Below are 144179 nucleotides of genomic sequence, written 5' to 3' on the forward strand. Positions count from 1 at the left end.
ATATAGACTGTTAATCGACAGTTTGACAAATATTAGAATGGAATGTCGAATTATATCATATCTTTTGAGGTATTATTTACTATAGAGTGGACGTTAAATGAATAATGTGATTATATCACTAATGAAAAAAACTTGTATTTCATCTTAGTTGATAGGATTGCAAGCTTTCTTGTAAAATTGTCTTGGTGTGATTGATCATATGCTGACATTCTGTAATGATATATTATTGTTAAATATTAATAATGATTATGGTTGGAAGCAATTGATTGTTCAAAATCGCTACGGTTCTGAAACTAACAGATATTGTGTAGAGTTTGTTTGGAAATATATTTTGATTGAACTTATGTGTGTGCGTGAAGGGCGTGCTGTATGTGTATATATTTCTGTCTAATTTTGAAGTTATCGGTTTAGCCCCTACTAAATCCTGGTGGTTGGGCGTGATGTTAATATGATTGAAAAAGTAGAATATTTTTATAAATATATACCCAAACCGACTTATCTGAAAAACAGAATTAATTGTAAACTGTAAATTCTTGTTGAAATAATTTTTAAATGACTTTACGACTGAAGAACAAAATTATTTACATTCAACTTCCTATAGTCCTATAATCCAAGTAAGACTCAAGCTATAATTATTGGACATAAGCGTTTAGTTAACTCCCTTAGTAACAGTAATCTTTCAGTTGTTACCCTTAACAACACGCTAATCCCTTACTCATCTGTCGTAAAAAATCTTGGCTTCTTTTTCGATAATAATCTAAATTGGAATTTTCAAGTTAAAGAACGATAAAAAAAATCTGTTCCTCCATTCACTGTTTGAGTCGCTTAAGATACTTCTTGCCCCAGCAACTAAAACTTACCCTAGTACAAACCCTAGTAATGCCGCACTTCGATTATTGTGACGTTTTGTTAAGTGACCTAAGTTCTGAACTGTCAGTCAAGTTACAGCGAGTTCAGAATATTTGCGTCAGATATGTATGCAACATCCGACGATATGATCACATATCACCGTCCTTCGCAAGTCTTTCGTGGCTCCGACTTAAAGAACGTAGAACTTTACACTCTTTGTCTTTACTCTTTCGAATTCTGCACACTTCAACACCAAATTACCTTTCGTCTCGTTTCTCTTATATATACTCTAACCACGACGTAAATGCCAGATCACTTATCAGTGGCGCGTTAAGTATACCTCTTCATAGAACATCTCGTTATTCATATCTTTTACAGTATCCACCTCGCGACAATGGAATTCCCTGTCACAAAGTATTAACCCATTACTGCATAAAGTTATTAATGACTTGAAAAATGCGTTTCTGAGTTTAAGTTTGCTAGTTTGTGACTTAAGAATGCATTCTTACCATTTTTACCTTTATTTACTTTCTGGGATAAAAATTAAGGACCGTCCCATAAATAGGACGCTATTCATAGTGGTCAGTGATGCAGTAGCTGAATAGAATAACCCCTCTTTTAGTTCAAATAGTACTTATGTATTTATTATGTAGCAAATACATATACACATATTATAATCAGTCGTTCAACTGCCCTCCTCACACAAGCCTATGTATTACACAACACTATTTTGTGTGGTAAGGGTAGAAACATTTAGGGTGGAGTCCAACTTGGCACTTGCTGCAGATGGACTTTGCTTTCCCTGTACAATTAGCACACCTTAGCAGAGTTTCATTTTAAACTGGCCAGTGGTGTTGACCATCAAATCTTATGTCTCCTGATGGAATGGGAACAATTTTTCCTTAGTGGAAATTCACCCCATGCCTTTTCAGTACTGTAAAAGCCAGGAGACGGCAAAGGTTGAGGAGCTATTCTGAAGAGTTTTGAGGCTTCATTTTTCTGTACAGAAATCAAGCATTTACTATGGCAACATCAAGAAAATAAGCGAAGATGGACCACCACTCTGTTGTTGCCGCTGTTACTAACATCGGTACTGCCAACGCTGGTGCTGCTGTTTCTGTGCTAGCGCTGGTACTGCTGTTGCTGCTAGTGTTGGTGCTGCTATTGCTGCTGCTAGCGCTGGTGCTGATTGTGGTGATTGTAAAAAAAATTCGTAGCTCTACAGCCCATGAAGGGCCAAGACCGACCAGCCTGCTGCTGGTCTCACGTCCACATGCCGAAACAGAGGTGGATCATCATCCAACCAGAATGGCGGTACCGTGTGGTTAGCACGATGATTCCCCCCCTAGCCGTTACGGCTGGTTTCCGAAACCGGATTTTCGCTACCTATCGTAGCTCCACAAATGCATGATGATGCTGGGTGGGCACCGGGCCCATACACTGGCCGAAATTTCATGAGAAAATTTCTTCCCCCATGAGGACTCGAACCAGCGCGCATTCCGTAACGCGAGTCCGAGGCAGGATGCCTTAGACCACGATGCCACGGCGCGGTACGTTGGTGGTTATAGTAGTAATAATAGTACTTGTAGTAGTACGAGGCCTTTACCTGGAATTGCCTTCCCGGTCTTGGAAATGTTCATATATTAGCTTCCTTCTTTTCGGACGGCAATAACTTGTGCGAGAAACCACAGCTCCATTTTTGTCTAATGTACTTTCAAAATCATTTGTTGCAGCTTTTATGTTAGAAGACTCTGGCATACTTTCATCAACAATGTCATCTTCATTATCATCATTACATTTTTTTTTTTTTTTTTTGTAATTCCGCTTTACTAAGTAGCATTTTACCGCCAAGGTCGTCGTCCGATTTATCACTGTATTTATTTGTATCATGGAAATCTTCTGGAGGGGTCACATATATTAGACTCTCATTATTATCATTTTGATTTTCAATTAACCCCAGAATTTCACTCACGGTTAGATTAGAAATAAAACAATGCAATGGAAACCATATACATATTATAGAATACTACAGGAGTATACACTGCATGGCGTCCTATTTTTGGGACGGCACTTTATTTCACCTTATACCTAGCAACATATAAGAAAATTTTATTGTTGTTATATACCACATGAAAACAGAAGTATTCAACTAATTATGTGAAAATAAAAATCAGATTTCTGTATCACCATTACAGAGTAACTAAAAATGAACTGACACGCGGTGCGTCACAAAATACTGTTATCCTGCCATCTTGTCAAAAATTAGCTGGTATGAACAAATGTTCGCGCGGAATTCAAACACTGCAACACCATAATACAATGTAATAATTTACCTTCTAAACAATGCCTCCAACTGTACTAAACAAGAAAAAGTTCCATTGTAATCAGTATTTTACGTACGTCTCATTTTTAGGACGCTATGCAATAATGGGTTAAGGGCTGCAAGACAATAAACACTTTTAAAAACAGCTTAAAAGATAACCTTCTTAGCATTTCACTCCAATCATACTGACTTAAACTATCGGGGCCATATTCATAGACATTCTTAGCGCGGGCTTCCGGTGGATGATTAGCGAACTAACGTTTTTCGTATTTATAAACCAGTGTTAGCGATATATGATATGATATAAATCCTGTACAAGTAATCAGTCGATAGCCGGGGCTAGTTTAGCACGCTCGTAGCGCGGGCTAGCGAAATGTCTATGGATAGCACCCTCACTGTCTACATAGTTACTCCTTCCTTTAGACATGCATCCTGATAGTGCTGTATTTTCAAAATTGTCCCCTTAATAATCTCTTTCTATTATCCAACATTATTTGAAATATATTGATATTCTATGTATTTTAGCTTAATTCTGCTACATAGTTTGTATTTCAGTGTTTAATTAATAGTTCTTAGTATTTTGTTGTTTAATTCGTAAATAACTCTTGTATTCATGTAGCTCTTATCAAAATCAAATTGTTGAATTCTTTGTAAGTTGATGCATATGTAGCTATGTATACGGCCTTAACTCTACCAGCTAAAATAAATTATTATTATTATTATTATTATTATTATTATTATTATTATTATTATTATTGTGGGCAAGAGAAGGCATTACAAAATGTTTTTTTTTATCAAGTTTCATGTCAAAAACGGAAATACAATTCCAGAGAAAAGTAACAGAGTTTCGAGAAGTATTTCGGGAACATACTTGGAAGTAAGTATCAGCACACAAGGGATTAAACAATGTGCGTGCAGGGAGATGATTATTCAGTTATTTCAGATTTATACGAAAAGAAGCAAGCGATACTGAATGAGTCACTTGAGGAGAAAAATGTGCGGGTGTGAATACGCCATTACTTACAAGTGGCTTTTAAGGAACCCGCAGGTTCATTCCAGCCCTTACATAAGCCCGCCATTGGTTCCTATCCTGTGCAAGATTAATCCAGTCTCTATCATCATATCCCACCTCCATCAAATCAGTTTCAATATTATCCTTCCATCTACGTCTCGGCCTCCCCAAAGGTCTTTTTCCCTCCGGTCTCCCACCTAACACTCTATATGCATTTCTGGATTTGCCCATTCGTGCTACATGCCCTGACCATCTCAAACGACTGGATTTAATGTTCATAATAATGTTAGGTGAAGAATAAAATGCGTGCAGTTCTGTGTTGTGTAACTTTCTCCATTCTCCTTTAACTTCATCCCTCTTAACCCCAAATATTTTCCTAAGCACCTTATTCTCAAACACCCTTCATCTCTGTTCCTCTCTCAACGTGAGAGTCCAACTTTCACAACCATACAGAACAACAGGTAATATAACTGTTTTATTAATTCTAACTTTAAGATTTTTTTACAGCAGACTAGATGACAAAAGCTTCTCAACCGAATAATAACATGCATTTCCCATATTTATTCTTCGTTTAATTTCCTCCCGAGTGTCATTTATATTCGTTACTGTTGCTCCAAGATATTTGAATTTTTCCACCTCTTCGAAGGATAAATTTCCCATTTTTATGTTGCCTTTTCGTAGAATATTCTGGTCACGAGACAATCATATACTTTGTCTTTCCGGGATTTACTTCCAAACCTATCGGTTTACTTGCTACAAGTAAAATTTCCGTATTTTCCCTAATTGTTTGTGGATTTTCTCCTAACATATTCACGTCATCCGCATAAACAAGAAGCTGATGTAACCCGTTCAATTCCAAACCTCTTATCCTGAACTTTCCTAATGGCATATTCTAGAGCGAAGTTAAAACGTAAAGGTGATAGTGCATCTTGGCTCGCAATGAATTGGAAAAGCATCAGATAGAAACTGGCCTATACGGATTCTGCTGGAAATGGATAAGCCATTAACAATAAAAAAATATTTGGGAGTTGCTGCATGCACATATAAATTCAATTCCACACCGACAAACTCACTATTGCCAACAAAAGTCAGATAATTATTTTGAAAATCCAGAGCTAACTGTTGAAATGCTTTTAGACCATTTTAGAACTTTTTTCTGGAAAACACGGGAAAGAAACTTGAAATGAAATATAAAACTTATCAGTACTTCAGAAATAATTGCAAACTTTGCTTCCCATAAATAGAAATATGGCGTCTTTGAATAATAATAATAATAATAATAATAATAATAATAATAATAATAATAATAATAATAATAATAATAATAATATTTGATCTACAAACCATTGGTACTTTTCAAAATGTATCACTCAATATTTTTTTCAGAGGACTATAAAAATGTATAATTAATTATCAATGTGCTGAATGTAGGCCTACTGTATTTCTGAACTGTAATTAAGTGGACAAGGTACTCAGAATCATAAAAAAATTGATTTTTTTGTTTTTAACGGAAATAAATGTTCCGAATCTTCCTGATCAAAAATATATATAGTTTTATAATAATGTTGTGATGTGTCTAATCTAAAACACAAAAAAAACAAACAAAAAAAAAACAAAAAAAAAATTTTAATTGAAGCGAGTCTCATTAAATCAGTGCCACGCCCCTTCACTCAAATGTGAAAGTGTAAACGTAGTGCAGGATGTAATTAATACCGATAGTGATAATGTTGTAAATTAACAGTAATGATTTAGGCCTATGTAATAGTAGTACATCAATATTCTAATTAGTGTAGATTTGTAAGCAAGTCAGAAATTGACGTTAATTTTTAAACGCGGTTTTCTTAAAACAACATTTTTATGTATATACGCACCTACATCTCAGAAATTATTAGCGTTACAGATCTGAAATTTTGGACGCTCATTGTAAATCGTGTAATGACTTAATGGTAGCACCCTTACATTATGTGCCGTTCAGAGCAAAAGTGGTGTAAGTCAAAATTTGGTAATGAGGTTTAAAGTAAAAATTCTATAAAATACAGTGCAAAGTACCAATTAATATGGTCTTCTTGCTATTCACCGACTACTAATAGTTTAAATAAATTGAATATTAATTGCTACTTTGCGCTGTATTTTACAGAATGTTTACTTTAACCCTCATTACTCATTTTGACTTGCATCACTCTTGCTCTGAACGGCTCATATGTATTAAAAGCTTTAGATATATTTGTGTTGAAAATTTCAGGTTTTTCTCGGTAGAATTTTTGTAAAAGTATATTTAAAAAAAAAATTATAAAATCGAGCTAGATCTATAATTTTGTTAGTGAACGTAGATAAGTATATTGCAAATATGTATGAACAATTTTATCCATGTACATTAATCAGTTTTCGAGAGAAAGGTGCATCAATTTAATATATATTTTTTTTCTTTCATTTGAATGTAAATTTTTTAAAACTGCAGTTAATATAACAAAGTAACCACCAATATAATCCTAAAATCATGTAGAGCATATAAAAATTAGAAAATGACACTTTTTATACTTTCGGAGAAATAACCACTTGAAATCAGCATTGCGCACTATGAAAACACCTAGACTACCTTGTCCCTCTAACATTCAAACAGTCGTATCATTATAGAGCATTTATCATGGATAATATAATGAAAATTCATTAAAAATAGTTTGTATTCTACGTTCTATCTAAAAAGGGCCTACATATAACCACACAAATGTATTTCGCTTAACGAATTAAGAGATTCTTGTAGTAATCGTGAATGTGTATACTCAAAGGATGTTTTCATCAAGATAGATTATCATTGTAAACATATTCAATATTTTACATTTATTTTGAGAGTAAAAAAACTACAATGTGAATATCTCGAAACCGACTTTTTGACTATGGGCCCTTTTTCCGGAGAACGCCTTAAATGTAAACTATGTACAAACACAGTCTTACGAGTTCTTCATACCAGACAAAATACTTCTTACTCGACCAAGGCGAGTGGAGCCGCGGGCGTAATGTGAACTATTGCGATGTGGTATTACGAACGCAGGAACAGTGGCGCCAGTAGCAGGACTCCACTGGCCTTGGTCGAGTAATACGAACTTCTCGAAGTATAGATAGAACCTTCGTTCATCCGATCCGGTATTAATTTCATGTAGCTCAAATTATGAAATATTTATACAGTCTACAGTTTTTGGGATATGCATGGAAAGATATTGGTAAAGAAATATACACAAACTACAGGAATTATTGTTAATTAAGATTCAGATGTAGGCGTAATTTCAAACAATTTATGTTTAATTGAAGTTTAACAAGTAATAACGAATACAACTGTGTTATAAATTACAAATAAATATTTATGAAAACTCACGTTCTTATAAATTATCATTACCCACGAAGTTAAGAAGAAAATTTTTGAATGTTAAATATTCTGTAGGGGAAAAATTGAATTAAATGTGCAAATTTTTTCCGTTACAGAATATTTAACATTTATTTTCGCTGGAAATCATTTTATTTTCTTTAACATTCCTCACTTTCTGCAAATAGTTACAAACTTGTCTATTTGATTATATGTAATTCATAATATTTCATTTTTACATACCATTATTTTTATGAAAATTTTGAAACAATATACAAGGACATTAAGAATTCCACATTAAACACTTACAACACAATTTAAATTTATCAATTGAAAAATACTCTTCATAGTTTTATCATTGAAACTAGAGGCAAAGAGAGATAGAGAGCATGTTAATGTAAGTGTGATTTCGTCTTTAAGTTACTGGAAAAGTAGAATTCTTAAATTCACAACTCGAGTTGAAGAGAAATATATATAATAAACTATCAATAATAGAAATACTATTCATAATGAACATAATAAATAAATAACCCTTGAAATTAATATTTACAACACCGAAGCTCTTAAAATAGAGAAAACTGCAGCTCAGTTCTCGAAGGAATGTAAATACACGTTTTGTTTTTCTTTTGAAATCAATAGTAGCCTACAGCTTAATGTGAATACTATTTTCAGCAAAGATCATGTCGGAAGTTAGGAGTAAATAAGAAACTATCACTTGCAATGTATCTGAAATAGGTAAAATTTGAATGTAGGCAAATTAACATTTGTAAAATAAATATGTACACTTGCTTAGAGTACCATTTTTATAGTTATTAATATTCAGATTATTTCATATCTATTTACATAATATTTATTATAACCGAAGTGAGATCTACAGAAATACGTAGTTCTAAAGTTTACGAAAGTAATGTACTAGTTTTTATGTTTTAAATGTCGTATCTTTGTTGACAATAGCTACATATCCAATTTGTACGAGTTAAATTTGACAGACATTTTCCTTTCTCTTAAATTACAATGGAACTCCTCAAAACAATTTAAGACCGCATGTCTATTTTGGAGAGAAAAAAAGCCTCAATGCTCTGCTAATATGTAAAAATCTCCTCCTTGCTGCTGCAAATCTTTGTGATCTGGCTGATGACAATGACGACGTTGATGTTCTGTCTCGAGATGCATATCGAGGAAAAGTTGCAGTCTTCTGTGAAGAATCTCGCCCCGATTCTACATTCAATCTGCTCGATTCTGCTAAAATATTCTCAAGAGTTTGTGAAGCATTGTCTAAACTAGATCCACAAGACTCCAATTCTTTAACAAGTTCGTCAAGAATATTGCGTACTACTTGAAAACTGATCTCTATTTCTTGTGGAGTTTTGTCCTCTTTTTCTTTATCAGTATTGACATACAATTTATTATAATTGAGTTCCAGTAAGGTATTATGATTCTGCATGTACAGACACATATTTATCATTTTCTGAATTGTAAATAAAAATTCGTAAGTGGATGAAATGACTGGTAGCATGTTAGTTGTTTCCTCGCTGAATAGCTGGACGAGAGACTCTGTTGGGGGTATTACATCTCTTGTAAAAGCAGAAAATTCGTAAGACTTAAATTTCAGCTCTCCACTCTTGTCAGACAATTTTGAATACTGTGAACTGATATCATTACAAGTTGATGAAACTTGTGGCATAACGTCAGAAACTTTTTTGCAAATATCCAAGAGCTTTTTACAAGCTGCAATTGCATTTTCAACGTAGATGGACGCATTGTCATAGCTTGCAGAACTCTGCGCAACACCTTTCATATTTTTCTCATCTTGAGCAGTTTCCTGCTCAACTTTCTTTGTTCCTTCTGTCGAAAACTGTACTTCTTTCCTTTGCACAGTTACACTTTCTGTATCAGTGACAGAAGTTTCTTCTTCTGACAATTTCACTTCTGGAAATTCCTCGTTTTTCAGATTTTCTCCTGTTGACTTCGAAGCTTTCGTCGAAGCATCAAGTTCATCGTCTCTTGTTTTTGCAGCAGCTACTTCCGACACTACTGCCAATGTTGTGTCCAGTATTTCTCCTGCTATTTGAGTTGATGCCGCTACAGCTGCTGTGGCTCCTACTTCCACTATTGCCGATGATATTCCTCGCCTTAATTTATCCCCTCCTGGTTCTCGCCTTGCTGTTTCTGACATAACGACTGTCGAAATTGGTGCTCCTATGACGTTTTCAATCACAGATTGCTCTTTCATTGCTTCTGCAAATGATGCTGCAACTGCTTCGGCTTCGTAGTCCGTCACTGGATCTCCTACGTCTGCTGTTGCCGCTTCTTTCTTCACCTTTGGTATAAGCTCCACTATTCTTACCCCTGTTTTCACAGCTCCTGTTTCCTGCGACATTGCAGCATCTGCTCCTTCTGGTGGCGGTTCAAGAGATGTTTCAGATGTTGTCGCTGTAGAATTTTCTGTTTGTGTGCAGGGAAGAGCTGTTTCGCAGCCTTGGGCTTCTTCGCCAGGATCTTCTTTCATCTTTTTCAAGTCCTCCTCAATTCCTTGTGGGACTACGCCGAGGTCTCCACTCCCCTTGCCTATTACATTCTCGTCTTTCTGTAGCTCTTCTGTTAATAGAAAATTACAAATTGTTAATAAAAAGTTCATAACACTTAATAGTTGACAATTCATTACAGAATTATACGGAGTGAGCGCTTTAACACAGTACTCCCAAAATAAAACTGACAGGAGTCCGCTTATTGGCAAATCTCTGTCTGTTATTGTGAAAATGGTTTAGTTCACAAAAATAGAACTTGTTAGTGCATGACTGCTGACAATGAGCGTAGCTCCTGTAAGTCTATCTTCAGTTGCAGTTACATATTAACAAAGTGTTCAGGAAATAACATTTTATTTTTATTTCTAGGCCTGAGTTAATCCTATATTATTATGTTATGAAAATATAATTACTTTAACAATGTGTGAAGCATGATTCTGCATTTTAATTTTAAGATTACGTCCAGCCAACCTTATCTGGAGCATGTCTCGGTGAATGGTTATTGAGACTTATAGGCAGGGAGAAATGCACCGCCGCGCTCTGAGTGGCGAAAATTGTAAGTTCTTGCGTGTTACCGCGCGAGCATCAGCCGTCATCTCACAGTGTATTGCCATGGCAGATTTAATAATAACAGTGGGATTTCAAAGTATTTTCTATGACAATAATCGGCCAAATTCTTCTAAGAAAGGTCGTTTACTTGCAGAAAGTGGTCATGTACTCGTATTAAATTTACAAGAAAAACATTTCGCTAGAATTTGCAAGAGTGTAATAACTGCAAATGTAATAAGACAGACATCAGTTAGCCTGAAACCTTATCATGTCACCATAGAGGTAACGTAGTTATTTATGTATTATTACTATTTACGATTGATGTTAATTTATACATTAAACGATGCTGACTTAAAAAGACGACCTCATGTTATCGTAGGTTAATGCTGCTAGAGAAGCGACTAATAGTTCCTGCGAATGTCCTGCTGGATCGTCAAGAAAGTGTAAACACATTTCCGCTGTTGTTATGCAGTTAACTTCGAACGCATCACTTCGCGAACTGATCAGCCCTGCGAATGGTCTCGACCCCATATCTCAAATGCGGGGAAAGAGAAATATAGCAAGGGGAAGACATTAGAAGAACTTTCCCACCCCCAAAAAAAGCAGAGGCTTGAAGTTGAAGCAATTGAAATTCCTGCACTAAAAACTCCATGTATATTGACAAAAATTTTAAATGAAGAGAAAAAACCAGAATCACTTAAAGTTGTCAATGAACTGCTGGGACATTTAATAACATATCACAGCTACTGTTGAGAATAATGCATGTAAAAGGCTAATCACAACATTATTAATGAAACAAGAAACTAGGCCTATAATAATGAATGTAGCAGCAACATTTCTGCATTAGAAAATGATTTATATGATAATCATGTCCTAATTGATAAGACCAGAGCAACTGAAATTTGTGTAAAAACCTTGCATCAATCAAAATCAGACTTATGGTTTACAGAAAGAAAAATAAGGATTTCTGCGAGTAGGGCATATTCAATTAAAACTAGAAAAAAAGATCATGAGAAGCTGGTAAATACCCTCATGAACCCAAAATTGCTTCATGGTAGGGGTCTTAGGAATATAAATTTTGGAAGTAAATTAGAAAAAACTGCACCTGACAAATACACAAATTCATACGACAGAACTTAAATACTTAAATTACAAATACTTAATTTAAACTCACTCTTTCCGATTTACTGCTATTATCCACAGTTTTTTCAAATCCATTTCGTGGGGTCGTGATGGAAAATATAAAACTTCACATTTTGCTCTGTATTACAATATCTATTATCACAGCTAAAAACACAGCACATAATTTTGCTGGACCGCTTTGACATTTTTAAAATAGCAATCTAAAGGAAACACTTTATGAAAGATTAAATAAATGCGTATAAAATCACTCCTACTCGAATCTTCCAGCAGTCGGCTGTCAACACAGATCACACACAGCTGTTGAAGACAAGCCTACAAGTAGTTCTCGTAGTGTCCGCCTGTAGCAGCACATTGCTATACGCACGGAGCCTATAGGGAAGTTATTAACACTAATTTTATTATTGAAACTGTCTGTTACGTAACTGCGTTCCTCCACATATGACTATGACTTGCACAGCATTTCTGCTCGGGATGTGGGGAGAGGAAGTGCGCTCGACTAGTTTGTGATGTAACCATGAGTTAAAAAAACCGAAGAAATAAAGGGGGTATGGAGTTGGTGATCGTTATAAGAAAGGTGATTTTTTTTTCCTTTGTTGGTAACTTTATAGCATCTATTAATGCTTCGTGGTTGTGCTGGCAGATGCAGTTACTTGTCAACAATATGACGCTGAAACGTATGTTCAGGTTACTGCCCAGCGACAGTCCTGATTTATTTTATGTTTTTGATAATTGGCTAATTAATATTAACCGGCACACTCACAATCACACTCACATTCATACAAATTTCCAGATTCTAGGCACCCAGGGAATTTTTCTTCAAGAAAAATCCAACGTGAGCTGAGCCCGGTCACCGAGAGCCGAGCCCGAGAATCGAACCCGGGACCTCCAGATCTGAAAGCCAGCATGCTGACCAACAGACCACGGAGGCAGTCAAAAGTGAACTTGCTGTTATAAATTTTGGGAAACTTACATACTGACTTAGAAAATATTAAAACCTTTACTAGGAAAATGGACATAAGCAAACAGCCAACTCCGCTTATAGTGAAACTATTAGGGACTGGGATGTTTCACCAAGTTATATCCATAGTTCACTATAATAGTAACAATGTTTTCCATATGCTGAATTGAGGGCAATGCTAACAGACAAAATAAAATATAAAAATACAATTGATTTTAATTGTTCTAGAATCTGTTAATTATATTAGGAGATTTATCCTTCGAAGAGATGGAAAAATTCAAATATCTTGGAGCAACAGTAACAAATATAAATGACACTCTGGAGGAAATTAAACGCACAATAAATATGGGAAATGCCTGTTATTATTCGGTTGAGAAGCTTTTGTCATCTAGTCTGCTGTCAAAAAATCTGAAAGTTATAATTTATAAAACAACTATATTACCGGTTGTTCTGTATGGCTGTGAAACTTGGACTCTCACTTTGAGAGAGGAACATAGGTTAAGGATGTTTGAGACTAAGGTTCTTAGGAAAATATTTGGGGCTAAGAGGGATGAAGTTAAAGGAGAATGGAGAAAGTTACACAACGCAGAGCTGCACGCATTGTATACTTCATCTGACATAATTAGGAACATAAAATCCAGACGTTTGAGATGGGCAGGGCATGTAGCACGTATGGGCGAATCCAGAAATGCATATAGAGTGTTAGTTGGGAGGCCGGAGGGAAAAAGACCTTTGGGGAGACAGAGACTGAGGTGGGAAGATAATATTAAAATGGATTTGAGGGAGGTGGGATATGATGGTAGAGACTGGATGAATATTGCTCAGGATAGAGACCAATGGCGGGCTTATGTGAGGGCGGCAATGAACCTTCGGGTTCCTTAAAAGCCAGTAAGTAAGCATAAAGATCACTTCCTTTATTTTCCTAAGTGGACGCAGAAGAAACAGGCGGGTTTGGCGAACATCTCTTTCACTACTCCGAGTCCTACCCCCTTAGAAAATCCTGTCCCAAGTAACTTCAAACAAATATTTAGCATTACACAAAAATTATTTTTCTCTATGTATTTTCAAATGTTGTATTCAAACAGTAAACACGAAATAAGCTTTATATAGGGTACTTACCAATTTTATTAATCTTAAAAAATAATAATAAAAATTTAAGTAGGCTTACTACAAAAAAATATGTATTTATATTGTGTATAGAAAATGTACACGCTATTGTAACATGAACGAGTTTCGTAACAAAAAATTGTGTATTAGAAGTAAAATTGCGAATGGCTTAGCTTAACAAAAATAACTGAACAAGTATGATTCACAAAAAAAGTTTTACAAATTAGACACTAAACAATATTCTGATTCTATGCGATGAGTTTCGTGTAGTCTAAATTTGTCTATGCGTCTGTATTATTGCAATCCATCAATAATATTAAATACAAGGAGGATCGAAATGGCCTACATTCAATGACAAAATTCAACAGAAAAGTCATTATCACAGTTATAACTACGAAAGACATGCATTGTTGAAAAGTTGTTAAATATTTAATTTTATGATCCTAATAGTTCAGCCCCAAACGCAATATATTTTGATGGATTTGGGGGCAGGTAGGATATGATGCTACGAACTGGATTAATCTTGCTCAGGATATGGACTGGTTGCAGGCTTATGTGAGGAAGGCAACGAGCCTTCGAATTCTATAGAAGCCATTTGTAAGAAAGTTGTAACGTAATATAATTTATCCATTTGATTATTATGCAATGTGGATTTTAAATCACTAATAATAATGTTGTAAATACATTCATTAAGCAACTAGTTAGGTAATGATACTGGTATTACCTAACTGGTTGCGTAATGTGAACCACACATTAAATTAAATGGAATTGGTTTTATTTACTATGAACATTAAAACAATAATAATGTAACAATATGCCTCAATACAGAGGTTCTTCTGCTCAGAGAATTTAAGAGAGCAGTGTATTACGATAAATTATAGAAAAAATTTCAGTTTTTTCCTTTAAACGTAGCCTACAGAAATTTTATGCGAACAAATGTAACATTGTAAAATTTATTTGCAGAACGAAAAGTTACACTTGTTCGACTCAAATTTCTGCACATTTAAAGGACAAAAGTAAAATTATTTCAATCATTTATTATCACAATACAGTGCTCTCTCAAAATGATCGAATATTTTGGGAATTAAATCAATGGCTTTCCCAGAACTAGCTTGGAATATTTAATATAATAGAAACTTTGTCTCAGGAAGGAAGTAAAAAGGAGTAAAATTTTATTGAACTTCTTTGTTTGAAGTTTCTCAAAGAATAACCCCCTGAAATTAATGAACTTACAGTGCACTCTGTACTTGGCTCCAGAAGCTGTCTCCTTTTTGCAACGAAACGATTGGGAATTCTGAACTGTTGACGCATGCGCAGATGGATTAATCTTACATTTACTGGTTATAATGCTTCGAGACTGGACAGATTAAAATTAAAAAAAAAAAAATAGTCGATCACGAGTGATTTGGAAGTTGATAGTGATATATTTTATGACTAAGTTCGGAAGATTACTAGTTCAAGAAACGTTCCACCAACATAAAATCCCGAACTATCTCCGACACCGTACACAACGGCGCATGCATCGAAAGAAGTTCGATATTTGTTCGGAACGCCTCTGAATTGCTTGCTGGAACAAACCTAATACTACAGCAGAAAGATTTTATTTATTGAACTATATGGAAACATTTCTTTGAGAGAGATAAGAGATCTATTTGCTACCAGACTTGTGATTAATCTCTTCAGAAATACTTACTGTACGTGTAATAAAACCATGCAGTTGTGAAAAAAAGGCAGGACATACTGAACAGAATCTTAGAGAGGAAGAAATCCTGTCGAGGGTTACTGAAAAAAGCACAACACTCGAAAAATTGCAAAAAAAAAAAAATCTTCAAAATGAAATGCACAACTGAAATTATAATATTAACACAATGATATAATTATTTTGAATCACCTAACATAAAACTGATACTATGTTATCAAAGGATTATGATAAGTTAGCAATAATAAGTGACCACCTCTGTGGTGTAGGGGTCAGCATGTTGCAAGGCTTTCAAAACTTCTCGTAGGTTGCATTAGTATCGAGCTCGTTGGCGAGGGATTGAAGGGGAAAGGAGATCGATTCTGACGTCACAAGATAGCTGAGCGCGCCAAAGCTCAAATGCTTCAAAGCAGTATCTCGTGTTTTTTCTTGTTTATGTTGTTTTGAATGCATTATGTCAGGCGGTATGCAACAATTCTAACGATAAAAATAAAGAGTCGTCTTTCTTTACCAATCCTAAAGATTTAGGAATTAGAAAAAAAAATGGGTAGGCCTAATTGCGTGTAAAACACAGGATAAATTCAATCTTGATACAAGCAGAGTATGCTCTGATTTTAAAGATTACGATTTTGTTCCTGGTTTTCGAGCAGCATGAATGAATGAAAATAAAGCCGAAACTACCGAGAATGTTAGAGCCTACAGGTAAGTTTAAATAAATCACATATGCCTATATAAGTAGCCTATGTAAATACCAGCTTTGTATAATTAGATTCATCTATGTTAATCTACAAATTATTTTCTTTCTTTTGTAATCATGCTACTTATACTAACAGTTGCATACCAAAGGGGTGGATGGTTAACGACTGATACCAGTGATGTTTTTTTACTATAATTCTCATTATAGTGATTTTATATTAACGATTTATGACATTTTGTCATTATGGCATAATCAGTGGGTTAATCATAATTCATTGTTGAGTTATGATTATTGTAAATGAACGTGTTGTTGACATTTCATTACCGATACATGCCCCTTTTTCCAAACTTTAGAATGAGATATTAAAATCAATCAATGTTAGATTTTTTATAAACATATATTTAAAACAAAAACACCACCATCTTGGCCCTCCTTAAATTTTAGTACATTATTCTTTCTTTTGAAGGTTTAACCATGCCATCACCAGCATGGCTAAGCAGTTTCAATAATACTGAAGAATTCTACAATGAGTTTCATGGCAAGAACACGATTAAAAAGGGGTGGAATATTATAAAAAGAACCAAAGAATATGTGACAATGTTCGTAGATAACGTTCCATGTGAAATTTTATTGTTGATTGTACAATCAAAACTAGGTTCTTTATACGACTCAAGTATGTGAACACAAGCCTGGAAACTAGCAGACGAAAAGGGACGGCAGACACAGAGCAGACGAATTGTTAAGAAATATAGAAAAATAATGCAGTGACAAGTGTAAGTACAGCTTTTATATACGCGGTATAAACACTTTCAACGTATTTATTTTATTCCATGATACGTACACCCTTGGTTTATATTCCTTGTAATATTTTTATTTGAGGCAATTATGTTTATAATGCATGCTTATCAATTTGAAAATAAAGGACCAATCAGCATGCACTCTTCGAGCGTTATCAGTCAACTAGCTATTTGATTAACTAATGAAAAACGAGATAACCTTGAGCATGCTGGTCTCTTACGCAGAGGGCCCGGGTTCGATTCCCGGTTGGGTTGAATTTCCTGGTGATGTTTTTCAGGGTTTTCCCCTCAACCGTAAGGTCACAACATCCCTGAATATCACCGGCCTCATTCATCATCGAAATCATATTCGTAAAAATCAGTAATACATACACAGTCGCCTTCTAGTTCATAACAATAGAACCAGTCTCAACAATAGTACACAGGCCTTCGGATTTCACACAGAAGATTAACTCGCGATATGACCAAAGATGTTAAAGCGAGTATAAATAACAGGGGGGGGGGGGGGGAGAAAGTAGATAGTTTTCTTTTCAGCAAGGCCTACTAATTTATTACACATGGCCAGTTACATGAAATTCCACTTTAAATTTTTTGTACATGAATTTCTTACGGCAATTTTAATTCCCTATGTACACTGATCTGCAAAAGAAATGCAGATACGAACTTATATCATTTTTCGAAGACTCTAGCAAACATGGCGAGGTGGAAAGCTATTTTCCTAAGGTTAGTTTCCTAAAAATATGTAATTACGACTTTTATAACATGGTCTCGTTATTATTTGATATGAATTGATTTTAAATTAATCATATACTTTTATTTTACAACATTAAAAAGAATACTACACGAAAATAGTGAAACTGCAGTTTATATGGTATTCCACAATCTTCCTTATTATCCATGGATGCTGTCATTGTTACAATAGATATATACGGCCAATTACGTATCATATTGCATTAACAAAAATTGTACCAATTTTATTATAAGATACAGATGATAATAATAAAATCCGTGGCGCTACAGCCCGCGAAGGGCCTAGATCGACCAGCCATATATTATCTTCCCAACTAAGTCTCGCCTCCACAAAGGTCCTTTTCTCTCCGGCTCTATGCATTTCTGGATTCGCCCATACGTGCTACATGCCCTGCCCATCTCAAACGTCTGGATTTAATGATCCTAATTATGTCAGGTGAAGAATACAATGCGTGCAGTTCTGTGTTGTGTAACTTTCTCCATTCTCCTGTAACTTCATCTCTCTTAGCCCCAAATATTTTCCTAAGCGCCTTATTCTCAAACGCCCTTAACCTATGTTCCTCTCTCAAAGTGAGAGTCCAAGTTTCACAACTATAAAGCACAACCAGTAATATAACTGTTTTATCAATTCTAACTTTCACATTTTTTTGACAGCAGACTCGATGATAAAAGCTTCTCAGCCGAATAATAACATTCATTTCACATACGCTATTTATTCTGTGTTTAATTTTCTCCCGAGCATCATTTATATTTGTTACTCTTGCCCACAGGTATTCGAATAATAATAATAATAATAATAATAATAATAATAATAATAATAATAATAATAATAATAATAATAATACTTACTGGCTTTTAAGAAACCCGGAGGTTCATTGCCGCCCTCACATAAGCCCGCCATTGGTCCCTAGCCTGAGCAAGATTAATCCAGTCTCTACCATCATATCCCACCTCCCTCAAATCCATTTTAATATTACCTTCCCACCTCAGTCTCGGCCTCCCCAAAGGTTTTTTTTCCCTCCGGCCTTCCAACTAACACTCTATATGAATTTCTGGACTCGCCCATACGTGCTACATGTCCTGCCCATCTCAAACGTCTGGATTTTATGTTCCTAATTATGTCAGGTGAAGAATACAATGCGCGCAGCTCTGCGTTGTGTAATTTTCTCTATTCTCCTGCAACTTCATCCCTCTTAGCCCCAAATATTTTCCTAAGAACCTTATTCTCAAATATCCTTAATCTCTGTTCCTCTCTCAAAGTGAGAGGCCAAGTTTCACAACCATTCAGAACAACCGGTAATATAACTGTTTTATAAATTGTAACTTTCAGATTTTTTGACAGAAGACTAGATGACAATAGCTTCTCAACCGAATAATAACAAGCATTTCCCATATTTATTCTGCGTTTAATTTCCTCCCGAGTGTCATATTTGTTACTGTTGCTCTAAGATATTTGAATTTTTCCACCTCTTCGAAAGATAAATCGACAATTTTTATAGTTCCATTTCGTACAATATTCTGGTCACGAGACAATCATATACTTAGTCTTTTCGGGATTTACTTCCAACCCTATCGCTTTACTTGCTTCAACTAGAATTTCCGCGTTTTCCCTAATCGTTTGTGGATTTTCTCCTAACATATTCTCATCCGCATAGACAAGAAGCTGATGTAACCCATTCAACTCCAAACCCTGTCTATTATCCTGAACTTTCCTAATGGCATATTCTAGAACGAAGTTAAAAAGTAAAGGTGATAGTGCATCTCCCTACTTTAGCCCGCAGTGAATTGGAAAAGCATCAGATAGAAACTGGCCTATACGGACTCTGCTGTAAGTTTCACTAAGACACATTTTAATTAATCGAACTAATTTCTTGGGAATACCAAATTCAATAAGAATATTATATAAAACTTCTCTCTTAACCGAGTCATACGCCGTTTTGCAATCTATGAATAACTGATGTACTGTACCCTTATACTCCCATTTTTTCTCCAATATCTGTCGAATACAAAAAATCTGGTCAATATATCTATTAGGCCTACGCCTAAAACCACACTGATGATCCCCAATAATTTCATCTACATATGGAGTTAATCTTCTCAAAAGGATATTCGACAAAAATTTTGTACGACGTCAACAAAAGTGATATTCCTCGAAAGTTACTACAGTTAGTCATGTCCCCCTTCTTAAAAATAGGTACAATAATTATGGACTCCTTCCATTGTTCTGGTACAATTTCCTTTTCCCAAATTGCAAGTACAAGTTTATAAATTTCACTAGATGATAATAATAATAATAATAATAATAATAATAATAATAATAATAATAATAATAATAATAATAATAATAGAAACTTTGTATTAATTACAGCTCTTATAGATGTACGTATCAACAAGAACTACAAATAATTTAAGAGCTTTCTCCCAAAACAAGTAAAGCCCACAAAAAGGAAAACAATTTTTTGCTGGTATTCCAGTATTTTTCGCAATCGTCAGAGACCTGCTGCATGTTTTTCTTAAAACTCACTTCCATGAAGTAAATATCGAGGCACAAATATGACGATTTCATGCGAAACAAGTTAAGTCCATAGCTCAATTTCCATCGAAACAAGTCCTTCCCGCATTTGTGCTTGAAACTGAAGTCTTTTGCACCTTCATTTTCGTTCAGCATACGCATTTGTCCAGGAAACAGCCGAGTATGAAGATAGCCACTGCCAGTCAAGGCATAGAGAACGACAGATATTTTCATAATGACAAATCAAAGGTTATAAGTAGGGCTCCAAAGTTGATGACAAACTCACAGAAAAATGACCTTACAAAACGATCTTAAATTTCTGAAAATTACATTTAAAAAAAAGGATCTTGTTTTTAGTAGTAAAATACAAACAAATAGTGAATGAATGAATGAATGAATGAATGAATGAATGAATGAATGAATGAATGAAATAGCCTTTGGATTTCCCGTGAAGGGCTCGTAGTATAATTCCTTGTCAGGAAAACACACACTGACGAAATTCAGTCACCACTGTCGCAAAAAAAAAAAAAAAAAAAAAAAAAAAAAAAAAAAAAAAAAAAATCTCTGGTTTGTTTTCCTTTCGTCATTTTTACGTCATGCTGTGTAATACAATATGCATGACTGCGGACACTGCGGCTGAAGTATTTGTTCTGCTGCGTTGAATGGGGTGGGGGGAAAGTGATCAGGAGTCTAGGCAGATGCAAAGGAAAATTCTTGCAAGACGAGATCGAGTTGCGTAAGCAATCTACAGTAGGTTCTCGAATATAGATTGCGAGTACACCGTAAAAAAAATGTCCGTTCATAAGCAGAAAAGGCAAAAATGCAACAAAAAGTAGAACGTTTCCTAAGAAATGACAAATAGACAATATAAGACCGAAAAATGCAAGAAAATACAAAATAAAAGTAGGCTATATTAGTTCGTGTTGAAGTGAAAAGATTTTGTATTTTATCCGTATTGTCCAGGTCTCAGAAAAAAGATATTTCATCAACTTCTGAGCACTAGTTATAAGTGAAATAAACATTGGCGATTCGAATTATCGGCTAAAAGATATGAACGAGGCAGCAAGCCAGTACGTGGTGAAACAAAGTAACATGTTTACATGGTTCCGCCTTACTGCTAGATGTTTCGCCCTGTTATTGTCAGATGTTCGCCGTTGGCCCTAGGGCAGTAGGTAGCATCTTATTGCATGCATGTTGGAGTGTACGATTAGAATTTTGTATAAATGTAAGGTATAAATTTACAAACATATTTTGTACCGTTTCAGAGATTTGGTCAATAAAAAGCATCATACAGAATTTGTATTAACTTCTTTAAAAATGATCCTACTGTATTTAAAACTTTAGTTTAAACTGAGGATTTATTATTTCACCTGTGCTGAAAACACATTTGTGTACAACAAAGGGAAACCATTAGGAAACTTGCTTACAAATGGCTTTTAAGGAACCCGCAGGTTCATTGCCGCCCTCGCATAAGCCCGCCATTGGTCCCTATCCTGTGCAAGATTAACCCACTATCATCATATCCCATCTCCCTCAAATCCATTTTAATATTATCCTCCCATCTACGTCTCGACCTCCCCAAAGGTCTTTTTCCCTCCGGTCTCTCAACTAACACTCTATATGCATTTCTGGATTCACCCATACGTGCTACATGCCCTGCCCATCTCAAACGTCTGCATTTAATGTTCCTAATTATGTCAGATGAAGAAAACAATGCGTGCAGTTCTGCGTTGTGTAACTTTCTCCATTCTCCTGTAATTTCATCCCTCTTAGCCCCAAATACTTTTCTAAGAACCTTTTTCTCAAACACCCTTAATCTCTGTTCCTCTCAAAGTGAGCGTCCAAGTTTCACAACCATACAGAACAACCGGTAATATAAATGTTTTATAAATTCTAACTTTCAGATTTTTTACAGCAAAAGCTTCTCAATCGAATAATAACAGGCATTTCCCATATTTATTGTGCGTTTAATTTCCTCCCGAGTGTCATTTATAATTGTTACTGTTTATACAAGATATTTTAATTTTTCCACCTCTTCGAAAGGTAAATCTCCAAATTTTATATTTCCATTTCGTATAATCAGGAAACATGAAGCATACATCGAAACAGCATCCATAAGTTTTTCGTCCTTCCTGTGAAATTACTGAAAATGGAACTAATTCGTTTTGGGGGATACCTCAATTTGTAATAATAATAATAATAATAATAATAATAATAATAATAATAATAATAATAATAATAATAATAATAATATATGCACTGAACTATTGTACATATATGAAATATAAACATAGCATGTAATATTGCAACATTAGTACAAAATTTTCTTATGTATTTAGGCACAAGCTTTGTAACTGGCGAGAGGATCATCACTTGTATATAGTACATAGATAATTTATAACTGTGGATTTGTAATGTGTATTTGTAATGTACTAATTAAATTATGGATTGTAAATATATTTAGAATGTACTTAAGCATAAGATTTATAATTGGCTAGTTGATCATCCATTGTGTAGATTAGATAAATTTTATTTATTCTAATTTTTGGATTGTAATTTCTATTTTAACCGAATCTGTATATTGCAATAGTGTACTGCTATATGAATATCCACTATGAACTATAAAATATGTAACAAACATATCATGTAGTATTGCAAATCTTGCAAGCAATGGGACATGCTGTTTTAGCACAATAAAGGAAAAAAATATATAATAATAATATTAATATATTAATATAATATTAATATATTAATATAATAATATTTTATTATTATTATTATTATTATCATTATTATCATTATCATTATCATTATCATTATCATTATCATTATCATTATTATTATTATTATTATTATTATTATTATTATTATTGCCTCCAAAATGATTTGTCGTAATGAAAAATCTTCCTCAGAGTTATTCTCATTAGTCTCTCAGTTTTAAAGTCTTAACGGTTCTCGATTAAAAGTCAACAACATCAAATGTATGTATATTGTACATTTTTGAAAAAGATTTTACGACATTTAAAACATTTGTTAGTTAATTTATATAGATATCGGTAGAAGTAAATCTTAGAAAATAATTACGAAAGTTCTGAAAATGATATCAGCGAGGGTAGTTACAATTTTTAGAAGTTTATTACGAGTGTTGCTTGAGGTTAAGGAATGGATTATCAAACTAAAGTGAACTTGATACTCATGTCAAGATTATTATAATGATGTGCACTAGAAAGAAGAGGATTTCTATGAGTAAAACAGTGTGAAGTGTTAAATGGGAAATGTTACTATAGTGATTTTAAATAGGATAGGCAGTTAAAATTTAAGAAAGATATTTTGAAGGAGTAATAACGATCAACACAATATATTATCGTAAAGTAGGACGAGTAAGATGGGATGCAGAAAGACCGTAATTCAACATGCTCGCACATTGTACTTTGCATACTTTCACTCTATCCTAACGTATGGTGTAATTTTTTGGAGTAATTCACCTAATGCAATCCAAATATTTGAACTACAAAAGAGCTATTAGAGCCATAGTTCAAGTGCATTAAACTACCAGCTGCATATGTTGCCATTACCCTGCATTTATATTTACGAAACCTTAAATTTTATCAAATCTAATTTGTATAGTTTTCCTACAAATTCAGACATACACACCAGCACAACACAAAAAATAAAGATAATATTTTAATTGAAAGTTTTAACACAACTCTATATAAAAACAGTTTTATTCATACTGGTCTCCTTATGTAAAATAGCCTAACAAATTATCTTAAAAATTTAAGAAAGCTCTTCACAAAATTTTAATCAAAAACTGCTTTGACAATAAGATGGAATTTATTGAAAATTGCTCAAACTGAATAGAAAAATAACACCTTACTTCAAAAATTTTACTTCCTCTTTTCCAGATCCTGATTTCGAGAGGGATTTCTCATGAAGGACGCGTTGGTCGAAATTGACTCCAGACTGCTAAATGAAATGTGATTTGTTTTGTAAAGTGTTATATCTGTTAATGTGTAAATTATTTATAATTAGTGTTGAAATTTTGTATGTTGTATTTTAGTTAATGTATTATGTTGTATTTTAATTCTTTTGTAACTTAGTAATTATGCGTTACTTTTAAAATGTCCCATATCATTTATGTGATCAGTCGGAAGCAATGAATAATTATATATAAATTTTCGTTAGTAAGAATATAATGCTGAAAGAACGTACGTAAAGTGTAGAATTAACAGATGATAAATATTTAGATCAATAAGGAGAAATGGACTGCTTGCAGTTAAGTTAATAGCGAAAGTAGAAGAGTTATTAGTTAAACAGACTAACGGGATTTCATACTAATTGTAGGTAAATGTAATAAAGTTATGGTGAAACCCGTATACAGAAATGTGGTGGTACACCATAACTGGTATAAATGTTGATGACAATACAAATAAATACAAAATAAATTTAAAACATGTATTATATTTCGTAATAAACTTGGACCGAAATTTTATGACTGACGATATGAAGACTGTATATGTACGTAAGGTCTAAAGTGTCCCATTTGATCACAGCAAAAATATTTTAAATTTGTCTCTGCAAGATATAGTTTTATAATTTAGATGTTTGTGCTAAAATCATAGGCCTACTTTCTTGTAACGTACATCACAAACATGTTCTTATTCCCAAACAAAACCATTAAAAATTCTAACCTCTCCGCAAACACATCAATATTCTGAAATTGCTTGCAACCATCTCGTTATTGTATTGTATGATAAATTTAATTGGATCTACGGTTATTTCCTCAAAAATTTTACGTAGGTCTGTAACTTTAGTGTCTTTTGACATAAACGTCCCTAAAGTAACACGGAAATAAATGCTGTTCTTTCGAGAATTGATCGGTTTTTGACATTATATTTAAATAATTAGAAATACGCAATTGTATGGCTGTCTCAAAAGTGAAGCTAGGAACGTGAACTATTTAACTTAAACGTATGGAAACAGAGCATAAAATGTGTGCATATAAAATTACAGCAAATAAAAAGTTTCTACTATTAAATTGTAATGCTGTTGTGAACATTTTCTTTTCAAGTAAAACCAATCTCATGCAACAATAAGATATCTGTATAGTTATGCAAAGCTTGGTTGATTCATCTGTGAGACTATATCTACATAATTTCTGTTTCATGTTATATAATATATGTAGATCTACATAGCAGTATTTCAAATAATGTTAAACTTACCCATTCTTATTACAACTTCTAGTAATCACAATAAATTTCACTCTCAACTTCGCTGAATTGTGTCTAGTACGATGTCTACAGACGAACTAAGACGCCGCAGGCATAGAGAATTGGAGAGTGTGTTGTCGTCTACCGTTAACAGTTGACAATCATCTCCCAAGTACGTTCAACAAGAGGGAAACAGTAAACAGAATGTTTGGTTACATCCCGGTAAAGATTCTAAAGTCTGTGTTCCTAAGATAATTGAATTTATTATCGACAAAATATATCGATTATCAATAGACACGAAATGCTTTCTCCGATACAGTTAACGTAACCAAACACCGGTACATTAGTCTTCTTTTTCTTCTTCACTGTTGTTTTTGGACTCTATCACGAGGAAAAAGATCCAGTATTCCGTGTCCGTTGCCCCGCCTTATGTATATCCCATATAATTTGTACAGATTCTAGCAGAAGTTTAAAGGACACCCCTTCGAAAGAGATATTTTTGCTCCTGTTTTTATATTTATGTGAAAACCCCTGATATTTTTAAGGGTTTTTTTAATGATTTATTTTAAGTCGCATAACTGCTGTTTTTTTTTTTTTTGCGACCACAGTATTCATATACAGAACAATACAAGACAAGCAGTGATGATTACAAACAAAGTACACAGTATATTACAATGTATCTAGAGGTAAAAAAATAAACAAAAAATTAATAAACAGAGTATATGAACAGTATAAATTTTACAATTAAATCATATTATACAAAGAAATTTCTTTAAAGAATTGAATTACTTGTAGAAGAACATCTGTATTGTTGAGTGCTGTAGATATATCATTTGGTATGTTGTACTTTTTCCTTGAGGTGTGCTATTTTCGGCATTCTATGGTGACGTGTTTGATGGTCAGGAAGCAGTGACAGGTTTCACAGGTTGGTTGTTCATTTCTTTATATGAGGTAGGAGTGGGTTGGTACAGCTTACACGAGTAAAATTTTTGGAAATATTGAACATTTTTTTCTTCATTACTGTATCTTGTACAGTAATGAAAATTGATACATGTAAAACACTGTCCTTCTGCTATATGAAAAAAATATTTTTACGATTTCAAAAACATTATTTTTATATATTTTTTAAAATTCAAAATGGTGGCAGTTCACTGTGCAGTGATGAAGCGTTTCTCTCACAACTCATAAACTGTTAACTTTTTCATGTTCTTCTCTATTATTTTATTGCTGAAACTCATGTTCACAATATCATGCTCTTTCAACTATATTTCTTAAGGAATAATATTTTCTTTTGAATTGTGTTAGAAGAAAATACTGGTATATGACCATTTTTTTAAATTCATTTATTTTTATCAGATAATCTATCAAAGGTAGAGAAGTGATCTTTCATCATATTGTATATATGACATGCATAAATACACTAGGGCTGGGGGCGCAGCGGTTCGGTTCGGAGCAGTTATTGTGACGTTATTACTCGGTTGAACCGAGTATAGTACCGAGTACAAATTTATGGCGGCAGATTTAAAATTTAGATAGAGTCGATTTTAGAACGTACTTTGAAAGCGAAACCAAGCAAGAAAGGAAAACCAGCGAATAGGGATTATAAAAAATGGACACTGAGCGAAATTTCCTGTGTTTTGTTTCTCTGTGCACCAGCGCTTAGTTCCACTTTCAAGCGCTAGAGGTTAGTGTAATCGAGCATACGCTAAGATAATAATTGAGAATAGAGTTGAGACAGAGGATCCAAACATCGCCTACTTATTGCATAATCCAGAAACGCTTTGCTTCAAATAAATTCAAGTTAACGGCTTTTCCTTATTTCTCAGTGACAAACTAGTTGTAATAATAATATTTTATATTTCAGATATAATAAATTATATTATAAAATAATATAATACATTATAAAATTAAGTATCGAATTCGTGTAATATTTGTATATAATATAATATAGGTATATGGTTTTACTTCTCGTAAGAGTTTTGTTTTTCCATTTTCAGCGCTATCAAATCATTACATATTTTAATTGTTGTTGGGGTCAACGTCTCAACTCTCATTATGAAGGAACTCTTAGAGTCTAGACATTACAGTTAATGACGGATTTATTATTTTATGGATCCAATTTATTTTATTTGAGTACATAATGTACCTATCCATGTATGGTGGGTCCCTATCACCACGGCATGGCGCGTCCTCAGGTTGCGGATAGAGGAGACGGCCTCCAGATATGGAGGGTAGCTGCGAATATATTGAATAAGCAGTCGTGGACAGCCGATAAGGGGTGGTCCTCCAGCTTGGGGGTTGGGCGAAGGGCTAACAACCCATCACCGTAAAAAACAGCTTGTTACGAATTCCTACAGTAAGCCTCGGAATAGGACTGATTCTCTGGCACGACCACAGCAAAGGAATAAGGTTTTGAGATTTGGCACTTGGAACGTAACTAGTCTTTATAGAACAGGAGGGGTAACATTAGTAGCAAAAGAACTAGCTAGATATAGAATAGACTTTGTGGGAGTACAAGAGGTTAGGTTAGATGGGAATGGCATATCACAAATAGGAGATTACTTGTTGTATTATGGGGAAGGAAACAATAATCACCAATTAGGAACAGGATTCTTTGTACATAAAAGAATAAAATCAGCAGTAAAAAAGGTCGAATTTATCAGTGACAGGTTATCATATTTAGTACTTAAGGGTAGATGGTGCGACATCATAGTTATAAATGCTCACGCCCCTACAGAAGAGAAAGACGACTATATAAAGGATAGCTTCTATGAGGAATTGGAACATACTTTTGATCAGTTCCCTAGATATCATATGAAAATTTTATTGGGGGATTTCAACGCTAAAGTAGGACGGGAGGATATTTTTAGACCAACTATTGGAAAAGAGAGCCTACACGCAATTAGTAGTGACAATGGAGTTAGATTAGTCAACTTTGCCACATCGAAAAATTTAATTGTCAAAAGTACAACATTCCCCCATAAGGATATACATAAATATACTTGGACTTCTCCAGATGGATTGACACACAACCAAATAGATCACGTCTTGATAGATAAACGGAGACATACTAGTATAGTAGATATTCGAACTTTCAGAGGTGCAGACTGTAATTCTGACCATTATTTGGTGATTGGAGAATTAAGAGAAAGATTATCAGTAGCCAAGCGAGTAGAGCAACAAGTTAATATTACTAAATTCAATATTTTGAAATTAAAGGACGAGGAAGCTAAGCAAAATTATCAGGTCGAAATTTCGAATAGGTTTGCCACTTTAGAAAGTTCCGACGAAGTTGAGAAAGAATTAGATGTTAATAGCGTGTGGGAAAATATCAGAGATAGTATCAAAATTGCAGCTGAGCAGAGCATAGGTTATTATGAAACTAAGAAAAAGAAACCGTGGTTTGATGAACATTGTTGCATGGTAGTAGAAAGAAGGAAACAGGCAAAATTGAAATTCTTACAGGATCCAGTTGAGGAGAATAGAGATAATTATTTCAATGAAAGACGGGAAGCAAGTCGTACACTTAGGAATAAAAAGAGAGGTTACTTGAAGGAAAAACTGAATGAGGTAGAAACAAATAGTAAGAATAAAAACATTCGAGATTTATATAAGGGTATAAAGGAATTTAAGAACGGATATCAGTCAAGGGTAAACGTGATCAAGGATGAGAATGGTGACTTGCTTGCAGACTCTTCATCAATCCTAAACAGATGGAAAAACTATTTTGCGCAACTACTAAATGTACATAGGCCAAATAGAAATGATCGGGACGATATTGAAATACAAACTGCTGAGCCATTTATACCCGAACCCACGATTTCAGAAGTCGAAATTGCGATAGAAAATCTGAAAAAGTACAAGTCTCCAGGTATCGATCAAATTCCAGCAGAATTAATACAAGAGGGTGGAAGTGCATTATATAGCGAAATTTATAAACTTGTACTTGCTATTTGGGAAAAGGAAATTGTACCAGAACAATGGAAGGAGTCCATAATTGTACCTATTTTTAAAAAGGGGGACAAAACGAACTGTGGTAACTTTCGAGGAATATCACTTTTGTTGACGTCGTACAAAATTTTGTCCAATATTCTTTTGAGGAGATTAACTCCGTACGTAGATGAAATTATTGGGGATCATCAGTGCGGTTTTCGGCGTAATAGATCGACTATTGATCAGATTTTTTGTATTCGGCAGATAATGGAGAAAAAATGGGAGTATAAGGGTACAGTACATCAGTTATTCATAGATTTCAAAAAGGCATATGACTCGGTTAAGAGGGAAGTATTATATGATATTCTTATTGAATTTGGTATTCCCAAGAAACTAGTTCGATTAATTAAAATGTGTCTCAGTGAAACATACAGCAGAGTCCGTATAGGTCAGTTTCTATCTGATCCTTTTCCAATTCACTGCGGGCTAAAGCAGGGAGATGCACTATCACCTTTACTTTTTAACTTCGCTTTAGAATATGCCATTAGGAAAGTTCAGGATAACAGGCAGGGTTTGGAATTGAACGGGCTACATCAGCTTCTTGTCTATGCAGATGACGTGAATATGTTAGGAGAAAATACACAAACGGTTAGGGAAAACACGGAAATTTTACTTGAAGCAAGTAAAGCGATCGGTTTGGAAGTAAATCCCGAAAAGACAAAGTATATGATTATGTCTCGTGACGGGAATATTGTACGAAATGGAAATATAAATATTGGAGATTTATCCTTCGAAGAGGTGGAAAAATTCAAATATCTTGGAGCAACAGTAACAAATGTAAATGACACTCGGGAGGAAATTAAACGCAGAATAAATATGGGAAATGCCTGTTATTATTCGGTTGAGAAGCTCTTATCATCCAGTCTGCTGTCCAAAAATCTGAAAGTTAGAATTTATAAAACAGTTATATTACCGGTTGTTCTATATGGCTGTGAAACTTGGACTCTCACTCTGAGAGAGGAACATAGGTTAAGGGTGTTTGAGAATAAGGTGCTTAGGAAAATATTTGGGGCTAAGCGGGATGAAGTTACAGGAGAATGGAGAAAGTTACACAACACAGAACTGCACGCATTGTATTCTTCACCTGACATAATTAGGAACTTGAAATCCAGACGTTTGAGATGGGCAGGGCATGTAGCACGTATGGGCGAATCCAGAAATGCATATAGAGTGTTAGTTGGGAGACCGGAGGGAAAAAGACCTTTAGGGAGGCCGAGACGTAGATGGGAGGATAATATTAAAATGGATTTGAGGGAGGTGGGATATGATGATAGAGACTGGATTAATCTTGCACAGGATAGGGACCGCTGGCGGGCTTATGTGAGGGCGGCAATGAACCTTCGGGTTCCTTAAAAGCCATTTGTAAGTAACATAATGTACCTATATGTATTAATTATAGCCTATGTGTTATATTTCCGCTGTGTCGACTGCTAGCTGGTGTGATGTCAGCGCCAACTCTAGGGAGAAAGCAGAATCTCAAGCTGTAGCTGGCTTGAAGGTCATTGAAATCAGTTCGGCTACATCAAAGGTACCGACGCGAAGTGTCCATTCTTTATAATCCCTATTCGCTGGGAAAAGTTTTAAACGAGTCATTATTGGCGGCATCAAACTCGTACTATTTAGCTCAATAGCGTTCAAATTATTTTTCGTTTTTTGCTACGGTATTGGATAATTCAATACAAACGCAAAATAAACCTAGAATTTATTTATTTATTTATTTATTATTTATTATTATTATTATTATTATTATTATTATTATTATTATATTCTGCAATAATGATAAACATATAAAATTATGTACTGTGGTGTGAAATATGTAATATTATACCAAATATACAAAAAAAAATGTAAAATAAAATTTATGGACAAGATTTCTACATATGTATCTCATCAACATTTGTCATTTATTCGTGCATAATTATGTAGCATTAAAATATTATGTAATTACATAAAATCGGGCTCCACTTATCAACAATACTAACAAATTACAAATGTAGATGAAATTATTGGGGATCATCAGTGTGGTTTTAGGCGTAACAGATCGACTATTGATCAGATTTTCTGTATTTATTTTATTTTATTGGGTTATTTTACGACGCTGTATCAACATCTAGGTTATTTAGCGTCTGAATGAAATGAAGGTGATAATGCCGGTGAAATGAGTCCGAGGTCCAGCACCAAAAGTTACCCAGCATTTGCTCGTATTGGGTTGCGGGAAAACCCCGGAAAAAACCTCAATCAGGTAACTTGTCCCGACCGGGATTCGAACCCGGGCCACCCGGTTTCGCGGCCAGACGCGCTGACCGTTACTCCACAGGTGTGGACGATTTTTTGTATTCGACAGATATTGAACACAAAATGGGAGTATAAGGGTACAGTACATCAATTATTCATAGATTTCAAAAAGGCGTATGACTCGGTTAAGAGAAAAGTTTTACATACAGTAATATTCTTATTGAATTTGATATTCCCAAGTAACTAGTTTGATTAATTTAAATGTGTCTTAGTGAAAGTTACAGCAGAGTCCGTATAGGCCAGTTTCTATCTGATGCTTTTCCAATTCACTGTGGACTAAAACAGGGAGATGCACTATCACCTTTACTTTTTAACTTCGCTCTAGAATATGCCATTAGGAAATTTTAGGATAACAGAGAGGGTTTGGAATTGAACGGGTTACATCAGCTGCTTGTCTATGCGGATGGCGTGAATATGTTAGGAGAAAATCCACAAACAATTAGAGAAAATACGGGAATTTTACCTGAAGCAAGTAAAGAGATAGGTTTGGAAGTAAATCCCTAAAAGACAAAGTATATAATTATGTCTCGTGACCAGAATATTGTACGAAATGGAAATATAAAAATTGGAAATTTATCCTTTAAAGAGGTGGAAAAATTCAAATACCTAGGAGCAACAGTAACAAATATAAATGATACTCGGGAGGAAATTAAACGCAGAATAACTATGGGAAATGCCTGTTGTTATTCGGTTGAGAAGCTTTTGTCATCTAGTCTGCTGTCAAAAAATCTGAAAGTTACAATTTATAAAACAGTTATATTACCGGTTGTTCTGTATGGCTGTGAAACTTGGACTCTCACTTTGAGAGAGGAACATAGGTTAAGGATGTTTGAGACTAAGGTTCTTAGGAAAATATTTGGGGCTAAGAGGGATGAAGTTACAGGAGAATGGAGAAAGTTACACAACGCAGAGCTGCAAGCATTGTATTCTTCACCTAACATAATTAGGAACATTAAATCCAGACGATTGAGATGGGCAGGGCATGTAGCACGTATGGGCGAATCCAGAAATGCATATAGAGTGTTAGTTGGGAAGCCGGAGGGAAAAAGACCTTTGGGGAGGTCGAGACGTAGATGGGAGAATAATATTAAAATGGATTTGAGGGAGGTGGGATATGATGGTAGAGACTGGATTAATCTTCCTCAGGATAGGGACCAATGGCGGGCTTATGTGAGAGCGGGAACCTCCCGGTTCCTTAAAAGCCAGTAAGTAAGTAGTAACAAATTACAAACGAAGGGAACGTGGGAAATGGAGTGTGGTAAGTTTGAAAGATGCTGTTCAGCGGATGAAAAAGTAGACATTTTGATCAGAGAAGCAGAACGTTTCTATGGTGTTCCAGAGAGGACTATTCGCTGGCGCATGTTTGGCAGACCATGAATGAAAAATTGAAATGAGCTGCATGTTATTTTTAACACAGAACCACAATATTATCGAATCATATTTAGGTACATTACGCACACCATACTCACGTCAAAAGTCCCTTTGCACTCGTGTAACACCCTCAAATTTGTAGCATAACAAAGAACACATTGTGCCCGCTGTTGATTAGTAGTAACAATTTTAAATCGTCTACGATTTTCTTTTCACATTATGCATTGATTATTTTTATTCTTGCCATGTATGGAAACTCCAGTTTTTTAAGCATACTATCATAATAGCTTTATCATAATTAGGCCTGAGAAATATATGTCGTTATTCTACCAGTGCGCCTCTGACTTTGAATACATCTCAGAGTCGGGGTGAGTTAACGCAGTGACTTTCGTTCGTTTGAACTCATGCTTATCATCACGGTAAGTTAGTCCTCAGCATTTGGGTGGTAGAAAGGCACTCCTTTGACTTCGAAACACAACTATCTGCTAAAGAAGTATTTAAGGACATAATGTTCTTTGTTAAAGAAAAATTGCCCTATTTTAAAGACATTTTATTTTCTGTCTATAGAAAATACACCTAATATGACATTGATAATTATCAGCCTTTTTATTTCACTATATTAAATTGATGGTGTATTACGTTTTTGTTTTACATCATTTTTCATTTCATATATTGCTGCAGTGAATAACAAACCACATTTTCAAATTCTCAAAGGAGAATGATTATCTGTTGCGTGAAAACACAGCCTTACATCTAGATAAACTTCTTTCCAATTATAGGGTTATTCCACATCAAATCAACAAGGCGCTCAACCCGACCGACTCAGATTTCTTTCAAAATTTGTGGGTTTGTTTTACCTGTCGCTCTAATTAAAACTGCCGAGTTTCATGTGTCCTGTGCTTTTCGTTTTCTGTCAGTGGCGTTTCAAACATGAAGAAAAATCATATTTTTGTAAGCACGCCGCTTCAATTAAAATGATATATCTCAACAACGTCTCCAGATAAATTTACAAAAATTGAGTGATACATTCTTAATATGTGATAGTTTTTATTGTTTATATTGTTTTCTGCATATATTCAATTACTCTAAAAAAAAACATGGTGAAACAATTTTCATATATTCATATTTAAGAATGCGGGGGTTCTATTTTAAGCAAAAAAATATATAGTACGCCTCAATTAGTGATATAATGAACTGATAAGTTTCAACTTGGAATCATCATAGGTTACAAAGATAAAAATTGTTATGTCACTGCAAGCGTAAGCTAACCGTATAAGTCGCTTGTTAGTATGTCCCACACATCCGTTGTATTTAATTATATTTGATCATATTCTTGAATGTCCCTATGTAATTTAACATGTAGTACATAATTCGAATTTTTTTAATTATTACCTCATATAAATTATTGTCACATGGATTTAGTTAAGCCTGAAGTTCTGTAAGAAATGCTTACCTTTCATTGCTGAGATGAAATAGCCTGATCATCTTTCCAGACAGAATGCTCCGTTGTTTCAGCTGCATTTTAAAACTACTTAGCTAGTATAATACCCATCCTAAACAGCAGGACTGTATGAAACTTGTGTTCTAGGCACTGCGGTGGCTTTTGCAAATCAAAGAGCAAGCATTTTTTACTCTTAAGTATAGCTTTTTTCAGTCACATAAACGGTATTAATGTTTGGGAGATGATCCCTTGTCCAGTCGTACAATTCCCTAGGTGTAGTTATTTGCTTATCGGATGGTCTCTGCAAACTAGCACGAGCCGCAAACCTTTTAAGTGTCCCACCTACAACGTCGCATGCTCTTTTGCCATGCGATATGCAAAAATATGCAATTCTGTTGGAAATCTAAAATCTTCATGCAATGTGAGGTTCAGGAATTTTTTTTTCTATTTTTATACTGAGCAGAGAATTCATCAGAGAAATACATAATTTTTGTGATGAATTACAGATGTTTTTTTTAATGACCCCATTAGATATTTTTGAAATAGATGTACAGCTGTAGTGTCATGTTTCGGGCAGTGTGAAATTATTACCAGATTTTTAATAGAGACTGTATCGGATGACGATTCGTTATAATATATTACGAAAGTATGAATGGTTGTCTGCACATTAGTCCTGTTGTATGACTGAATTTCATATTGCATTACGAAATAATAGTTTTCAGCGAAGTCGCATAACACAACGAGCTGGCATGGCTGTAGAAATGATTTCATATCACGTAGAAACATACTTTGTTCAGAAGATATAAATGAGTGAGTCAGTAAATCACCAAGTTTCTCCAAGAGACAGTCTAAAAATTTGTCTTTGGGTTTCACTATGGTCTCAAGCGTTGATCAGTCAGTCGTCATCCACTGCTTGTAGGTCACTGATTCAATGAAGTTTTATTCGAAACATTTCTCTAAACCCTCTCTTATTTTGAATGGTTCAGGACATTCTGTACATTTCCTGAACAAGCAATTTATATGAGGAGGGTTGCACGCCATAGTAGCCAAGAAATGTTGATAAGTTGGAAGGTGTAAAGAAAAATTTTCTAGAAATCCACGTAGACCTGAAACTTTAATAAATTGCTTCCGGCATGAGTTTTACATTCTGATGAGGACACAAACACAGACAGTATAGTCCCACTAACTACAGCTAGAATACAATTTCTTGGTCTAAGAGCTGAAAATTTGGTGAATATTACCTTCATTTCAGGGTTAGAATTTTTAAACGCTGCATATAATTCATTTCTGCTCATGTGATTTACTCCCTGATTCTTTAATCATAACAAATATTTCTTACCAGGCATCATTCTGCTAATCTCGTCAGAACAACATAATTCTTTAACTTTACCGGCAACCAGGACTTTGGCTTTCCGAATTATGTATTCGGAAGCTGAAAGAAACTTGTTCTTATATATTATTTACGCTCCAGCTTTTAGGTAGTAGTGTCAAAATGATGATTTTCTCACTTTTACCTGAATTTTGAAAATTTTCCTGCAACTGAGACAAAATTTCAGAATCAGGACTTGATGAAGGTTCTGGTTCCTCGGCGTCTTTAATATCATCTTTTAAGACTTTTTCAATATTTTCAAATTTCTGTCTCTTATATTTCTCTTGTTGTAACCTTTTTTTTGTTTAATAAGGAACACACCTTGGTCAAAAAGACTTGTATTTAATGAACTTACATTTGCTGTAGAATCGACGTATTCTTCATTTCTAGAGTCATTCTGAGGATTCTGCGTAATAGCATCATATTATATTTTTTTATTTCTTTGCTACACATAGCGCACACCTTTTGTTCCGGTTTTAAATCAGGAAATACATTAAGCATCCACGATATAACACTTCTTAAATTTTTCCTCTAATTACAATTTCTCGAAGGGATTGCAGCAAACATAGGCCTATAACTTAAAACGCGACTCCATTACACCGCACAAAACTACCACATACTACAAAAACTAACGAAACTGTACTTGAAATAGATTGCACGTTTTGTATAAATTGAAGACTGTATAAATATATATAACTCATGACGGCCTGACAGATCGACAACGCAGATAATCAGACAAGTACGAACTCGCACGCATGCAGTGTTGGTGTAAGATGGGTTTAAGTGCTACAAACCAAGACATTGATATATTTTTTTACTCATATTCCTGAAACGTTACTACAATGAAACTTACACCAAGGGGAGAATACTCTTACCTCTATAACATATATTTTTCGCGAAATAATTTGTGCCCCGCATTTTTAGATATTCAATGTTAAAATGTGATTCACGTGACCATTCAATAAAGAATTCGATACTTCGATGCAAACTAAATTTTATTGAAAAGTATGATTCGGTAGCTTTAAAATAAGCCCAGGTTTAAGATTCTACCTCAATTAGAAGAGAAGTTATGAATCATTTTTGTTGACATAGTATGCAACATTTTTACATTTTTTCTCATATTGACAGAACTGCTGTATGGATATCGTGCATTATTGAGGGCTAAAATTTTACATAATTAATTAACTTAAGGTTCTTTACCATCCCACCAAATTTAATGAAAATTTGAGGTGGTCGGGTTGAAAAGTCCACATTTTTGTGTTGATTTGACATGGAATGGCCCTATACAGAAACAATAAGTAAATATTTGAAATATTTTAAATTAGCATTATCCATCTCAAAATCTGTATCATTATTAATAAATTTCCTCATTTGAAATTGAGTCACAAATTTTACATAGAGCTAAATATTCATAATGTTTATCCAGTATTTTTTTCATCTTGTTTGATAGATTTTTTCCTATTTCATGTTCTGTAAGTTTTCTGTGACTAGGCCTACCGTACGTAGATGAAATTATTGGGGATCATCAGTGCGGTTTTCGGCGTAATAGATCGACTATTGATCAGATTTTTTGTATTCGACAGATAATGGAGAAAAAATGGGAGTATAAGGGTACAGTACATCAGTTATTCATAGATTTCAAAAAGGCATATGACTCGGTTAAGAGGGAAGTATTATATAATATTCTTATTGAATTTGGTATTCCCAAGAAACTAGTTCGATTAATTAAAATGTGTCTCAGTGAAACATACAGCAGAGTCCGTATAGGTCAGTTTCTATCTGATGCTTTTCCAATTCACTGCGGGCTAAAGCAGGGAGATGCACTATCACCTTTACTTTTTAACTTCGCGCTAGAATATGCCATTAGGAAAGTTCAGGATAACAGGCAGGGTTTGGAATTGAACGGGTTACATCAGCTTCTTGTCTATGCGGATGACGTGAATATATTAGGAGAAAATACACAAACGATTAGGGAAAACACGGAAATTTTACTTGAAGCAAGTAAAGCGATCGGTTTGGAAGTAAATCCCGAAAAGACAAAGTATATGATTATGTCTCGTGACCAGAATAAGTTATTGTACGAAATGGAAATATAAAAATTGGAGATTTATCCTTCGAAGAGGTGGAAAAATTCAAATATCTTGGAGCAACAGTAACAAATATAAATGACACTCGGGAGGAAATTAAACGCAGAATAAATATGGGAAATGCGTGTTATTATTCGGTTGAGAAGCTCTTATCATCCAGTCTGCTGTCCAAAAATCTGAAAGTTAGAATTTATAAAACAGTTATATTACCGGTTGTTCTGTATGGTTGTGAAACTTGGACTCTCACTCTGAGAGAGGAACATAGGTTAAGGGTGTTTGAGAATAAGGTGCTTAGGAAAATATTTGGGGCTAAGCGGGATGAAGTTACAGGAGAATGGAGAAAGTTACACAACACAGAACTGCACGCATTGTATTCTTCACCTGACATAATTAGGAACATTAAATCCAGACGTTTGAGATGGGCAGGGCATGTAGCACGTATGGGCGAATCCAGAAATGCATATAGAGTGTTAGTTGGGAGACCGGAGGGAAAAAGACCTTTAGGGAGGCCGAGACGTAGATGGGAGGATAATATTAAAATGGATTTGAGGGAGGTGGGGTATGATGATAGAGACTGGATTAATCTTGCTCAGGATAGGGACCGCTGGCGGGCTTATGTGAGGGCGGCAATGAACCTTCGGGTTCCTTAAAAGCCATTTGTAAGTAAGTAAGTAAGTAAGGCCTACCTAAGTACTTACGCGGTATTCTGAAATATAGCGGTTTTTTTGTAGAGATGTAGTTGATCGTATATACAAGGCATAATAAAAGCCCAAACGAACCAAACCTAACCTATCACATGTTCGTACATGTAAAGTGTATAAGCGGATTACGAAGGGAACTACCTCAGCGCTAGTTTAGCCAATTTTCTTTTTTTTTTTTTAATTATTGTTTGGAATACACCATGTAATGTAATACAGTATAATAATAGTAATAATAATAATAATACTAATAATAATAATAATAATCAGTTCATAACCTGAGTTACTGCCAATCTTTCAACTGGAGTTACGGGGGTCTTGACAAAATTTGTAGGTAATTTAACATTGTCATTTTCAATTAAACTCAAAATATAATCAAACTGGTCAGGTGAGAGTCTGAAATATTCCTTAAATTTTGTAGCGTTTTTATAAAGATGTCTCATTATCAATGTGTTAAAACAGAATTCTGTAAACCTATTCCTGAATATTTCATTAGTCTGTAGCTTGTTCCTTTTACAATACGCATGTTCGATAGTGATATCGTCATCTCCCTCTTCTAGAATAATTAGCAACTTCATTATCTTGGATTTATTCATTATAATTTTTAGGCTATGTCTTGGTCTACATTAATTTACTTGACCATATGTAGCAGTTGAAGGAATAAACAAATGAGAATCTACAGCGATGTGCGTCTATAAAGAAACCACTTCTCGGCGATCATCGCCAGCGTTTATAATCGCCGGCGATGTGCGTCCGACGATGATCACCATAAACAAACCGTACCTTAAAGTCAGAGGCGTATGAAGGGCAATGTAACGGCATATAATTCTTAGCCCTAATAATAATAAATTAATATTAACCATACCCAAACGGATCAGCCTGTATATTGCTTAATTTTTATGCTTTCGAGGGCAGCAAAGCATTGAGACTTTTTTTTTTCCTTCCTCGCTTTAACGTCTTTGGTCATATCGCGAGTTAATCTTCTGGGTGAAATCCGAAGGCCTGTATACTATTGTTGAGACTGGTTCTACTGTTGTGAACTAGATTGCGTCTGTAGAATGCATTACTGATTTGTTATGAATATGATTTCGGTGATGAAGCCGGTGATATTCAGCGATGTTGTGGCCCGAATTTCCTGGCATTTACCTTACGGTTGGGAGAAAACTCTGAAAAATCTCAACCTGGAATTTCAACCAAACCGGGAATCAAACGCGGGCCCTCTGCGTAAGAGACCTGTACGACAGAGGTGGTCAGCATTGAGACTTAATCAACATATAAACAAGAGATTGCTTAAACTTGTTCATTTTTCAGAAGCGAAAACGCGATTTTTGACAAATAATGACCAAAATTTCACCCATCACTTACTTAATTACTGGCTTTTAAGGACCCGGAGGTTCATTTCCGCCCTCACATAAGCCCGCCATTGGTACCTATCCTGAGCAAGATTAATCCAGTCTCTATCATCATATCCCACCTCCCTCAAATCCATTTTAATATTATTTTCCCATCTAGCCTACGTCTCGGCCTCCCTAAAGGTCTTTTTCCCTCCGGCCTCTCAACTAACACTGTACATGCATTTCTGGATCGCCCATACGTGCTACATACCCTGCCCATCTCAAACGTCTGGATTTAATGTTCCTAATTATGTCAGGTGAAGAATGCAGTGCTTGCAGTTCTGTGTCGTGTAACTTTCTCCATTCTCCTGTAACTTCATCCCTCTTAGCCCCAAATATTTTCCTAAGCACCTTATTCTCAAACATCCTTAACCTATGTTCCTCTCTCAAAGTGAGCGTTCAAGTTTCACAGCCATACAGAACAACCGGTAATATAACTGTTTTATAAATTCTAACTTTCAGATCTTTTGACAGCAGACTGGATGATAAAAGCTTCTCAACCGAATAATAACAGGCATTTCCCATATTTATTCTGTGTTTAATTTCCTCCCGAGTATCATTTATATTTGTTACTGTTGCTCCAAGATATTTGAACTTCTCCACCTCTTCAAAAGATAAATATCCAATTTTTATATTTCCATTTCGTACAATATTCTCGTCACGAGACATAATCATATACTTTGTCTTTTCGGGATTTACTTCCAAACCTATCTCTTTACTTACTTCAAGTAAAATTCCCGTGTTTTCTCTAATCGTTTGTGGATTTTCTCCTAACATATTCACGTCATCCGCATAGACAAGCAGCTGATGTAACCCGTTCAATTCCAAACCCTCTCTGTTATCCTGGACTTTCCTAATGGCATACTCTAGAGCAAAGTTAAAAAGTAAAGGTGATAGTGCATCTCCTTGCTTTAGCCCATAGTGAATTGGAAACGCATCTGACAGAAACTGATCTATACGAACTCTGCTATACGTTTCACTGAGACACATTTTAATTAATCGAACTAGTTTATTGGGAATACCAAATTCAATAAGAATATCATATAAAACTTCTCTCTTAACCGAGTTTTTTTTTACTATTTGTTTCTACCTCATTCAGTTTTTCCTTCAAGTTATCTCTCTTTTTATTCCTAAGCGTACGATTTGCTTCCCGTCTTTTATTGAAATAATTCTCTCTATTCGCCTCAACTGGATCCTGTAAGAATTTCAATTTTGCCTGTTTCCTTCTTTCTACTACCATGCAACAATCTTCATCAAACCACGGTTTCTTTTTCTAGTTTCATGATAACCTATGCTCTGTTCAGCTGCAATTTTGATATTATCTCGGATATTTTCCACACCACACGCTATTAACATCTAACTCTTCCTCAACTAATTAATTAATTAAAAAAAAAAAAAGAACTTCGTCGGAACTTGCTAATACGGCAAACCTGTTTGAAATTTCGACCTGATAATGTTGCTTAGTTTCCTCCTTTAATTTCGGAATATTGAATCTTCTAATATTAACTTCTTGTTCTGCTCGCTTGGCTACTGATAGTCTTTCTCTTAGTTCTCCAATTACCAAATAATGGTCAGAATTACAGTCTGCCCCCTTGAAGGTTCGAATGTCTACTATTCTAGTATGCCCATCACCCCCCTTAGTGTTATTTATGTTCCGCATAAAATTTCAGCCAACAATAATTGTTGAAGGGGGTGAGAATGATTTAGACCTAAGCCACACAGGCAAATTTTTACAGGAGAGCGTCTTAAGGGTTTAGAGTCCAATGCTATGAGGTGCGGTATCTTAATTTCTTCGGCGTATACTTACGTCATTTGACCAATTTTTATATTATTTCAATAGTAGCTTTCCCATATGTTTAAGAAATGAACTCTCGAAGAAGGAAAAAAAAAAAAAAAAAGAAAACATATATTGGTAAAAGTGAGGCTTTTGACTATCTCATTCTCACCACGTCAAATATCTTACATTCACTGAAAACATTTCAAAGAGTGTCACACAATAACTCCACAAGGCGATGTTCCTCCTTTTCGGCGAGATTGTCTGCATACTGAGAAAGGGGTTTTGAATCCACATATTGTTATAATTAGGAACCGGAAAATAATCTCAATGCAGCCGACAGTCCTTCACGTTTTACTTCGTCAGGAGGATATTGTTCAAAGGTAAGTATAAACTCCTGAAGTAACGGGTAACGAAGCATAGACATTTTCCTGCACTCCGTCCACAAATGCATTTTCTTCATTAAAGCTTCAATTTTGTTCTCCACTTGGAAACCATCAACACTTCTTCTACCTTATATCATAGTCTAGTACAGTGATGTCAAAGCAAGCGCATTTTTCTAACCTTGACGTCGTGCGCGGGCATCAAGCGCTAGGCATAGGAGGAGAAATAAGCAGTCTGGTGGATAAAGGAAACCGTGGTGCACAAACTAACGGAACGTGAAATTTTATGTGGTTGTTTTTATATGGCTTCTTTCTGTAAAATAAAAGCACTAGCACCAATTTCTTAATATTGCAGTTGTGTTTTAAACGTTAATAACATAGACTAAAAAGTTAAGAAGGGATATTCACATAAATTCCATAGCAGTATAACTATGCTGTACTAAGTGGACGAAACACACCATTCATAAAGAAAGTGGGATCCCAGAAAAACAGATTGAGTATGACATGAGAAGTTGGAATTGATATTGAAAGTATCTTTAGCCTTATAAAAGTAATCAATGAACTAATTAAAACAATATTACAGTACAAAACAAAGTTACGCAGGTACTGTACAGTCCGCATTTCCGAGAAGATCCGAGCAAGGAATGCAAGTTTTTCCCCCACTCTTATAACCTATCCCCGACACTGAACCGGCCGGCCATTGACCGAGCCTTGTTTGTCCCAGTCGATCAATCACAACACTCCCATCCACCTGCTCCTTCAAGAACTCTGTAGTTGCTTTGTTAATGCATTTCCTTACAAACAATTCCCATGCGAATATTTTCAAAATTTGTAATACACTATATAGCAGCTAAGAAGATGGGACTAACAGTTAATGACGATAAGACTAAGTACTTACAGACTGGAAGAACACAAGGAAAGGAAAAACATATCACTATTCATGAATATAAATTTGAAAATGTGACACAATTTAAATACCTGGGAACTATCACAACAAATGATAATAGTGTAACAGTAGACATAAACTCAAGAATTAAGATGGCAAACAAATGTTATTATGGATTAAAGAAGCAACTCCAGTCCCGCTTTCTTAGCATAAAAACAAAATGTAGGCTATATAAAACATTGATTAGACCAGTCCTATTATATGGATCAGAGAGTTGGACCTTGAATAAAGAAAATATAGAAAGGTTAATGGTATTCGAAAAGAAAGTGTTAAGAAAAGTTTATGGCCCAGTAAATGAAGAGGGTACCTGGCGTATCAGATATAACACTGAATTATACAATTTGTATAATGATGCGAATATAATTAAAGTGATCAAGGCCAACTGAGATGGTTAGGCCATCTATATAGAATGGATGATGATAGCCTATGTAAAAAAAGCCACTCTTACCGACCCATTCTACACAGTAAGAAAAGTGGGACGACCAGCAACGAGATGACTCGACGATGTTGAAAAAGATTTGAAGTCAATCGGAGCAAGCCGTTGGAAAAATGAAGCGCGGGACAGAACTAGATGGAGGAGAATCATTGAGGCGGTCTTGGCCTAAGAAGGCTGTTGTACCATAGAAGAAGAAGAAGAAGAAGAAGAAGAATACACTATCTTCAGTAATACGTATTTACGGTATATTAGATTTACGAGAACATTGTTTCAGTACCTGTAAGGCTACTAAATAAATAGGCCTATACCTGAAAATTCACTTTTCTATAAAAAAAAGTTTAGAAAAGTTTCCTTTTGAATAAAGAAAAACAAACTTGTGAAAAATGAGCATTAAAATTAAAACTTACATTCCCATAATGCACTTATACTTCTCAGACAAATCTAAAAATTAACATGGACACAGTTTTAATAAGTTCTCTTCCCTTTATCCATTGAATCACTGCTGGCCATCCTTGTACGAGTATATAGCTCGACCAAGCGGCATATACTACCTCTTTCGTCTGTCTCTTTCCTTTCCGCTGTAAAGCGCTCAGGCTCTCCTGAATTCTAAAGCGCGCGCTTGCGCCTATGGGCATCAATTGACGACTGGTTAGTATACAGTCACGAAGCTTGAGGTGATATTTTGCATTTCTCGGGATACAATGCTCCAAGCGGTTAGCAACAGAGTACTAGGAACAGATAGTAGCGATTCTAGTGGCTAGTAACTAAAGTTTAACTGTCATTGCATGCATATTCCCTACGCACTGAGCTTTGTGACTATGTACTAGATTATACTAGTATGTTCAAATTAACTTAATTGAAATAAGAGAAAATGTTAGCCAAATATGCTGCCTCACACAAAGAAAAATCACAGAGGCCGTCATTTTGAATTCATTTTTCCTGTCCAAATCCAAGAGAAAGGTACTTGTAAGTTTTTCCAACAACTGTAAATGCATTTCTGATATTGCCACAATAAAAAATAAAAACCCTTCTGGAGGAAGAAAAAATTCTCTATCCAAAATATTCGCAGACCCCCCACAATGAACTTCGGGACACCACTTTGAGAGCTACACTGTTAGCATGCCACATTTGCATGCCACAGAACAATATCAGCCGTTCAGAGCGAAAGTGGTTTAAGTCAAAATTGGGTAATAAGGTTTAAAGTAAATTTCTGTAAAATACAGCGCAAAGTAACAATTAATATGCCCTCCTTACTATCCACTGACTACTAATAGTTTAAGTAAATTTAATATTATTTGCTACTTTGCACTGTATTTTACGGAATGTTTACTTTAACCCTCATTACCCATTTCTGACTTACACCACTTCTGATCTGAACGCCTCATATCTAGAATTGTTCACTAAATCATCTGAATCTAAAATTTGATCTGCATCTGGACAATCCTATAGGTTGATAATTTTAACATTTGTAAATTATCAATTTCATATCTTGTTTCTCGAAAGGTGTATTTCCAGCCTCTTTCAACAAGCAAGATTTGAATTCACAGGGAGTTAGGTGGCTACATGATCACAAGGACGACTAAATGGGTATGTAGGTTAAGGATTTCGGTAAAGAATTCCCAAACTGGATCAAAATTTTAGACTGCACATTAACTAAAGTATTATGGATTTTCATTATTATTTTTTAATCCACAGTAATAATTTTACATTAACATATACCTATATATCAAATTCTCTTACGTACAAGGAAACAGACAAGATATTCGTACTAATAATTGCATTTAATTGCACAAACATTTTCAAACTCTCAAGACTCAACTATTCCACACTACCCGTATTTTAAAATTTATTGTTACTGAAGCTTAATTTACGGAATTATTCGAATGTTATACATTTATATAATTTGAGTTTCATTTATGTACAACTTAAATATTTGTACAAATCCAATTCCTTAAGTAATAATTATAACATTATGACTGTTTCTGCTAATATATAAAAATTGTTTTAAGTATATTAGGCCTATATAATTCTTGCATATCTCTATACATTGATATGTCAGTTTAGAAACTGAAGGGAAAGAACACTGAAGATAATGAATATAATTTATCAAATGGCTGTCACACCAAATTGATTTTTGTGATAATCAAAATGTTTCATCCTTGCTACCCATTTGTGATAAGTCGTCTTCAGTACTCATCTCTTAATCTAATATCCTTTTAATGCTTTTTAAGAACTCCCGATCTCTGAAGTAGATTCAGACACATTGCCTGGTTCATCCAGGTTTTCTGGCTTCTTATTACTAATACATTTCTCCAAGCTAGTTTCAAGATTGTCTAAAAGTTCATATAATCTGTCAGAGCATGCACGAACTACTTCCTCCAGATTTTCTATGTTTGAAGCTGAAGAAATATCCTTCTTACAATTTTCAATTTTCTCAACAAAAAATTTCCGATACTCCTTCACGTTTTTTACCAATTCAGAAAATAATTCTTCCCCCTCTTTCTGTACTTCACCTACATTAGCACTCGTTACGGTTTCATTTACTTCTGAATCCATACCCTCAATTTCTTTTTGGGAAATTTTGATATCGTCCGAAGAATTTTCTCCCTCCTCCAACTTTGGTGTTTCTTTCAAGCTGTCTAAAATATTCTCTTTACTTTCATCGGTTATCGAAGTGTTTGCGATTTCTTCAGTTTCAATTATACTTGGTAACGGCTCTTTCTTAGCCTCCGCTCCTGAAGATTCTGAAGGAATACTGTCTACTTCTTCCACTGGTTTCAGCTCTGGTTCTGCATCAGGCATCTGTTCAGCTGAAGCCTGTGTCTGGTAGTCACCTTCTACTCCTCCCTCCATGTTTTCTGTATTTTAAGTAGCCTTGGACTAAATCTGTGGAATAAAGTTTACATTAAAGTTAATTCATGATTAGGGTTAGGCTTTTCATGATTTAGCATATTTTTATTAGTCAATGATTTGCTAAAGTAAACAGAAATCCATTTTATGAAAAAAAAAAAAAAAAATTAAATTAAGGTGCTTTGTTAGAGCATATTTGTGCTCATTTGGCAATTTTATCCTGATACAGCATATTTTAATAATTTACTGGTCATATTCAGCACAATTTTTAACTTTGAAGCTTTTTTTATACACTTTTCTAAATGTTGGTTTCCTTCGTTCTTTGAATTTCTTAGAATTCCACCGGTTAAATTTTAATATTTTCTTCCTCCCATATTTTATAGAATGTACAAAATGGATTTCACCTTAAATGGACACTAGTCACGACAAATGAGGTGTCTAGAATCAAAACCCGCCAAGTCCATCGAAGAAAAAAAATGAGATAAAGTTATTTTTCTGTCTATCTTCGCATGGCCAATCCGATGCTGGCATTATTTTTCTGCAATATCCGCTGGATTCCTCTGAAAATGCTGGACAAAAGTTAGGGTTAGTTTCAATATCCGCTAGATCCAACTGAATTCCGGCCATTGTTAGTTTCAAAAACCTCCAAGTCCCTTTCTGCCAATCAGGTTGTGGGACTCCTTTACCCAGCATTCCTCAGCTATTCGATGTTGATTTATTATTTGTGTGGTTAAGCTTTTGTTAAACCTTATTAAGTTTAATTTCTACTCTAATAATATTCAGTGAAATGGTGGATAGAGTGAGCAGTGAGTTACAAAAATGTTCACAAAGAAAAGCTCGTGTAAAAACACTAAATAGGGAGAAATGGAAAAAAGAAATGAACAGGAAAGAAAGGTATGCGTGGTTGAAATTATATTTTCATTACATAGAAAACATAGTATGATAAATATAAATATTAAGTACAGTATTAAATTATTACAACATATTGCACGCCTATTCTTACCAATTAATAATTAATTACATAATTTTGTCGGTACTCCTCTTGTGGCTCTCCTGCTATACCAGCTTGTAATCATGCTGTTTGCAGTAAATGGAAATCCAACAGTTTAAGTTTGTTGGACATAAAGAAGTTCCATTCCGTTTTCTACTCTTTATCAGATAATCAGCAATAAGACAATTTTATTACTGCACAAAGTAAAAATACAACAATGATTGGAATGTGCTCTAAATGGCTACTCACTGAAGCACCTCTAACTATTAAAAATGGTAAATTACACTTCCTGTGGTTGGGCATTCATTTCTCCCTCCCGATCGCATATTTGGAGTAATCTAAAAAGAAATGAGGAAGTGATTGTAGATCCTCAAATATATAAAGATATTATTGGCAAACATGTAACAATCTTTAATCTTGGAAGTGAAGATGTAGGCCTACCTCTTCAAGACTGGAAGAAAGAGGCGGACATAATTTTAAGATCTCCTGCCATTTTAAGTTCAGTCCCTGTAAAAGATTTATTTTAAGACGCTCTGCATTGAAAGAACAGATAACAGCGCAAGATGAGTTTAACTATAGAACTGACACCGTTGTTGCAAAGGTAGTAACAAGAAAAAACAATATAATTTCAAAATGATTGATCCTGATATTCTAAGCCTTGGAGTGCCTTTGAATTCACTTACGGTAAAAGACGAGACCAAAGGTTTGGAGAAGCACTTTGGGCCTGATTGGCGAGAGCATTGAAATTTTATGTGGAGATTATACATTCAAGAAATACCATTGAACGTGAAGAAAGAGAAGAAGAAGAAGAAGAAGAAGAAGAAGAAGAAGAAGAAGAAGAAGAAGAAGAAGAAACTGTTAATCTGGAGGAAGAGGAATGTGACAATATTGTGTAAAATATGTGTGAACTTAAAAGTGCAACATGTATTCAAATTTATACTGCTGTTATGTTTAAAGCATGTGCATAATCATACTTCATTTCTGGTTTTCATTGCCTACATAATTTGTAAGTTTTAAGTTAAAATGTTTTCCTTTTTGACTCATTTTTATGCTTAGAACTAATTCTCTTACTTTCAAAAGCCTCCAAATACACTTTTCAGTTTCAAAATCAGTTAGGTGCTACTTTAACCTTACAAATTTGTTAGTTTCAATGAAGCTACAATCCTGTAATTTGTTTGAATGTATCTAATGATAATAAAATACTTTATAAAAGCATTGTTTATATCCCAAGAATGTTTATTTATATGGAAACAGTTTTTTCCATTTTCCCACAAATTTTGTTTTATGGACTTTGAGGGTTTTGATTCTAGACGCCTCAAATATTTGTCTATTGTTTTCACGTAGGTAGAGAAAGCGGTGGCTAGGCATCTCTCATTTGAAGAAACTGGATGTGGACGTAGGGAAAACCACTTTGTTGCCAAATTTTAGAAAGAGAAAGGAGGTGTGTGTGTGTCTATATATATATATATATATATGAGAGAGAGAGTCAAGTGATATTGCTCATTTTAAATTTGCTCCCTTTTATCAGTGGAAGTAAAAATTGTTTCTACATAGGCTACTACAAAACTTTGTTAACTGACATTAGGCAATCACTTTCATTTTAAAATTTGTACAAGGTATTCACTGTACATTTCAACTCGGGTCTCATAATATAGAAACAATGAAAGTTTATGAAAATAAGTTAGATTTTCTGTTTTGAATAAAATTTATATGCCTTGAAATTCCTTAAATTTCACTTTCTTCTCTTCTGATTGGAAGTATAAACATAACATAAAAATGCAAATATTATGTAATCTTCAATGTATAATTCACGTGATAGTTCCAGTTTATAGAACTCGGTGTTTTTTATTAACGTTAGAAAATATCGAATTCAAAAGATCTTTTTTGTTTTTATGATTAAGTTTCTGTGCTTAAATTGACGAATTAATGTCTTCAGATCATGTGTCTGGACTGTAATATTTTAAATTTTTTAATGTATATGAATTCCTACACCTCATTTGAGGAATGGAAGCGCTGTAATGTTTCTTTTGTAACAGCCTGTACTAATGTGTTAGAAGTCTGCAGGTGTTCAGGCCGCCATTTGGAGAAATATGAATAACATACTGCACAACAACGCAGAAAAAAGAAAAGTGATCCCCGTATAATGTGTGAAGTTAAAGACTATATTAAATAAAATAATATTAGAGTTTACAATTCATATATCTTCAGAAAAGTTTGATATAAAAAAGTTTCTGTTAGCACTGTTACGTAGTTTTATTGATGTATATGTCATTCTGTACGAGAGAGAGAGAGAGAGAGAGAGTGAGAGAGAGAGAGAGAGAGAGTGAGTGTGTTTTAAATTATGCCCTATTATAATAAAATTTGTAGTAGATCTACAGTTCAAGCCCTATACAATTCGGTCCGAAACATCGCGGATATGGTTGTAACACTAAGAAACATGCCTCCCGAAAATCTTACAGTACTTAAATAATCATATTCCGATATACTGTACTGAACCACGGTCAAGCTATAACGGGGGGAGGAGGTAAATGTCCCCTATAACCCCGTTATATGGAGGTTCTATGGTTTTGCTTTGCCCCCCCCCCCTTCCCCAAGGAAACGGTTCTCTCTCCACCTATTTACTATTACAATCATAATATTTATTGTAATACTCTTTCAATACTGATTTTAAATAACTGAAAAAAATATTATAATAATTATTCTGTGTATATGTGATTAATAATTGCTGGTTCGAATTCGAAGTTTTCGTTTAATTATTGCAGCACGATGGGCAGCTGAGACTAGGGCTACCAACATAGATGTTCAGCTAACAGTACTTCAACCTATGGATACTTCTTGTTCTTTTGATTGTGAGACCATACAAGAAGACTGTTTGCCTTTTCCTTCAATGTCAACCACCTGAAGTAGATGAGGTAATAATAATAATTCATTCCAAATACAATGTAAGAGTTGCAAAAACTCTTTTGGTCAATAAAATAAATTATTATTGTTATATTATTATTATTATTATTATTATTATTATTATTATTATTATTATAAATAATATAAAATAAGTGGTATTCAAACACAATATTTTATGGAAACAAAATTGTGATTTTATATTTTTATTTGTCGTCTAATTCAGGACTATTTATATTCACAGAATGTAGGAAATGAAGAAAACATCACCACACTGAAGGCAGTTACAAATGGAGAGATGCAGAACTCAACTGATAAAGACTATTAATTTGCCAGTTAATGATTCCGATGTTCATGCTGTATGTTCCTTCGGAGTCTGATGGTTCCGAAAGCGAACACTACTCTGTAACCAAATCACCTCGAAAGTCTCAACATAAAGATCAGCAACAGTTATGGGGTTAGATTTAGCAGGAAGTAATGTTGTATATACTGTTGTCAGCAGTAACAATGATTTCAAAGAGCTCTGTCTGAAAAATGGAACTAACTTCACTTGGACAAAGGACGTGAAGAGATAGTATGGAAGGAGTTAAAGGTAGTTTAAGTGAACGAAATTGAACCATTCTTTGTTTTCTACAAGGCAGACTATGCAGAAAAATAATTTAAAATGATAAACACAAGGAAACGTCGTCACAGTGGACACCCAAATTTGAACAGTCCCCCGGTTGTTCCGCAAGCCAAAGTGAAGGATCTTTTAGACTAGTGTGAATCCAACTTCATTCCTAGAATTCACCATACATTTTTCAACAGTTTGAAACCGCAGGATTTGATAGAAACACGTTCAGCAGCTATTAGTGAGAGATATTGAGATTTATTAGGCACCAGGATGTTGCATAATAATGTGTAGCCCTAGTCAATAATAATAATAATAATAATAATAATAATAAATCATTTGTCTTTGGGGAAAATAAAGCAGTAAACGTAAAAAAAAAAAAAAAAAATCAGTCTGGCGTTGAAAACCTGATTTTATAATATAGTTTGAAGTTTAAAATTGCTCTCCTGAAAAATTACCGTTTTTGCGTTACGACCTTATTACTCTAGGGCAGTAATCGCCAAAAGCTGTGTCGCGACACATGCCCCTGCCTCCACTCAAGCGTAACCATGACATCATATCCCCACCCTCTGTTTACAGCCATCACTTCGATATAAGTAGAGACATTTATCAGCAGCGGACGTACGCATGTAATGATACAAGTGTGTAGGATAATATGTTTCGATGTCTTTTCGAAAACAGATAGTAAGTAAAAACTTAATTTTAAGGAGCATGGAAGGAAAAGTATTTATTTTGTGCAGATGGCAAAAATGAGATACTTAATTTGTTATAAAGTTTTAAATGAAGTATAAAAAAAGATGTACGTTGTCGTTATTTTTCTTGTTATGAAGACTACCACGCCTTTACCTGTAACTTTAATAAACGAACAATAAAAAGTAACGGCTTCTATGTCTTAATCGGGGTAAAATAGATCGACTTTTTTTTTCGACGCATGTAGTGTAATTTGAATATTTCATTAATGAATAAACAATACATAGTATTCGCTTCTATGTTTTAATCGGTGTAAAATACTTCCACGTTTTTTTTCTACGTATGAGTGTAATTAATAAATAAACAATAAAAAATATCTGCTTCTATGTCTTAATCGGAGTAAAATACTTCAACGTTTTTTTGAAGTATGTAGTGTAATTTACAACTTCGTGACCAGCCTAGTACGTTTTTCTAATTTCAAATATCTGTTGATGTAAAGTACACGCTACTTTCTACGGTAAATAAGAAAATACATTTATTTTATTTTATTAATAATACAAAAATAATTAATAGGATAAAAAATTAACATGGAAAAAAGTGTGTGTATAGTTAATAAGTAGAAGAATATTATATTGCTTTCGTTTTTTGGTCACAGTCCGTCTCTGCACCGTTATTCACTGCATTACCCGAGGAGATATCCACTCCACCCCTCTCCCTGCGATAGTAGTGTGCGGGTTGCATTTCTATTACGTCACAATTTCGTGATGTTTGGCAACCACTGCTCTAGGGGAGCGCTATAAACAGGTTTAGTTTAGTATGCGCCGTTGGAAGATTGACGTAGACAAGTAGCAGGGTATGGTTGCGGGGGCGGTAAACTGCACACACGTTTCAGGTATATGACCTAAGAGAAGGTAATTTGCACACACTGATTTTGGATATGTAATCTGCACACGCAAACAACCCAGGTAATAAAAACAGAATGTAAATTGCGCACAGAGCTACAATGGCATATATTTACTTTGAAAATACTCACCATTACAATAGTAACGTACTAACCAATTTATATTGATAGGTGGTATTTTGTTCGCTTAATGAATTCCACTCGGGATATAGGCTATGCCCCTCATTAAAACCTTTTATATTTCTCCCCATAGTTTATTTCCTCCTTAAGGGGCAATTATTTTTAATTTTTGCAGCAGTGGATATCCCCTGAATGTTCACGTATGTGTCTATTTGAAATGTGATTAACCTATTTGTAAAAGTATAAATATCTGGATAAGCAGAGTAAAATGTCTTGTTGAATCTACTATGAAAATACGTACAGGCATTAATTAATTATACGCTGCAAGCTTTATGTTTTAGCTGCCCAGATTGAAGGAGGGAAGGTAGCGTCATCGTCTACATAGCTGTCTACTAAATACAAAAGTTATCTAGTCTTTCATCTTGTGGCTTAATGACCACTAAATCAGATACAAAACAGTTGGAAATCTCATGTGGGTTTAAAAATAGTAGACTGGATACAAGTTTTAACCATCTGCCTATTTCAGAATCACGTTTATATTTCTTTATGGAAGCATATTTTTTAATCTGACGAAGCCAAAACTGTCCTAGGTGTAATCTACATCCAGTAACATTGGCCTCACTCCATAGGCCTACAACGTCTATTGCAGCATGGATAGCACTCATAAACAACTGTGTTCAAGGGCCAATGCTTTATGTTGAACTGCTGCGTAACTATCCGTCCAAGTCAGTCTAACTCATACAGTACCTCTCCAATCCCATTATTAGATTTAGATTTATTTATTTAACCTGGTAGAGATAAGGCCGTCAGGCCTTCTCTGCCCCTCTATAAGCTGCGTAAGTCAATTGTGTTTGTCACCCGTAACATTGGTTGACATGCGTTCGATTTATATGTCATTTATTAAAAAAATAACCCGACTCATGGTGTGTGTGTGTGTGTGTGTGTGTGTGTGTGTGTGTGTGTGTGTGTGTGTGTGTGTGTGAATTTACATACCACACCTACCACCTAGGTTTTGTTGCGTGTGCAGATTACATACCACAAGTCTATAGCAAAGGTATGGAAAAAAAATATACCTGAAAAGTGTGTGTAGTTTACCTCCGCCCCATGGTTGCGCCCCACGGTCAAGTAAAGTGCAGGAGATAAAAAGGGTCCCTGTTTTGTGGGCATACTTGCGCCCCGTTCCCATCAGGTAGAAAAAAGGGGCATGGCGTAGTTGTGCCCCGATGAAATAGGCAGAGAAAAAGACACTACGGAAATTCGAGCCTCATAATCAACGAACCTTATTGATTTCTTATTCGATTTAATATTCGTTATCGATACCGTCAAAATGAATACCATGAAGTTGGCAGTACTTTATTAACTCTTTTTCTGCTCTTTTTGCAGTTATTATCGATAGCCTACCGTTAAAATGAACACCATGAAGTTGGCAGTACTTTGTTTTTCTACTGTTTATGCAGTGATTATCGATAGCCTACCAATACTGATTGTGTGTATGTATTCAATCTCTCTATTTATTTTATTATGTCTTATTATTTTTAAGTTAATATTTGTATACCGGTATGTATTTTTCTGTATGCGATTTGATCCTGGTTGAGTGGAAGAGAAGGCCTGATGGCCTTAACTCTGCCAGGAAAAATAAAACTATTATTATCATCATCATCATCATCATCATCGATAGGCTCAGTTTTTAAACCACGTGATCGAGGAATTCAGAAACGGTAAAATAGACAGCTATAATATTTTTAAGTAATTTATTTATTTTATGACAGCCACTTTCGTGTGTACTATGTCATCGGGGCGAACTATGCCATGTGCATTCTGCTACCTGATTTCTTCGGGGCGCAACTATGCCATACCTACTAGGCCTCCGAATTGACCGCGGGGAGCAACTATGCCATACCGGTCTACATAGCACCGATTCAACTAGACTCATTTCCTCTGCAAGAAAATCTCGTGACCTATGCATAGCATCACCACAGTCTAGTATGTACGGTCACGAAGCTCAATACGTAGTAAATATGCATCCATAGATAATTTGCTAACCACTAGAATCGCTACTATTGCCTCATTACAGACAATGCGAAATAGTACCTGCACAGTCTATTGTTCCTAGTACCCTCAAAACTCAATCTTCGTGACTGTATATACTAGACTGTGGTATCACTATATTTTTCAGCAAACGTCCTACGTGTAAAGGCTGGTTCACAATAAACCGAGAATGGAAACGACAACGAAAACGAGAACGGAAATATTGTTAAAATAAATGTATTTAAATGTGAGCATTCACAACTAACTATTGCGAATGCTCGTATTTAAATGCATTTATTTTAACATTATTTCCGTTTCCGTTCTCGTTATAGTTTCCATTCTCGGTTTATTGTGAACCAGCCTTAACCCAGCCGTGGCGAAAAGGCCATGGTGCGCCGAGCCACTGTGTAAGCTGCAACGTGCATAGCACCTATGGAGGGAGGGGGACAACCGAAGGGGAAGTTAACGTTTAGGACGTGTAACGAAGAAAGAAATGAACAAGAAAACGTAGGACACATTATCACAACCTAAAATTAACTGTCTTCAGAATGTCTCTGCGACAAAGTTTCAAAATAAGGAATTATGTCACTTACTGCCAATCGTAGTTGATCACGAAGGTATTTGTCTGTCAGTCGTGATCTAAATTTGATTTTTACTATTTTCATTGTTGAAAATAATTTTTCACAAACTTAAGTTACAGCGAACATGGCTTCAACAGAGCAAGCGAAAGAACGAAGCATCAAATATTTATTTTTTTCCAAAGATTTGAAAAGTTCAACATGTGAAGTCCTTACATCTAGCTTTCATTTAACGTCACATTGTAAATCTGTGAGTTTAAATTGAAAATGTAACCGCATTATTCGTACATCTGCTGTAAAAGAATCGACGTACAGAGATAATAATAATAATAATAATAATAATAATAATAATAATAATAATAATAATAATAATAATAATAATAACACTTAACCTTTTAATGTTTCATCAGTAACATGTAGTAACTTACAATGCCGTTTTATGTTATACAACCGTTTTCCTAGTAATATTTGTGAACAAATCATACATTTAATATTTTCATCATATTGTAAGCAAAAGAATGCATCCTCCCATCCTACTTGAAACTTTCGTTTTTTTTTATAGAGGTACATGGTTTCGAGAGAGATATTGCGACGATACGCCACTCGCAGGTCCGAGACAAATACAAATGGAACGGAGTTTGACTCCAGTGAGTAAGAGGGTGCGGGTTTTAGGTAGGAAGCGAGAGAAAAGCACTGCGAGCCACAATGTGCTCGTGAGTCGCATTTTCGCCGCGGCTGGAACCTCTCATTTCTTCACGGCCCCACAAATCAGAGTGCAGCGTTGCCTAGGAAAGGAGTATCGCCATCAATGGGAACATTTGACGCTTGGACATACTTCATTCTGAAATCCATTAGCTTGCCAGGTATGAAGCGAACGAATTTCAGAGTACCCGTAGGCAAGAAGTTTGCAATCGAGTATACGTGTACCTACAGAACGTAATGGCTTCCCTTAAAAATAAGTGCTCGAACTTTTGACTGCCGGAAAAACAGCACGACAATTTTTGTACGACTTTTTTCGTAATATAGTATCATAAATGAATCGCTGTTCTGATTTGTACTGCATTTTCACGAACTAAACTGAACTGCACTGAATATAAGTCAGCTGTTGTATACTAATGATGTAAACTTTGTGTCCCTTCAGCCTGTGTTATATCTCTATACAACGTAAATAAACACATTTCCACATTACTGTAGATCCAGAAAAAATGTACACATTTCCTCTGTATTCTTGTTAGATCTGTAACACAAAAGGCCAGCGGTATTTATCTTAGCGTAACTTGCTTTTTTTTAATTTACAATTCGATTTCCGACAAATCGATTAACATGTATACTTATATCAGGTTTTTATAATTATCAATTTTAATGACTTCACAATCATATACAAAAAATAAGTTACATAATACAACTGTTTTAATATATTTATATATAAAATGTGTTATGAATTTATTACAAATACGAACGCTTTCGCCTCTTGGGGCATCTAAGGCGGCACATCACTATATCAAATGTTTTAAAATATCAAATCGTACACTAGGAATAAATAGAGACATTACTTGACGGAAAAACTGAATGAGGTAGGAACAAATAGTAAAAATCGCGGGTGCTCGTGTAAAGGGGGTTAAGTATGATTTCGATAAACTGGGATAAGTACCGATTTCAACTCTCCAAAATTACTTTTTCCTTGTGTTAAAGGGGTTAAATCATTCTTCCATCCATGATGCAGTTACAGTAGCCTACTCCGTATTCTGTGACAAAGGGGTTGTTCAGTACCAAACGAAATAAGTTTACATACCTTACAATTTGACTTAACCTCCTTTACAGGAGCACCCGCGAAATAAAACATTAGAGATTTATATAAGAGCATAAAGGAATTCAAGAATGGATATCAGGCGAAGGTAAACGTGATCAAGGATGAGAAAGGTGACTTGCTTGCAGACTCTCATTCGATCCTGAACGGATTGAATAACTATTTTGGACAACTACTAAATATACATAGGCCAAATAGAAATGGTCGGGACGAAATTGGAATACACACTGCTTAGTCACTTATACCCGAACCCACACTTTCTGAATTCGAAATTGCGATAAAAAATCCGAAAAATTATAAGTCTCCAGGTTTCGATCTAATTCCAGCAGAATTAAAACAAGAGGGTGGAAGCGCATTATCTAACGAAATTTATAAGCTTGTACTTGCTATTTGGGAAAAGGATATTCTACCAGAGCAATGGAAGGAGTCCATAATCCTACTGTCTTTAAGAAGGGAGACAAGACCAACTGTAGTAACTTTCGAGGAATATCACTTTTGTTGACATACAAAATTTTATCCAATATTCTTTTGAGAAGATTAACTTCATATGTAGATGAAATTATTGGGGGTCATCAGTGTGGTTTTAGGCGTAATAGATCAATTATTGATCAGATATTTCGTATTCGACAGATAATTGAGAAAAAATGGGAGTTTAAGGGTACAGTACATCAGTTATTCATAGATTTCAAAAAGGCATATAACTCGGTTAAGAGAGAAATTTTATATGATATTCTTATTAAATTCGGTATTTCCAAGAAACTAGTTCGATTAATTAAAATGTGTCTCAGTGAAACGTACAGCAGAGTCCGAATAGGTCAATTTCTGTCAGATGAGTTTCCAACTCACTGTAGACTAAACCAAGGAGATGCACTATCACCTTTACTTTTTAACTTCGCTCTAGAGTATGCCATTAGGAAAGTCCAGGATGACACAGAGGGTTTGGAATTGAACGGGTTACATCACCTGCTTGTCTATGCTGATGATGTGAATATGTTAGGAGAAAATCCACAAGTGATTAGGGAAAACACGGGAATTTTACTTGAAGCAAGTAAAGAGATAGGTTTGGAACTAAATCTTCAAAGGAAAAGTATATGATTATGTCTCGTGACAAGAATATTGTACGAAATGGAAATATAAAATTTGGAAATTTATCTTTTGAAGAGGTGGAAAAATTCCAATACCTGGGAGCAACAGTAAAAAATATAAATGATACTCGAAAGGAAATTAAACACAGAATAAATATGGGAAATGCCTGTTATTATTCGGTTGAGAAGTTTTTATCATCTAGTCTGCTGTAAAAAAATCTGAAAGTTAGAATTTATAAAACGGTTATATTACCGGTTGTTCTTTATGGTTGTGAAACTTGGACTCTCACTTTGAAAGAGGAACATAGGTTAACGGTGTTTGAGAATAAGGTGCTCAGGAAAATATTTGGGGCTAAGAGGAATGAAGTTACAGTAGAATGGAGAAAGTTACACAACGCAGAACTGCATGCGTTGTATTCTTCACCTGACATAATTAGGAACATTAAATCCAGACGTTTGAGATAGGCGAATCCAGAAAGGCATATAGTGTGTTAGTTGGGAGGCCGGAGAGAAAAAGACCTTTAGGGGGGCCGAGACGTAGATGGGAAGATAATATTAAAATGGATTTGAGGGAGATGGGATATGATGATAGAGACTGGATTAATCTTGCACAGGATAGGGACCAATGGCGGGCTTATGTGAGGGCAGCAATGAACCTCCGGGTTCCTTAAAAGCCAGTAAGTAAGGCTAGTGACACTTCAATTTTGTAAAATATTTTGAATAACTACTCTTAACTGTACCCGAGTAAGAGTCTCTGCTCTTCTAGCAATGTCTAACGCTACTGTGATGAACTAATATAGTAGTTCTGAATAAAACCCGTCGAGAAAACGCGCTACGAGTTACAGAAAATAATAACATTCTTCTGTGTGAACCTTTAACTATCAAAATTTTCCTGTACACAACTTTAGATTTCCTAACGAAATTAATTTTTTCTGGAATTTGGTGTATCAAATCTACAACTACAAGATATAAGGGGTGTAAGTGCCGTCCTTTCCACGGTCGTCGGGGACGGTCTACAGGATCAAAAATGTCCATACAACATAGTCAAAACTTTATAGTTTTCCCAGAAAAAATATTTATTCTCTTATTTTATTTCCATTATACTACTTAGGCCTAAATCATTAGTAACATTACGAAAACAATTACATCAGTAGGTATATCTAGCAAAGAGTTAATATGAACATAAATATTTATGTGTTCTATGACGTTTTCGTGAAATTAAATAAAATTGCATGCTTAAATTTGTTAATATTCTGGCGTGAGAGACCTGGCAACGTGTTCAGCAGGCAGTAGTTTGCACAGACGTTAAGTACGAGTCAGCTGAGTTCAAGCTCCCTGTCTACAGGTATACTGCCGAACGGATGACAGTTCGGTACCAGATATTCGATAAACAACTTACAATGTCATTCACAGTTTAGGAATATCATATGTTATTAATTTATGGAGAAAATCGTCTTAATTCAAGTGAGACAAGGAGGATGTATCGCCAACATTTCTCGCAAAGAAGGTTACCTAATCGGCGAAATTTTATAGCGGTTTCTTAACGATTTTTTGAAAGTAGAAGTCTCTTACCCAGTTTCGAAAATCACACAACCAGAAATTTGTTTAAAAATTATACTGCTTTACGGACGCGGGAGAGGTTAAAATTTTGCATTAGAAAAAAGTTCGTGTGATTTTGTACAGAAAGCCATTATTATTTATTTTTTAGACATACAATAAAAATGGAGCAATATTGTTACATAAAATGTAAATGTACTATAATGTAATCAATCATAATCATGTTCTAGTAATGAGATTGAAAGTTTGTATTTGCTGCTCGTTTTATGTAAAAACGGTATTATCATGGTCCGCTCCTGCATTAGAACAGAGCATCTGTACCGGTATGTCTGTACCCGTTGAGCTATAACCCCTCCTCCTCATCCAGCAATGTTGCGAAACGTCTAATATTGTAACCTTTAATAATTAGTTAAATATTACGATTATAAAAAAATTGTAAGGACATTTTTTCTTCCTTATAATATGAATAATCAGTTAAAATAATGACACTTCTACCCCTAACACCCAGTATATAAACAAATTATTGCGAATTTAAAATTGATCTTAATTATTCTACAAGACAAATTTAGGTTACAATTTCTTTCTAAATCCAAATGCTACACAAATGCTGGATTAAAACACAGTAGAAATGCTGGATCCAGAATATAGTACCAGACAATTAGAACTAACGCTGAACTAAGTAGGCCTATACTTGACACAAATTTGAGGGCATTACATTAATTTTTTTTTTTTTTTTTTTTTTTTTTTTTTTTTTTTTTTTTTTTTTTCTTTAACTAATTGAGTTTAAATTTGAAGTCCAATGCACATATACGTTTGTACTTTGTAGTATTTTGTGTAGATTGCTACATGCTATCTGTATTTTATGTTATAGGCTATTAATGTTATTGAGCTGAATGAACAGTCTTCAATTTTGCGAAGTGTTTTGTGTAACTAAACTGAACTGCTCTCGAGCACGAGCTATTGCTCTTCCGGGCTTCAGTGTCTAATGCGGGGATAAACTAGCATCGCCCTATTAAATAAATTTGATTTTGAAAATAAATTTCTTAAAATAATGGCATCAATAGGCCTACGTCACACAAAATCACTTTGTAAAATATCTACAAATAATAGAACCGACAACCAACATATTTTACCTCAACTCCAGCCAACTGCCCAACCTTCCTCCTCAAGAGCAAAGTATAAACTAGCCGGGCGAATCCAGACGCACAACTAGGCCTACCAAGCGAGAGTGCGCGTTCAGTTTTATTCGAAACGTCACTTTTGACGCAAAATGTTACGTAAAGTTACGTAATTCCATAAGGAGAAATACGACAACCAAAGCTGAACACTGACTACCAAGCAAACGATGTCCAACGCTAATTTCATTTTTATTAATAAGTACAGAAACTATTTATTTATTTAGCTAGCGAAATGAGTACAAATTAAATTTATACAGTATAAAAAAAATGTTTCTGGCCACTACCGTAAGAGCCAGACACGTGTACGGTGTGGTCTTAGCCAACAATATAACATAAAATTTACAAATACAGTTTACTAAATACAGTAATTAACTTAATTCAAATCAATATATAACACACAAGAGCAAGAAAGATGAAAAAGAGAAAAACACATCTAATATAAATTGATAATCAGAGAGAAGCCAGTGATATTCAATAAAAACATGAATACAGTCGACAGAAATAAAAGGGTAATTTTTTAGTTCGTTATTTAATGACGCTGCATCAACTACTAGGTTATTTAGAGATTGATGATAGCGAGATGAGGCCGAGGATTTGCCATAGATTATCTAGCATTCACTTACGGTTTGGGAAAACCTCGGAAAAAAACCAACCACGTTATCAGCCCAAGCGGGGATCGAACCCTCGCCCGAACACCGTAACGGAGTAGTATTATATATCATGAATAACTTTATAATTTTTTTTTAAGAGGTTCAATTTTTAAATAGGCCTATTTCAAATTTGGAAAATGGTTTGTAATTTTTTTTGTAAAGTTTTGGGTCGAAATTAACATCCATGTTTAGGCCTAATTTAGGTTCAATTAATGGGAAAGTAGACTTTTGTCTTCGAGCACGATATTCATGTCGATTATATAGGCCTATTTTATGTTTTATTTGATTTCTGTGGTAGTAAGTTAGTAAACTATATTTATAAATTTCTTCAATAATTCATACTTTAAAATCTGTGTAAATTAAATTTGTTGGGTAATCCATATTTTTGGTTAGACAAACGGTTATATAACTAAGTGAAAGTAACTGCTAGTTGTGAGTACTTATCAAATAAAATATATATTAACTTAAAGATCCTTTAAAATATTTCATGAATAGGATGTAGAACGAAAGTATTTTTCTGTTTTAAGTTTATTGTCATAGTATCTCTTGTTAAGAAGAATGATATGATATATCCAGATAACTACAAGCCAATTTAATTTATTGCTGTAATAGGCTATCTAAAATAAAATTGTTGTAAAGTTAATTTTTCAGTAGGCCTAACTTAAGTTTTATTTCTAACGTGATAATTTATTTTCTAATTCTCAATGTCAGAAGAACATCCACAAACTAGGCCTGCATCCATGGAATCTTCGTTCTGTTTCTGTAATAGAGTTATTCCACAGTCTAGTATATACAGTCACGAAGCTCAATACGTAGTAAATATGCATCCATAGATAGCTGCTAACCACTAGGATCGCCACTATCGCCTCATTACAGACAATGCAAAATAGTACCTATACAGTTTATTGTTCCTAGTACTTTCATAACTCAAGCTTCGTGACTGTATATACTAGACTGTGGTTATTCTGTGAAAACAGATCGATACAAACAACACGCTTCTGAATCGTCCAGCGTTCCATTGTTGACTGTGCAATTGACTTTAGACCAAACTCCAGTTTAACATGGGAAAAACATATCGAATATATATGCACAAAATTATCAAGAGTTTTATATATTATTTATTAAAGAAATTAGTGACTTGCGTTTCTCAAAATTATTTAAGATGTGCCTACTTTTCGTTCTTTCAGTCGATAATTAGGTATGCCTTAATTTTCTGGGGAAATTGTAGCAAAATTGGGAGTGTCTTGATTTTGCAAAAGAAAGCTCCATGTCAATCAAACTATCTTGAACATTGTCGACCTCTTTTCAAACAATCACAGATATTAAGTGTCATAAATTTATATATAGGCTATACGACCTAGTCCTTTACACTCGACAAAATATAGATAATTACTCATTAATAGCCAATATACATGATCATGAAATTAGAAATAGTGAACAAATTAATATTCCATACTGTAGATTACATAAAACTAGTACATTTTTTTCTGTCCTGGGGACCTATAATAAGCTTCCCAGTCAATATTATAAGTTACCAACCAATAGTTTCAAAGCTAGATTTTATAATTGGCTTTTAATTAATCCTCTCTACTCTGTAGATGAGTTTTAATAAATAAAGTTATTTAGATTAGTTACAATTATTACATTAAGAGTGAAGTGTTTTCATTAATTTTAGAGTTTCAAAATGTTTTGTGTTTTCATTATAATTAAACTTTACTGTTTTCAATTATGTGTGTATTTTCAAATGTATGCTTTTTTTTCCTCCCTTCTGTATTGTGACGAAGCCTATCACTGTATGTTTAATGGCTTAATAAATTGAATTAAATTGAAATTTAAACTCCTGACATTCCTTTCGAGCTTGAAAACTGGCAGACGCGATAAAATTTAAAATCAATGTATTGTATGTAATGTATTAGCCAATTTGAAATGTGTCAGAACTTTCTGCCGGACCCGTTACAATAATTGAAGCAGTGGTTTTGAAAAGGACATCAATCACAGTTTTTCAGAAAATTACATTGTTGTTTTTGCGTTCTACAGAGTGAACCGTAAGTAACCCTGAATAAAGAGCAACAAAAAAGTAAAATACCATTTTTCTATATTTTGAATAGTTTTCCAGAAAAATGTGCATTTTAAAATACATTAATTACGACATCTTGCAACTCTGCGCGCTGAAATCAGCTGGGAGTAGCTACACATTCAGTTGTTTTGCTCTGAACAACCCCTTCACCTGGCTTGTTGAAGGTCAATGCCATTGAAGGTCATTGTTTTTAAACTTGTAAGGAAAAATACAGACGATATACTACCTATTTAATGCTTGTGTTTTAACTGTGTTAGAGAACGGAGAATGAACACTGCCCATTTCACGTTATACAAAATCTTGAAAAATTTAAAATAAACTGTAAAACCTAAATTTAATTAAATGTTTAGAGAACAAAGACAATAAGACACGGTTACTTCAAACTAAAGTGAAAAGATTAAGAAATATTTCTATACTCTCATTTCAATTGAATATTCTAGAGATCGTATCAGTGTTGCCAGATTTTTACTAAAGAAAATCCCTCAGATGGGTTCAAAAATCCCCCTTGGGGTAGTATAGTCTAAACTCCAAAATACACATTTTTAAAGCGAATTAAAATAATAAATTAGAACAAGACAATGTTCCTAATAAATAACACAGTGTAACAGAGTACTCACCCTCAGATCGGCATATTATTGATGATCCTGTTCACTTTCTTCTTCTCCCTCTTCTTCCGCAACCAGCAGCCCAGCTATTTTGTTGTCTCTTGAATCCTTGTTGTAGGCTACATATTTTCATTGAACAGTTTCAACATTTCGTCGGTGATTGGATAGTTGTAACACTTTCTGTTCATGTTGCTCACGTCAAATTCCACCCGCACTAGAGATGACACTGTTTTTCCTGATAGTTTATTTCTTGTCTTTGTTTTTATATCACTAACCATTGTAAATATACGCTCTACAGCTGCATCAGAATGGGGCAATGAAAAGTCAAATTTTGGCTAGTTTTCCTAAATTTTTTAACAAAAATTCAGAATTGAAATTGTGACATTCTTCTATTCGCTTCCAAAATTCTACTACAGGCAAATTGAGATGCGCAGTTTTCTCTTCAGAAGAAAAGTAATTGCGTAAAAGACTCCATTCATTTAATACTGATTCTTGGTTTACTTTTGTCTTATATTTATTAACTAGTGATACTAGACCTTTCAACAATCCTACTGACACCTAATGCGATTTTTGGATCTAGAAAAGTCAAATTAGGCTACCTATAACATATTGTTGAAGGAGCAATTTTTTCAAGGGCTCATTGAAAGCTATTTGATGGAACTGCAAACATCGTAATCTGAACTTTTACTTTGTCATCTGATGGCTTTCTTGTAAAAACAATGATAATTCTGGGGACATTTTTCAACTGTAATGCGTTTTTCTTATGCTAGGGCGTGGAGCTGTCTTTGTAATTCACTCTTAACGGCCTTTTTGCAACACAAACATTTAGTCTACTTTATAGGGATCATTAGATTTAGTCAACCAACCTTTAAAATTAGGTTTCTCCAATCATGATTCAACGAATGATTGTTTCCGTCAAGATTTCTCACTTCTAGATAACTCTTTCCTGATTTCACGTTTTCTTTCGGCGTGGACGGTCCTTCTTGAGGATCACTCATTGTACCAATAAAATAAACACACGCTTAAAAATGTCAGTAATTTAAAACCAAGAAAATAAACAGACACTTAATAAATATTAACTTAAGATAATGTACAATATGTACTTTTTTCCCGGCTGTTAACACAAGAACTGACACTACAGCATATTCCTAGCGTACTCAGGTTCGCAACAATTTACTCTTTACTGAAGTACTGAATCGAGTTGAATATAAAGCGGGAAGACGTAAACGACAATGGTAAATAGCAGCCAACAAGCAGTAAAATTAAAAAAGAAAAACATAAATCTCATTGGTCGTTTCTATCTGAATCACTTCACTCTTTGAATTAAATTTATATGTTATTACAACCCATTGTTGATGAACCATATATTAAGCATATTAATAGAGTTTTCTGTGTTAAATCACTTTTATGTGCTTTTAATAAAAATTAAGAAACTCATTTTATATTTGAAAAATATTTAAAAAGTGGAAAAATTGGAAAGGTATGAAAATTCCTACATATTCTGTCATTCTGTCAAAAATTCCCTCAATCCTTTTTCGACTAAAAAATCTCTACGCCGAGGGATAAATCCCTCAACCTGGCAACACTGGATCGTACACAATTATAATGCATATTTTCACGTTATAAAAACAAAATTTTTAAACATTTAAAACTCTAAAGGAAATAAATAAAAATACGATATGCTTATTGCACGTTAAAGTAACGAACAGAATTAAAATAATAATATTATGAAACAATATATTATTACTATGTACCGAAGTACATACGATATTTCAGTGTAGAAATTCTGCGTCATCATATCATGATGGATGAGTGGAACAGAGAATAATTCTCTCCGGCACCGGGATTTGAACCCGGCTTTTCAGCTCTACGTGTTGACGCTCTATCCACTTAGCCACACCGGATTCCCATCCCGATGTCGGATTGAATCTTCTCAGTTTAAGTTCCACCTTTTGGGTTCCCTCTAGTGGTCTACCCTCATGCACTGCGTCAAGTGGACATTGTGCCACTGTCATACATCTATGACGCAGTGCATGAGGGTAGGCCACTAGAGGGAACCCAAGAGGTGGAACTTAAATTGAGAGAATTCAATCCGACATCGGGATGGAAATCCAATATGGCTTAGTGGATAGAGCGTCAGCACGTAGAGCTGAAAATCCGGGTTCAAATCCCGGTGCCGGAGAGAATTTTTCTCTGTTCCACTCATCCATCATCATTATGAAACAAGTTTAGGGTATAATGTTATAGTTTATCATGAGCCCAAATGTTATGAAACTCACTACGTTCGTTTCATATTTTTATAAATGTTCTCATAATTTATTGTATAACGTTATAAATGAATTTCATGCGCTATTTATTTGTATGATAGCATTATAAAACATTATTAATAAAGAAATAACATCGGATTTGTATGTTCCATGACGACAGGGCTTGCTATGACAAATTTGCTATATTAAATATTATAGCACTGGCCACTGCCTGCTAGATCGCATCTTATAGCTGCGTAACGCCTGCTCATTCCTCTTTCTTAGCATTGAGTTTCGCGTGAAACATTGTTGTCCAGATTCGACGCCAGAGCGCAGCAAGTAACTGCCGTTGGTTTGGCTGTGCTAATTGTGCAGAGTGAAATATAATATTTTAAATTTTAAATATTAGAAGTAATTACAGTGTATGTAAGTGATTGTTTATGAATTATATGTTTTTTCTTTAAAATATATTGGAAGTAAGAAATACTCGAGTTAAAATACGTTTCATTTAATGTAGTTTTCTAAAGAAGATTTTTTGTAGGAGATATAAAACTTGGTTTCCTAAACATAACAATATTAATTATAATATACTGTATTTACAATGGTGTAACTTTTTTCCTATTAAGATCTTAATGAAGCTACTTTCTTGTCATTTTAAGTGTAACTTACCTGTCATCCATGATATTACAGCAACAAGAAGTGGAAAGGATCAGAATACAATATCTCGTAAAACACATTGAATTATAACTCAATATTTCCAAAGGTATGAAGTAAATTGTTTGCAGTATTTTACTCAGAATTTCTTTTCGGGGGGGAGAAGATATTTTCAATGAGCGCATAATTTATCACACTTCGAATGAGCCTTTTTGAATATGATAGTTACTTTCTGTCAATATTGAACTTAATAAAACAGTAGGCCTTGGATGTGTTTGGGTATAGTATCGCTCAGAATAAAATAAAGTTTTAAGTTCATTGTTAATAGGCCTATTATTACATATTAAGCCATGCGTAAGGATCCGGATACCCTGGGCCATCGTTTCCCAGAGCCCTTGTACTTAAGGACGTCGTAACAATAGTTATTTTAGGGTACTTTACATATACTGATAATGTCAATAGCGGTGGGCACTACCTGCCACCTAGCGGCGAAATAACTTTTTTCAAGACTCGCACATAAGCGCTGATTGAGCAGACAATGTAAACAGCCATAGCATGCGATCCAGCAGGCAGTGCACTGGCAAATAGTTTCATAATATTGTTAACGTCTTTATGGTACAAATTATGCCTTCTTAAGCCTAATAGTAGTACTAACGTTTTGGTTGTCGTGGTAATATTCTTACAGCACTAGTACGATAATGTGGCATATTATGCACGATTTTCACTAAGGATAAAGACTGTTTATAATACTGATGTACAACAAATTTTATTTTTAAACTCTTCGATTTAACTTTAATTAAAAATTCAGTGAACACAGCCAATAAAAATGCTCATTTTACATTATACAAACGTAATTAATGATTTAAAAATTCTCATTTTTTATACTACGATCATTGTCTTCAGCCAGATAGAAATAGTTCCCTCACATTTTAAGTTTTAAAGAAGTAATAGGTAAACTTAGATACAAGAAGTCAAATTTCCCGAGACATATTTAAAAACAATAAGTTACGTTTCCATTTCTCGTTGTCTCACCCGTCTATTCCTTGCATACTCCAGGCAGTTTTACTGTGTTGTCACACCACACCAGATTTTAAAATTCCTTTGCGGAACAAAAACTTACATTGGTTTGGATCAAATTTCTACACATTTAAAGGACAAAACTAAAATTCTTTCAGTCATTTATTATCATAATACACTACTCTCTTAAATTGACTGAGCACGTTGGGAATTTATTTAATAACTTTCCCAAAATACGCTATGAAATATTTCATCTCAAATAATTTTTTCTTATAAAGGAAACAGAAACGAGCAAAATTGTATTAAACTTTTTTGTTTGAAATAACTAAAAGAATAGGCTCTTAAAAGTAATGACATTACTTACGGTTCATTAAGGCTCGACTTACCATTTTATATGCAAAGACATCAGTCCAAGGTCCACTATGGTTTCAGTATGTGGTTGAATATTGTGTTTGTTTTGAAATAGGCATCAGAAAATTGAGGACATCGTTCAACTGAAAAAGCACATCTCAGACGAGCACTTACCCTTCTATGATGAGATACGCATTGCACAACCAAGGATGGGAAAGACACTGAATGAATTTTTTGTTAAAATTGAATTAAGTATAACTTTTCATTTTTATATTATATTTTGAAGTAATTTTTATTTCAAACACTTATAAGATGCTACATGTTCTGTTCATTTACTGTTAATATTGTTTTATGAAAAAATAAAGTATTTATGCATTTAGTTTCAAAGTTTTGAAAAATACATGAATCCATTCATTTCAAACTTCTTTTACTGTCTTACCGTATGACTTAAAAAGCTAAAATTTTAGAATAAATTGCAGATTTATAATAACAATAGCCAAAAAATTATCCTTACACTAAAGTTTAAATCTCGTTCGTATGACAGTTTTTTTTTTTTTTTTTTTTAGTTTACCAAAACTTTGGTCTTCGCGGACTTATGACCTTTTCAAAATCACTGATTCAGTTCTGAAGACATGAAAGATAAGAAGATGCCACCAGTGACAGACTATGAAAGAGACTTAATATTATCCTACTGGCAGTGTTGGTAGAATTACTCCTTGCAAGTCCCGCAGAAATTTCTTGAAAATTAGCTGAAATGAATAAGTATGCAGAAAATAGTATTATGACGATCGCAATAATTTATAGGCTACCATGATATCATACTTTATAACATATCCTCTATAGAATTAAATACTCAAAATCAGTATTAAGCCACCAATAATTAAAATCGCAATTAAATAAATCTGACGTGTAGGTATAGCTCCCAGGGAAGCTAATTTGAATGATTTCAAGGGAAAAATTGTTCCGGAGGCGGGTATCGAACCCGGGATCTTTGGCTGAGTGCGCCAACGCTCTATCGACTGAGCTACTCAGGAACTGTGCCCGAAACCGGCTCAGTTTTTCCCTTTTATATGCAGATACCTCAAGTGGGCTGAAAACACGTCAAGCCCAACATTACGTGCACACAAACTCTGTGTGACTCGAATTATGGTTTTCTGTTAACTAACAGTGACGTATATGCAAATCTGGCTTTCAGGTATAGCTCTCTGTGAAGCTGACTTCAATAATTTAAAAGATTTCTCGTTTTCAACATTTGTCCTCATATCACGAAATAGATACTCGCTCACAACACCATATCACACACTCCAGTCCTAAACACAGAACATCCTTCAACTCTTCATCTTTCACGGTCTCTGCAGCTCATCTCTGGAACTCTCTACCACAACATGTCAGAGACTGCCGGACATTGTCTAGTTTCAAAAATAAATTAAAATTGCACTTTTTAAATTCAGATTCTTTTCAGTTATAAGCCCTTTTCTCTGCGATAGTTTTGTAAAAATATAGGCTATATATTTCTTTCCTTCCTTTCCCTTTTTTTGTTCTCTTTATCAGACGAATTTATTATAGCCTTTTTATTGTTAATTTTATTTAATATTCGTATATTTTTTCTCTTTTATTATTATTTTATTACATTCCATTTTGTTATATATCTACCTTACGTTTTCCATATTAACCATTTGTACTAAATGAGTTGCTTTTACTACATTCCAATAGTATTGTATAATTTACATGTTGTTTAGTGTCGATTTTATTATTATTATTATTATTATTATTATTATTATTATTATTGTTGTAATATGTTAGTATTCTGTTCCTTAACTTTTTTTAAAATTTTAACTGCTTGTATACTTTGTGACCTGGTAGAGTGTAAGAATAGGCCCTATCAGCGAATAGGGATTATAAAGAATAGACACTTCGCGTCGGTACCTTTGATGTAGCCGGACTGATTTCAATGACCTTCAAGCCAGCTAAAGCGTGAGATTCTGCTTTCTCCCTAGAGTTGGCGCTGACATCACACCAGCTAGCAGTCGACACAGCGGAAATATAACACATATAATTAATACATCTAGGTACATTATGTACTCAAATAAAATAAATTGGATCCATAAAATAATAAATCCGTCATTAACTGTAATGTCTAGACTCTAAGAGTTCCTTTATAATGAGAGTTGAGACGTTGACCCCAACAACAATTAAAATATGTAATGATGTGATAGCGCTGAAAATGGAAAAACAAAACTCTTACGAGAAGTAAAACCATATACCTATATTATATTATATACAAATATTAAAAGACTTCGATACTTAATTGTATAATGTATTATATTATTTTATAATATAATTTATTATATCTGAAATATAAAATATTATTATTACAACTAGTTTGTCACTGAGAAATAAGGAAAAGCCGTTAACTTGAATTTATTTGAAGCAAAGCGTTACTGGGTTTTGCAGGTAGGCGATGTTTGGATTCTGTGTCTTAACTCAACTCTATTCTCATTTATTATCTTAGCGTATGCTCGATTACACTAACCTCTAGCGCTTGAAAGTGGAACTATACGCTCGCGCACAGAGAAACAAAACACAGGAAATTTCGCTCAGTGTCCATTCTTTATAATCCCTATTCGCTGGCCCTATGGCCTTAACTCTGCCAGTAAAAATAAATAATAATAATAATAATAATAATAATAATAATAATAATAATAATAATAATAATAATAATAATAATAATAATAAAATTTGATATAACTGCAAGTTTCGAAGTGTTAAGAATGTATTAAAGCTTCCAAAAATATTACCCCCAACACAATGGAATAACTGTTTCAATTTTTACATTTCATATTATTGCTTGAAAATTTTATTTTTTTAAACCACATTATTGCATTACATAATTGATAGAGATGCAAACATTAAGCATATAGCAAACTTTAGCAAAAATGTTATTAAACGCAGAAAACATATTAAAACATCGTGCAAGTAAAGCTAATACAGAATCTTTCGTTAATGGAAATTTATAATATAAGATTAAAATGTATTTCATAACCTTACATCTAAAATGCGAACAATTATTTTTTCATATACTATTGGTATTCACAATTTAATTCAAACGTTTTCCGTGCTGTTACAGTCAAGAAAATTACAAAGTTCTGAAGATTTATCTGCCAAAAAATGCCAGGAAGTTCTCACAAATCACTACTTCACACTAAACAATGGAATACGTCTACCTCGTTACTCTTAACTTCTGCTTGTTTCTACATAAGTTGTGTATGAATTCTTTCAGATTTCATGTAGAAGGTGATTATCAGATTTTTTTAAGTTTCCGTTGTAGTGGTGGTATTTTCAGATTCTGACGCAGCTATCTTGTCCTGAATCTCTTCAGATGCTACTGTATTAGCTCTACTTTCTTCAGATTGTGGTGGAATGTTTGCATTATCCAATTCTGACAGAACTAACTTTTCAAGAAGGTTTTCACATTCTGATACAGCGGTCAAATCTTGGATTTCTTCAGATTCTCGTACAATTTCTTTTTCTTGAATTTCTTCAGATTTTAATGGAACTGTCGTTTCATGGCTATCTTCACATTCAGATCCAACATTTCTTTCATCAGTTGCTTGAGATCCTGATGTAGTGGGTATTTCTTCAAGTTCTGCACATTCTGATTTTTTTTCAACTTCAAGTTTCTGAAGAGATTTCGCTGTAGTATTGACATCTTCCACAGATATATTTTCTTCAACTCCACCATTATTGTCTTCTTTACTTACTGGTATTTCTACACTATTCTCTTTCTTTTCAACTTCCTTATCATCAATCAACCTGTAACACTGATCCAAATATTCCATATAATTGTTTAGTGCTATTACGTTTTTCTCATTACCAATTTCAGTCAAATCAAATAATCTCTTAAATTTTACACTCATTACGTTGAAACACTCATCTAGCTTTTCTTCTGGTTGCGTATGGTCTCCAACTACCTTTAAAACATCTTTTGTTGTAGAGGTTACATCAGCAACAACATCTACTATTTCTTTTAAGATTTGCTCCTTCTCTTCATCGGAGGAATCGACAGTTTCATGTTGTATATATTCTGGTTGTATTTCACCGCCCAGTTCATTCTCTACTTTAAATTTCTCTGTTGGTTCGTTTTCCACTAAATCTTGTGATGAAGTTTCTTCAAGACTGTCTCGAATTCCAACGTCAACTTCAACAGAATCTATCTTCTCATCCTCACCTACTAGATTCTCCTCTGTTCCATCTGTGTTAGTTTCTTCCTTTATTGAGGAATCTTTCTCTTCTTCTACATTAGAAACCTCTTCTGTATTCCTAGTAACATCTTCGATATTTTCAGATCCGGTACGAGCTTCTTCCATCTCCATTTACGTTAATACTCTGCTGAAATACTGCTTGAAACCAAGAAAATCTCGTCCACTGAAAAGAAAAAGAGATGCCTCACATTACTAAGGTTTTATTTATTATTAAATGTCATAAAGTTGTAGGAGAAAAAACAATTACAGAGAGTTAAAGGACAATATTTCGCAAATCTATCTCTATCAGCCAACTAGAATCGTATCTTTTTAAGGTTTTCTTTTCAAATTAAAAAATGTGTTGAGACAGCTTATTACATTTATTCTAAGAGCACGGATCGTTTAAGTATCCATTGTCAAACAGTATAGAGCCCGATAGCAAACTCGTGGCACCAACATGCGAGAACTTCTTTCTTACAAGGGAAGTATCACATCTTGCATGCAAAACTTGCCTCGAAACTTTGGTGACATAATCGATGTGCTACGAGAAGACCACGTGCAAAATATTAGCTGCCTGTTTTCACTGCAAGGCCCCGAAATAAACCCCAGAACTATGCATATAAGCAATAGGGAAGTGGATACTAGTAGCTACAGGTTGTTATGGACAGCCCTTCCTGTGTGCAAGCCAGTGGAGCGATGGCAACCAGCAGCGAACAGAAGCACGTGACTCAAGGTCAGTAATACAAGCGGAAGGCTACAGGGTTAATGTTGAATGAATCCAGTATGATGTTGTGGATTGTGTAAGAAAGGAGTACTGTTGCAATCAGTTCCACGGAGCAAGACGTAAATTCGATTAAAGTACTTGAGTTCGCCACGAGTTATTTTCGTAAGAATATTGTTTCGTCTTCGGGAAACAAACGCGAAAGAAAAGGAAATGGCCCTGTTCATTGTTGAACTGATTGAAAATAGTTGTACAGGAGTGGACCGGTATGAGGAGACAACTCTCGATGTATGTGAAGGGAGTGATTAGGATTCAAGTGATAGTAATACCGATCGCAAGACCCTTGCTCCTGCCACAGGTAATGTTGCAGGTACAAGTTTGATATTCGAGTCAGACAGTGAATCCCCAGAACGAACAGTCAGTCCCCTGCAAATCGTGCAGTTCAAGCTATGTCGCAAGCCCTGAAAAATATTTAAATGTAGGTGTCAGCATAGACTACAAGAGGAAAGCTGTGAAATTCTGGGTGAATGAATGTGGTAAAAAGCGTCATTCAATATCATACGTTCACGGGAAATTCTGTCGCGTTACATCAGCGCTACAGCAATATTTATGGAAGAAACAGGTGAAAAATATAACGATACATCCCATAGAACAAAAGAAACTTATGTATGGGAAACTATTTGCTCGTTTTGAACATGCCAGAAGATCGTCGAATTGCTCCAGATTCCTCTTGGTACTATGGGAAAAACACAATTGCTTGATAAGTTCTTCTTCCGGCAGTGGAAAGTCCTTTACCGCCACTTATCAGAAAAAATAGCGAAGCGCGAAGAAATTCATAGGGACACCATACTTAAATTGCAATCCTTTATCCATTTTCAATTTTCATCTCCACGATTCCAGAATATGATAAGGTATTCTTGGCTTGCAAGCAGATACACCACAGAACGACCTCCTGAATTTGTAGTACCCATCAAATATTGTCTTGAAATGATTAAAAAAACAATGTGAAGAACAGCGTCCAATGAAGTGATTTTTCATTGTGCATGGTGCTGAAAAGAATTGTTTTCAACATTCAATCAATACGAGTCACATCTGTCTCTTTTGTATGCTTCAGTGACACCATGGGACGCGAGAGTGTTTACTCCATTTCACACGCGCACTCCACTACGCTCGCCAGTGAGACAGGGATGTCCAACTGCGTTATCGTCTGACCACAGAATTCAAAATTCAAATTCAAATTTATTTACAATTTACATTTGTAATGAATACATATGAATAGATACCCGAAATGAGCATATGCTCGTGCTCGGGTACAGTCCAGTAGTCTACATAAATTTTACAGGGATCAAATAATAATGCTGATGATAGAAATAATAGTAATAATAATAATAATAATAATAATAATAATAATAATAGTAATAATAATAATAATAATAGTAATAATAATAATAATAATAGTAATAGTAATAATAATAATAGTAATAAAAATAAAGTAATCGTAACAGAAATGATACAAAGATTGTAATACAAAATAATTCATTAATAATAATAATAATAATAATAATAATAATAATAATAATAATAATAATAATAACAATAATAATAGTGATAAAACAAAAATATTTACAGTAATAAAATAAATACTAAAACGGATAAAATAAAATATAAAACCACTAGCGAGAGTTAACACAACTTAAATAAGCATAATCGGAAAAAAAAAAAATGACTAACTCGAAAATCAACAGAAAAGTTCGTTGTATCGCAGACGACAGCAACCGCCGTATTGACATTGTGTTGTGCATTAATGGTAGTAGGGGGGGGGGGGGGGGGCGAAAGTCTACATAACTGCCGTTCTCTTCGAATCTTCTCGCACAATCATGGGAAGTTAATGCTGCAAAAACAAAATGTCTACGAGTCAAACTGTTCATTATTACCAGGATAAATACAAATAATACTGAAATATATTAATCTAGTTTCAGTTATAGATCTCCCCTTTTGTGCAAGAGGTATCATATCAAAATATTTTATGAATGGCGGGGAAAATATAAATTTCAAGAACTCTCTAGTGACAAGAGTTAGTGACAAGTACAATCAAGTGTATCTGTGGCGATGCTAAGAAATCATTTATTGGAGATATACACTGATATTAATTAAGAAAATGATCTATTTATATTTATTACAATGTTTTATCTTATAGGTTACATGCATCAGGTAAATACAATAAAAATTAGTACCATATAATGCTAGTAAAAAAAAAAAACTCCACACCTGTGAAGTAACGATTAGGGCGTCTAGTCGCGAAACCAGGTGGCCCGGGTTCGATTCCCGGTCGGGGCAAGTTACCTGGTTGAGGTTTTTTCCGGGGTTTTCCCTCAACCCAATATGAGCAAATGCTGGGTAACTTTCGGTGTTGGTCCCCGGACTCATTTCACCGGCATTATCACCTTCATCTCATTCAGACGCTAAATAATCTAAGATGTTGATAAAGCGTCGTAAAATAACCTACTAAAATAAAAAAAATAAAAATAAATAAATAAATAAATAAAAAATAAAATTGATCAAATATCTTACAAACATTTTCACTTTATTTTTAAACTTAAGAATGTGTAAATTGCTTAGGTCTGGATTATTTTTCAATACTGAATTGTATAGTCTTGGTCCATAATTCCTACTGTGTCTTAATCCAGCTGTAGTGTGGCATTTAGGTTCTGCCAAAAGAGTTGGGAGATTTCTTCTGGTGTTATGTATATGTTTTTCAGTTATAAAATTCATTCGATTTTTGTGAAAATAAATTAGTACTCTAGGATTCCAGCTTCGATTTCAGGGCCTTGCAGTGAAAACAGGCAGCTAATATTTTGCACGTGGTCTTCTCGTAGCACATCGGTTATGTCACTAAAGTTTCCAGGCACGTTTCGGCATGCAGGGTATGATACTTCCCTTGTTAGCCTTCGGAGTGGAGGGGGGATTCTGTGTATGCGGGCGACTGCTTACTCATAGAGCGTACTGTTCAAAAACACCCCAGCAAGACTCTTGAACGAGTCCATGTAAGTGGATGCCAATTCGTCTTTCGCGCATGTGCCACGAGTTTGCGATCGCGCTCTACTTAATAATGTCAAAGTATAGATGAGGAAGCGAGACCTGACATGTGAGCTGTACGAGAAGGGAAAGAATGAGCTATCAGAAAGAGAGTTTACTTCACGATTAATATTATACGAATCTACAGACACGAAGTCCATTTCAGACTAAAACCACCTTTCCCTTCCATACTCATTGGTGATAGAGCCACGGTACATAGTACAGTCATAAGACAGGTCTTGCCTCTTCTACTGTAATTCTTCTTAAGGCCATAAGAGAGTGAACAACTTATAACCAGATTAAATTGTTTCATTTGCCATACATAATAGATTCAAGGACATAATTATAGTCTAGTTACATCCACGATTTTCTCTTTCATAAATAAGGATTTACCGTGAGAAACTGAAGACGAATCAGTAAAGCTCTCATTCCCCTTTTCTGAACTTTGAATATGTTCTGAATGTGGCAACTATTACTTCATATTAGTAAGCCATAATAAACATACAATATACTTTATAAAACAGTTATATTACCGGTTGTTCTGTATGGTTGTAAAACTTGCACTCTCACTTTGAGAGAGGAACATAGGTTAAGGGTGTTTGAGAATAAGGTGCTTAGGAAAATATTTGGGGCTAAGAGGGATGAAGTTACAGGAGAATGGAGAAAGTTACACAACACAGAACTGCACGCATTGTATTCTTCACCTGACATAATTAGGAACATTAAATCCAGACGTTTGAGATGGGCAGGGTATGTAGCACGTATGGGCGAATCCAGAAATGCATATAGAGTGTTAGTTGGGAGGCCGGAGGAAAAAAGACCTTTAGGGAGGCCGAGACGTAGATGGGAAGATAATATCAAAATGGATTTAAGGGAGGTGGGATATGATGATAGAGAATGGATTAATCTTGCTCAGGATAGGGACCAATGGCGGGCTTATGTGAGGGCGGCAATGAACCTCCGGGTTCCTTAAAAGCCAGTAAGTAAGTAAGTAAGTAAGTATATATATAAACACAGTTGTATGAACACTTTACAAATGATGATAATTAAGACTTGTAAAATTCAGACATGTTTCGGAGGGTGCCCCTCCATCTTCAGTGACATTACCACGACTGCAAAAGGAAAATAAGTATAAGTTATATAAGGTTCGTGGATAGTTATGTTTTTTAAAACATATAAGGTTCGTGGATAGTTATGTTTTTTTTTTTAACAGAACTATCCACGAACCTTATATATACTTATTTTCCTTTTGCAGTCGTGGTAATGTCACTGAAGATGGAGGGGCACCCTCGGAAACATGTCTGAATTTTACCAGTCTTAATTATCATCATTCGTAAAGTGTTCATACAACTGTGTTATATATATATATATATATATATATATATATATATATATATATATATTTATTTATTTATTTATTGTATGTTTATTATCTAACCCATGAACACTGTTTAATTGACCTTAACTTACATGTGTGAGTTAAATAGTAAACCATATCTAACAATGCTCTGGAAATAAGCAAAGTAAACTGTCCCCTCATGTTTATGAGGAAGATATCCTTTTAAATTTCTTAATAGATAAATCGCCCTTGATAATTTGACAACAATATGATTAATTTCTTCTTTCCAGGTTAATATAGGATCAAGAACAATTCCCAGCGCCTCCATTCAATTCTATACGAGAGAGGATCGAAAAATAATGCACAACAACATTTTTATGGCAACGTATTTAATAGGTAGACCTAAGCAAAACAAAATAATGCAGAAAAAGCTACAGCTTTACCTCTTTTTCAACACAGAAACCAAGTTTCTCGACAAATTTATCCAATCGTGACACCAGATTCAGTACACCTCGTTCACAAAATTCCGTTTTCTGGGCATATAACCACCTACGCAAGACTGATTTCACTTTTTCATACCAACCAAAGCCTTGGGCTCCTAGTAATCTCTTCATTGGTCCGAAGAGGTGAAATTCAGACGGTGCGAGGTCTGGGCTGTAGGGTGGATGACTACCGCCTCAATGCCTCTGACATTGGATGGTGCTGCAGCTGTCACTGGTCGCCGGAACGTGCTTCGTCGGCAAGATTTACTCGCCCTCGTCGAAGAACCTGCACCACCTGGCGATGTTGCTACGGTCCAGACAATCAGCACCATACATCTTCAATATTTCTGTATGGTTTTCACTCTGAATTTTTTGTTTTTCTAAAAGAAACGGACTATACCTCGCTGGTCTTCACAAGTAAACGACACTAGCACACGTTCCATCATGAGACCAGATTCAATTACCTCTCGTTCTACCAGGGTGGCACCTAATCGAGCCATTGCTGTCTGTAGTGCAAGATTCAAACTAACTATCTGCCAACTTTGAACATCATAAGCAAAATCGTAGCCTATACCGTATATAAATTGTTGTGCGTTACTTTCCGATCCTCCTTAGTATATGAATACATTTTAATGAAAATGTTAAGGATTCAGTTTTGGAATGATTTGGTAAAAAGATATTTCAATAAAACCATGATTTGGCCATTGAAAAAAATATATATATTCTTTAAATTTTCCAGTTCAATTAAGTGACTTGTTTTCATGAGTATCTGATTACATTATTGTGTTGTTTCTGTTTTGATTTTGTACCAGTGTTTGCTTACAAACAACACAGTGACAAGACAATAGTTTTTGCATTGATTGGACGCGGAGGTTCAGTGTCTTGGCCACCCAGATCACCCGATCTCACTCCATTAGATTTTTGCCTTTGGGGTCACTTGAAGGCTGTCGTCTAAGCAACACCAGTGAATAATGCACAGGAGCTATTGCAACGTGTTGAAAATGCATGCGAATTGATCAGTAATGACAACATGGTGTTTGAGCGAACTCGCCATTCGTGTGTACGTCATGCTCAGGCATGTGTAAACAATGAAGAGTGACACATTGAGCACCTTTTGTAAACGTTAAATGACAAGTTTCCAAACATGTACTTGTGACAACAAAAAAGAACAAAAAGAAAGTATGACCATTTCTCTAATAAATAGGCATTCTCCGTGAAATTTTCATATAAGGAATTGTTCTTATTTTTGATCCAGGAGCATGCTCACGTGTTTTCCAAACATACTTATGACTCACTGTGTGTATGTATATGTTGCTAGAATGTATTCATGATGTTTAGAACTGCAAAATTAACTTTAAATGCAACTTTCCGATTTTTTTTAAGTTTATATCTTCGTGATTCATGAGCCATTAGAGCTAGAGGACTGAAATTTGGCCCACTGATTGTATACATAATAGAGCACAAAGCAGACTAACCATGGCCACATCTTAGAAATCAAGAAACTTACTGTCACTAGTGTTCATTCAATTTTGTTTTTTTTTTTCTTAATACAAAGTTCAAATATTTATTGCATGCAAACTATAATAATAGAATAATGTACAGGTAATATGTTTTTACATTCCCCCTCCCCCAAATTGAGATCACACTTGAGTTTCAGAGTTCTATGCTTAACAAAGTATACATGTATATATATATATATATATATATATATATATATATATATATATATATATTCCATATACTGAATAAATATTTTTGTAGAAAACAAATAAAAGAAAATTATAATCTTAAAATTATTTGGACCTATGTTATTGAAAACACTGTCAAATTGCAGTAACATTTTTGTTCACTCCTGACTGTTTTTGCTTGTAAAAATATAGTGAAAAATTCTTCCTTTTTTCCTGAAAATCCTTGTGCCTCTTCAAGTAGGCTATTTAATATAGCTACTCTTAAGGCGAGCCCTCTGGACTGAAGAGCTGAACCACGAAGGCGATAGAAAAAATCGCGGGAAATATAAAAGTTGAAATTGTTAAACAAAATACAGTACTAAAGTTAAGCTTTGGTGAAACATACAACGCCGAACTGGGTAGTTAAATTTTTAGTGTGCACTTTTTCCACTGCGTATAAGGCCTATCCAGAAATAATCATTGCTAATAATAATATTAATATTAATAATAATAATAATAATAATAATAATAATACATTAGCTTATACAGATTATTAAAATACAGAATGTTTCTGTGACTTAAAGATTTTAGGAATCATCCAGGGATCATTATGGACTACTGCTATACATGAAATCCCAAAATACGTGTAGTTTATATGTACAGTAGTGGCAAAAAACCGGACCGACTCTTGTAGCTGATTTCAGAGCCTTGTTCACTCCAGAGCACGATAGACTGGTAACTAAGACTTTCGTGGTTCGAATCCTGCCTGTAAAGGAAACTTTTTTTTTTTTTTCCTTATTCAAATTTATTCCCAATACTTTTCGATTGCTGGTAAAATTCATATTCTGGGAATAATAACTTAATTAAGTAGTAAAATATCGCTGCAATCGAAAAGTATTGGGAATAAATTTGAATAAGGAACAAAAAAAAAGTTTTCTTCCCAGGCAGGATTCGAACCACGAAAGTCTTAGTTACCAGTCTATCGTGCTCTGGCGTGAACAAGGCTCTGAAATCAGCTACCAGGGTCGGTCCGGTTTTTTATTTGCCACTACTGTACATCGCTTCGTAAATGCTTGGTTTCAGAGTTAGCTTATAGGCCAGTGGTCGTCAGCACTCGCTGAAATGTGCAAAGGGTAAGCGGAGCCGTCCCTCGTGCCCCGTCGTGCAGCAGGAAGAGATAGAGAGCATACCCGCTAGCAGCTACGAGTGCACCATGGTGCACTGTGTTCTCCGCGGGTAAGAGAATCTAGCCCCAGGGTGCTTTGTGCTGACGATCGCTGTTATAGGCTTTCACAACACAATCGAAATGTTTATCTCCCGCAGATGGTCTATTGACATTTAGTTCTTCACAGTATCCTAGATATGTTCAAAATATCTACCTTCTATTTCAATGCAGGCCGCACATAGTCTCATGTTCCGCGAAAACGCTCCAAATTCCTGGCGTATTTCGTATATTGTCTCACAACGTACTACAATTCGATTGCGGGAGAGAGGGAGAACTACCATCGGGGACAAATACATTAGTACTTTTCAATGGTCCCACAAATAGAAATCCAAGGGATTTAAGTCAGGTGAGCGTGGAGGCCACACAATTAGTCTACCTGTACCAGTCCTTCGACCAGGGTACCTTCGATTCCAGTATGCGAGAGCCGTACAGCAATCCAGACATGAAGAGCATTATCTGCTCGCTCCTGATTCGTGTACACTGTCAGGCCTACCACTAACCAGACAACTACCACATTATGTTACACAGTATCTTGTGTTGCAGGAAACCACCTGTGGGAAGTAAAAACTTTCCAGTTACGTGCTGTGAAAGCCTATAGCTCGAAAACTAATCATTTCCGGAGCTAAGTACATATAATTATTTTAATTATTTACATATAAAGAAAATATGTCTATTTCTGAAGTTATGTCGCTTATTTTTGGGACACTCAGTATAGGACTCCGTATTCTGGAATCAATCGTTTGATAATTACATAGTATTATGTGTGTGCTAACAGGTCTAAATAACATTGGAGGGTAATGGTAAAATTATTGTGTTATCTTTAATACCGCACCCCCAATAGAAGAGTGTTACATCTATGAAATTGTCGATTTTGAGATAACACCATTTTCGTACGCAGAAAAACGTATTCTACCATCTGAATTAACGTTGAATCTCTAGTTCGCCAAATAGGCGCTAGAATGCGCATGTAACGCTCTTCGGTTTTGTATTGGGGACTTGACTTGCATTTCGGAATAGCTCAGTGCTTTGCTAGTTTTCATGGTTGTGAGATGGTTAATAATGTTACATGTAGAGTTACAACGGTCTTCGGTTTTGGATAAGTTCCTTTTTTGTATTCCTTATCCCAGATGACTGTTACATGAAGAGATACAACTGTCTTCCGCTGTAAAAGTCTATTCATCTTGCACTGATTGTTTAAAAGCAGTGTTACATGTAGAGATGTAACAGTCTTCGAGTAATTAAATCTCACTTTGCCTTCATTGTAGTCTTCTTAAATTTGGTTATAAATAAACATAACTGTCATCACTTATATGTACATTTTTTTTTAGTTGTGACAGTTTATGATGTAAAATATTTAATTACATATAAGCAATATTGTAACGTTTGCCTCTTCATTTTACTTTCTAAAGATAAATATTTTTAGACTTAATCCCATGTACGATACCGGTGATAAAAAGCTTCTGAAATTTGAATTTCATATCTTTGGAATGCCATATCCTTTTTATTTAAATTTTTGTATTAATTAAATATCTACTCTAAAATCGTATTTCATACTAACTAATTACTCTAAACTCACATGTTCAGGCAATGGAAAGAGGTAAGCGATTAGTAAAATGATCATCAATGGAACCAGCAACAATCTGAATAACGAAAACTTAGGCTATAAGGCTATATGGAAAATGAATGATGAAAACAAAAACGAGGAGCCTAAAGTTTGTCGCAGAAGAATATTGGGAACCACTGCCTTTCGAATATGACTCTTATCTCCCAGTTTTTGATAACCATATTTTGAAAGACATATTGAATAATTTTTCTCCTTTAGATTTCCTAGACTATTACACTCTTACTACGTCATACTACTTTTGACCAATAAAACGGTACGAAAGGACGAATTTCAACCAATCATGGCTGCTTATCGCACAATTTTATCGCGTCCCTAGCATTTGTTTCTTGGTTTGCAAACATTTGAAACTGCGCTGGTCTGGACGTCAAAAAAAATATATATATAATTACAAACCACTCCAGTCGATGCACAGCAGTTTCAAATATGACTCGCATTGGCATTCAAGAACAAGAATTAATAAAAATCACTTATCATACCTATGCATCTTCTGAAATCCGATTTACAAATAAATGAAGAGCACCATTCGGAAATCCTGAATAAGTTGAATACACCATGTAGGCCTAAATCAACGAGTTCCATTTCTATTACGCACACGTCCAATATAACATCAATTGAACCACCAACCATATTCAAATTTGAAAATTGTACACTCAATAATTATCCCTTTTAAAATTATTCATTCGGAAATTCTGAATAAGTTGAATACACCATGTAGGCCTAAATCAACGAGTTCCACTTCTATTACGCACACGTCCAATATAACATCAATTGAACCACCAACCACATTCAAATTTGAAAATTATACATTCAATAATTATTCTTTTTAAAATTATTCATGTTTATTTCTTATGTCATCGTCGTTAATTAAAACTTTTCTAACACTTGTGTATATTAGTTAGGTTATGTTATAGCTTCTGCTATATGATATTATGGATAGTCACGTATCAGAGATTGCTTAATATTAAGATTTATTGAAAATCATCTGTCAAGTGACGTTGATTACTGCGATTCGGATAATTGAAGTGGAATATTGCATTTTAATAAAAATGAAACTGAATCAACAAAGCCTTCTTGACTACTGGGTGTTCATTTCAAAATGTGTCATGACGTCACTTGTTGGGTCACCGATTTGAAGCGAGTTTCAGCTGATATGTTAGAGAAGTTGCCTATTATTTAAGGCGTTCTTCAATCTGAACTTGAGAACGTGTACGGTATAACTTGAACGTCGTAGCAACAGATGGCGGTCTGTACGGTCTGTGTGCTACCATAACCTCTTTCGAACTGTGTTTTGCGCCGGCAAGTCGTACGCAGGGTATTTGTTATCATCGGTTGCGTACGGTAACATTCCACAACACAAATCAAATGCTCCGTGTTCATGTTGACCGTCGAAGTTAATGTCAACAAATACGTAAGTAATCGTCTTAACCCTCTCCCCATATCCCGACAGTACGTATTTCCAAACAGTTCACATTCCTGCCACTACAGGCGTTACCGTACGTATCGGCACGTACTCTTCAGAATGAACGCCGTACTTGCTAGCCAACTTCTCTGCCTCTTAGATTATACACCTGAGCTGCGGAAGTGTAGGAAGATTGAATTCTCTAGGCTCATCAGCTAGCCACATGACGGCATACAGCGAGCCAAGACACATTTTGAACTGAACACCCAGTAGTAACATTGCCACCGTGTATAATAGATCGAGAACTTCTCGACGAGAAGACATTGCTCACTACTGCCATCTAGCATGCATCTAGCTTAATATTTGTAATGTTGAGATGGTACAATAATACATTTGAAGACAGTTGTATTTTCGCAAGTCAGTTAATATTTTATTGTATTGGAGTACTTCGTTACTTCTAATCTTTATATACTTTCTTCTAATCGTGTAATAGTCAATTAAATCCCACTCGAGTTTTGATTTTCTCTAGATAAATCAAAACGTCTAGTGAGATTACTGTTGATAAAAAGAGCTATTCGGAATCGCTTTCCAGCAAGGAAAATCACCCCTATAGAATCTTTCCGAAAGCTATTCAAAATCAATGGTTCGATTTCATTTCTGTTCGAAAGGAGCAAGATTTAAGTCTCTTTAGAGCTGTGAAAGCATTCCACAGGTTTATTACAGTTTTTACGCCTCTTTGTAATGCAGCATCACTTACTTACTTACTTACAAATGGCTTTTAAGGAACCCGAAGGTTCATTGCCGCCCTCACATAAGCCCGCCAGCGGTCCCTATCCTGTGCAAGATTAATCCAGTCTCTATCATCATATCCCACCTCCCTCAAATCCATTTTAATATTATCCTCCCATCTACGTCTCGGCCTCCCTAAAGGTCTTTTTCCCTTCGGTCTCCCAACTAACACTCTATATGCATATCTGGATTCGCCCATACGTGCTACATGCCCTGCCCATCTCAAACGTCTGGATTTAATGTTCCTAATTATGTCAGGTGAAGAATACAATGCGTGCAGTTCTGTGTTGTGTAACTTTCTCCATTCTCCTGTAACTTCATCCCGCTTAGCCCCAAATATTTTCCTAAGCACCTTATTCTCAAACACCCTGAACCTATGTTCCTCTCTCAGAGTGAGAGTCCAAGTTTCACAACCATACAGAACAACCGGTAATATAACTGTTTTATAAATTCTAACTTTCAGGTTTTTGGACAGCAGACTGGATGATAAGAGCTTCTCAACCGAATAATAACACGCATTTCCCATATTTATTCTGCGTTTGATTTCCTCCCGAGTGTCATTTATATTTGTTACTGTTGCTCCAAGATATTTGAATTTTTCCACCTCTTCGAAGGATAAATCTCCAATTTTTATATTTCCATTTCGTACAATATTCTGGTCACGAGACATAATCATATACTTTGTCTTTTCGGGATTTACTTCCAAACCGATCGCTCTACTTGCTTCAAGTAAAATTTCCGTGTTTTCCCTAATCGTTTGTGTATTTTCTCCTAACATATTCACGTCATCCGCATAGACAAGAAGCTGATGTAACCCGTTCAATTCCAAACCCTGCCTGTTATCCTGAACTTTCCTAATTGAAATAATATTTGTTTCAATGTTTGTTTTATTTTCTTAATTTATGTTAATATAGTCAGTTGCTCATGGATTAACATCAATATTTATATAATGTGTACCGAATTGAATAAGAAAAAAGAGAAATAAATTTACCATGGTATCTCAGGGACTATGAACATGAAGAATGGCATTAAGTTGATGATAAATAATGTAATGAAATAATTATTATTGTAATGAATGACTTTTATTATAGATAATTGTAATGCATACCTGTGATAAATGTCATTTCAGAAGATGAATAATTATAATAGATCAACCTATACAGTGTAACTACACACACTTCAGTGCTTCCTATTTCTGAGGAAATAACTCAACGTTCGTAGAAAAAGTTTGTTTTGCATTATTTCCTTCAGTAATTCCTTAAATCATTATAAACAAATGAATATTTTCAATAACATAAATTTAAAATAATCATTTTAAAATATCATTAATGGTATTAACGTTACATCTCACTAAAATGCGTAAAAAGCCTTTCTCGCATATGGTTACATCGCCTGAAATTATATTAAAAAATGTTTAAAATCACAATTCCCTCAAAAAAGTCAATTACTTTTATGATTGAACTCCCAAGTTGTGAGAAAGTTACAAATCATTGTCCACAGCAGTCACCAGCACGACTCCAAAACTGACTAAATTTCAAACTCCATTTCCCGAAAGTAAGATATTTTGAGATGTAACACTCTTCTAGTGGGGGTGCGATTAAGATCTATGTCAAAATGTTACCCTAGTGGTTTTTGTAAATCTTACAAAGTTCATGCGAGTAGGTACACATCCTTGTTTACAGCGTAACTGCATTAAAATAGCCATCTGGCATCTAACTCACGGCCAGTGCACTGAAACCTTACCCCATTTCATATATTTGGATTGCTTTGGTTAAGCGTTACATACAAAGAATAATTTTGATTTCTTTAGTTTCTTGTTATCAAGGGAAGATTAACATTAAGACAAATGGCAGATATTTATTATTTTACTGAAGAGCAAATGGAAATGAAAAAAGCTGCAAAGATTTATCAATCAAAAAATTATTTACAGTGCCAACTAGTCCATACAGTATTCATAAGAATTCACCAACGTTTACAGAAAGAGAACGTCTGCTACCAAACTTCAGAAAGCGACCTCGAGTTCGATGCTAGCTGGCTATACTGACTACACATATCAAGGCTTTTATCTACCAAAGGAAACATTACCCGACATGAGTTCCTATATGAAAATTTATCATATTGCTCACCTCTATCACACCTAAGTTTGTAACGAAGTCAATGAATCACCATATGTAATATTTTAATCGGTGAATACTAAAACGTTCTAAGTCATCCAACTTCGTTTTTTGGAAAACTAAAAAAACTGTTTCTTTACTTTCAGGGTTTGTTTAAAAATATGAAAAAATTGCATTTTAATATATGACCTAAACTTGAGCTAAATCATGACCAAAATCACTTTGTTTCCTTCTATAAACCTAAAAAAAAAAATTCAAATTAGGGTGTCTGACTTAGAACCTTTTAGTTTACTTTCAGAAAAATTATTAAGAAATTGAAAAAATTGTTAACGGAATATTTATTTTGTATAAACTCTTTTGTGTACGAACAAAAGTGTCAACTGAAACTCACATTTTAACAAAATGTATGAGAAGAAAATAAAATTGTGGTATGTGACTTAGAACCTTTTAGTTTACTTGAGGGAAAATTAATAAGAAATTGAAAAATTGTTAATGGAATATTTATTTTGTCTAAACTATTTTGTGTACAGCTGTCAAAAAAAAAAGTGGCCGCACTCGTGAACAGCGAATATTTTCAAAGTCCACTTCGGGTCGCGGCGATGTTACACGATGCATGTGCTTGTACAAGCAGTTCCGGAACTATGAAAGTGTTCCATATCTGCTTCTCGCAGACCAGCGGTAGAGTGCTTGTTTAATGATTCAAAGGTTCTGGGTTCGCGCCTTCTTCAAGTTTTCATTTTATTTTTTAATCGTTCTTTACCGATGTAAATGATATTCAAATTATCATTTATATCCAGTTATCGTTCTTGATGGATATCACGATATTTATATTTTGTTATCGTTCTTTAGAGATATGAATAAAATTCAAGTCATCATTTGTATTCTGTTATCGTTTTATAACGGATATGAATAATAATTATTATTATTGTATCTCCAATGGGGGTTAGCCCTATTTTACATATGTATGTTAGGGCTATAGTTTTACACACAAAAAAGATAAGCTTAAAGAGAAAAGGAAAAGAAAATTAAATTAGCTTACGCGATGTAAACAAAACATAAACAATCCGTAAATTAGGCATTGCGATTGCAAAACAAATATCAGTTATCAATTTGATATATACAAAAACATTAACAACACACATACGTAACACTTCTATAACACAAATATGCAGCTTTCCGTACCATACATCATAAATTAATACACAATAGTCACACAAACACAATAAAACTATATTTACGACATTGCGACGACATCTAGCATCCCATAACTGACTCACATACATAACAAATCAAGCATCCGTTGCAACACATACACTTCAACATAGTAACCACACTTTTAAAAGTTACAAATTTGGCTCCAAGAAGAATAAATAGGACACTGTTACTAATTACTATTCTTCTACAATTTCTTAAATACATCTGTAATAAATCTGAAATTCCGATATGAATAATATTCACGTTTTTTATATTGTTATCGTTCTTTAGCGATATAAATAATATTCAAGTTATCATTTACCGTATATTGTTTTCCTTCATTAGCATTATAAAATAATATTCAAGTTATTTATATTGTTATTGTTCTTTCGCAATATAAATAATCTGTATTTTATGTAGGTAATTATTATAACACAAACATCTGTCTTTGTAAAATAGGTTATTTTATTTAGATAATTAAATACGTATTATATAATATCTTATATTAATTAAACAAACCGATATTTATCATTTATATTGTGTTATCGTTCTTTAGTGATACTGTACAAATAATATTCAAGTTATTTATATTGTAATCGTTCTTTAGCGATATAAATAACATAAATTTAATATTAGGTTTGGAAAAATCCAGTTGCATAATACTGCTATTAGTTTTTCTTTTTGCATTGTTACATTATACTATCTTGAACTACAATAAAATGAAAAGGAGTAACGAGGAATTGAACCTGAGACGCTGACATCTAAATTCCGACGTTCGTCCGCTGAGCTACGAGGGCAAAAGTGTGGAAACATTTTCGGAAAAATTGGCCCAATCACACTCTAAGATTTTCTGATGATTCGTAGAAGCTAGTCCAGGATGCCGGGGGCAAAGGCTAATTGAGATTTCCCGAACTCTGATAGGGTCAAACATCCTTATAGAATTAATATTTAACCCTTGCCGTGACTTTCGGTGAAGTCCGGAGGGCCCAATTAGTCAAATCCACTCTCCTCATCTCCACGCTTGGGCCCCCTGGAATTTAATAAGATGCGAAAGAGATAGTGGTGTGCGGAAAGCAACGGGATGTTACCGCATTTAGGCCTATCCTTTCCAAGAAAAACTGCAAACATGAACAAAGGAAGCTTTAAATAGAAGAAGAAGGATCTTCTGCGGACCTCTGGAAAAAGAACTAAGGAAGAGACTAGTGAAGTGCTTTGTGTGGAGTGTGGCATTGTATGAGGAAGGAACATGGACATTACGACGAAATGAAGAGAAACGAATTGAAGCATTTGAAATGTGCATGTGGAGAAGAACGGTGCGTGTGAAGTGGACAGATAGAATAAGAAATAAAATTGTGTTTGAAAAAGTGAGTGAAGAAAGAATGAAAGATTAGAAACTGATTAGAAAGATAAAAATTAACTGGTTGGGTCTCTGGTTGAAAAGAATAATAGACGACATTAGGATATGTGGATCATATGCGGAGACTAAGAGAAAGGCAGAAAATAGGAAAGATTGGAGATTGCTGTGTTTGCAATGAAAGACCTGCCCATGGACAGAACACGTATGTATGTATGTTCAGAATGCCTGGAATATCGTGTCTAAAAACAGTCGCTATTTGCAAAAACTAGTCAATTCCATGCCCACTCGACTGCAAGATGATCGAGATAAGAGGAAGATAGACTAAACATTGAATTGTGGCTTTTTGTTTTGTTTTTTGAACGCTTAATTGTTTGAATGTTTTAAGGCCGACGCCAGTAAATTTGTTTTGTTTATGCCACGAAAGATATTTTTATTGAGAATAAAATCTTTTTTCTTTCCATATGCAGCCACAATATCATAATGATAAAGACATGGCATAATATATTAATGAACCTGATGTTAATTACTAAAATAATCGTAAAAGAGAAAGGAGCCATTATGTATAGTTTGTCTCTCTCAAAAACAGAACAAAAAAGAACATAAAAAGCACGTGGTTGTAGTCGAACGCAGGACCTCATGAATAAGAGGCCTGAACGCTACCATTATGCTATCGATAACACAAAGAATACTTCAATTATAACTGTAGCTATCAGGCAACGTGGTCCAACAACATGTAACATCGCCTGTCTCCGAATTGTAGCGAAGATACCCGAAGGGCACTTCGTTTCAGGAGAGCGGCCACTTTTTCTTTTGACAGCTGTACAAACAATAATGTCAACTAAAACTCACATTTTAACAAAGTGTACTGGATAGAAACATATTTTAGGCCAATTTTTATTATTTTAATCAACTTCTTGCTCCTACGTGCCGCTATCTACGCCTCCAGTGGGCAAGTTTAACAACTCTTCATAAAAGTCCGTGTACGCTAGAGGTACATATGGCAATAGTGATCTAATGTCTTGTACTTTTTGGGTTTTATATGTACTTTTACCTGTCTCGTACGCTAATTGCACTGGAAAAGATGGTCGAGGGACACTGTTGTGCAATAGCTTGTATGTGTTTACTAACAACCCATCAATGTGGCTTCTTGTGACTATGGTACCTTTAACAGCTGTGTCACCATCATAAGTACAATGCAGTACACAACTTATACCAAATTGCACTTCGTTTCTTTTTCTGTACCTGTCGCCCTCTTGTTACCTCGGATACACATGTTTTCTTGTAAAACTCTTGCCACCAGTCTTTAAAATTTTTAATGTCACATATTTCAACTTCTATTACTGTAAACTTTCTAGATAAACTTAAAGTTATAATAATTTTGGTCAACTGATGCATGCTGTAAAATCTGTCATGTTTTCTCATGGTCCTTTTGACAATTGCGAAATCCCTATCGCAGTGCAAAAAAGAATGCTCTCTGATAGGATATAATTGTTCAATATTCTCAAATCTCTCCGAATCTGTGAAGGCCAAAAATACACTATTAAGAGCATGGCTTTTATTCTGACCTCCACAGTTGTCACAGTAAACATGAACTTCTTTTATATCATTTAGGACAGAGCTAAGGTATTCGAAAACGAAAGAACACACCTCATTAGGGCCTTTTTTGCGATGCCTTCTTTGTAAATGTACAAAGTTGCATGGTTTTTCTTGACATCATGAATGCAGAATGAGTTGACATTTAGCTGTCTCAGATAAAAAGTGCCTTGTACAGGGATAACTGGCAGTGAAATGTTCTACATATAATCGAATGCAATGGCAAGAACATGATGTTCTTTAGATTTGTCAGGACATACCTCAGACTGAAGCCGTGAATAAAACTTTTTTGATTGATTAATTCTTCTTATATTTTCTTCATCCATTTTCAGTCTCTTGCTAACACTGAAATCTTACAAAACAAACTCAGCTGTCACCGTTTCAATTTACCGGGAGAACAGTCTAGCCAATACAAACGAAAAACTTCCGAGTCAGTCTGGCCAATGGAAACAAAATGGTTCTGTGTCACTGACTCAGAACGTTTTTGTTTTCACTACTTAGAATATTTTTGCATACATAGTTGTATTTACCTTCAAAGAATGACTTCCCGCCATTAAATCAATTTCGTAAAAATAGTGACTTAGAACGTTTTAGTATTCCCTGATTCATTTATGCAAAAGACTCGCACTTTTGTGGTTACTCAAGGCTGAACGAAAGAAAAATCACTGCATAGAACCTTTGTAATACATAAGAAAAACGCCATGTTCTACCTACAATCGATACTGAATCGACAATTAATTGTTGTGCTTGTTCAGAAAGTTATGTTCACTAGAACTGCTCTACATTTAGTATTTACCCATCTCCAATTAATTAAGTAGATATTATTACATCCAAAAATAGTTTAAGAATTCCTTTATTGAAACCGATCCTGCAAATTTATTCCTGTATGTAACTTTCTCAAATCATATAGCTTATAATTTCATTCGTAATCTTTCTTCATCTAAACCGGTTTAACCTCTATACAGGTATTTTATTTCAATGAATAACACAGAATTGGTTAATTTCCTAGTACCCGATACTCGTTACATAGGTCTTTTTTATGTTTAACATATTTAGTATAACTTGTTGCTTGTGGGCCATCCCAAACCCCGACCTACACCCCTAATAGCGCCAGTCCTTTATACCACTGCCATCGTGATCTAGGCCAGGCCGTAATGCAGGGTGTGTGACGTCACTCGATGGGGCGGGCTTTTCTATTTGAGTATACGGAACTGAGTGAAATATATTACTTTAATGCGTGTCGGTGCTCAATTTTATTTAGTGTAATGTGTGTATAAGATACGTTCACTTCTTACTGCATAATATGTTGCAGAAATAATTACAAAACTGTGTTATTTTAATGTGAACGGAGTTTTACATGTTAACATAACCTGTTTGCTTCAACATTTTAAGTTTGGAATGGAAGCTATTTTGAGATTTAATAAAGAAGAATTATTTATATTGTGATTTTAATTTAGCACATCTATCTTCCTTACTTGTAGGTAGAAAATTTACCACAGTCCCTCCTATGAAATAAGTGTAGGTACGTACGGTTGTGTTACTTCATCCGGTAGGTTAGATAAAAAGAATTCAATACGACCCAGTACAGTAGGGAACAAATAAATAATACAATTAAATTGTTATTCAATGCAATGTGTGCATAAGTTCCGGCTAGTTCCATTTATTTGTTGCATAATGTGGCAGGAATAATTATAAAACTGTGTTATTTTTATGTGAAGAGAATTCGCCATCTTAACATAACCTATTTGCGCTAACATTTTAAGTTGAGAACGAAAGATATTTTGAGATTTAATAAAGAAGAATATATTTAGGATAAACTTCAGAACACGGTTATCTTCCTTACTTAAAGGTAGAAAATTTACCACACTCCCTCCTATGAAATGTACATACGGTTATATTACTCAACTAGGGTTAAACGAGCGCTGAGGTATAATTCCGGTAACTTCTGAACTGAAAATAGTTGAATTTATTTTTTGTGGAGATGCATTTCATCCTCTAAGCAAGGCATAATAAAAGCCTGAACTAACCGAAGTGATTAGTATATGCAAGGTGTATGAATACGAAGGGAACTACCTCAGCGCTAGTTTAGCCCTGGTAACATATTAAACTAATCAGACTGGAGTACCGTATGAAACGAATAAATACAATTGAAGTGTAGACAAATTGCATTTACAAGTTATACGTAGCGTTATGCTTAATTATGATGCATAATTGCGAATATAGAAATAAGGCAAGTACTGATAGAGTAAACATAACCTATAATGTAAACACATCAAAATATGCGTGCGATGCAACTGAAAATTGTTGAAACGTGCTTAAATGAATGTGCAAGAATTTCGTAATGAAGCGAGCGTGCTTTATTTCAATTAATTACAATACTAGATACTGTAACAGTAATGAAAACTATAAGGTAAGTATAATTTTTCATAATATACTATATGTATTTCCCTTTTGGTTCAAATTGTGTATATTATCAAACGTCGTATTATTTATAATGTAGATTATTCACACATAAGAAGGGCGCAATAATTTAAATTTAATAAAACAAATACGGTAAACTAACAATAATGGATTAGACAAGAGTAACATCAGTAACGCTGCACTTAGGCCTAATCATAATTTACTTGACATCCCAGTCAATGTTTCACTTTCACGTGTATATTATTACACATATTTACTGTTTATAACACCAAAAATTCACTTAACCACATAAGGGCGCAATGTTTAATCGAAATAAAGGCAGGTATTAACATACGAACTTTGCCTGCAACAACGTAATTTTCACACCAAAAATAATATTATACCTTACTTTGCAAGTGAATTGTGTCTCAAGTGTCTCACAATCACTGTTTAAAATTTTACTGACGCGATTACACTGCATTTCAGAGAAATATATGTTATTTTTCATGTACTGCAACTAATTGATATGGTTGAAAGACTGCCCTTCGCGGTCAGCTGTTAAGCGAGTCACGTGGTCTGCCTTACGGCCTGTATTAGATCACGATGACAGTGTTATATACCCGTCAGTCAAGGCCTTCTGACAAATAAAAGCAATTGACAATAGATATCTCAGTCGTGACAACCTCATAAAATATCCTATCAATTGAATAATCGATCTTGCTACGTACAACATAATTATATTATATTATTATATTATCACCTTTGGGTTGAAGGTACGAGTTACATTTTATAACGTGTTCTTTCTTGTTTTAGGGGGCTCTGCCCCCTAAAAACCTCTGTTGGGGACGGCCCTCAAGCCCTTGTGCAATTAATTAATAATAATTAACCGGTCCATCACATTTGAGTTGAAGGTACCGGTACATTCTTTAATAAATCACTGAAAAACAAATGTGAATATAATAATTATAGGATGTGGGGTGAGTACGAAATTATTATTATTATTTTTGGCGCATCATTTTTACGTAAATAACGACAAATAAAAACTAACATGCCACATAACATTATTTTAAGAAATACAGGAAAGAAGCATGAATAATATTCACCATTCTTAATGATCGTGGGATAGAAAAAAGTATGGAATAGAAATTACATACAAATGTGCGTGTAATAAACAATAAGCAAACCATCTTCGAATAATCATTTCAAAACAACGTGAATATAGCGTGCATTGTGTAGGAAAATAATTTCTTATATGTTGCTCCCAATGTGCATCATTGTTAACTTATGAAAACAAATGAAATTTAATATGGCATATAAACACTATTTGAAGAAAGATAGGCGATATTAAGTAATATTCATCGTTCTTAATGATCTTGGGATGGAAAATAACTATGAAATATGTATAAAATAGAAATTACATACAGGTGAGCATATAAAAACAGTAAGTAAAATCATTTATTTGAGTAATAAGCTTAAATTACTCCAGGTTTAGTGTAAGAATGGTCTATGTAACGAGTATCGGGTACTAGGAAAATACCCAGAATTGTTATGGTTAAATTAGGCCTATTATATTTTATGTGCAACATTCGGTCATAAGCAGATACCTTACTATAATAATACTGGACAGCTGTATGCTAGCAGCATTGACGTGAGTGCGAAATATTGCGGACCTGACATCTAGCGGAGAGGCGTGGAATTATGTCCACTAATACAAATATTAACATAGCGGGATTCGGACTATTCTTTAAAACGTGAGTTACTAATGTGGAATTATATATGAAACACTTAAGAAATGTTGAATAGTATTTAATGTATCTTATATCAAAGCTTCATATTGCGAGAAATATTGCATACTTCATATTACTTTCCATAATTAATTGTTACATAATTTTTCTTCGATTTAGTGAGACAAAATCAATTCTGACATTAAGAATGAATTTACAATAATGCTTTATATAGGCCTATGCATTGCTGACAACTGCAAAGATAAAATTGATAGTAATCTGATACTTGTAATAGTAAAGGCATGTGGACAACAATAAAACTTGATTTGATAAAACTTTAAACTTCCAATGCAGTTTAACTTCTATTTATTTATTTATTTATTAGATGTAAATAAAAAAACTAATTTGTATTTTTCTATTAACACAAAGACGAAGGAATTAGGCCTACTAAAGAATGTTGTTTACTCACGTTTTATGATCCCTCGGAAATCGAAAGTAAGATTTGGAGCACTTTGTAATGCTGCAATTTTGTAGCAATTATAAACAGCACATAATATACACCCTAACATTTTAACACAGCACTAATTAATAAAACTATTAACTAGCCCAGCAACAATATACATTGCAGTTGATTACAGCTTGTTTCGCGAGTATCGCCACACCGGCCGCCTAGGTAGCAGCACCAGCGTCGTTCGCGCGCAGAACTGTTAGCTGTCCGATATTATTATAGTAAGTTATTTGTCATAAGTCGACTCTTAGATACTTATTTAAACCAGTCTTTGGTTTATATAAACACACATAGTCACTGCCTGCTGGATGGCATCCTACAGCAGCGTTAATTGCCTGCTCAATCGAAGTTATTTTGCCGCTAGGTGGCAGGCAGTGCCTACTGCTATTAAAATTATCAGTATATGCAAGGAGTGTAGTCGTGCCAGGGCGACGACCTGGTACTTTTTTCTGCAACTTGGGAGCACCCTGCTCCTCTATTTCTACTTTTCAAAAATATAATGGTCTTACTTGCGTCTTATTCAGCATTCTAATGGACCAACATTGCACAAATGATAACACTGCACAATGTTATAGTATAAAGTAATTTTATTTTAAAAAACTCAATTGTTGTAAAATGAATATAGTAAAAATATCGGAAATTGTTCTTAAAGCATTAGCCAAAACCAACACTTAGGGCTGGTATTATAAACACCGTTTAAACCTTACGTTCAGTTTAAACTCGGATTTCTCGTTCTGCTTCGTATTATACACCTTAGCTATCAGCTAATCTTGAGTTAACTTGAGTTTAACTTGCTCCACAGTCTTCTGCCGTTTAAACTGCAGTTCAAGTGCAAGATGGCGGCTTCCGCTATACACATGGACATGACAGATGTTTTCCGAAAACTTATGAGTAACGGTGAGGAAGTGATGATTATTATTGAACGACCACGGTGGCCAAGAACTTTACGAACTAGAGTGCACCACTTTGAAATAGGATGAATGAACATAACTTTTAAAACAGATTCAGGCTTTCGAAGTAGACAGTCCTTATTTTTAGAATAATGCTTTACAGTCCCTAAACCTTGTTTCGAAAAATTGAGACTCTAATACCTATAACATGCCAAAAAAATGAAAAATTGCAAAAATATATGTATTTTAGGGTTTGAAATTAAAGATTATTTTTGAAAACATTCTGTTGAAGCTCTGCATCAGATATTATATAGTTGCGCTGTGCTATTTTTCTTCTGGTAGCGATGGAAGATTTCGTAGGTGTCCATAAATACTGCAAGGCTATGGCGCATTGTACTGTGTGTGGCAGTCAGTCTTCTGGTAAGAAGATTTACCATGAAATACTTGGATCTGTTTTATAAACACAGTAATAATATTACGTAACAATACTAAACTCATAAAAATAATTTTATTATTTGACAGACTTCTGTTTCATAAACATTCTATAAAACTTATAAAATACACACACTAATATTATAGTTTATCAGTCAGCTGATTGTGTAGGCCTATAGAGTTCTGTCGCGGATAGTCATGCATGGATTAGTCTGCTTGCAATGTGTTTGGGACTATAACGTTGGTAGCCAGCATTAAGAAGCTATTTGAGGTTACGTCTGACAAGCATACTGAAGTAGGCGGTATTGGTTCTCTACAGCTTTTTTATGATATTTTCTCTATTATCGAAGAACAAAGATGTTTCTTAATGGAGACTGTTCACCAGCATCGGCCATTTTAACAGCAATAATATAATAAAACAGCAGTGATCGTCTTCTTTTCTTTCCTAGCAGTAATACCAATCGTATTCCACTACAGACTAACTTAACACACACTCGTTTAGATTTAACTTTGGTTTAACTCAATCTTCAGATTGACCGTATTTATAATACCGGGCCTCAAACACGTAAGTCACGCGCTGAAAGAAAAATTATTTCACAGACTGTACGCAAAGGCCAAACAATAGGGATATCCTGAATTAGCACCAACAGATAGCGCACGTGTAGTATGAGGGATGCGCATTGCGTGTGCACTTCTTTTTTCGGTATATAAACATTGAGGATATACGTGGTGTATTAGTATATTAAATACTCTTAAAAACAACTAAAAACGGCAAATTTTTGTTACTGTTACTATATGTAAAAACCAGGGAAAGCTTTTTGTCTTCAATCAGGTCCCGAAATATTCTGAATATATGCTTTAAACCTTAAAAAATATAAGAAATAAAATTGGGCCTCGAAAGTGCTAGCTATTAAATAAAAGTAACTACTTCAAGTAAGGAATTGTTGACTATAGTTTCATTTTGGAAGAGGAAAAAGAAAAATTAATAAAAATATATGCAACCTCGACAGCGGGCTATGTTAGCTTAGATTATATGCAGTAGTTGTAGGAGTCTCCGAAGTTTACGCCTGCAGTAAACTCTCGATAAACTGGAATGTTTATTATCCAGGACGATCCGTAGTGAAATCCATTTGAAGAGTACAGGGGAAAAAGGGGGGATGTCCACTTTCAGGCAAAATTCAGATTTCCATTCCCTTATATACTTCATATGAAGTGAATTCATTCTACACTTAGAACAGGGGAAGAAAGTTCTTAGTCACAGAATAACTGCTGGTTAAATTCTCAGTATTATATTCGGAACGATAGAGTTTCACATTTTAAAATTGGTTTCCTGAGAATTGTTTAAAAGTGGATATCCCCCCTTTTTCCCCTGTACTCTTCATTTCGTGAATAATGTTTTTAATGTAAAAATAATAATAATCCGTGGCGCTACAGCCCGTGAAGGGCCTAGACCGACCAGCCGGCTGCTGGCCTCACGCCCACATGCAGAAGCAGAGGTGGACGATCATCCAACCAGAATGGAGGTATCGTGTGGTTAGCACGATGATCCCCCCAGCCGTTATAGCTGGTATTCGCAACCGGATTTCGCTACCTATCGTAGAGCTTCCCAAGTGCATCACGATGCTGGGTGGGCACCGGTCCCATACACTGGCCGAAATTTCATGAGAATATTTCTTCCCCCATGAGGAATCGAACCAGCGCGCATTCCGTAACGCGAGTCCTAGGCGGGATGCCTTAGACCGCGACGCCACGGCGCGGGACGTTTTTAATGTACTGTACCCTAATTATTAAAGCCATGTTTTAAGTTCAGATTTTCAAAATCATCCCACACAGTATTCAAAACTGCATGTCCTTAACCTACAAAACACACTACTAATCGTGATACTATTGCGATCATATTATATCATCCTATTAAAAATTGCATTTGATCTTTCTGCAACTACAGAAAAAATACAAGTAATTCAATCTCGATAGTCTCTTCCCTGTAAAAAAAACATTGGTGGCTGCATATCCTGTTTTTAGCGTACGGTTCTTAAATACTAATTAATAGAGAGGGCAATAACACTTTCGACATATTTCCTATATTTTTATTCGTGCATATTGTTCTCAAAGTTCTCGTTTAGGTTCATGAACATTCAATTTACTCGTATCTATATTCTGCATATTGCAGATTTCCCCACCCATCTCGGGGAATCGCTCAATATTATACAGGTTTACATTATTATTTATTGTAAATTAAATTAAATTATGAAGTAAGAAAATATTGAATTATATTAAATTATACTAGGTTATACAAAATAACTGTAAATATAATTTTGACATGCACAGAAAACCAACAAGCGGAAAACGTAATCAACTGTAGCATAGGACAAAACATAGCCCTACAACATGTTGCGCCGCATGGAACGCTCCTGCCATCTGACGGTAAAACTTCGCATAGGATATCCCAATAGCACTTGCAGTCTTGCAAGGATTAGTTTTGCCCGCCACCCTTGCGATACCAGCAGTAATCCGCATTTTTTCCGTTATAAATTAATAGTGTCCATAGTAGACTGGTTGAAGGGAGATTCCTAAGTTTGAACATTGTGTGGCCATTGCTTTGTCTGTATTTGTAGCGAGTACACATTTTTTTTTTTAATGCGGTCTTCTACATCTATGGGCGATGAAGAAGTGAGAGTGATTAGTGATCAATAGTCAGTGACCGAAAATGAAAAGGAGCTCCGTAAAAAAGGTTACGAACTACTTTTCTAAAATACAAAAATAAAATTCTAATCAAACTTACAAGGTGCCAAAAAATTGTGGAAAAGACTGCGACCTGGAAGTGACTTTGAATAGTGTTCCTTCATCCGGTTCACAGAGTGATTCATCATCATCATCATCATCATCATCATCATACCCCGAATTTCTAAGCACAATCAAACATGAAAATAAGCAAGCAAATTAGCACGAAAATTGTGAAAATAAGCACCAAAATAAGCAAAAACGAATACACGGAAATATTATGATAAATTATTTGTTTCGTAGAACTCTTACATTATTATTATTATTATTATTATTATTATTATTATTATTATTATTATTATTATTATTATTATTGAAAATGTATCACTAGAACTCTATTGTTCACCTACATTGCTTTTAATCAGTTGCTGGTTTAACTTAGATTTATTCTTAAATATCTCCTTATGCTGCGTTGTATTAATATGCTGCACAATGCTATATTTTTCCTTCGCAGAAAAACACTTTTCACACACCAAACAAAATAAGACATTGCTGTCCTCACAGAAAATATTACTTCCAAACTCATTTACGCATTTGCGTAAGAATGCTGATTGAGAGGTTTTTGTGGGTGGTGAACCAACGCGTGTTGCACAACTCGCACACTGCAGCTTGGAACTCGGGGATTCACCATTTATCCACATGACATCATTCCGATAACGCGATAAGTGCGATAATCGATTGACGTGCATAGACGCAGAAGCTTGGCGGGGAATTTCAAGGCTCTTTCCTAATTAGAACTACGCAGTATTATTTCACAACATCCTGGGTCATACCCTAGCATTGCTTTCTTACGTATTCGACTGAAGTTAATTTTTTATTAGCCAAAAAAGAAAAAGAAAAGGGAATCAGTGATAAATGACGGCTAGGAGTGAAATACGCACTTTTAAAATTACAGTTTTGGAATAAAATATGTTGTTTTAATTAAAAATTGTAAAATAAGTAAGTAAAAACGTTTTTCTGCGAAGTAATCATTCATAAGCACTAACAAACATAGTTGAAACTGCTTATCTAGCTGTGTCTTACGAAGTATAACCTTTCTGCTTACGTTTAAAAGTGGGGAAAAGAATACGCATTTTGCTTAGAAATCCGGACTTTAATCAACAACAACAGCAGCTTGATGAAATCAATATAGGTAATGCTTCTGATGCAGATTATCCGTCTATATGGTCTGAACAGCAATGGTTAGAGCGCAAGGAAAAACTTAAATAGTTAATAGCGAAACATGGGCTTTTGGGATGTAGGCTAATGATGTTGCTCTGTAGGTTATTTAGGGCTACAAAGCCAGGGATTGTCACTCTCCATTCGCGCTATAGTAGTAGGCCTAGCACAGTCTAGTATATACAGTCACGAAGCTTGAGTTGTGAGGGTACTAGGAACAATAGACTGTGCCGATACTATTTCGCATTGTCTGTGATGAGGCGATAGTAGCGATCCTAGTGGTTAGCAACTATCTAAGGCTGCATATTCCCTACGTATTGAGCTTCGTGACTGTGTACATTAGAGTGTGATAGTACCGAAAGAATAAGGCATATTTCGTCTAAATTTAGGAAAAAGTTGATATTAAAATAATGTCAGAAAACCAGAAACTTTCTGTCCCCCTACAAGACATCCTGATGATTTGTGAAAGATTGTCCAGTTTGCCAGGGATGCCGTGACTGAGAACAGTAGCTATTTGAAAAGACTAGTCGATTCCATGCCCACTCGACTGCAAGATGTGATCGTGTTTTTTTTTTTTTTTTTTTTCAATTGTTTGAATTTTCTAAGGCAGACGCCAGTAAGTTTGCTTTGTTTATGCCACGAAAGGTATTTTTGTTGAGAATAAAATCTTTCTTTCTTTGGAGTTATAATGTCATAATAAATAATGTTAAAGTCATGGCATAATATTTTACATTCATAAACCTGATGTTAATTACTAAAACGGTCATAAAAGGGACAGGAGCAATTATATTTTCTCTCCCCCTTAAAAAACACAAAAAGCACTAAGTTGTGTTAGAAAGCACTACCTCATTAAATACCAGTCCGGAACGCTGCCACTGCGCTACAATAGTAATATGCAGAACACTTCAATTATAACTGTAGATATCAAGTCACGTGATCCATCGCCTCTGTCTGAATTGCAGCGGAGATATCCGAAGGGAACTTAGATTCTAGAGACCGGTTACTTTTTTTTTTTTTTACATTGAGAGTTGCCCAAAATAGTTTTATTCATCTGTTCAGGATTGAATGAGAATCTGCAAGCAAATCATTTGCAATTTAAAATTATAGTCTGGAATTAAATTTATATTTCCGGTTCTGAATGTTGTACGACTAGAACAGAGAGTTTTCTGTGAAAGCGTGTCGTTAATTAAGGTTCCCGTTTCGAGCTTCAAACATTCTAATCACAATATGTACGAGGTCATGTAAATATTTACTACCTTTGTCTTTGCTGTAGGTTTTATGTCGTCATGGTGAGATCTGTAAACAGTACAAAGTTTAAGTGATTACAGAACCATGTTTACAGAATACATTACGATAGCCTGCAGTCGAACTCCGGACCACTGCCACTGCAATTTCAATTTAAACGCATACTCCTTTGGTGAATGAGCTTAGGTTTACAGTGAGCATTACAATTGTAGTTCATCATGGAACGGTTTACAACGAGAGAAAGCTTGTTGATATGCCGAGAATCTTCGAACGGATTCAACAATCGATAGCACGATGTGGTAATGCCTATACTGAGACTGGTGGAAGACAGTTAAAAAAATTGTAATGAGTACACTGATATTTAAATTGCGATATCCTTCAAGTGAATACTATATGTACGATATTAAAAGTTGTCACTGAAATAATGAATGTTTTGGGTTAGGCCTATTAGACTGTTTAGTATAAATAGCAAGTCACGTTTTTAATAATTGCCAAAAGAAACATCTCCGTGTAACGATTTCTAAGCTAATATGAAAGTTTATCATAATGATCTCTCCTATCATTCCAAACAGTTTGTAACGAAGGTGGAAATGTTGCCCGTCGTGACGGCCTCTTTCTGATTTCTTTAAAAAAATGATCATATTCATGGTTTTTTAGAAAGTAAACTTACTGGGGAAAATAGCGGAGAAACAGCTTAAATTTACAAAACCTCGTGAAATGTTTACAAATTTTAAATTTCGATAATGTCTAAAAATGGATCATTTATAAAAAATTACAAAGTAACATACTTTTCACAGACGTATCAATTATAGGCTAGTTAGCCTATATCTATGTACCTATCTACCAAAACGTGTATATGCAAGGCATACTAAAAACTTTCATAAACCAAACCTAAACTGTTACTGATCCTCGAGATTAGAAAAACTGCAGTTTTTATCTACTGTATCGTCGCCCTGGTTGGCGTAGTTGGTATAGCACTGATCTTCTACGCCCGAGATTGCGGGTTCGATCCGGGGCCAGGTCGATATTTAAGTGTGCTTAAATGCGACAGGCTCAAGTCAGATTTACTGGCATGTAAAAGAACTCCTACGGGACAAAATTCCGGCACACCTGCGACGCTCGTATAACCTCGACAGTTGCGAGCGTCGTTAAATAAAACATAACATTCTACTGTATCTGACCTATCTGCTAAAAAGCGTAGATGAAAGGAATATCAAAAGCGTGTCCCTGATACTCGATCTTACGAAAACTCGCTGTCTACTGTATCTACCAGAAAACGTACATGCAAGGCATACCAAATGCCTGAACAAACCTATTGTAACTTGTTACTGGTCATCAACCCTACGAAAACACGCTTAGACTATTCCGTAGCTCCACAATTAGCACACACACATTTATTGAACAATTTCTTAACATAAACAGATTGCAGTTATTCAGTATTTAATAATGGCCCCTTTGAAAATCCCAAAACAGTCATATTTTTATTAATTACATATTCACAAATCTGACGTTAAAATTGGTGCCCATTGATCAATTGGACATCGAAAAATAGACTGAGAAGTATAATCATCCATTGACAACCGACGCACAAACCAGGGAAGGTAGACATATACAGGTTGTAAGGGGTGTAAGTGCCGTCCTTTTCACGGTCGTCGGGGACGGTCTACAGCATCAAAAAATGTTCATACAACATAGGGTCAAAACTTGATAATTTTCGCAGAAAAAATATTTCCTCTCTTATTTTATTCGCGTTATACTGCTTGTATAGTTAGTAAAATTACGGAAACATTACATCAGTAGGTATATCTAGCAAAGAGTTAATATTATTTTAAATACATATTTGTGTGTTGTATTAAGTTTTCGTGAAATTAAATAAAATTGAATGCTTAAATTTGTTAATATTCTGGCGTGAGAGACGTGGCAACGTGTTCAGTAGGCAGTACCCCGCACAGACGTACGTGCATGTCAGGTGAGTTCAAGGACCCTGTCCATAGCTCTACTGCCGAGCGGACGACAGTTCGGTACCAGGTATTCGATAAAAAAAAAAACTTACAATGTCATTCACAGTTTAGAAATATCATATGTTATTAATTTATGGAGAAAGTCGCCGTAAATCAAGTGAGGCAAGAAGATGTACCGTCAATGTTTTCTTCAATGAAGGTTACCTAATCGGCGAACTTTTGTAGCGGTTTCTCAACGATTATTGGAAACTAGGAGTCTCTTATCTCGTTTCAAAAATCACACAAACAGATATTTCTTTAAAAATGGTACGGCTTTATGAAAGTGGAAGAGATTAAAATGTTGCATTAAAAAAATTCGTATGATTTTGTGCAGTAAACTATTATTGTTTATTTTTTAGACGTACAATAAAAAACGGACCAATATTGCCAATATTGTTAAATAAAATGGAAATTTACCATGAAGTTCTATTAATGAGATTGAAAGTTTGTATTTGTTGTTAGTTTTATGTAAACAACGGTCCGCCCCTGCATTAGAACAGAGCATCTGTTTTGTACCGGTATATTTGTATCCACTTCAGCTGTACTGTGTAGATACTTGTAAACTCCCTCCTCCCCATCCAACAACGTTACCAAACGCCTAATGACTTATTGTAAACTTTAATAATTACTTAAATATTGTAATTATAAAAAATTGTAAGGAAATTTTTTCTTATGACATGAATAATCATCAGTTAAAATAATGACACTTATATCCCTTACACCCTGAATAGCCTACCTTTTAAGCCTATAGCTACCTTCCGTGTATTTTGCCACAAAACAGGTATCATTTTAAAAATGAAATAGGCCTAAATACAAACATACTTCATTGCTCGATCGTCACTTCTTAACAGTAAACGTTCTCAGAGCGACGTTGATTTAAAAAATATGATTTTTATATTTTATCAGCGTTGCCATGATGGTTAACATAGGCCTAATTATAATTATTACTAGGCCTACTGATTATTATTATTATTATTATTATTATTATTATTATTATTATGTTCACGCTTAAGAACAAAGCAACACCATTTTAAAGACTATGTTGTAACATAACCAACTTAGAAGAGTTCCTTCCAGTTTTAATATGAAATGCTATCAATCAACATAAAATAAACTATCTCCAATTCTAATAGATTTCCGACACACAAAAAAAAAATTGGAACATGTAAAAGGCACGTACGGAGTTCTGATGCCTACAGTAATAAAAACTACTGTCTATATTTACCAGTTTCGCTTCAGGAACCCTCCGATGAAAGAGCGTCGAGCAAAGTAATGTCTGACTCACTCACTGCCTCACTACAACAGCAAGTATGTAACTGGAGTGCATTCATAAACAACTACAAACATAACTGTTCGGGCATCTTTCAGAAAATTCGTTGAAATAAACGCTTGGAAGGAGATCTACGTATTTTGAAAATGGCGTTAAAATAGACTAATAATTTGACTACTAATGTCTCTGTGTTGTTTCCGTTTAATTTTATATGTACAGTTTTTTTTGAATAGGTATTATAGGCTAACTGAACTGCACCCGAACACGAGCTTTTGCTCCTTCGGATCATCTGTATAGGCCTAATCATAAGGAAATAAAATATAAAATTGTACATTATTTCAGTCAGTAATGCATAATAGCCTACACATTTTTTTAACATTTCCGTTATTTTTCACAAAGTAATTTATATTAATAATTTAGCCTCAACCACAATTAATTTATTTCAGGTAATCTTCTACGCAGATAATTTAAGGCGGTGAGCTACTGAAAATAGTAGAATTTTGACAAATTTTTCATTTTTTTTTTTTTTATTTTCACACTAAAAATGTACCGTTTCATGAGGACTGTTTTCGTGAATATTTTATCTCAGTATCTTAATTAGGCTACAAGTATACGTTTATATAATTTGGTAGGTGTTATTTTAATGCATGAGCTATGTGTAACCAAAACATTAAATTTAATTATCTCAGAAAATAAATTTTCTACGTTTTCAACGACAAGTATTAATTTTATTTCTCAGCGGTTGAAGCTATAATGATGAAATTTGGCATACTTATTCGTTAATATTGCCCACACCTGTGGAGTAACGGTCAGCGCGTCTGGCGCGAAACCAGGTGGTCCGGGTTCGAATCCCGGTCGGAGCAAGTTAGTTGGTTGAGATTTTTCCGGGGCTTTCCCTCAACCCAATACGAGCAAATGCTGGGTAACTTTCGGTGCTGGACCCCGGACTCAATTCACCGGCATTATCATCTTCATTTCATTCAGACGCTAAATAATCTGAGATGTTGATATAGCGTCGTAAAATAATAAAATAAGATAAAAAATTCATTAATATCTCTGTTGTGAAATGGAGCACTTGATTGCCTGTATTCAGCAAAGTTTTATTATAAACAGAATTATACGCAAAGCAGTGTTCTTTTTATTAAAAAACGAAAAAAATTTTTTTGCAAATGAACAAATTAGAGAAGGCATTATTAATGCTTCATTGCACAAAATGCGGTGTCACCTTTAAGAAAAAAATATATTTTAAAAATTATTTTTTTTTTAGATGTAGGATTTTCATTAAGAAAATTTAAAAAACAAAACAAAATTATTTTTTTAATGTTGATGAGAAAAGATTAAAATTTACAATGTGTATTTGTGATATTGATACCCATATTGAGCAAAAATGTAAACTCTCTAGGTCAAAAATGATGAATTTTAGAAATTTCAATAGCACATCGCCTTATGTAAACAGTATGGTCACTAAATTATAGAGGGTGATAATATGCATTAAAACAATAAAATGATGTATAATAAACATGGGTCCTACAACAAATACTTTCTGAAATTTTTAATTAAATGAATTTAAAATGAAAATTTTCACGCGTCAATATGGCGAAATTGTTCAAAAAAAATTTTTGTTTCCAAAAAAAGGTTGGACATACACGAACATTCAGAACTCCCCAGCACCATAGCTTTTCACTTCTTTCTTCTTCTTGGCTTCCTCCTTCCTCGTTTTTGACATCCTGGCTACCCTCTTGGAGTCGGTATTTGCCCTCTTATTCTCATAAGCCTCCTCTTGTTTCGTCTCGTTGCAATCTCTTGTGTTACTCTTGTAATATCCTCCTTTCTGACTGTGGTCTTGCTGCGTTGCATGGCACTGCAGCCCTTATTGCACTCTCCAAGAGCATTGTAGGTTGCGTATGAATTTTACATAGCCTAGGCCTACACTGTAGCATACATAGAAGGCAGTAGCTTTCATTACAACACTAGAATAGTTATTTGTAATATTTCAACATACTTATCTAGGTTGGCAACTCTGAATTCAGTAATATCAATTTTCAAATGTGGCGGCCGTTTGCTTAACGACGAGAAAACACACAATCGTAGAAAAAACAAAGGCTATAGGCCAGGGTTGCCATACGTACGACTATAATCGTACGCTTACGACTATTTTGAACAATTGTACGTGGTACGACCGAACTCTAAACCGTACGCAATTTTGTACGACTATTTTACTGAAGGGGCAAAATTATTTTGGAACTGACAATTTCAGACTATAATTAAAAAAATAAGTTAATTTGCCCCTTTTCTAGACAACTTTTCTTCATGCCGTATGCCATTGTGTAATATCCCTGATAACACATATATATTTTAAAAAGATAAAAGATGCTTTGAAAATCAATATGGTGACTATACTTGCCATGTAAATCATAAATTCGTCATCTTTAGCTCCAGATTTCATGTACGGTGCAGTTATACCAAAGTAACACGAGTTCAGAGATCTGCTAACTTCATTGTATGTTCAGCAATGGAAGTATTTTCTTTTATGAATGAAATAGTACCGCGCTAGGATTAAGAAATCTAGACGCCCTGACATTTTAGCAGTGTCGGATTTGAGTCAACTGCAGGTGGATTAATTTGATGTAATCATCAGCTGCCGCAATGATTGATATTAAATATCTGCCGTTACGCTGGCCAAAGATAAAGTTTCTGCTGGCTTTCAATATAATAATGTTGTTTCCGACCAAGCGTCATCATGCATGCTTCACTGAAAATGACAGTGTTCGTGAAGAAATGGTAATTTGAATGCTAAATGCCATTGTGGATGTCAACTATAAGTACTAAAATTCTTGATTGCCTGAAGAAATGGATGCTGGAATAGGAAAGACTGGAGAATGCTGGGTTTGCAGTGAAAGATATGCTCTTGGACACAACACTATGAATGAATGAATATAAATTTATAGGGCTATGAGCCATTTTTTTTTGGGTTTTAGGCCTATGTGAAATATATTTGTGCGCATTACGGTATCTATAAAATAGTAAAATGATTAATGTAGGACGATTTTATGCTGAAGTACGACGTTTTCCATAAGTTGGTACGACGATTGCGTTTTATTTATCTGGCAACCCTGCTATAGGCTGCAGTTGTGTTTTGGCTGTACATGTTTCTGTCATTTGTAGGCTATCTTATTTTCAGAAGTGATTTACAGAACAGTTCTTGCCAGGTGAAGCGTTACATCACTCTGGCATTTTGCTAATTTACACTTCGTTTGGTCAAGAAAAAAGTAAAATCTCATTTCGCACTCTCCTCCCTCTCCTCAGCACGCTAATTTCAATGCGCCATAATCAGCTGGCGGCAGAATCCGGGACAACTAGGCCCACTATTCATCTACGGCATGCATGGGCACAATTTTCGGTTACGTGAGGCACTCGATTTGAAATAGTTTGTTTACTAGGAGAGGAGACTGCAGAGTAGGATGGGAAATATAAACTGCTGTGACCTGCGTCACCTTATCGTAATCGCTAAGGCGGTCAGTGGCGAATTATTAGGAAAGCGCTTGGTTAACGTGAGAGACTCGAAAACTTTTATTCAATTTGGCAAATTAATTCGGCAGCTTTAATCATAAACCTCTTTACTGTTTCTCTGTAGCTGAATTGATTTAAATCACAGGCGAGAAATTGCGTAACTAGCCAATAATATTCCATAAGATTGTCTACGTTTATTTTCTTGAATATTCTGGCGTTTCTCAAGATTACATAATAGATTTGCACGTTCTCGACTTAAAATAATTTCAGAAAATCATATTTCGTTTTCTACTCACATTTGATATATATTTTTTTTTATAAATTTCTTTTGGAAATAATACGTACAAACAACATTTAATTCCTCGTACCTTTTAATGCAGCGTGTTTAAGGTATAATGTCGTATTTAGTATACTATGCAAATGTTAAGATCATAAATTTTCTTCGTAATAGTACGAAAAATAACATTTAATTTCTCTTACCTTCTAATTCAGCATGTTCTTTATGACATAAGGAGTAATGTCGTTGTATATTAAATTTATTAATGCCTAATAGGATTTTCGAGCATAACATACATTGTATGTTCTCCCCTTCTAAACAGCAAAAAAACTCTTCCTCCCATTTCTCATGAAATAATCGTTTTCTAACGCGTACACACTGCTTTGATAATGCCATTATGCCACCACTGATATTGCTTATGAAACTGATATAGAACCTGCCCACGCCTAGGAGCTGCGTGAGGGAGGAACGGGGATTGTGAAGATGATGTCACTCAGAGCGATAAGCTCTATGAAGGTCAGTGAGGCACAAATTCTCAAGTGAGGCACGATGCCCATGTATGATCTACGGTGTGGAGGGGAGAATATTAAGATTAGAATAAGAATTAAAATTAGAATTAAGAATAAGAGGTTACGTCCATTTTCGGCGTTTCCTCTTCAAAATTTTCTAGAGCTCCTTTAGTGGAGCAGCGTAACCCGGAGTGAGACAAGTGGCCTACAGGCTTGGAGCTCACATATTCAGTTTCTTTCAGCCCCGAACCATGGATAAATATATAATAGGATGCGAAACTGCGGTCAGCACCATCTGGCAGTGGGGGGCTGAAATAAGACGACCAGCGCCCAACGTCGTAGGTGGTGAACATTAGAACTACGTGTTGGGTACATTACCCAGAGTTCTCTATTTATCCGTTCGAGATATTGCTCGAGGACTCGACGAGGAGCCAAGATGGCAGACAGAAATTTGCTAATAAGTGAACATAAAGTGGTATTATGTGTGTGTATAAGCAGTGTATGTTAAACAGTGATGTTTATGGACGTTGTAAAAATAGTGTTGTTGAATGTATTGTAAAGTAATAGTAATATAATAAATTGAACTATCTAAATGCTTTTTTTTTGTCTGTGTCTGGTTATATTTTAATGGGGTAGTGTAAAATAGATCGTATCTTCTATCTTCCTGTTGGCTCCGGTAAGAATTTTTAGTAGAGGATGCTGTGAGGAATAAAAATGTAAATGTTTTATTTTAAATTGGGTTAGTTTTGAATAACTATGAGGGTGGGAGGGAATACTTTCTGCAGAGTTTAACATTTTCGTCACCAGTTGCGCTGCTAAATGCATGGAGTAATTACTCTTTTCGCTACTTGGTGCGCTGCTAGATGTAATAACGTCCCTCCCTCTAACAGATGGCAACAAGATCATTTTCTACAACAGCGCCTCTAGTATGTGTTACGGGAAACTCGGTAAGTTTCGCATCCTATTATATATTCATCCATGGCCGAACCCTTTGCAAGGTTGCGTTTTGTGCACCTTTTAAATTTCTCCTCCCACTTATCTTTCAATTCAAATTCAAATTCAAGTATATTCACTCCTATCGCCATGTTGAATATGCAACAATTGACTACAGATTCACCAACATCAGCAATTCAAATGGTTAACAAGGTCAAAAGTTTAATACAAATTTGTAAATAATGAGTAGGCTCTACAAGGAAACTATTGAAAATTTATTCTTTCTCTTTCTTAGGCCTGCAGTTAGTTTATCTTATTATAGTCAAATACCATAGTAGCCATCGGCGTAGCTCAGTCGGCTAAGGCGCTTGTCTGGCGATCGGAAGTTGCGCTCGGTCGCGTGTTCGATACCCGCTGATTACGCCTACCTGGTTGGTTTTTTTCTGAGGTTTTTCCCAACTGTAAGGCAAATTTCAGGTAATCTATGGCGAATCCTCGGCCTCATTTCGCCCAATATCTCGCTATCACCAATTCCATCGACGCTAAATAACGTCGTAGTTAATACAGCGTCGTTAAATAACCAAGTAAAAAATTACCATAGCTAATAGTCTATTAATTAGGACATTGATGTTGGTACAAGTTCATTCATTCATAGTTTTCTGCATAGGTCTTTCACTGCAAACCCATTACTCTCGAATCTTTCCTATCTTCTGCTTTCCTCTTTGTCTCCTCATATGATCGAGACATCTTAATATCATCTATCTTCTGATATCTTCTTCTGCCTCTAACTCTTCTCCCGTTCACCATTTCTTCCAGTGCATCCTTCAGTAGGCAGTTTCTTCTCAGTCAGTGACCCAGCCAATTGATTTTTCTCTTCTTGATCAGTTTCAGCATCATTCTTTCTTCACATACTCTTTCCAACACAGCTTTTTTCTATTCTGTCTGTCCATTTCACACGCTCCATCCTTCTCCATATCCACATTTCAAAAGTTTCTATTCGTTTCTCTTCACTTCTTCGTAATGTACATGTTTCTTTCCATACAGTGCCACACTACACATAAAGGACTTCACTAGCCTCTTCCTTAGTTCTTTTATCAGAAGTATGCAGAAGATAGGCCTACTCCTTTTTCTATTAAAATCTTCTTTTGCCATTGTAACTCTCTTTCTGAGTTCCTGGCAGTAATTTATGTTGCTGCTTGTAGTAGTCTGTATCCTAAGTAGCATATTTGAAGCTGTTCACTTGTTCTACTGCCTCATTTCGTACACGTTTACCTTTTTTATTTTTCTTCCGATAACCATGGCCTTAGAGTAGAATCTCGGTTATTCGAACTAATTGGGACTTGGGATGGTTCTGATTGTCAATTCGTTCTGATTATCAAATATATAGAATTACATTACCTGAAGTACACAAAAAACATTTACAATATTACTGCTTAAAACAACAGTAATATGCGTTACAAGAGCGGTATGTTGAAGTTTTAATGTTCGAGAAAAAGTTTGAAAAAGCGAAACGTAGTTGAGCTTTTTTAATTTCCGAGAATTGAAAGAAAACATACCGCTCATGTATCGTACATTATTTTGTGCGAAGATCGTTTATTACATACCTGAAAGACGAATTTCTAATTAGTTGCAATGAAATCTCCATCTTGGTTTCTGTTCAATGACGGCAAATTTGCAAAACAAAAATATCTACCTTCAACATTGTTGCTTTAAAAATTTTTCTGTTTTTTAATATACTCCAGCAGGCCGTGATATATGTCTGTCTTTTTCTTCGTTCAAAGAAGCCGCCATAATGAGTCTGGAATCTTGTTTATTTTTTCACGGCTTCCTTAAAATGCAGTAACTTTAGTGGTGTTGTAGAGTTTACTTAATTTTTTCAAATATTTAAAAACAATAATTAACAGTGCAATTTAGGTGAAATTGCAGTGGTAAGTTTCCAATTTATAATTATTACTATATTGAACGTCTCTAAAAATAATATGTTAAAAGCCTAAAGCAGTAAAATCAATATGTCACTTAAGCGGTAAGAAGAGGGAAATTGTTATGTGTGTTAGGTTGGGAATACTGAATGTGGAATTTTAGACTTTCCGCGGATTGGTTTTGTGCGGAAACCGAGCAAATACGCACGATCTCGCACAAAATAAATTGATTGCAGAAATCTGCTTGGTGAGAAATAAGCTTTTACTTATTGAATAATAGGCCTAAATAAATAATATAACATAATACATAACATTAACGTGTTAACCATTAAACAACTGAGGACGACGCCAGTGACGACTCTTGATATTTTTTTCTATGTAGGATATGAGATTGATGACTGATGACCAAGACATAAACTAATAATAATAATAATAATAATAATAATAATAATAATAATAATAATAATAATAATAATAATATACCATACGCAATTAATTTCTTGCTACAGTTAAATTCTTCTAAATGATCAAATACAACTTCAGATATTCTTTCGGCAGTCCTGTTATTTCTTGTATTTATTATAGCTTATTTAATTAATTTTTATGTAATTTTGGCTTTTATTCATTTTATGTTTATATTATATAATTTTAAATTATTAATTATTTCGTTTATTCCGATGTTTTAAAATGACCTATGAACTGCATTTAAGGAAGCTGCAAGGCTACTTTAAAATTCGTACTGTTGTCTCTGACAAGGTCTCCACCACCCAGAAAGAAGGGTCGTAGTATTAGGATATACCGTCACATCCTCAAACGTGGTTAAAGTTAAGCCATGCCCTGCCCTCCGCACCCTCCCCTGTCCATAATTTCACTGCTAGAAAAAAAAACCGTTTGCTGTAAGATATTTGGATGGTTCCTCTTAAAGTATTTCTAAAGTCTGAGATGTGCAGTGGTGAAACTCACGACAGAAAGTGGAAGTTTGAAGAAAATTATTATGTCGGGACGCATTAAAAATCAAAATATGTAATTAAAATGTTTTCTATCCTCAGAGGCACGAAATTAAATTGTAGGATCATCCTCATATCTTTCATGCTGTATAAGGACACGCGAACATTCTATCGAAGGACATCGTCTGCGATCCCAAGAACCGCCACCATTTTGTTAACAAATGCTAAAAAAACATAATCCCGCCCATTACTTGGGATGCGACGCCGGAAACGCTTCTCGGGTGATGAGAGGCTAGTATTGTATCGACCCACATCGACGCAACCAATGAAAATATGCCTACATCCCCAGACAGATAACAGATGACGTTACTGAATGAAGTTCCCCTTGCAGGTGTGCACGAAACGACAACACTGACCAATGAAAGTGCAGTAGTGATCTGTGTTGTCAAATTGTGCGTCTCGTTAGAAAGAGAGAGCAAATACATGCAATAACAGTGAGGACAGTTTGCTGCACCTGAATAATTGAATATGCGCGTTGCAATCTTATTGCAATATCTTATTGTGATTAATTATACTGAAGCTAAAAGTCACTGTTATTTTGTACCTGTGTGTGTTTTATATTTTATATCATTCAGGGGCGGCTTTAGAGGCAGTGGCATCGTGTCATGGCACTACCGGAACACAAGAGAGAAAAGGAATCAGGAAGACAGAAAGGAATTGGTTGGGTCACTGGCTGAAAAGAAACTGCCTACTGAAGGATGCACTGAAAAGACTGGTGAACGGGAGAAGTGTTCGGAGCAGAGGAAGGTATCAGATGACAGACGATATTAATATATGGATTATGCGGAGACAAAGAAGAAGGCAGATAATAGGAAAGATTGGAGAAAGGTGGGTTTTTCAGTGGAAGACTATGAATCACTAAACATAGCCTAAAACTGTTTTAATCTCGAATTGCACATTTTAATGTAAATCTGTTCCAAACGGATTAGGAACAAAGATATGTAGCACTAAAATATTTATTTCATATTTTTCCAAATTAAATTTTATATTTGGCCTAGGTCTAATTTTCTTCACATTTTGCAGGTCTCTAGGTATCAATAATTTTCAGAATGGATTGCAACAATTCACGAAACGTCGTGTTCTTTTTTTAGTGCGTGAATATTCTCAATTCTTTCTCGGACTAATGCCACAGTCTAGTATACAGGGTGATTCAGACCACCACTAACAGTCATTTATTTCGGAAACTAATGCATTAAAATTTTCGAGAAAAAAATATTTATTACTAAACGACATGTGTCCTTTCACTTGAGCTTAATTTCATCATTCAGCTCTAACAGCGTATCACTTTAAAATTTCAAATGGGAGTATGGGTCAAATAAGGTACCATTTGATACAGCTCTTCAAAACAAACAACTTTCATAGGAAACGTTTTTATTAATTCCTATTCTTTCAATGAGAAAACGTACGAAAAGGCAATGGGTGATTCGGACCACACGTAAGTCAATTATTTCGGAATCTAGTGCATTAACATTTTCGAGACAAAAATATGTATCACTAAACCACATGTGAACTTTCACTTGAGCTTGATTTCATTAATCAGCTAACAGGAAGTAGGGTCAGTGGCGTATCACTTTAAAATTTCAAATGGGGTCCGGGTCAAATAAGATACCATTTGATAGAGCTCTTCAAAACAAACAACTTTCTTAAGAAACGTTTTTACCAATTCCTACTCTTTCAGTGAGAAAACGTACAAAAAGATAATGCCATCAATATTGAGAAATGTTAAAAGACGAAAATGTAAACAAGACAATTAATGTCGACATTTTACTGAAAGACTGGACAATTCCATTAATTTTTATAAATGTCCAAACTATCTGCCGTTCTGAGCAGCACACACCCGTACTCTTCTTCTAATACTGTCAGTGACTCGTAATACTTCGGTGAGGTCAAGTGACCGCGGATTCGCTGTTTTATGTCATCTCTTATTGTGGGACAGTCTTGATAAACGATGTTTTTTAACCGTCCCCAAAAATAGAGATAATTGTCAGGTAAAATCTGTCAGTTTCATCGCTGTATTCTTTGCACAGATGAAGCGACATTCAAGAGAAATTGCGATGTCAATATCCATAATGGTCACTACTGGTCTCAAGTCAGTCCTCTCTGGCTGAGAGAAGTTGACAACCAGCATAGGTGGAGTGTCAATGTTTAGTGTGGCATCTTCGGACACCGAATGATTGGACCTTATTTCTTTGAAGGTGCTCTGAATAGTGTCATGTATGCTGACTTCCTGAAGAACATCCTCAACCAACTTTTGGAGGATGTACCAGGATGGCTGCCCAGCTCATTTCTCTTTGGTGGCACGTGATTCAGCCAATCAGCTCTTCGCTGGGCGATGGATTGGGAGATGCGATTCTGTGGCATGGCCAGCACTATCTCCTGACTTGAATCCTATGGATTTCTATTCTTGGTGACTGTTAAAAAACATCGTTTATCAGGACTGTCCCACAATAAGAGATGACATAAAACAGCGAATCCAGGAGACCTGACAGTCACTTGACCACACCGAAGTGTTACGAGTCACTGACAGTGTTAGAAGCAGAGTACGGGTGTGTGCTGCTCAGAACGGCAGACAGTTTGAACATTTATAAAAATTAATGGAATTGTCCAGTCTTTCAGTAAAATGTCGACATTAATTGTCTTGTTTACATTTTCGTCTTTTAACATTTCTCAATATTGATGGCATTATCTTTTTGTACGTTTTCTCACTGAAAGAGTAGGAATTGGTAAAAACGTTTCTTAAGAAAGTTGTTTGTTTTGAAGAGCTCTATCAAATGGTATCTTATTTGACCCGGACCCCATTTGAAATTTTAAAGTGATACGCCACTGACCCTACTTCCTGTTAGAGCTGATTAATGAAATCAAGCTCAAGTGAAAGTTCACACGTGGTTTAGTAATAAATATTTTTCTCTCGAAAATTTTAATGCAATAGATTCCGAAATAAATGACACGCGTGATCCGAATCACCCATTGCCTTTTCGTACGTTTTCTCATTGAAAGAATAGGAATTAATAAAAACGTTTCCCATGAAAGTTGTTTGTTTTGAAGAGCTCTATCAAATGGTACCTTATTTGACCTATACTCCCATTTGAAATTTTAAAGTGATACGCCACTGACCCTACTTCCTGTTATAGCTGATTGATGAAATTAAGCTCAAGTGAAAGTCCACATGTGGTTTAGCAATAAATATTTTTTTCTCGAAAATTTTAATGCATTAGTTTCCGAAATAAATGACTGTTAGTGGTGGTCTGAATCACCCTGTATACAGTCACGAAACTCAGTACTTGGTAAATATGAATCCATAGATAGTTGCTAACCTCTAGGATCGCTACTATCGCCTCCTCACAGACAATGCGAAATAGTACCCGCAGAGTCTATTGTTTCTAGTACTCTCATAAACTCAAGCTTCGTGACTGTAGGGTCTTTATATACTAGACTGTGCTAATACCCTTCAGCAGAAAAAGATTATTAACCAGATATCGTACAGGCCTACTGCAGGTGTAAAATAAATATTAGAATTGTTGATGTATTTGTGCTGTCATCTGTGAAAATGTACAATTGAAGACATTATTTCAAAAACAGCCCTTGTCAAAAATGTCGATTTTTCAGGAGAACAAAAAAACAACCCCCAGCCCATGTAAATTATAACATCGAAATAAAAAAAGGTAGACTCTTTCTTCAGGATATAAGAATCAGATATATGATAAACACATATAAGTTCTTACATATTATAGACCTATAATTAATTATTGAATGTGGGAGCGTGTGACATGGGCTATTTTTGTATTAAAATAATACAAATGAAGATCGTAATAATATTAATTTAATATTTAATATTGTATTGTAATATCAGTAAATTGTCAGGAAATCACAACACCTATTAATAACTTTTTTCTCCACTCCTATTATTGGACCCTTCAATATCTACAACATGTGTATTGGTAGTTTCCGTTTCTGAAACAGGTTGGAGACTTTCAAAGAACCGGAGACTTTCTGGAGATAATAGTGCATACATTTTTTTCAGGTCCTCTAATTTTTACTGCTTGATCTTCAAGGGTTCATTGTAAAGAGTGGCAAACGTTAGTTTTTGAAGTATTGATACCCTTGGAACCGCCTTGGGGCGATTATTGTGTTTATCTCTGGAGTCAGTAGGAGATTTCTGATAGTTCAGCAATTATGCCTGTACAGTAGGAGACGCTCGCTTATTATCTCATGCAAACTCATAAACGCATTGCGACAAACAGGCACATCTTTGGATATACCATCTGAACTTATTCTCACCTTATAATGCAAGCTGCTACATATTTCCCTACGTTATTAGTATTTTATTTTCCCTCTACATTAATTTTCTTAATAAAATCTTCCTTTCTGCCATTTCGTTTTCTTTTCTGAAAATTTAATCCACTTCCATCATTACTAGCCATGATGTACAGTAGCGGCAAAAAAAAATCCGGACTGACCTTTGTAGCTCATTTCAGACCCTTGTTCACTCCAGAGCACGATAGACTGGTAAGTAAGACTTTTGTGGTTCGAATCCTGCCTGGGAAGGAAACTTTTTTTTGTCCCTTATTTCGATTGCAGTGATATTTTACTACTTAATTAACTTATTAATTCCCAAAACATGAATTTTACTAGCAATCGAAAAGTATTGGAAATAAATTTGAATAAGGAACAAAAAAAAGTTTCCTTCCCAGGCAGAATTCGAACCACGAAAGTCTTAGTTACCAATCTACCGTTTTCTGGAGTGAACAAGACTATGAAATAAGCTACAAAGGTCGGTCCGGTTATTTTTGCCAATACTGTACAAGAGACTAAAATGGAATGCTCAATGACTTCATTGTTGCAATATGAAACATTTCAATATTTATTCAATTTAACACAATGCTGCCAATAATTATTATATAATGCATAATGTACCTAATCAATTCAGTGCTGAAAACATTTAACAAAAGAACAACCCATGTCAGCTGACAAGGGCAATTTTTGTACGAAAGCAGAATGACATGGCCTGTTTTTGTAGAATCGGTGTTTTTTCTTATGGCTACTGCACCTGACACAGATCGTTTTTGGCTTTTAAACACATTTCAGATTGTGGCAAAAATGCGCCTTCACGTGATGGTGCTCTTAACTCATTTTCGTTAAAAATTGACAAGGGCTGTTTTTGTAATAATGTCTTCAATTCAGATCAATTCCACAAGGTACAGAATTAGACCTTGACCAAAACTACTTCCGACTTGACAGTTTACAGAGAAGGGGGAGCAGTGTTGTCATATTGCCCATCTTTCGTGTAAGCGAGCGCGCTGCCGATAGAGTGCAGTAATGAATGGCTGACATGAACACATACATTTCTAACCAATTTGTTGAATACTAGGCATCAAAATTTGTGTACATTATTATTTTTATTAGTCTATTATTATTATTATTATTATTATTATTATTATTAGTAGTAGTAGTAGTAGTAGTAGTAGTAGTAGTAGTAGTAGTAGTAGTAGTAGTAGTACCGGTATTCTTCAATGCAATACCTTACAAAAGCGTCGAAAGGACAGTAAACTGTAAAAACAGGTTTAAATTTAAAACGAAGCCTCTACTTTCATGAGTGTCAGCATTCTTCAATGTGATATTGTTAGAAAGGCGTTGAAAAAATTATAAAGTGTAAAAATATTTATGATTAAAAATCTGCACGGCCTTTTTCTTTTCCAATATCGATAACAGTGCTCTTATTAATAATTTTAACACAAGCAGCAGTTCTCATTATAACTTGCGCCAAAGATAAAAGAGGCCCGCCATTATCTTTTTCCCTCTCAAAATACTCTCTTACCATCTCTCGCGCTTGACTCTTTAACGGGGCATCTTGTCCAATATTCTTTGTTCTCCGCCTTCCTTTCCTTCCTTCCGACATTCCACAAGTCACCTGTTTAGACACTCTCGCAGAAACTAGAAAACACACACTAGTCACACACTCCACCAATGACAACGAAGATATTATGTGTAATATAATTTTAACACAATAATTATCGATACACTAGACCAGTAATACAATTAAATAATATTTTTAATTCACACAAAGCACGCGCTAACCAGCCAACTCAGTCATTCCGGGCATTGTATTCACCACTAGGCCGTGGTATTCACGTGCAGCTTGTAAACATAGACACGGCAACACCACCCCGTTACCATGGTTACGCGTCTCTCGTGATTGGTTGGTTTGAATGGTTGCCATGGTAACATGCTAAAGGCGCCATTTGTCAGGTCGGAAGTTGTTTTGGACAGACCATAGGACCAATCTTATTTATAATATATATTAATAAGTTGTTGAAAATTGATCTAAATAAATATAGTGGTAATATATTTTCTTTTGCAGATGATACTGTACTAACATTTAATGGGGAAAATTTAGATAACACTTATTTAAATGCTGGCAATGGAATTAAAGTAGTGAAAAATTCCTTGACTCTAATCTCCTGTCCTTAAATACTAATAAAATTAACCATATTCCATTTTCTTTACCAATGAAAGGGTTATCTCTACCTATGAATAATTATCACTTAGTAATACATAGTATTTAATGTAATGAATTAAAAATAATTATTGGAATTTCCCACATCTAACACCTTCCACACAAGTCAAATATTTAGGAATTATTATATACCAGCATTTACGTTGGGATAAACAAATTTATTTCATGTGTACAAGTATAAGAAAAACAATTTATAAATTCATAATACTTCGAAATTTTATCACTAAGGAGGCATTGAGAATAATATTTTTAGCTTTAGTACAATCATTAATACAATATGGAATAATAAATTGGGGTGGAGTAGCATCATCTGTATTTAATTCATTAATTTTATTACACAGAAGATTAATAAAAATTTGTCTAACCAAAAATATGGATTACCCGACAAATTTAATTTATACAAATTTTAAAGTATTAACTATTGAAGAAATTTATAAATACAGTTTACTAACTTACTAGCACAGAAATCAAATGAAACATAAATCTAATCGACATGAATATCGTACTCGAAGACAAAAGACTACTTTCCCATTAATTGAGCCTAAATGTCATACAAGTGCAGCTCTTAAACGTGGTGCTAGTTTTGGCCAAAGACTTTATAATAAAATTGCAAACTATTTTCCAAATTTGAAATATTTTAAAATTGAAGCTTTAAAAAAAAATTTATAAAATTATTCATAATATACAATATTAACAAATGTATTTTTTTACCTTTTATTTCTGTCGACTATATTCATGTTTTTGTTGAATATCACTGGCTTCTGTCTGATCGTCAATTTATATTAAATGTGTATTTTTCTCTTTTTCTCTTTCTTCTTTTTTTTACTCTTGTGTGTTATTTATTGGTTTGAATTAAGTTACTTACTGTATTTAGTAAACTGTCCTTGTAAATTTTATGTTATATTATTGGCTAAGACCACACCGTACACGAACCTGGCTCTTACGGTAGTGGCTAGAAACATTTTTGTTTTATAATTTTAATTTGTACTCACTAGCTAGCTAGTTAAATAAATAAATAAAAATGAATGCAAAAATCATACACGTACATAGGCCTAACTTAGAATGTTTAATAGCAATAATATGGTGTCATGTTCAATGCCCACTCAACTTCTTCATTTCTATAAAAGCAGTGTTTTTAAGTAGGCTTATTACATTAACGATTATGCATGTGGTGAAATTTAACCAGGCTCCTGCTGCTATAATGTCCTGCATGCAATAAAAATGTCTTTATTAGTGAATCAATTTCTCGGAATATTGTGTTATACATATGTCGTTAATGACTGAAAGGAAGAAATTGAAACTTTGAATGTGTCTACAGCACTGCCTACTGGATCGTACCTTATGCCAGCGTAACTGCCTGCTCATTCCTCTTTCTTAGCATTGAGTTTCGCTTGGAGCATTGTTGTCCAGTTTCGACGCTAGAGCGCAGCAAGTAACTGCCGTTGGTTTGGCTGTGCTAAGTGTGCAGAGTGAATTATAATTTTTCAATTTGACACCTTAGAAGTAATTGAGTGTATGTAATTGTTAATTTTGTCATCTAGTCTGTTGTCAAAAAATCTGAAAGTTAAAATTTATAAAACAGTTATATTACCGGTTCTTCTGTATGGTTGTGAAACTTGGACTCTCGCTTTGAGACAGGAACAGAGATTAAGGGTGTTCGAGAGTAAGGTTCTTAGGAAAATATTTGGGGCTAAGAGGGATGAAGTTACAGGAGAATGGAGAAAGTTACAAAACGCAGAGCTGCACGCATTGTATACTTCACCTGACATAATTAGGAACATAAAATCCAGACGTTTGAGATGAGCAGGGCATGTAGCACGTATGGGCGATTCCAGAAATGCATATAGAGTGTTAGTTGGGAGGCCGGAGGGAAAAAGACCTTTGGGGAGGCCGAGACGTAGGTGGGAAGATAATATTAAAATTGATTTGAGGGAGGTAGGATATGATGGTAGAGACTGGATTAATCTTGCTCAGGATAGGGACCAATGCCGGGCTTATGTGAGGGCGGCAATGAACCTCCGGGTTCCTTAAAAAGCCAGTAAGTAAGTAAGTAAGTAAGTAAATGAGTAAGTAAGCAAGTAAGTAAGTAAGTAAGTAATTGTTAATTAATTATATAGTTTTTCTCTAAAATATGTTGGGAGCAAGAAATACTCAAGATAAAATACATTTAATTTAATGTTTTTACACAAGATTTTCTATAGCAGATTTTTTAAATTTTATTGAGTTATTTTACGACCCTGTATCAACATCTAGGTTATTTAGCGTATGGATAACATGAAGGTGATAATGCCGGTGAAATGAGTCCGAGGTCCAGCACCGAAAGTTACCCAGCATTTGATCGTATTGAGTTGAGGAAAATCCCAGAAAAAACCTCCACTAGGTAACTTGCCCCGACCGGGATTCGAACCTGGACCACCTAGTTTCGCAGCCAGACGCGCTGACCGTTACTCCACAGGTGTGGACTCGATAGCAGATATAAACCTCGGTTTTCTAAACATAGTAATATTAATAAATATTATGATATATTTACAGTGGTGTAAGTTTTTCCTATTAACACGTTAATTAAGTTAATTTCTAATCATTTTAAGTGTAACTTATATTATGTCATCCATGGTATTACAGCAATATGAAGTGGAAAGGATCAAAGCACTGTATTTCGTAAAACACATTGGATTATAACATAATATTTCCAAAGGAATTGGGTAAATTATTCGTTTGCAGTATTTTACTCAGCATTTTTTTCTGGGAGGAGAGAACTGATATTTTACAAGCAGGAAGTTACCACCGTACTGCCGCTAATTCCAACCATGATTTCCAATAATCTCCAAGCTCAGTTACAGATTCCTTCATAAATATGTTTAGACAAGTTTAAATATTTTATATCAGTTTCAGACATTATTTTTATTATGTTAATTGATTTTAATAATAATATAAGTAAACGCCTAAAGCAAGCATAGACCTACCTGTATAATTTTATTTATTATATGATACAAAACCGTTAATTACAACTTGTGTTTGGATGTAGTATCGCTAAGAAAAAAATTAAGTTTTAAGTTCAGTATTAATATTATTACATATTAAGCACTGCGAAAGGATCCGGACATCCTGGGCCATCGTTTCCCTAAGCCCTTGTCTCTTCTGGAGTTTGAGGACGTCGTAACAGTAGTTATTTTAGGGTACTTTGCATATACTGATAATGTTAATAGGGGTGGGCACTACCTGCCACCTAGCGGCAAAATAACTTTTTTCATTACTCGCACATAAACGATGATTGAGCAGGCAGTGTAAGCAGCCATAAGATGCGATCCAGCAGGCAGTGCTGTATAGTGATTTATAGTTGCCTAGCGACAAACATACTTACAATGTGTTATGTTTCTCTGTCTTCGCCATTCTTGTGCATGCTATGGTTACAGTATGCCATATTCCATTGAATGGAGTGCTTTTATACAGGAGTGATTATTCTTGTAATTATCTTTTTGATTAAATACAGATCACTGGGACCGAACAAGTAAGTAATAAATAATCAGTAAAGAAATTGGGCCTCGCATGCTAGAAAGAACGAATGCGTATCAGTTACTTCAGTGCAAACACACGTAGATAGACGAGCGATAACGTCGCAGCTGAGGCGTTATGCTACAAAGTCGGAAGACGCGGGTTCAGTTCTCCATACGGTCTGGGATTTTCTTCATTGATCTAATTCTTCAAGCCTTACTATATCTGGGATTCATTCAGTGTCTAGCAGAAATCAGTTTGAAAGATATTCACTTGGACATGTGCGTAGGATTGACCCTCGTCTCGTCGGCCAGAGGGTCTGTGAGCAATAGCTAGGTTCGACCGACGCCTAGAAATCATTTTTAAAATATGACTCCACCAATTATCCATTTTATGGTGGATTTCTACATTAAATGAAATATTTCCAATTAATTTGTAATAGTGAGGTTACTAATTTCGTCTCAGCGAGTAGCTATAGCCTGCAACTGAAGTTATAAATCTCATTCCTGCTGTCTCAATTTTCGTTTTTACTGATCTACTGAATTCCCAGCTTTCAGATCTCTACTACATCAGCATTGGCACTGCAATCGCTTTATGGTATACAAGTTGTGTATCTCTTCTAGCCTGTCTTGCCACTGCTCCATTTACTGTAGCTCACATTTTACTCAGTTAATTGCACATCTTCAAGTTTACCATATTCAATACATACTAAATAAATAAAATGGCTGTCTTGTTGTGTTGATAATTATAATCTTTGATCCCAAAGGATACTTTACGAAATATGCTACACTTTTTCTATGTTAACTCGGATTTTTAAACTATAATTTGTAGTAACCTTGCATAACTGTTGAGCTGTTATCTCCAAATCAACCTCTGAACTTGTAAAACTATTACTTGATCAACTGCAAAAATTATAGAGTTCAAAATCTGTTAACTTAATCTAAAATATATTTTTTGTCACTGCGTTGCCATTCAGTCATTCCTACATCAATATGTATGATAAAAATGAGGTGATAATGAACACACTTGTCTAGTACTTTATCATCTTGAACTAACTGTTCCATTATCAATAGTAAAGTTTAGCCTATTTCTTCCGTACAGACTTTTAATGGCTTAAATTAAATATACCATAGCTTGTGTCATAAAATCCTGTGAAATGCCTTACAATAATCTATCAATAAAATAATTACGCGAGATAGTGAAAATGATCTGTATGCGAAGTATAAGTAATTCTCATCTCTGTTACAGGTCTGCCCCAATGGGGTGTCTTTTCGGAAAAAGTTCACCAGTGCAGAGCTCTGATGAAGACCTGAAAGAGTCGAAGGCAAGATATTCTTATTATAGAAGTCTAAGTGAAATGCTGTACAGATATTTTTGAAAGTGTGAGCGACGGAGTGATTATAATAGGGCTAATAAGTTCGCGCCAGCTGTTAAGGATTGGATATGTAGACATATGAATCCGATGACAATCAAGGAAATGGAGAATTTGGTTTTCAATGCATGTCACTTTGATTCTCATGTTAACTGCGAGAAATATTTGTGACTAAATTAACAATTTCACTATTGATTTTGTTCTCGTAAGTGTAAAGGTGCTTCTAGTTATTTTGCTTTTACGAAGCACTAATTGTAAGAGACAGAGATGTGACCAGAACAAAATTATTCGGTAAAAGACAAGCACGGGCACATCACTTTGTAACATTTTAGAAATTATTGGGATGGCCTTGAAAATAATGAACACACTTCAAAGCTTGATGTGAAAGTAGTGTTAGCCATAATACCGCTGCTCCGTCGCTCTGAATAATTGAATTTTCCCAGCAGAGAAACATTGTGAGTCTAAAAGTATCGATTTTCTGTTTTTGATGTCATGAAATAGCTCAGGTAGTGTAGTTTTGTAGAGTTTAATTATATACAGAATAACTGTCATTAGTCCAGAGATATTTGAAGAATAACCCAAAGACAAAAGACTGTGATTGGCCTTGAAACTTCTGACATACTCTCCTGTAAAAGTTGTAAAACGTTACTTTTCAAGTATTCTCCCCTGCTCTTCATTTGAAATGTATGGGGATGAAACATGGCTACGCACTCATTTTTTCGGCACTATCAGTGTATGTAGAGAACATGTCAAAACGAGAATATGGTTGGAACAGCTACAGTAAGCCAAGATAACGCAACCATAAATAATTCTAGTACGAATATTCAGGGACAAATACTTCACTGTATTCATCATTCATTTAGTGTTCTGTCCAAGGGCAGGTCTTTTACTGCAAACCCAGCATTCTCCAATCTTTGCTATTTTCTGCCTTCTTTTCGTTTCCTCACATGATCCATAAATTATCTCAATGCCGTCTTTGAAGTGCTATCTTATTCTACTCCGAACTCTTCTCCCGTTCACCATTCCTTCCTGTGCATCATTCAGTAGGTAGTTTCTATTCAGCCAGTGGCCCAACCAATTCCTTTTCTCTTCCTGATCAGTATGACTATCATTTTTTCTTCACCCACTCTTTCCAACACAGCTTCATATCTTATTCTGTCTGTCCACTTCACACGTTACATTCTTCTCCATATAAATATTTCAAATGCTTCTATTAGCTTATCTTCACTTCGTCGTAATGTATAAGTTCCTGCCCCATACAATGTCGCATTCCACACAAAGCACTTCACTAGTCTCTTCCTTAGCTAGTTAACAGAGGTCCGCAGAAAATTCGCCTTTTTCTATTAAAAGCTTCCTTGGCCATTGCTATTCTCCTTTTGACTTCCTGGCAGCAGATCATGATACTGCTTATACAGGGACATCATTTTATTTTTACTAACATTTTTAATATTAACCTGCCTATACCTCTGGATCAACGCCGTTTGCTACTCCCTTCTACGACTGGAGTTCGATGTTACTGGCGTAATATACAAACAAATCACTTTACTAGGTATAGGAGGGAAGAAAAGTAGTTCATCCATTTACGTAAACTAGGAAATATCGCGCTTTTGAGTTTGATCATTTTCATTAGGTTTTTGTTTAATCAAAATACAGTACAGTATTAACAATGAGTGTTTTTACTCACGAACTGAGCTGTCCATGTGGACGTATTCATTATGCAGTGTATATTATACTGTCTACAGCACATTAGCGTACAATATAGAGAATGAAGTGAAATTGAAAAATAATCATAATATGGATATCTAAACACATTTTTGAAAATGGTGGCCGTTCATTTCAATACAGGCTTCAGTTCTAATGTGCATATTATCGGATTATAGACTATTGTATCTAATCCCAATTGCCAGTTTCGTCTTTCGTACTAGTAACTCATGTTCAAATAATTCTGTACCTACTCTATAAAAGAGATCTTACGTACTGTAAATTCAATCTTCACTTCTGCCCGATCCGAAAAGGTACAATGACTCAGACATATACCATCTACTGCCCGTACCAAGTAGTTATGTCGTAGGGTCGTAGAAAGGAAGGAAATCACGTGACAATTAATTACTTAACGAGGCCCTTTTATTTAAGTTATTTTAAACAGTCGTATAATATTACGTAGACGTCCAATTCCTAACATAAGTTAATGTTCTCAGAAAAGAGCTAAGATAGCCCAGCCACTAGCTGGCGAATAAAAGCTGTTGGGGGAAACCGGGATGCGACGTAGGCAAATGGACGACAGTACCTGTGCGAAAATGATTCAATATTGAAAGCGCTTTCGTCACTGGAAAACGCGAACATATTTCTGGAACGTACTATACTAACTCAGTGCTGTTTACTATACGCGGCCTTGATTCTGTCTAGTGAACAGTTGGAACTTCATTAGTAGAAGGGGTGGGAGTGAAGTACATTCAAAAACTCAGGTACAATAAAAATTGAAGTAAAAATAAAATGATGTCCCTGTACGTGTAGTACACCCCAAGTATTTGAAGCTGTCCACTTGTTCTAGTGCCTCATTTAGAATTCGCAACTTTATCTTCTGAATTTTTAATCCTATGGCCATGCTCTTCGTCTTATTTGTATTTACTTTTATCCCATACTGCTCACATCTATCATTTAGTTCCAGTAGCATATTCTTTAGTATCATTACCTCTTCTGGTAACAACGCCATATTATCAACAAATCTTATGCACTTTATTCTTCTTCGTCCTACTATCACTCCGCCCATGTTCTGAAAACAGTGCTTTACTAAATTCTTTAAGTAGATGTTGAGCAGGGTAGATGACAATGTACATCCTTGACGTACTCCTCTCCCAATTTCTCTTACTTCTGACATTTCTTCTCCTATACTGACTTTCACTCGTTGTTTCATACAAAGATTAGTGAACAGTCTTGTCTCTTTCCAATTCAGGCCAATTTTCTTTAGGATCAGTTTCTTTCAATCTTTCACCGTTCAATACCAATTTTTACTGCATCGTAATAATTTAATGATCCAGTGAAAATACTAGTCTTTTTATGGAAATACTGCCGTGACTCAATGAAGGATAATTTTTTTCATCTTTTACATGTTGGTCAACCTAATTTTCTAACGCCAGCATAATGCATCGGAAGGTCCTGCAAATTATGTGAATATAGCCCAGTGCGAAAGGTTGAAAACAAAATGCTCAATATATTTATATTTATGTAAGCCTACTACATGCAAATTAATAGTGACTAAGATCATAAAAATACCGAAGAAAAGTGCCTTCCTGAATGCTATGATTGATACTGTAGTGAATTTGGTGTTCTAAATGCAGTGATCAGAGGACGAGGACTGTGCGTAGTTCAGTGTCAAACCCACAAAGCCACCGCATGTACAGTCTTAGAAAGAAATTTGTCGCACAGATACTTTATAATTACCAGAAAGCAGGCAGTACTCATGGAGAGACATACACGAAACAAAACTAGTTACATTATCTGTACTGGTCCTTCTCTTGTGAACTAGGTCGTTCGTCTTCTGATCATGCGCACTGTCACCTTTCTGGAATATACAAAGTGTCTATGCGACAAAACGTTTCTCTGACTGTACGTGGCTAAGTGTCAAACCTGCAGTACACTACAAAGATAATGTACGTAGGTCTATATAGCTCAACATTAATTTCGTCTCATTGCCCCTTCACAGAGAGAGCAATGCTGGTAGAATTCCGATTAGTTACGTATTTATCCATTATCAGAGAAAAAATTGTGAGCGTATTATTAAACAAATCATTTCTACTTCTTGCGAGTTCTGTTTTGCGTGGTAGAAAGAGGAATTGTAGTGGATGTAGGAGGAGGATGAAGACTATCCTTGTTTCAGAAACGATAAACTTATGTTAGTTAACTTCGTTGTTGGCACTTTAAGCTATGTGTCGTTTGTTTCTTGTGTTTCAGAGGAAGAGAAAGGAGAAAAGATGCCATCGGCTTCTCCGCTATTTGAGGGAAGTATTATGCAGTCGGAAGACTGAAGATTCCGATGAACAGCATTTTCGGAATATTAGTAATGAAGCTGGAAAGGAGGGTCGTAAAAAGAAGAAAAAAACAAAATCTGGAGAAACAAATTCAAAGTACCGGTATGTATTTATTCGATATAGTTATTTAAAATTTTGTTTAAATAAGCACAACTATGCTTAAGGTCACTCATCAGAGAATTAAACTGAAGAGGAGTATCATTTTAAACTGATATTCTCTGCAATTCATTGTTACCATTTAAAACTTCATAAATCGGGTCACAGAATTTTTTTTTAACACTTGAAATGTTTATGATCTTTACAATGCCATCAAGTGTCATTACTTACCTGTTAATCTGAATCCTTTCAATAATTTAATAGTCTTCTTTAAATTCAAGAAAAGCCTTGATACGATTTATGATAATTTAGATCCAAATTAAATTCATTTCTGGTGAATTTAGAAGAATTATTTCGAAGATTAATCCACTTCTTTATAATTAAACGCAACATTGAAAATAACACATAGGCCTATACAAAAAAATGCTCAGTATAAATAAGGCGATCTTTGCTGAATTGTATGTTATTTTGTGATGCAAAAAAAATGTCATTCACATGTGTGTTAAAACTGTCGAGTTGTAAACGTATCCAAACCATCGTCTATTACGCAGTCATAAAAATAGGACAAAATATTTTACAGTATCGGGAGAAACATATAATCTATCGATGACAGATAATATAGAAATGAGTTTTAGTTTCGTAATTTTCGTATCTGATATGTACCAATTTATGCTCATTATGAACGGTTTCTTGTAAAAGTATAGGCTACATAATTTTTAATTTATGTGTGGACATACATATATATGTTACATAATTAAAATACTGTAGCCTATACCTATCCTTAGTTTTATTATTTGGAAATGTTCTTGAGTTGTGAGTTTCTTCTTTCATCTGCAGTAGAGTGAAAAGTTATGAGCATAGTACAATACAACCCCAATATTCGTAAAGCGTTATATACTATAACTAACGCAAGAAAGCATCGTACTGATGTAGTGTTTAATTTCCTGTCATATGTAGCTAATGCACAATTATACATTTGCCGGACAATATGTCACTGACACACTGACAGATTTCTAGTTATATTTATTTAAAGAAATCAGATTAAATTTGAAAGAAAATCCAGCACTTTGCATTTGTGCTCAGAGTGCCTAACGGCGAAAGTAGCAGTCAAGGGACAGAACCTGGGTTCGAGACAAGTTAACGCATTAAGAGCAAAAGCCAAGTAACAAACGACGCCGGATTCTGTGTTCATTTAGCGGTTATCACTAGCATTCACTTATCTTTCCCACTTCCATACTCATTCGAGTTTTGTTTAAAGGGATCACAGCCTGACATAGAAATTACACAACGATTATTCTGAATCAATATTCATATCTCAATATAATCCGTTCTTCACTTGTTGCTGTTACTGGAAGTCCGCTGCTGGGATCGTCAACCACATTCTCCCGACCAGGTTTAAATAGTGCTGACCGTTTCATCGCAGTCGAAAACTCTGAAGAGGATTCCCACAGTTTAGCATCCATATGTGCTTTGAATTATGTTGCACTTATTTCCTTTTTTACGAATTTTTTTTACAACTGAACAACGCTCAATATTTTCCACTTTTACCAATGTGTTCGGTGCAACAATTTCAAAATTATACTACACAGAATATAGTCAAAAAATTATCATTTTTGTTCCTGGACTAATGTAAAACAGCCGATAATTATGGCGGCATTGTTTATACGTTTGAAATTCCAGCTATGTGTAAGGCCAAGAACTTATCAAACACACCTCGCATGTCATCCTATCATTCAGGGCTAACAGAATCAAACGACTTGAAAAATTTTGTCTGTAATGATTTTTCTAACGGTGTGGAATATCTTTCATTTTTTCCAGAAAGAATCACGAACAGCAACCTACAGCTGTTCCTTCTCATAAGAATATTGGCGTAAAAGACACACGATCTTCTAAAGTGCCCGAGACACTTGCATGTGGGGCACCTCCAAACGAATACAACCCTCCGAGGAAGAGGTTCAAAAAAGGACGGAAGAAAAATTCGAAGAAATACAAACATGGACAGTATGTATTTATAACGTGCAGTTATTATGAATTGTTTAAACTAACAGAATCAAACGAGTTGAAAAATTTTGTCTGTAATGATTTTTCTAACGGTGTGGAATATCTTTCATTTTTTCCAGAGAGATTCACAAACAGTTACCTACAGCTGTTCCTTCTCATAAGAATATTGGCGTAAAAGACACACGATCTCCTAAAGTGGCCAAGAAACGAGCATGTGTGACATCTCCAAACGAATACAACCCTCCGAGGAAGAGGTTCAAAAAAGAGCACACAAGAGTTTCAAAGAAATACCAACATGGACGGAAGCTGTTGAAGTATGTATTTATAACATGCCGTTATTATGAATTTGTTTAAACCAGCATAACATAATACTTGAGGTCATTTTTAATTTATTACGACAAAAACAGAGTAAAATGTTTAATTAACATGTTTTGAACTTTGTTACAACAACTTAAATCATCCAACATTAGTTTAAAGAAATGTAACATTAAAATAAAATAACAATATTTGGTGATGTTCATCTGACGTGAATGTTACGGCACAGTGAACAAACATTAAATACTAACAACAAACTGGAACAGAATTTAGCAAATCTGAAGATTCACAATACCTTCAAGAGTCAAAACTTAACTGCTAATTTTTCTTCTCTCAGTAATTTAATAGCCGCCTATACATCAGCTCAAGGAAAACCTTGACACGAATTATGATGATTTCATGTCTTGTATGACTGATATTAACCAATTATGCTGATTATGTACGGTTTCTTGCAAAATTTATAAACTCATATTAAATTTTTGTGGATATGTATAGCCTGTCCCGCACCGTGGCGTCGTGGTCTAAGGCATCCTGCCTAATACGCGCGTTACGGAATGCACACGGTTCGAGTCCTCACGGAGGAAGATATTTTCTCATGAAATTTAGACCAATGTATGGGACCGGTGCCCACCCAGCATCGTGATGCATTTGGGGAGGTTAGATAGGTAGCGAAATCCGGTTGCGAAAGCCAGCTATAAAGGCTTGGGAGATCAACGTGCTAACCACACGATACCTCCATTCTGGTTGGATGATCATCCACCTCTGCTTCGGCATGTGGATGTGAGACGTGCAGTGGGATGGACGATCTGGGCCCTTCATGGGCTGTAGCGTCACGGATTATTATGTATAGCCTACATAAGAAAATTCTTTGCTTCATTTTCTACTTTTCTAGTTAGTTATTTAACGACGTTATTAAGTACTAGGTTATTTAGCGTCAATGAGATAGGTGATAGCGAGATGGTTTTTAGCGAGATGAGGCCAGGATTCGCCATAGATTATCTAGCATTCACCTTACGGTTTGGTAAACCTTCGAAAAAACCCAACCAGGTAATCAGCCCAACCGGGGATCGAACACGCGCCCGAGAGCAACTTCAGACCCGCAGGCAAGCGGCTTAACCAAGTGAGCCACGCCTTGCGTCTTTATTTGCAAAGTTTTATGATGACTTTACGTCTGCAAAATATTGACAATATATTAGTATGGTGCAATGGAATTAAACAGCTTACGAAGCCTTGTAATGTAAGTGAGGCAAGCAAAGAACATATTTGTTGTCATACGTAGCTAAAATGTGATCACACAGCTGTCGAAAAATTCAACTCTCACAGTTCTGTTTATGCTTATTGAAGAAGAACAGAGTTTAAATTTGAAAGAAAGCTCACAGTTTTTGGATCAGTGGTCAGCAAAACTAGCAGGCTCGGGATCGAATCTATGTTGGGACAGTTTGCCTGGTTGGGATATTTCTTCGGGAATGCCTTCAACGCATTAGAAGCAAATGCTGGGTAACATTCGATGACGGACTCGGGTTTATTTTGCTGTCATTATCACAATCTTCATCTTTCCTACCTGCTCCCACACACAGTGGTCATTCTATCATACAGGGCTAACAAAATCCTATTTAGTTGGGCACCAAACTCAAAATATCTTTCTTAATCAAAATGGCCAAAACAATATCCAAAGGAGTAAATGACCACACGTTAAAATGCACATCATTAATAATAATGTAATTGAAAGCTGTTTAAAAATGCGTCAGTACTGTCATAACAACACGTGATACTTCTGGAACGCTTTTAAAATTCCAGATTTTGCTAATTGGTTACTAGGTTCGGAGAACATTTATTTCTTCACAACATGGATCATTAGGAAACTGTGGACGGAATTGAGTGAAAAGTCTAGAAGAAGGCTGTGCTGTAGATCTACCATTCCGTTTGCCAGCGTTGACTTCATTTCCTTGCATAGATTTGTTACGTTACTCACACACATTGCCTAACGTAGTGCTACTGAATATTCTCACTATTGAACATTTCTTGCATTTCATCATATCGATTACTTGTCACAGAATAAAGTAATTGGAGGTCTCAGCCATAAACTCAAGTTAGATCCTCAGTAAAAACCACGGATCATTTGATTCAGGATGTGTATTGGCGTTTAGCATCCTCATATTCTGAAAGTAGTGACATATAATGCACCGCTGATTTCAAAGTTTTCGATCTTTTCTAATTGTGTAAACTCTAGAAATCTGTTAAATAAATTTTCTGACAGCTAATACTTTATTTACTTTACAAATTTGTAAATGGTTGTTACGATTATGATTTGTTTCAGAAATATATCGACTGGAAAAAACCAGAAAGGTTTCGTGTACAACGGGACGGATTATCGTTCAATGGCAAATATGGCGGAAGCCCCTTCCAATTTGCGTGTGGAAAAATTAAGGACAACAGAAAATGTAATTTGAATTTGTTTAACATGACTATGACATACATACTACACTAACACAGAATTATTCACTGTCATTTTTATAGGTCTATATAGATATAACAAGAATTCTGTCTTATTTATTTGTCATTGTCTGCACATGTATGCTGTTGAAAACGACTTTTATTTACGAGATGCAGTCCACAAGTAAGACATGAAAATTGTATTACATTTGCGAATTAATTTAAATTAATTTTTTACTACAGAATGGTATCAAAATTAACATCTCAATTTTTTGCGATTTCAGCTATAGGTTGTTTCTCATAAAAGTCTTTGGCCAGATTTAGATTTTGGAATTTTTTAGATTAAAAAAACGACAGGACAGAGAGAAAATATCACTTAATTGTGCGATTTAGAATCAAAATGTAGACAACTCTATTGTGACTTGGTTTCAAATTAGGACAATCCCTTCAATAGCCAATGAGAAGCCCATATTCGTACCAACTTTCTCCATCACGCATGGCGATTATTTATATAATCGGTTTGTAGATAAATAAATGATATTTTACGTAAATTTGCTTTGAAACCGAATTCGAAGTGACTTAGATTCAAACGTAGACAATTTCACTTTAAATATGGCTTCGTTTGGTTTCAAAAACAGACGATTACACTTTAAATATGGCTTCGTTTGGTTTCAAACACAGACGATTACACTTTAAATATGGCTCATTTGGTTTCAAAAACAAACAACTCCATGACTTAATCTCAAAGATGGACAACTCCACTTTTTAAATTTAATTTCGACCTCCAAATTAATTTTAAACCACATTTTGACACTATGACCCATGGGAATGTTAAATAAGTACATATAACGGAGACATTGGTTTCCAGGGATCTAGTTTTCGTCTCACTTAAAAAAAAAGCAAAAGTGGATTTGTCCAACTTTGATACCAATGTCTTCACTTTATTTAAACACCTCCTATAGTTATGGTAAGCCTCAGATAAAGGCTGGTTCACAATAAACCGGGAATGGAAGCAAGGAAAATAAGAACGGAAATAATGTTACAATAAATGTAAATGTCAGAATTCACAATAGTTAATTCTGAAGGCTCACATTTAAATACTGCTACATTTTTTTAACAATATTTTGGGTTTCGTTCTCGTTACCGTTTCCGTTCCCGGTTTATCGTGAACCAGCCTTACGACGTAGAGCCTCTCACAGCAATGGTTGCAAATGGAGTTATTCAAAATAAAAAACCTTTGTTAAGATTTGAAAAGTGCTGCTGATATGTTAAGGTCCAATGTTTGTGTAATTTTTATATTATTAGTGCTGAACCGAAATGATAATTATCAGTGAAATATTCTGCTTGATAATTTATTGGTGCTATATCCTTCGAAAACAGAATGCCTTTGCAGAGCTCTCCTCTACGAATACAAACACAACGACAAAGCAGTTTCCTGAAATCATTGGTGTTGTGGAAGAGAAGGCCTGATGGCCTTAACTACACCAGAATAAATAAATACATACATAAATAAATAAATTACTATAAACCTATTAGTTGAGGAACTAACGTTTTCCGGAGCTCCTTTTTCGGAGGTCAAAATTCGGAAATGTATATTATTATAATTCAAAATATTATTTTGTATACTCCGTTTCTTATGTATCATATTGTAAATACTGAACATATGAATCGTATATATACAGGATGGTCCAAAAGCCGCACCACATCTCATTATTTCAAAAGTCGACATAAAAATGAAACATTTGATTACACCAATGTGAACTGGTATAGAATTCCTCCTCCTGTGGTACTATTATAGTACGCCCTAATTTTCGTCCCTAGTTATTTGTATTTATAATACTACAATGTTTAAACAGTGATATCTTTCAAAATTAAGATACGTTGTAGTACAGCTATGCAAATATGGCTATTCTGCTTTGTCTTTGTTAACTTCTAGGCTATAAGTTACCGCTTAGAGAAAATAATATATGTACTTTGAAAAATATTTCGGGTTGCATGCTAGATGGCAAGGAAAATCTTTGTTAAATGATTTTAAAATACACTAGGCCCTAAATGAAAATTAAGATCCAAGCGCAAATTAGAAGAGGGGCTAAGGTGTCGGATTTCCACACTGGTAATCCGCATTCGAATCCCAGTAATTCCAACTGGAATATTAGTGAACGAAGACTGTTTGGCAGTAGGATTTGGAGAGGCGCCCCCGTTTCCTCTACCAACATTTCACCATTGCTCAATTAATAATTACATTACGTTTGCTAGTCCGCCTGCTATGGTATACCAAGGGTAACGCCTTTGTGCCGGATGAAAAACCCCGAATCTTCGGCGAGCCGCCCACCAGGTGCGAACACTGGGGTGAATGACGCAAGTCAAGTCCCTGCCATTAGTTTAAAATGAGTGATAGGATTACGAATCGATTCCAATTAACAAAACAGGTTGTTTTATACGTTTAAATTGTACATCAATACGCTATGGTATATTTTACCCTACGAAGCATTCTTCTCTATAACGGACTATAGCCCACAAGGTGACTGACATACAAGCAACTCCAGCCTGAAGGGTAGGCTGCACTCCCAAAATTTATCTCTTCTCTATTCTCTAAGTATGCATAGTTACAGTACCTACAGTATTTGGATTGAAAGAAACAGCACCCAGGGATACCATCCAGGCTACTGAAGCTTATTACTATGATTAATAAGGTGCAGTGGAGCATGTAGTGCAGTGATATATTATGAACATTGTGATTACTGCTTTCTTTTCTTTCCTTTTCTTTTCATATCTGTACGGCCAGAGACCCACCAAGAATGTGAAGGTTTATAGATGCTTAGCAACAACTACGGTAAGCAAATCTTTGCAGCACATACATCTCAATGTATGTAGCTTACAGTTTCTCCATAATCATCTTGTCTATAACAAAAGTTAATATTTGAGGGGAAATGTTCGCTCCGGCTCCAGGGAACGAACCCGGGTCCTTGGTTCTACGTACCAAGCGCTCTGACCACTGACCTACGCCGAATCCAATCCACAACGCCGGACCGAACTCTCCTCCTTCGACGTTTCCCTTTGTGGCCTGAATCCAAGTTAGACGTATACGTTGAAGTATTATGTCCAAGTCAACATCCATTAGGCTATACAAGGGGGGCACTCCCCGCCGGAGCGAATATTTCTCCTCAAATATTAATTGCCAATATTATAGAAATTATTCTGTAGGACAAATTAGTAAAATCTTTAATATTATAATAAAAGTCCATTTTATTGAACTGAATTTTTAATCGATACACTAGTTTTTACTTTACAGAACAAAGATGTAAATATTTGTTTCCGAATTTTATTCCATTAATAAGTTTTATTTGATCCCTATTATTCAAGCAAATAGCTATTTTTATGCTATAATCTCCTATTCATCCTAGTTTCTTAATTATTTACAGTCATTCATTGGCGCAAATATTTCTCTCATTTACAATTTGTCATTTGGATGTAATTTAATTGAGCTCTTCTTTAAGTAAGTGGAATGTGGCAGCAGAATTGATATGATAGTTACCCATTTTTTCTTGAAAAATAAAAATGATGGCAAGAAGGAAGAGAATACTTCTTCTGTCCAACATTGCGAACGCGTCATTAACAACAGTTAGCCAGGTACCCCAAAAGAATGCGCTAAAAATTGTCAAGTTTCCGGATGAAAACTGATTACATTATTTACTCATCTTGAGTAGAGCGCAGAGTTTCCATAGTTAGCCGATAGGGGACAGTAGTAGCAAATATGGTGATCAATAAACGTGAGCAGTCATTTTGTGTGATGGAACACGTTCGTTATGACTTTGCAACGATTTCGAGCAGATTTCTAGAAGGCAGCAAGTGTTCTCAACATCATCAACACGTGATATGAGAAATTTTGTGTGTACAAGCCAAGAGAATGATGTTCATGCGGTGGCCACACCGGTCCCCGTATTTAATCCCGCGTGGTAATTTTTTTTACGTTGGTGAAAGAATACGGTATTGTGGATCCTCTCCCCGCTAATGTTCACGATCTTAGCAACCCTATGACCGCTGATGTGGCTCTGGTCCACTTACACCCAAGTGAGACCAAATGAAATTTTATCGTGTATATGGCTACTGTATTAGCACAGGTGTACATATTAACCATCTGTGACGTGTAGAAAGAAAAGCTTCGTGAGCTTATATCTGTTTCATTGTAATAAAATATTGTATCCCTTGCGTGGAACTTTATTTTATGATGATTTTTTAAATTCTTTCACGGACTTACGAATATCTTGGTATATAGGATTAAATGAAAACTAGAAGCACACTAGAATATATCCTATGCGTAATATTGGCAACACACCATTTATGCTATCTTCAATAATAAATTTTAAATGTGACGTAATTTATTATCGATATATGCTTGAGAAATAAAATGTACAGACATAAAATAATTGATGACGAACAGATATATTCAAAGGCCAAGAAACAAGACATTGCACACGATTCGAGGACGATATCAGAATTTCTCTGTACACAGTGACACTTGTGGCGGACAAGGTTGCAGTTGGGGTTCTTCTCTGGATTCTCCCGTTTCCCCTCATCAGGCACCTACATCATTCCCTCAACATTTCTCTATTTTACCATCCCACAGCACTCCCCAATCGCATGATCACGACGAATGGAGAGGTTTGCATAGGTACGAGTGGAGTGACTTGCTGGAAACCTGGGTACGCAGCGAACCTTAGAGTAGTCAGCCGGTGTGGTTTGGGAATGCGCCTAAATTGAAGATTAGCGCAATATAACTTTACAGGTCGCAGTGCTGGGTGATACTGTCCCTCTCGCGTAAATTTCATTTCATTCCAATCTATTTCAAACAAGTTCCTGCGAGATAATTACCATTTCACTGTGAACTGACACTTTCAGCACTTGGACAGGCCATGAATATAACGTCACTCTGAGATCCCAAAATGTTTAACGAAGCTTCAATATATTATGTTAACATGATTAATGAGAAGCAATACAGTTTATAGTCCAATAACATCTATTAAAAACAATTATTACTATTTTCTTTTCTTTCCATAGCAATACGAAGTTCTAAGCCACAACTTACTAAAAGAGACCATCCAGGGCTATGAATTCATGGTGAAACTAACGGTAAGTAACTTTTGGGAGTACACCTGCATTACGGTGAATGCTGCTTACAAATTAAGGCAGCTATTGAAATCAATTTTGAAGCACTACATTAATTTTTACTTGATACTTTATATTGGCGCTCTTTCACTATATGAAATAAATAATGATCCTTTGAGAATTTATTTCGGCCTGATTGGAGAATAAATATTATAAGGATGACGGCATCTCTTTCTATGACTAATCTTTAGTGTTTGTCAGAAAGTCCTGCAAGTCTTATAACGAAATTCGCTGTGTTATTTTATTTAGATTACTATGAATTACGGTGATTATTTTGGTGTGTGTTTTCGGTTGGCATTATTGCACTTTGGAATTTATGTTGTGTCTAGAGGTTTTATTATTATATTACGTATCATTTTCCCTATTTTGCATTATAATTTGTATCTCGACTACTTCGTATTTGTACTGATTGGGTTACTTACAGAATGTTTTATTCCAGTCTACAAATCTGTATTTTACTTTTATATATTGTGAGGTTATTCTCATTTTCTATTACGAATTCCTTGTTCCTTACACGATTCGTTAGATCATGAAGAAATCAGTAATTAAGTAAGTAGGCTTCTATTTCTGAAGCTTTAATTTGGAAATTGTCGAAATTTGTGAAGGGACAGAGATGTACGCCAGTGGAATTTTTAGGTTTTTATCCGACATTTATATTAGTACCACAGAAGATCTAGGCAGGATGAACTACCTTAATTCAGGGTACGGTTAATTGGTTCTGAGGTGACTGTTCTCACACACATACACGGACACATACAAATCTCACACTACATTTCAACATAATTATTGATACTTTCTTTTGTTTTTCTAGACCGTTTATTTTCTAACCAGAGAACCTATGACTTTCCACAATGTGAAATACAGCACAGGAATGACCATGATCACGGTGAGTAAATCTTTATACGGATCATACAGTACGTATCCCTCAGGCCTTCCATTATCCTTGTGATATTGAATCTTCCTGTATTGAACATTATTGTGTATTCATTTTAAAGTAGTGTATTTCCTTTCTAGCTTAGAAAAGTTATATGAGTTTCGGAATTCTAAGATTTTTTTTTTCCATTCAACTTAAGATTGCATATTATAGTATTTTATTTATTTATTTTAATTAAATTTAAATATACAGAATAAGGAATATAATTACAAACAAGAGAAATAGAAGTAAAATAATACAATCAATATCAAAAAGGAGATACAATAATAATAATAATAATAATAATAATAATAATAATAATAATAATAATAATAATAATGATAATAATAATAATGTTTTATTTTCGCTGGCAGAGTTAAGGCCATAAGGCCTTCTCTTCCACTCAACCAGCCTTAATCAATACAATACATAAATTTAAATTACAAATATTTTCACTACACTTAAAAGGTTCTCCAGCAATAATCTTCACTACACATTTATTTAAATTTAGATAAATCTGTAAGGTAAAGAAGTAACTTAATTTATGAGCTAATTTAATTCAATGAATTATAATTAATTTAATATTTGAGATAGCTAGTAAAATGATGAAAATTAATTTAATATAAGCTTACTAGGACTATGTTACAGGGAGAATATATATATATATATATATATATATATATATATATCTATTTCTATAATGAGAAGATTAATGTAATTGCCATTAGAGGTTTTGTAAATCTATTTAGAGAAATTAAAGATAATAATAATAAGAATGGACAGATGTTAGTTTCATTATAAGTAACAAATATTAATCAGCAATTCATCTGTTAAGTAAGAATTTATGTAATTTTGACCTAAATGATGCAATTGTCCAACAACCCCTTATATCACTCGGAAGCGAGTTCCAATTTCTAGCAACTGAAACTGTATAGGATGAAGAATATAAAGATGTCTTGTGGTAGGGTATAATGAGTAAATTGTTATAATGAGATCTTGTACTTAGGTGATGATATGCGGATAAATTTTGAAAACGAGAAGCCAAATATATTGGGGTAGCGGTGCGCAGAATTTGAATAAGAGAACAAGAGAATGCAGGGCTCGTCGATCGCTTAGCCTTAGCCAAGACAGAGTTTGGAAAGACGGGGAAACATGATCATACTTACGAATATTACAAATATAACGGACGCACGCATTATGCACACGTTGTAGCCTGCTGCTCAAATTTGCATTTAGGTTACTTAATATAATATCGCAGTAGTCAAAGTGTGGCATCACGAGTGTTTGTACAAGGATTAATTTTAATTTATCAGGAAGAAAGTGCTTCAGTCGCTTTAATGAGTGAATAATGGAAAATATTTTTTTGGAAGTGTGATTCACTTGTTCATTCCATTCCAGGTGACAATCCATATAAATACCAAGGTTCTTCACAGTCGTACTGTATGGAATAGTAGTATTATTTACAATTATCGGTGGCAAATTTTGTTTGTCACACTTCGATCTTTGATGTTCTATTAAGATTGCCTGCGATTTACTTGCATTTAAATTAAGTCCGTGCGTTTTCGACCATATGGATATAGATTTCAAGTCATCATTAACTTTAGTTATGGCGTCATTTATGTAGTTAGGTCGAGTATGCAGATAGATTTGTATGTCGTCAGCATAAATATGGTGTCGGCAGGATGTTAGATTAGAAGAAATATCATTAATATAAATAGAAAATAGTAAAGGTCCTAGGACAGAGCCTTGTGGTACGCCAGTCTTCGTGGTACGTCAAGTGGAATAACGATTATTAATAGACACGCACTGTTGGCGTTCACGAAGATAGGAGTCCATCCACGCTAACGCATTATCAGAAAAATGCAGTACTCTTAATTTTGCAATTAGTAAGTCAACATCTACAGTGTCGAAGGCTTTGGAGTAGTCTAAAAGTGTTAGTATTGTGATCTGTCCTTTGTCTAAAGCTTCACGTATATCCTCAGTCACTTTAAGCAGTGCAGTCGATGTGCTGTGTCCCGTTCTGAAGCCTGATTGGTAAGGGTCAAGAATATTGTGAGTATTGAGGTAATCTGTCAGTTGTTTGTGCACAATTCTTTCCAAAGCTTTTGAGAGAACAGGAAGAATACTAATTGGTCTATAGTCATTAGGTGTTACAGGTAACTTAATTTTAGGAAGGGGACGAACAATAGCCTTTTTCCATATGTCTGGGTAATGTGAAGTCATTATGGATGCATTGAATATATGGGTTAGTGTCGGAAGAATTATATCCATAATTTTGTTCAGAAGTTCTATATTTATATTGTCTACTCCTTGTGATTTTGACTTGATGCGCTTTAGTGCTGATTTTACGTCAGAAGGTGTTATGTAGGAAAAGAAGAACTTGTCTCGTGCTGGGGCGGGTGTAGAGATTAATTCATTAATAGTCTGTTGTTTCGTTGCGGCGTCAGGTGCGTGGGTAGTGGTGGATGTGAAGTAATTGTTTAAATCATCTAGACAAATAGTATTGTCAATTTGTGATTTAGATTGTCCCAGTCCCATTGATCTAACATTTCTCCACATATCGGATGCTCTAATATCAGGTTCAATGAGGCTGTAAGCATGTCTAAGCTTAGCATTTCTAATCGTCTGTGTGGTCATATTTCTTAGTCGCTTGTACCGCAAGAAATCTATGTCACTTTTTAGTCTCTTGAATTTCCGAAAAGCTTCGTCTCTGTCTCTCATCAATGATCGGATTTCTGTAGTCATCCAGGGAGCTGGAGGTCTCGTAATGCGTCTAGTTTTTATTGGGGCATGTTTGTCATATAATGTAATAACAAGGTTGTTAAAAGCTTGTACTTTTTCGTCTGCTGTACGGAGAGTCCAAACATCACGCCATGGCAGTAATAACGTGTCAGAAATTAAAGAGGCGTCGTTGATATGTCGCAGATCCCTATACTGAATGCGTTTTGGTGTTGCCTTAGGACACTGCAATGAATACTCTACAAATATAATATCATGTGCAGAAATCCCAGGCGCCGGTAGTTGTCCGTGCGTTATTATTTTGTGGGGATTTGTAGTTGCTATGATGTCTAGTAGTGTTTCTGCAGTCTCTGTGTGATGAGTGGCTTGGAGCGGTAGAATTGTCATATTGCAGGCCGCAAACATGTTTGAGAGCCGTACACTGGAAGGGGACGTTACTAGAAGATTGTTGTTACAGTCACCCATTACTACAACGTGTTCATAAAGCGGCAAAATGTCTAAAAGTGAATTTTCTACGTCAGTTAAATGATTTATCTTCGGTGGTATATAGACAACGCACAGAAGACACTAGTGCAGTAGTATTAACAAAATTTGAGACCGAATGAGCAGCGCTCGTCTTCTGTCGCAGTTCAAATAGGCCTATAATATTAACAGGCCTAACAGAGAATTTAAAATATAATAAAATAGGAAATAAAATTAAAATTACAGTTTCAGAAATTATATTATACAATATTAATAATATAATAGAAATATAGAAAATAAAAATAAATACATAGGGGAGAGTCGGGTAGTATCGGACATCGAGTAATATCGGACAGTGAGTTTCTTTCATCTACCACACGATGATAGTACCTGATTGACATGGTTACGTTTCTGTGATGTCACATAGAGAAACGTAACCATGTCATTCAGGTACTACCATATGGTTTTAGATGAAAGAAACGCACTGTCCGATACTACCCGATGTCCGATACTACCCGACTCTCCCCTAAATAAAACAAAATAGCAACTAAAATTTAAATTTCAGCGGCAATGGAATTATATAATATAATATTAACACTAGAGAAGAATAATATCGCACGTGAAAAGTAGGACAATTTATATATATATATATATATATATATATATATATATATATATATATATATATTTATTTAT

General features: G+C 34.9%; 2 protein-coding genes and 1 long non-coding RNA gene across 3 annotated transcripts; all 3 read right to left on the minus strand.

Annotated features, from left to right (window-relative positions):
- Window positions 1-7529: 7529 nt before the first annotated feature.
- LOC138698241 (myosin-1B-like) lies at window positions 7530-25662 on the minus strand. Its single transcript, XM_069824036.1, has 2 exons — window positions 25502-25662; window positions 7530-10140 (listed from the first exon to the last, which is right to left on the minus strand). The coding sequence occupies exons 1-2, from the start codon at window positions 25503-25505 to the stop codon at window positions 8591-8593; spliced, it is 1554 nt and encodes a 517-aa protein (XP_069680137.1). The 5' UTR covers window positions 25506-25662; the 3' UTR covers window positions 7530-8590.
- Window positions 25663-45337: 19675 nt separating this feature from the next.
- On the minus strand, window positions 45338-61044 carry LOC138698880 (uncharacterized). The gene is made up of 2 exons (XR_011331977.1): window positions 60925-61044; window positions 45338-46562 (listed from the first exon to the last, which is right to left on the minus strand). It is a non-coding gene; the product is annotated as an uncharacterized lncRNA (long non-coding RNA).
- Window positions 61045-71390: 10346 nt separating this feature from the next.
- On the minus strand, window positions 71391-105854 carry LOC138698242 (110 kDa antigen-like). Its single transcript, XM_069824037.1, has 2 exons — window positions 105753-105854; window positions 71391-72994 (listed from the first exon to the last, which is right to left on the minus strand). The coding sequence occupies exon 2, from the start codon at window positions 72940-72942 to the stop codon at window positions 71881-71883; it is 1062 nt and encodes a 353-aa protein (XP_069680138.1). The 5' UTR covers window positions 72943-72994; window positions 105753-105854; the 3' UTR covers window positions 71391-71880.
- Window positions 105855-144179: the final 38325 nt, after the last annotated feature.

Source organism: Periplaneta americana, chromosome 4 (assembly GCF_040183065.1).
Source record: "Periplaneta americana isolate PAMFEO1 chromosome 4, P.americana_PAMFEO1_priV1, whole genome shotgun sequence".
In the NCBI taxonomy this organism is placed as follows: Eukaryota; Metazoa; Arthropoda; class Insecta; order Blattodea; family Blattidae; genus Periplaneta; species Periplaneta americana.

What these genes read in the sequence shown, in the direction of transcription:
- LOC138698242 (XM_069824037.1), bottom strand. Translation starts at nt 72,942, where the DNA reads ATGGAGATGGAAGAAGCTCGTACCGGATCTGAAAATATCGAAGATGTT.